At 38.7% G+C, this 144179-nt stretch overlaps 1 protein-coding gene across 1 annotated transcript; it reads right to left on the bottom strand.

The window, feature by feature from the left end:
* Positions 1-7514: 7514 nt before the first annotated feature.
* SEMA3C (semaphorin 3C) lies at positions 7515-121050 on the bottom strand. The gene is made up of 17 exons (XM_058022315.1): positions 120927-121050; positions 58234-58394; positions 55859-55921; positions 54398-54517; positions 50495-50585; positions 46619-46738; positions 44673-44815; positions 42530-42644; positions 40339-40408; positions 37546-37690; positions 32683-32905; positions 22213-22301; positions 20210-20251; positions 18781-18938; positions 15898-15965; positions 12961-13091; positions 7515-11115 (listed from the first exon to the last, which is right to left on the bottom strand). The coding sequence occupies exons 1-17, from the start codon at positions 121027-121029 to the stop codon at positions 10702-10704; spliced, it is 2256 nt and encodes a 751-aa protein (XP_057878298.1). The 5' UTR covers positions 121030-121050; the 3' UTR covers positions 7515-10701.
* Positions 121051-144179: the final 23129 nt, after the last annotated feature.

Raw genomic sequence — 144179 nt, forward strand, 5'->3', positions numbered from 1 at the left:
TCAAGACTATCATCTGACAGACAAACCAACACTCAGTTCTCTTTGAGCATTTAAACCTCCCTCTTGCTCTGATTTCACTGAAATCCAGCCCAGAGCTTTTTCCTCGTTCACACTGCACGGAGCAGCCCAGTGCTGTGGCCTGAGGCTTGCTCAACACCTCTTGCTTAGGAAGGAGGACTGACAAAAGCAAATCCTGAATGAATGAATCAAAGAGATCTGAATTCATGTCACACATCCTTCTGCAATAATTTGAAATTTACTCCTGCAGAAAGTGTGTTAATGTTTATTTGAAAGCCCTTTGACCTCGTTGAGGTATTGTTTCCCTCAGTGTGCTGGGCAATAAACAGCTGTATCAATATTACCTTAACAGAAAAGTGTTTTCTCTGTGTCAGTTCTTTTTCTGTGTGTTTTCTCCAGTACATGGGTTGCAAAAAAAATCTCTTTGCAAATTCAGATTCAAAACTGGAGGTGAAAAGGATCCTGCTGCTATTTTACAAACCTGGAGCTGCATCCATGGCAGTGGCTGAGCTGTGGTCAGCTTGCCCATGTGCCTGGAAATCACTGGGCAGGGTAGGATGCTCCTGCAGGCTTTACAGCACTCTGCTAGCACACACCAGCAAGTCCAAATCATCCTCCCAAAGCTAGTTATAAAATATCAGCAGTTGTTTGCTTACAACCAGAATATGAGGGCTGTATAGATATACATTGTGTTTATTTGCTTTAATTCCTTTTTCATCAGCTTGAACCCATTTTTATCTTTGTGGAAAGGCCAGTATGTAATGTGGGGTCAGTGGTGATAAGAGAAGCTGAAAATATTGGAGGTTAAATGTCTTTTGAGACTTGCATTTTCATTTTAGCTGTTGCTTTTTGTGTGTAGCTGTCCACAGACCAGAGTGTGAGATCTGGAATGACATACTCCTTTTGAATTGCAACCAATTTTCTGACCAGCCAAATGAAAATATAAATTCAGGCTATGCTCAACTGTGTCTGCAGCTTTGCCATATTAATTAAATTACATATGGACCCAAGTGAGTTACAGGAAAACAAGCAAAAACAAAAAACCACAGAACCACCCTGCAAAGACAGTTAGAGAGATCAAGGGTCAAGATTTGTGGCAGCAAGAAAAATTAAGCTGCACAAGTGGTAGAAATGCCTTTATTAGGAAGACAAACTTCAGAGGTACAAAGCCCTGTTACATGGCCAAGCAGCTGTTACCTACGGCAATGGAAGGGATTTTAAAATTTACATTTCAAAAAATTTCATCCCTAAAACCAAAACACTGTTTAGTGAGCAGTGCACTGTTAATAGTTTCTAGTCCAGGAGTGAACTGTGGAACTGGCTCATTTTACAATAGTTAAGTGTGGAGGCACATTGTAAACCCAAGTTTTACGCAGTCTCTGCTCAGCAGTGAGAGCAATGTGAGCCATACGCTCCTTAAGGCAATGCAGTGAGTTCTAGCACCATCTAGCCAGCCTTAAAGGCAACTTCAAGGCAGCAAACGGGTCCCAGCTGCCACAATCCATCAGACCGGCAGCAAGGGTGGTGTTGGAGCTGATGGGCCGAACAGCACAGCCACAGGACAGCTGGGCTTACAAATTCATCCACGTGGCTCCGTTTGGTTTAGGACTGAATTCACTCCTGGAAAAACCTGGCTCTTCCTACAAGGGAGAGCATCCAGTGAAGAAACAGTTTAGCAACCTTACTGATCACCCAGAGGACAGGAAATAATCCAGAGCTTTGGGGTGTGGAGATGATAGAGAGGAATAAAATTATTGCAGTTATGACAGAGATTTGTCAAATAAAATCAGCATCAGAGTGCATTTTAATTTCTATATAATGCCAGAATGTGTAGGACATAATTTAATTCTAATTTTGGGGTTTGATTTTTTTCCTATTACTGAAACTATTTTTCTCCTTTTTTTCCCCCCATATATTCTGAATATTTTCTCATTACTCTGTGTTTGCAATAATCTAAATTTGTGTATGGCAACTATGACCATAGTAACCTAAAATAAATAACACAGAAAATAAATGTTCTTCTCAGTGATTTGGAATGAATTCATGAGGGGAGTTTATAGATCACCCTTGACCAGGTGGTGAGAAAGATTTCCAATTCAGAAGACCCTGGACACAGGAAAAGGAGAGTGAGCATGGTTCTTAGAAAGCAAAATCCCACAGGTCTTGTTCAGCCCTCACTGATCCAAGCTGAGTAATGTCAGTAGGAGTTTTCACTACGAGCCTGGCTTAAGGAACTGAGAAAGGGACTGCATTGGACTGGGCTTCAATTTAATAAGTCTTCAAGGAAATGCTTGCTGGATCTTTCCTAGGATCTGTGGATAGGAATTGCTAGATTACAAATGCATTAGCCAAGGAGTTTATGACATTGCTTAAGACTCAGGGTATTTTAGCATGAACTTCCTTGACTTAAATTCTGGTTCTTTCATGAATTATGTATTTTCTGCTTTTTTTCCAGTATCTAAACTTCAAGTTGAAAGTATATTGCACCTTGTTTAGTGAAATACAAGTGTGCAGCATGCTGTAAAAATTTAAGAAACTATTCTCCCATCTTACATCTGAAAAAGGTCACTGCCAAGAATTATTTGCAAGTCAGAGTTCCTGCTCGCTGCACGTGCCCTTCTTTGGGATGCTGGCATGACCCAACTCTGTCTTTGTGCAACTTGGTGCTCTGCCCTCATGAAGGGACTCAAAATACTGGCCTGGGCCCAATGGTTGCTTTGCAAAATTCTGGTGGTGAAAAGCAACCGTGAATTGACTTAATCAACCAGTTCAATGGTGTTTATGACTCTCTCAGCTTTCTGGGACAACACAGAGTAGCTGGAGTAAATGGAAGGAGAGGCCCAGAGCTCTGAGGCAAAGGAAGGGGAAATGCAGCATTTCCTTCTCTTCCCACTCTGACAAGCAAGGCAAAATCTGGTGTAAACAGAGCTGGGGGGATGCAGCATCTGGCATGGCACGACGCTGTCTGCCACACTCAGCTCTGCATTCGCAGCCAGGAACAGCTCAGTCAACAGCAGTTACTTCAGAGGTTTCCCTCAGAGGGAGATTTATTCCTGGCACCCCAACCTGAGTGCTCTCAAAGCAGGAAAGCTTGTACCATTTCCAAGATTTCTGCTGGCTGAATTTACAGTTGGCTGGAGGATACAGGGGAAGTTTCTGTTCAGCTTATATGGTTTTCGCCATCGTGTCGTTAGCTCCTTTCAAAATAACAGCTTGCCTTCTTGACAGGAACGAATAAACTGGCAAGGCAATTCTTTCTTTGTTAATCTCTAGCTGGGCTCCAGCAGCACTAGAAAATGAACTGTCTCTAACTCCATTTGGCCTGTGTGCTGCACCACACCAGCCCCTCTGCAGGGAGGGGGATGACCAGCTTTCTCCAGAGGGCCAGGTGGTCACCAAATGGCACCAAGCTTATGTTATTCCCTACTTCTGCAGCCCGGGATAGCTCAGCATTCGTGGTATTCTCTGCTTTAACCATTTCCTCATAGCTCAGACATCTCTAGCTGGAAGGCACAGCACAGGATAGATCCATGCATAGGAAAAACCCATTTATAGGTAAATGTCATTAATCTTTCTAATCTTTAAAAAACTTGCAAAGGGAAGAAAACTTGTAAGCTCCTTATTGTTCCATATATGTGAAGGAGGCATCTGATTTGTTGCTGTAATAATGAAAGTGATCTTTCTCTTCTTGACAAAAGCTTTTACCCCTCCAAAGAACACAGTCTTAAGGACAATTTTTGTGCTCACTCATTTGGATAGCTTGGATTAATTATTCTCATTATTTACCTCAGTTACAAAAAAATTTCTCCTACAGGTAATTTAACTAAAAGCGTTTAATACTTACAGTCTGACAAATAGATCTGTATAATATAATATATTGATATTTTAAATCTGTGTCTTTAACTATATCTCAAGTTCCCCAAAACAAAGTTCTTCAGTTAGGATATTTCTAGCATTAGGTATAGAATAAAGAACACTATGCAACCTGAATATAGTGCTGAAAATTACAGAACAAAATATTATTTTAATGTTTCTTGAGTGTGAACATATACATGTAGCTAGTAGTTTAGTTCCAATCTTTCTTCTTAAGCTCAAAGGCTACAAACACCTTGGAGGGGTTTCATACTTTTCATATTTTATTTGCTGACATTACAAAGCAAAAAACTTGATGAAACAAATAAAGTGCAACATCCTTTGAAGATTATAAAAGGCAATATATTTCAGAGTATTGGTGTAAAAAAGGGTTATAATGAAAAGAGTTAAATTAAAGTGGGACTATTAGCATGAGTTTAGCTGAGGAAAGGAAAAGGAATAAAGAAGAGTCCATAGAGGGAAGGAGGAATAGAACCCTTGAGGAAGAAGAGCTTTTAAGGGGGAAATGGCTTAATTTTTAACCAAAATTAAGGGAGGCATAAAAGGTCTTCAAAGGTCTCAACCAGAATCTCATTGTGAGCAGTGAAAGGACTTTAGTCTTGGTGAGCTTTAACCTATGGGAAAATTGGGCTTTCAAGGCTAATATAAAAACAATATTTGTCCATCATATAACAGCATGCAGCAGTGAGGAAATGTTCACAGTGTTCATGTAAGGATCATGGCATGTTCCATTGCTCTGCTTATTTCTGGGGTCTTCTCCTTCTCTCTGTGCCATTTTCAGCAAAGCCTTACAAATATTGCAAGATTTTTTCCAAATATTGAATCAAATAATAAAATTTCTTAGGCAGATATCATAGACAAATCTGTATGTAATACAGCTTTTACTGAGGTTTTATTGTACAAAAATCCTGAAAGGAAGCCCTGGACATCATGTCTTAAGTTGTCAGTTTGAAAAAAAGTAATAACTGCATGGCTGCTAGGCGCCTTGAAATGCAGACAGGGATAGCAGATACTGGAGAAAGGACTACTGCAAAGAGCCAAGGAACAGCAACTATCCAAAGGGTTGTGAACCCAAGGTTAAACAAATGCATTTTTCTTACTCCTTCCCCACACTGCATGTTGCTGTACAAGCTGGAAAACAATCCTTGTTATCAACTCTCATTTACCACAGACAACAATAATCACCATTTTTTAATTTGGCTTTTTTTTTTCCCCTAAAGTCCATTAGAAAAAAATATATGGCTCCATAAAATGTTGGATATGTTGAAATCCCTTTGCCTAAACTGTCTTGAATGTGAAGCTCAGCAAACATTCAGGTTCATTTATAAGGCCAGCATATGAGGCTGTTTGTTTATCAGGCATTCAAATCAGGAATAATGAAGCTGATAGAGTGCTAAGAATACACAAATGCTGTTTGCTTTGTAAGGCTGTATATGGAATTCAATAATGAATCCTGAGATATAGGACAGTCTATCACTGTAGAGTAATTATTTGTTGACTGCTGAGCCAGCTGTGTTGAATTTGCTTCTTGGTGTGTTCAGAATGCCAAAGCATCTCTAAATCTCAGCCTTTAGTTTAGATTAGACATGTTAAATGACAGCACATTTTTTATTACTTACACTAGTCAGGAGTGCTAGTCTCCTAAAGCTAAAAGGAAGTTTTTGTTGAGATGGTATAGAACAAGGTAAGCTGGAACGGAGAGTGAATAGAACAACTTTTGTTGACTAATTACTTGTCTATAAAATGCTCTCAGAGATGGTAATGGCAATATTGACAAGCTGCTGATGTCTTGGGACTGTGAGGACTGATTCTGCACGTGTGGAAAGAGGACACACATCAGTGTTAAAGAAAGGTAAATACTGCATGGAAATAAAGCTCCTCTGTATGCAGGTAGGTGTGTGCATGCATGTATATCTGGGACCTGCTCTGGTTGTGTGTGGTTGCACTTGGGCTCACAGCACAGGAACTCACTGGGGATGCATGAGAAGGGCTCAGTGCAAAGGATAAAGAAGCTCTGCTTTCCTGAGACCTAGTCCATTGCTTCAGGCAATGCCAAAACCTGGATTTTTAATGCCTGCACAACAGAATTACATCTGCTGACTTCATTCTGGAGGCAACACTTAATTCCAGAGGCAACAATAATCTGGCAGCACTGGGAGCCACACCAGTGTTGGCAGCCCCTCCTGTGCAGGGAACATTTTCCACTGGTCACCTCTGGGCTTCTGTGGCTGCCTGGAGGGGGCTGAGCTTGACACTGCTCAGTCTTGTGAGAAAGTGCCTGAGTTCTGCATCCTGCACTTACTCAAAGGGAAACCTCAGAAAGGTATTGCTACCAGAAGGGAGACCTTAGAAAAAGCAGTAGCTCCCCATGGAGGAAGAAAAGTGATCTAACAGACATTTTAAAGTCAAGGGAGAAGTGTTAGACACCTAGAGTTTTCACATCTGAAATCCAGGTCTTGTTTTGCCAGGGCTCGGAGCCAAGGAATCAAAACCTTAAGTGCTGAACCCTTCAGGAGAGGGCAAAAATGAATCAGGGAAGCAGATCAGCAAAAGACAACTGAGCAGGATGGACAGAGTATCAGATCTGGTAAAGCTTTCTCAGAGTGTAAAACTCTGTCCATCTGCTTTGGAGCCTTATCCAAACATTTCCTACAGCATGTGGGAGTGCTGGGAAACTCAGCTTCTGACCCAGACTGGTCTGAGTGCTGAGCAGGTAAGTATCCAATATCAGCATATCTAGGAACCAGCCAGCACAGAAATCCTGGAGTGAGGTCATCTTATCCACTCACACCTCATAAAGCCTTGCAGCAACCTATCTCTGGGAAATCAAAATCTGGGTTTAACAACCCAGAACCTTGTTGCGAAGGTCAGTATTTGTGACATTTAATTTTCAATTATTATCCCAAGGAACTGATGAAGACCTATGCTTCCTTGTGAAAGCCCATCTGGATAAACAGCCAGTACGAAGAGCAGCAGTAACACTGCTCAGATGATAACTGCAGGAAAAAGGAGCGTACTGAAGGGGTCAGGCAGGTTATTTCACTCCAAGTACAAGCCAGGAAACAGGGAGAGAGCTGTGACTCCCCAGCAGCCTGCCCTCCCTGCAGAGGTGCCTGGAGAATGCCAGGAGTCTCAGCTGAAAGAATCAGGATTTCACAGAATGTGTGGGGTTTTTTCCCCTCCTCAGTTTAATAAAAGCAAAAAGCATTTGCACTTCACTCCCCTCTTTTAGTCAGACATTTCTGATTTACTTTATAGTCCTAGGAGAAAACAAACTTTTTCTTCTCTTTTTAAATAATGAGTTAAAGAAAAGTAACCTGCTTTTATGCAAAGTGCTTATATGGGATAATCTTTGAAATAATTAATCTCTGACTCCTCATGAGTTCCTTGTTACCTCAGAGACTGGGGCTTCAGTCCAGGCAGGGCTGGGAACTGACCAGCTACAATACCTGATGCTCCAAATAATTTCTTGAACTTATTTGGAAAATCAAGGGAATTGCTTTTCAGGTTCTTTTCTTAATAATAATAATAAAAAAAAAAAGAAGTTATTTTTTAATGCACATCCATAAGGGGGAACCAACAAATTTTTAAATGTTGCAACACACTTTATTTTGTTGGGCATTTTAGATATTCAATTAAATAGCACTATGTTAAACTACATTTTGTTCTTCCTTACACACTATATGATGCATATTCACTGTCATGACAGTTTCATCATGCTAGGAACTTATACACATACCTACAGTTTTAAAACCAAGATTCTCTTAATAAAACACGCATATCTACAGTAACAACAATTGCAAAGAACACATTGTTAGGTCAAGATTTCAGCAAACTTTACAAACTACACAAAATAAGAAGGCAAAAAAAAAAAAATACCAGTACACAGTGAAGTTCTTGGCAGAGAACATATCTTTACATTTGGTGAAGTTATGCCTAGAAGTAATTTTGCTTGTGCATTTTTTTTAAGGAATAAAATTATATACATTATTTAGAAATCCTCCAAATAGGAAGTATTAAATAGCACAAATAATATTACAGTCTTAAATTTTGGTGTTACCTACAGTAGAGGGGCTACTTTAAACAAAATTTGCAGTTTGTCTATTCTGTACATTTAAGGTCAAACACTCAGCTGGTATCAACCCCAGTAGCTGTAAGGACAACAGGGAAGTTACATTAGTTTATATCAGCTGAGCATCTGGTTCCTGACTTCTCTATACATGCAGGAAGGCTCCTAGAGCATGGAAGCTTGGACCAGTTATGCACTGACAGAAGCTTATTATATTTATATACTGGAGATCTCATGCAGCAGGAAAAATGTTAGTTTAAGTGTAATCCCTTAAACAGTCATACCATAATAATGGTATATGAAGCAGCTTTAAAAATATTATTTTATAATCACACGAAACTCTGAGCTATGCTGATTGTGTTAATGGAATCCCTTATTGCCAATATTCTATTAGAAATTCGAAAACAGTGTAACTGTAATTTCTGAGGCCTAATGGGGGCCTATTAAAATATCACTGTACCTAACCACTTAAAGGGCAATTTGTACCCTGAAACACCTATTAATCACTGTATTCCATCTGGAAGCAATTCTGATCCTCACAACAGGCATTAGTACCACACTAACTCTGCAGTGAATCTGCTGGGGAGATGGGAAGAGCATGGCAGCACACAGAGAATATGCACTAGTGTCATTCCAGGAGGTAGTTCTAGACCAGGGCACTTGATTTTTGGTTTGTCACACACCTCAGGAGTCAGTCATATTCAGGAAAAAAAAAAAGGAAAAAAAAAAAAAAAAAAGGGAAAAAAAAAAAGCGCCAGATTCCTCCAGAACCTACTTTGCTAGCTCTTGGAACCAAATTCCATCTCATGGAGGTCAGAGAAAGTTTCCTGATGTTTTCCATAAGAAGGACCTTAGTTATTAATGCCTAAATATTGCAGAAATGCACGCTGAGGCCTTGAGTAAGGAGAGCACTTAACTAGATGGCAATAATGAGCAGGCTGGCACTGCCATGCAAGCAGTAAGCACACAAATTAAACTAAAGAGATCCCAGCAGCATCAAAGGGATTTAGAGACTGTTTAAATGGTGTGATCAGGGCTCATTTCCCAGCTGTCCTTCACGAGGTGGTGATAAAGTGACAATCCAGCTAATGGCAGATAAACACCAGTGTTACCTCCATTGCATTAAACTGAATTCACACAGGCACAAACCCAGAAGTGTTTCCCCATGCCCTGTAGAGTTAATCCCAGAGAATTCTAATAGAAGCAGAATTATAACTTAACAAGTCAGATTTGAGCTGAACATCAGTTTATATTTTTGTATAATGCCATAAATAATTGTGATTTTTCTAGGGTACTCATACATTTTTAATCCCTGTGACTGTTTTGAACTGGCTTCCAGAACACTTACATAGTAAAAGCATTGATGATCTGCCCCTCTTTATGGCATTTGCATTGCTCAAAAAAAAAAAGTGATTGCTTTTCCTAGGATGACCTGGTGTACACCTACCCAATTTTCAACAAAACTTGCTTCATCAGACCTGACAGCTGCTTCTTAAACAAAAGATTTCTGTTTGAACATGCTTCTCAAGTTAGAGTTTTTGGTTTTCAACTCAAACCCATTTTTCAGTCTTATTTTTCCCTCATTCCTTTTTTTTTTTTCTTCTTTTCCTGATCTGCTTTTTAGCAGAGAACTGAAAATAGGAGCAAATTTGGAAAATAACATGGAAAAGAATAAGGGTACAAAACCTAGAAAATGGGAATGGTTTAATTAGAAAATTCTAGTTAAAATATTTGCAACTTTGAGAAAACAGTTGAAAAAATAATGTTTTAAAAATTTCAAAGACACTTATGACTTGTTTCCACATTGCAGACTAGCTCCAATTTAATCATGGAACAGAATAAAGATAATCTATATTTTTCATTTCTGAACAAGCACTATATTGTATATCTACATTCTGTCCTTTGAAAAGAAATTGGAGTGTAATCCTTTGAGAAGTAGCTAAAATACCTAAGTCACTTAGGTGTTTTTCAAAATTGTATGTATAATGAACATTCTCATGTTACCTCTGTGCCACTTATAAAGCTATGTAGTGTTATAGGACTCCCTATTTTAATAAAAATCAATATGAGCAGAGATATTTTAAGTTACATTCCAGAACTCATTAATTTATTACAACTCATACTATGCACAATAATCAGTGCTTACTCTGATAAAGTATAAATTCTTTGTTTTTCTTCTGTTTGTTCCTTCATTTGACCTCTGAGCAAATGAAACATTTCTACTAGACTTTACTTGCTTCCTGGCTGCATGCATTCACATGATTTGATCGATGAGTGAAAGCTGTAAACCCAATATTGAGCAGTAAACAAGAAGAAACTCATGTTCTTAAACACAGTGCAAGGAAATCTTAGTACCATCCTACTCTAAGTATGCATCTTAACCCAGATTCTTTCACCACCAGTCTAGTTGGTGCAGAGTTGCAAGACAATGCACTGATTTTGCAAAAATTTCTATTCAGCTGTAATTAAATACTGAGATGTTAAAGGTGAATCTAGTTTAAGATGAATACCCAGTGCTTCTTCTAGGACAGAGCCCAGGCTTGAATCACTAAGTACCTAGGAAAGGAAATGCTCTGAGTTATTTTCTTATGTTACACTGCATTTAATTGGGAGACAGATCTTTTATGTGTCTTGCTGGAATTTCATTTAATTTTTTATCAGATTTGCACGAATTTGTTCACAATAGACAAATATAAGCCCCCTACACTGAGGACAAAAATATCTATTACTACAAAATAAAATTAAGATCCAGGTAATTGGTTCCTTCTGTTTCTACTTTTTCTGCTATTGATAAGGGCCTTTAGTTTGGTGTAGTCCCCTCTCATCTTCTGGGATTCTTCCCTGTGCTGCCCTGCCTGCCTGCTGTCTTTGCAGTACTGGTTGATCATCTGCATCTCCGAGTGGCTGAAAGCCCCCACAAAGTCCTTGGGGTGGAACTGCAGCGCTCGCACCGAGCTGGCCCAGGTCCAAGGGGACCACTTGTCAGTCATGACAGCCACCACCTCTGAATCCAGCACCTTGAAGTTGATCTTTGCCAAGGTCTGCTTGAAGCTGTTCTCGGTGGCGATGCAGTGGTAGAGCCCGCGGTCGCTGTCCTGCACGGAGCGAATCAGGAGCCCGTGCTCAGTAGCTATGATCCTCTCGTTCAGCTTCACCTGCAGAGCAGAAAGGCAGAAGGAACCTTTTAGGGAAGGTTATGGAACAACAGAGCACTGCACCTTTTGGTAAGCTTCATTTCAAACATGACTTTCTTGAAGTTACTGTATTTTTATATAATTATCTTCAAGAGACCACCTTTAGAAAAGAGCATACCTCAAAGAAGGCAAGTGTTGCTAAAGAAAATGACTTAAATAATTTTATTTCTTATGTGTAGAATAAATTTGATCAGGATGTAGGCAAAGATGAAAATCTGGAAGCCACATGAAATAGAAGTTTTCATAATGTTTGAATAGTGGAGTTGAAAAAATGAACTTTTATTTGCCCTGTTGCACTCCTGAGAATGTCTCTCTCAGCATCAAGAGAGTTCTGCTGAGTGGAAGAAAGGTGTAGGACCAGGGAGGCTAATCTGGCATTGAACTCAAGGTGTCTTCTCATTAAATATTTTGACTTTGAGCAGGTTGCTGCTGAAGAACTCTATCTGCTCTGCAGAGTCTGCAGCCTATAAAAATTATCACCACAGTGGTCCCAAGTGGGACTTGGCTCAATGTTAACCAAGAGCACAGGTACTCTCCTATTTCCTTTCTGGCTTCAGACTCTGCACTGTCCCAGGAGATGGTCACATCATCTGAAAGAAGCAAGTTACCAGAGCTTGTTATCATCCAATTATAAATGAATGTGCAGACGTCCCTTTGCATATCAGTATGAACTAAAAATTGCTAGTTCAATCCATTATGAAAGGAAACCACTGCTGGTATTTTGCTGAATGGTTTTTCTATTTTGCTACTGTACTTTGCATTATACTTGGTTCTCCTGGGAACTAATTTACTTATTATGGTATTCTGCTATTGTAAACTTTTGTAGACATTGTAGAAGATTTCCAGACATCTGAGAGCTTGAAAACTAATCAACACTTTGATTGCTTTATTCAGCCTGTTGTACCATGAAACTGCATCGATTCCAATATATTTACTGAACATAACAAAAAAAGGGAGATGTTCTACTGGAGCAATGGGTTAAGGAATGGCACCTATTGCCAAGACATGGCTTTGAATAGTTAGAAAACTCAGTGAGACATTTGTAATTCCCCTCTGTTTTTGTAAAATGGCCTGACAGGAGAATAATACTTTACAGTATTTATAACCTATCAACAGACACCACATTACTTAAAAGTTCCTTTTGAAAAATGTTTCTTTTTATTCATATAGTAAGTGCCTTGGATTTGCAATGGATTTTTCCCCTTTTATATTGCTTAAGGAAGGAACATTCCCCATAAACAATCATACTGTATATTACCGTGCTGAAACTCGAGAGCCTTAGAGAGTGCAGTAATGGAAAATGTGATTGCACCATGGTGAGGAAATGCTTTTGTCAATACGTGTTCTTAGCCTGGACTAGTTTCTTGCTAAAGAAACCTTTCACATTTCTCCCACTTTTGCCTTTTATCTCTGCAATAGCACAGAGGAGCTACTGCATGCTGACTTCTTCCTGAACTTTATACAAGTTCTTGCTTTTATGCATATTTCCTTAGATCAATAAGAAGTTCTTAGTGCTGCAAACCTTCAGTTTGCAATCAGTAAGGTGTGAAGCAAAGATTCTTTAATTTTCTGTAGCTCTTCTGATCTGACAGAAATCTGTGGGGCTGAGGATCAAGTCTCAGCTTACTGAGTCTGCTCTTATTCATATGAGTAAATGATGGTCACTGTCCTGCCTCCACACAAATTCTCCACCTTCACTGTAGCCAGACTGCCTGATAAAAACAAAACCTGTTCCCTCCCTTTATTTGGGAAGGGAATGTCATGCTGACTGAGGATCCTCCCAGAGCTCCTGTTCACATAGCTCACCTCTTTCCTCCTGTCATTGTCTTTCTGTAGCAGCCATTTAATAGAAGCCTGAGGAGATTTAGGTGTGCATTCCAGAAAGGTGGTGTTGTTTTTTACTCCATACTGCACTATTTCTGCTGCGTTTCTGTATGCTAGAAAGAGAAAAAAAAAAAAAAAAGAAAGAAAGAAAACAGGTCAGGATACTGTGAATGGTGATTTGATTAAGAAAACATGTAACTCTTTGCAATACAGATTAAATGAAGTATGCCTGATTCTGATATTGGCCAAAATAAAATATTTTTTAGGAAAAAATTTCAAATAAATTAAATGGAATGTGAAGAAGCACATTCAGTTTCAAATATCAATGTTTTCAGAGTGACATGGTCTGTTCTGAGAAACTAGGACACCTTTAGGCTGATAAACTTTGCTGATGGGATAACTGAGCTCAGGGATATTTTTCTGTGAAATGATCTCATTCTCTACTACTCCAAAAGAGAATGAAGCATTTAATGCATTTCTTCACCTTTTATGAGTTGGGGGAATAAGGCTGTATGACCAAAATAAAGCATCACACCCTAAAGAAGGCTCCAGCTACTCCAGCTGCATGCAGCATCCAGGGAGGAGAGAGGGGGCAGGCTGGGCTCCTGCTCATCTGCTCCTCTTCCAACACATGGAAGGGACTTGGCTCTCAACCTGAAATGTGATGAATATGTAGACAGGCCAGCAACAGGGAGAAAGACAGATTTATAGCACTCCAGCAACGCCTGGGCAAGTGCTGAGCATATGTCATCACTTGGACTTCTTGTGCCCCTTTACAGTCCCCATAGGTGAATAATTGGCAGTCACCAGTAGGAACTTCTGGATGCTTATTGCTTTGGTCCTCAAAACAAAGCAGCTCCAGATTGAAAAGCCTGTCTCATATATGAAATACATTTTTTTATTTTTGAGAAAGAAGCAATGGAAGTTATTGAAATAATATGAGAACTGCAAATACCTAGAGGTCTGTATGTCAAAAATCTGATTCTGTTCTTGCACAGTCCTAAGACTGGCTTTTCTCAGACTCTACTTTATCTCCCATTCTTTTCAGTTTCTTTCATCAACTGATATGTGAAATTGAAATCTATTCTTCTGAAGGAAGGAGACTTTGCCTGTTTTTAGTCCCTCAGCACATTTAGGAAGCTGTACCAAAACCAATTACAACTTCTAAGAGAATAATGTGGAGATACTTCACATTCAAAATGCATTTCTGTAATGGCTATAAGGGCTAACATAAACCTAACAATGTTAAATAGACGTGAAATGAAACCATACAAGATTGCTTAGTTCTTGATGATTTATTTAAAAATAACAATGTGCCAAAAATATTAAGTTTATATGTGCTTAGAGGTTTCCCATGTTTAAAGACTTGGATTCAGCATGATGGTTCTCTATGAGCATGGAAGATTCCTTGGCTTTGCTTGGCTCTCTGCTCTTTTGTCCTTTAAGTAGATTTCACTTTTTTCCCCAAACACAGTCATTTTGCTATAAATGGCTGTAAATTATATTTTGCAAGTGTCTAAATTGCTCTTTCTTTTCATCTTTTTTTTCCCAGGGAAACAACTGTCATCTACCTACCCTATATCCCACTGCTGCCACCGAAATTTCCTTTACAAAGATGTTAAAATACCTAAACCTATAAATACATCCACATTGCAAAAGTGGCTGGAAAACAAGAAACCTGCTTCACAAGACTGTCAAGGTTGAAACAATTATCCCCCCTGAGGCTAGAGTGCAGACAGTTGACATTCTCACATTTTCCAAATGGAAGGAGACAGACACCCACCCTTAGGACAGATAATGGGTGGGAGGTCTCAGCAGATGCCTGCAGGGGAAGACACAGCTCAAGTTGCTTCAACGTGGATCTCTCAGAGCTCAGGTGTATTCTCTAACTGGGGTCATCTCCTGGAATTACTTGCTCAAACTCTTCAGCTTAACATAAATTACCCAATACTGACTCATTTAAGCAGAGGGATCTACATCCAACTGACTGCTGTGGTCTTTGCTGATCCAGGAGATTCTTCCAACAACCAGTGGAGACTGTTTCAGTAGAATTGTTATTGACAGAACCTTTCACATGTCACTCTTAAAGCATTGTTCTTTGATTAGAAAAACATCAATAAAAACATTTACAATCAGCTCTATTACTTGGTCACCAGGTGGTACAGATGAGAACATACTTCAAAATTCAGGCTCATAATAGAGGTGAAAGGAGCATAATTGTCTGTGTGCCCTTGGTCTGATGGCATCCATTGCCACTGGCTAGCTCAGACATGCAGGGGGCTCAAGAGGATTGAATTGCCTTTATATATGTGTTTACTCCTATGACTTTGGGCATATTTGACTGGTATCCATCAAACTAGAGAAAGTGCTTGCTGGGAGAGCAAAGCCTTGGCTCCCCTGGCCAGGCTGACTAAACAGTTGCACGGCTGGAAATAAGAGACTCCACAAAGAAATTTGGAATCATTTTTTTCCTCATATAAAGGGATAAGGGAATAATCATAAATCAACAGACAGGCCAGCCTAGATCCTGCTGTTTGCTCAAAGGTGTGCTCCAAAACTCAGTATGGGATCAAATATTCAGAAAAAATTGGAGGTCCAAAGCTTAAATGAATGAAATGGCATTAATAAAGACTGAAGGGAAACCAAGGTAAACTAACTTTACCTTTTTCTAATCAACAGTGTCAGCTTCTCAATTCAAGTATGTTGAACTATGTATTTAATGTCTCAATATTTTATCATGTATGTTCAAGTTTCATGTAATTGCAAGGAAGGTGCTAAAACCAAATCAAAACAGAACTCAGACTTGGAAAATAATTATGCTTTACCAGTAAACCAAACTGATAATGCCAGTTACAATGAATCATATAAAGGAAAACCATGTGTTCTTTATATAGCATGAGAATCTCTAAATTACAGTACCTTTCAGGTTGAAACCTCGGCACTGAGTCAGAGGGTTTCCATGTCTCACGTCTTGTCTACGGCTCCTCCTGCAATATTTTGTAAAAAAAAATATTATTCCAAGATAGCTACACTGAAAATAACCACTTTTTTTTATTTGTGGATTTGCTTTTTTTATTTGTGTTTTGTTTTTTTTTACTAAATCAAATGTTAGGGATAGTTCATGACCTACGGTGAGTGTGCTTTACTCTTGGCAGGCTTGTTGGTGTGAAGATACTGTTTAGGTGAAGCAGCATCTGTTGAAGCTTATAAAACAGGTGCAGTTTTTGTAGGTAAAGCAGTTGTGCAGTGGAGGTTTAGGGATGGAAGGATCAGAGGTGATAAATGAAGGAGATCTCTGTTCACTCACAATACCCAGCATTCAAAGCCAGAACCTCCAGCTGAAACTCTTCATACAGGCAAGCAGCTAACAATGAGATGCACAAGATTCATACTGCTCATATCTGACACACCAGCACAAAATTATGATAAAAATTACCTCAATTTCACGTGGTAAGTGAAGCTTACCAGAAGCTCCAAGCACTTTGTTTTTGGTGCCTGTAGCCACCTTCATAGCAGAGTGACTGAAGTATTCATCCAGAATGGTGGAGAGCTAAGATTCTATAGGTATACCACAAACACAGAGAGTGCTCATAATCCCCTGTCATCTGAGCCCATGCATTGTTTGAAAGGGAAATATTTGAACAATGTTGTTTCAAAGGAGTAATTACTGAAATTCCAAGTAAAGTTTTTATGTTTACCATCAAAAACATTTCATTTTATGCCTTGGGGTCTTAACCCTTGTGAACTATTTACATGAGTCAAGGGAGGTCATGAAGAATTTCTAAGTAAATGTCAGAGTTCTTGTGCTACCATGAGCTGCTCCAAACTGTCAGAGATGACACATTGCTTGCATAAAGCAGTTCTGTGAATGAGAACTTAGCACTTAGATATTAATTAAAAAAAAAAAAAGGTGGCAGTTAGAAAATAAAGGTAATACCCATAGGGTGTTTTGGGGTAAATTAATGTTGTATGAGGAACTGCAGTAATTCACAGGAGACAGAAGTGTCAAAAGAAGCAAATAAGCAAATTCATACAGCAGAAACTACTGTCTAGACAATGGGATTTGGATCTAGTTACCAATGTTTTCTCCTTCATAATTTGCCTTGTTAGATAAAGAGACAACTCATTTCCTTCACATATGAAAACCAGACTTTTTTCCATACAGTTAGAGGTGTTTATTTTGGTTTGACATAAGGAGCAAATTGCAAACAAAGTATCAGCATGAAAGCAAGCCCCAGTGGAAATAACCCTGGGTGGGTGTATGTAATAGGGATGGCAAACTGGAAACTGCACAGGCTGGGTGTACCTGACTGCTCCTTGTACCTTTTGGCAGCTGTGTTACTGTAGGAGTTAGGTGGGCTGAGACTTGGGGATTTTTCTTTTCTTTCCTCCCCCACATTCTGACCTTTGTTCCATGGAAGAAAAGAATGAGTCTGCAGACTGGTGGCTGAATATTCTCAATGGAAGCAGTTAACAACCCCATGTACTCCACCAATTGCTACGTGACCAGTTTGGGCTTTACCTTTTAATCTCAGGTAAGGAATGAGTCAAGAAAACATTGCAATAACAAAAACAATTGTCCAGGGGATGGCATTATTATCAGCAGATCCAAACTTTGCCTGTTTCTGTCAACTGTCTCCCTCTATGAAGGAACAGGAACAAAACTCAGTGACTGTACATGGCCCTCTGAGCTGCATCTCAGGTGCAGATACTGAGCACAGTCACAGGTTTAGGCTGGATATCAAGAGAAGTTCTTTATCCAGAAGGTGGCTGGGCACTGGAACAGGCTCCCCAGGGAAGTGGTCACAGCACCAAGCCTTGAAAAAGTGTTTGGGTAATGCTCTCAGGGACATGGTGTGATTCCTGGAGTGTCCTGTGCAGGGCCAGGGAGTGCACTCAAAGGTCCCAGTTTCCATCTCAGCATATTTCATAATTCTGTGATTCTAGAATATGCTACCTAAACCTCTTCTGGCACAACTTGAGGCTGTTTCCTCTTGTCCTTTTGCTTGTCACCTGGGAGAAGAGTCCAATCCCTGCTGGCTACAACCTCCTTCCAGGTAGTTGTAGAGAGCATACATCTGAAAGATTTGTCCCCTCTGCAGTAACAGTTCATTGTGTATTCTGTAGCTTTGTTTGTATAAGAAGTGAAATCTTATTAAGACAAGAGCTCACTACAGCCTTCTGCTATTAAATATTTCCCCTGGGAGGAGGAAAGAGACTCCTGTTTTGCATAAGATTATGAGATGGACTATTAGTTCTGTTGCAAATTAAACAGAAATTGCTTTCCCTGTCTGCTTTAATAAACCTCATGTCAAAAAGCCCAAATCCACAGGCATTACATGGAAATCACATTTGCCTAAAATTTTCCTGAAAATAATTCTTCTCACTTAGGAGCAAATGAGGAACAAAAAAAATATAAATGAGTTTACTCCTCAGACAGCCTGAAAGATCTTTTGCTGTATTTAGGGCTATCATAATTACATCCATAGTAAGTAATTGAATTTAAATGAAGGGAACAAATGTCTCACTGATTTTGTGTGCATGAGACAGAAAGATTAATATTTATGATTAAGAAACCATTTCTTTCCTTTTCTTTCTTTTTCCATCCATTACTTTGAATATGAAAAGCCAAGCTCTTTACCATACACTCCTGCAGCATACAGTCCTAGGTGATGAATAACTCCAGGCACAACAGCTACGGGGGTGTTGTTTGTACATGCTGATGAAAGGAATGAAATCCCACTCTTCCATCACATCACAACCCTCAGAACAAAAGCCATCTTCCTGCTAAACACTGCTCACCTTTTCCCAGTGGGATAAAACCTGGAGCAGGAGTTGCCATCCCAGGCACAGTAGGGATCTCGGGCGAGGCAGCAGTCGGCGCAGGCGGTCCCGTAGATGTGGCAGCGATGCAAGGAAACCTGCGTGACCCCTTCATCTGAGCTCACATACAACTGTTGCTGCAGGAGGAAATGGGAGGATTCAGTTCAGATGTGGAGGAGTTTCACCCAAGACCTGGCTAAGACACCCAAAAAAACCTTTCAATTAATTTTGGAATTAACTCAAAGCCAAGAGCAGAGCCAAAATACATCTAAAGTCAAGATCAACAGAAATCTCCCAGGTGAACAGATTCTTATTATTTCCACCTTCCTGCTAGAAAACACCTAGAAACACCAGGGAATGTTAATGGTTTTTTGGACATTGAGTGTCATTGTTCTGTTCTGGGGCAGACAGGCTGGCCTAATATTGCTCAGATTTGAGAACTTGGTTCTTATTCAGCGAGGATTACTGGCTCAAGCCTTTGAACTAAGTATTTTCTCTGCACACAATCACTTCAATAAATATTATGCAGAGTTCCTAGTTGTATCCTCCATTGCATACATTTCCAAGATGTAAAACCTAGAGATTACGTTGAGGCTTATGGCCGGATTCTGATAGCCTCATATACCTGGAAAAATAAGCGCAAAGAACTTTCATAATAAATCAGAGCTTTTGCAAGGGAAGTTCAAAGGGTGTAGATCATTACCAAAACCTGGGCCAAAATTACTGTTTTACTCAAAAAACAATTAATCATTCTAAAAAACAGAAATTAATATTGAACAAAAACCCCTTGAAATTCCTTTGATCTTCTTGTCATAAAAATGAAAAAGCATACTGAAATCAACTTAATGAATAATATTTACTTAGTAGTAGCTTTGTAAAATATTGAGCAACATCTTACTTGCAAAATCATAGAATACACATTTTCAGCCTTTGTGTTAAGCATTTCAGCAGAAATCCTCTCAGCTGTTTTCATCATTCTTATTGCCATTGTTTATTACTACTAAACAAACATGCACAATTGCACCACGGATCCAACAGCTCCAACACTGCCTTTTTACACTGATCAGACAGACTTCCAAAGAAAAATTTCTATTTGGGACTTTAGAGAAAAAAACAGGGAGGGTGAATTTCCTCTCTAATTTTTTTTTTTTTTGATTCCTTAATTATAAATGAAAACAAGAAACCTGACACTTTCAGTTAATTAGAAATGATACATAATGAATAGAAATTGTTTTATCTTAGTGCAAGGGCATATAAACAGCTCGTGTAAACGTCAGTCCAGTTTTCTGTACTTAATATGGAAAACTTTCCTATATTTAGTGTGCTCCACAAGAACTGATATTCTAACATCTTAGTCAACTTGCTTGTCAATTAATAGGCACTAAGCAGGCATTCCACTTTGCCTTACCTTTTTAGATGAAATCTTCATTGATGTTATAGGAGAATTACTCTGAAAGACAGAGTAACAAATCATTGTCAAGAACTTTGTCCCAAAATTAACATTTAAAAGTTCCTAAAACCTAAATCATATCTAAGAAAATGATACATGTTTATACCCTGAAAAGAGAGCACTCACTCCTACTAAGTACTGCTATTTTCAGAACTAAACAAATGACACGTAAACAATTAATGTCTTACAAAATATATTGCTGAAACTCAACCACATTGTTATTACATGTATCTAAAAGGTTTTTGTATACTTATAATTAACCTGCATCTGTGCTATCTCAGAAATAGAAGAGCCATTACTTTAACTTTGTAATAGGAAATGTTTTTTCTTTAATGATGATAATAACGAAAAATCATGAAATAGCTCATGATTATTTACCACATGATCCAGATAAAAATACAAAATTCTTTTCATACAAGTTATTTACAGTGCGTGCAGTTTGGTTACCATGCAGCATGTAAATTCAGATTGTCAATGACCAGACTATTTTAAAATGGCATAAGTGTTCTCGAATGTTTCTTTCCCAGAGACAGTACTGTATACTACTGTGTGTCATCAGAGCACTCTATTAATGTCTGTGTCCAAATCAAATATTAAAGACCTGGAAAAGGAATTGTTGCTTTCCTGGCCTTAAGTCATTATGTACATCCAAACAAGTGATAAAATCGATGGTAATAAAAATGTTCAGCATTTTTTTACGGTTCAGCATGTGCTCAGTCACAAAGGAAAGCCATAACAGTGGGCCAGGATTAATTGCAGATGACCACAACACAGCAGGGAGGTCAGGACCAGAGAATCTGGCTGTGAGTCATGTGAATTGGCAAAGGTTTGGAGAAGCTTAGAGCTGCTCCAGGAACTGTTTGGAGTCTGCAGGTCAAATGCAATGTTGGACCTGATGCCACATTCTCCTTTCTTTGTTTGCTCTGGAAGAGGATCTCTGTGCACAGAGGCCCAGAAACTAGGTTTAGGCTGAGATGCCTCTCAGTCCACCCATCCTTGTGCAGTATTAATTTATGTTTCAGTAAATGGAATCTGCACTTTCTTGGTGAAGAGTGTGAATTTTAAGTAATATCACTCACATATATCTTTTTTAGCAGGAGATCTTCAACAAAAGCCTAGGAAGACTAGCTATGCCTTTATGAGTATTAACAAGATGCCTTTCTGAGTGTTCCTTTTCTTAAGGAAACTATTAATGCTGCCTCAGTAAAGCAGCTTAAATTTTCCTTTTTGTATTCTGACAATGAGATAGAGAAAAGGCCATGACAAAATCCTTAACTAAGTTTATAGACACATAATACCACTTGCCTTGAGACTACTGTTTAAGAATAGCCCATCCAAATATTTGAGAGGGATTTTTCAACATGAGGGTGAACATTTTCTTTAGATTATTACAACTGTTACATGCCAGAGTGATTGACAGAGGCTATTCTTTTATCTCCCTGTAATTTTTGTGTTTCTTTTCAGCTTCTGTTCTTTTAAACTTGTAGCTTTCTTGGCTCCAGAGGCATGTGACTTTGAAGAACAGGAGTTAAGCAAAAACAACACTAATTTGATTTCATTTTGCAACTGAGAACCAGGAAGATCTTCAGATAATCAAAGTACAGAAATCTGAAATTCCAGCCATACACAGCAACAGCCTCTACAGTAATGCCAATGGAAAAAGTCTCCTTCTGGAAGCCATTAGAACTTGACCTCCTAAAAAACTGATTATCAAAACCCTTCTAGCCAGTATATCAACATAAAAAATAGGCAACTGAAATACAGGAGAAAAAAAGGGCTTCAGCTAGCTCTAGCCTTCATAACAGTCAACATTTTGTAATCTTTATGTGGTTATCAAACTGACAGCATGCTCATTTACTTGATCTTTTACCAAATCACCGTTGCCCTTGCCAAAGTCTGTTAGAACAAAGTGTTTGTGTGAACATACATACTGGAAAAACAAAAGAAGGAGAAAGCCAAACCTGAAAAACCTCCATCTCTTCCAAAATGAGTTCTCCACTTGCAGAGAAGTTGGTGGGTAGGACAACAACTTTTTGTACGGTTCCTTGATCTGCAATAGGTGAGAACAAGTGAGACCATGTAGCACAAAGAGGGAGAAATAAAAAATTATTTTTTTTTTATTTATTATAAAAGGAAACCATCAAAGAAAGCACAATGACACAGAGAAAGGTAAGAAATGTTCAGTAATTTCTACAGTTTGGAGTCAGTAAGAATGATGAGATGATTCATCACACAGGAACACTATCACAGTATTATTCCCATATATGAACATAACTCATGATAAAGTTTAAGTTATTACCATTACTGTTACCATTCGATACCAAGAGATCAATCAAAATCAGTATATTTTGTTGCTGTACAGACACACAGAAGCAGAATTTATCCTAATAATCTTAAAGTAAAACACAATTTAAACAGGTAAAAGGGAGCTACTGCAGGATGTGATATATTCATATCTGACAACAAAATGCTTGGATAACTGATTCCATGAAAGGTAAATCTTCCAAAGAATAACTCTATCTAGATGAAAACACACTAACATGAAAGCTTTTTTTAATGAAATTAAACCAATAATCAAGTAAATTATGTATTGGTAGGAGTTAATATTTTGCTCTGTAAGATAAAAAGAAAAAGCAAGGCGAAGATATTTCAGCTATTGTATCATGGTTTCCCTCTCAAAATCCAGCTCCAAGCCTCACAAATCCACTCAGAACAAAGGAGTGAGTAGAAATATGTGGCAATGACAGTGTTTTTGCAGGGTAGATGTGATCAGTGAGACCAAAGGGGAATTTGTGATTAGTTTTCCAAATTTATTTTGTGGAAAGAATATGTGTGATGAAGGGGTCCATCTGTGAAGGCTCTTACAGGCTGAGACAGCCAATGAAGTATTTCTGATGTGGCAGAAAAGGCAGACTGTGGGATAATCACAAGAATGAGCATTTTAACTTGGAAAAAGCACATAGAATTCCTCTCACCTGAAAGACCTAGAAATTAAACTGAGTAGAATAAATCTATCTGCTCAATACTGATTCTGAGGAATGAGAACACATGGTACAGGTTCTGTTCAGCCTTCAGAAGTTGTAAGAGCAATGTAGAGTTGTGCAGTTGACAGAACATTAGCACAGCACTAAATAGGCAAGTATCTACATTTATTAGGAAATTTCAGTTTCCTATTTGGCAAATTATAATGAAGACAATGTAAACTGGACAAGTTCAATTTTATTTTTGCTTTAAGTTCAGTGACTAAATTCTATAGCTAGAGCTGCAGGGTAAGATGATTACTGTAAATAATTTACATCTCCTTATTTCACTCAAGGAAGCCAGACACCACCGCCACCACTATTACTGCTATTACTACTACTACTACTACTACTACTACTACCACTTGTTGTTATTATTATTACCACAAAAAAAGGTTTAAAGCCAGAATATTGATATTTAATCACTTGCCCACACACAGAGAGCACATTGCAATATTTTGTCTTTTTAAAAGAAAGAAGAAAAAGAAAAACTGAAAGCTGACAAGACTTAAAAATGTGTAGCTATCAAGGGTACATGCTCAGGGCATGTTAGGCATGAATTTTTCATGAGAATTTTCTACAGAGACATTTATTCTCATTATACAATGGCATGATAAAACAGTTCCTTCTGAAGAAACTGCACTGCAACCAAATCTTGTGATAGCACAGCTGTGGTCTAGCCTGGGTGCCAGTATTAGCTAAGCTATGAGAACCTGAGCGAGATTTACTAACTGCCAGGATCCACAGAAGTGTTAAACTGCTGCAGATGCCTCCCTCAGAGGAAAGGAGAAAGGGTTTGTGTGTATTCCTTCTCCTGCTTAAGGGAATAACCCACTTACACATGTACATGGCTTCAGTCCAGTCTGCCTCTGCTTCTTTGCATTCTTTTATCAATTCTCTCTCTCTAACTTAGAATCTACCTTACAAAATAATCAGAAGTGCAGGAAGGGATTGCAGCCATTTGTGGTGTTTTTTTGAAGCTGCCTGCAAAGTGTCAAGTACCTGTGACCCTGACATACAGGGCACCAAGCATGTTGACAGTGACCTTACCTGCAAAGGAATGTAAGGCTGCTGAGCCTCTGAAGAACCGGTTTATGTCAATGATCCATTAGCACATGCCACACATTTAAAATTCCTACATTGTCTTGAGTCCTCAAACACTGCCCCAAACTGAAATCAGAACCTGAGGGGAGATTTTATCCTGGGCATGGGCACAGAAAATACCGATAATGCCTGACGCCAAATCCCTGTGTCCTAATAACCTCTCCTATTTGTAGAGCAGGCTCCTATCTGCCTTTGTGTCACACCCCAGAAGAACACACAGAGTGAAGGACTGTTTACCTTCCTATTCATTCCATTTGACTCAGGATTTTACCATTTGCTTTGACTCAGTATTGTACCATGATGGACAAATACTTGTAGAAAGGAATGTTCCATCATTTTAAAGGAGATTTAATACACCTTTTAAAATAAATACTCAAGTAGGCAATAGAAAGCTATTGATTAAATAAAATTTGTTAGAACAAGGGATTCTATTAGTCTGTACATATATATATCTCTCTATACACCTATATATAAACATTTCCAAAAATACTCAGCTTATAGGCTTTAGTTCTCCCATTGCTTCTGAAAATAGTCTTGCTACTGTAGCTCAGCTTTTTCCTTAATAAATGAAAAGCAAATATTTGTCCCCAAACCCCACTTTTTATTTCTTTCTCAGCAGCACTGCTGTCTCCACTATAAACACAAACTTGTATCTCACAAATCAAGTCACTTACAGGTGTTCACATAGAAAGCTTATGGTATATCTGAGTTTTGTCAAAAATCATGTTTGATTATTTCTGCTAATAGAAAAAAGGGAACTAAATTCCCTGGGTCAGAGGAAAGGATGAAGCACTGAGCACTGCAGGAGACTTATGCAAAGCAGTGTCTGAGCTGTTTCTGAGTATATTTCACAATAGGTAATATTTTATGCTGTAAATCAGGCATTAGAGATCATCAAACAAGTGCAGGTGAATTTTTTTCATGTTTGATCATTGTATGAAATTAGAAGGTAATCCTCTTAAAATTCATCAAATTGAACAACATGGTTTCCTTTGCCATTTACTTGTTCCTTCCAGAAATCCATTTGAAAACAGTTGTCCATTGCTATGGTTTTACACAGTCATGAAAAAGCTACTATGTCTCCAGAATATCAACCTGCCACTAGAAAAGAAGAGCTGATTTTTGCTCACCACTTTCTTCACTGGGAGCTGTCTGCAGCCTCGCACCAGCTCAGCAGTCTGTGAGTCAAGGGGAGAAGGACAAACAAAAGGGAACCTCCCTCAAGCTGACAGCAAGAGGACAGGAGTGACTCAAAATGCTTTTCCATTTAAACCTGCTTCACAAATGGAGGTGTCCCAGCTTGACATTAAAGACAATGGCACTGAGATCACATTCCCTCTGAGAGGACTGAGAAACTGGGAACAGCAAGGGGGGAAAGTGCAGGCTAAAAAAAAAGGTGTAGAATGTATTCAGAGTGGGAAATAAATGAAGAAGGAAGGCATTCCAATAAATGGAATGGAAGCATAAGAGACAAATCATCATCATCATAATTATAATAATATTTCTTGAAATGCAAGACATGATTCTGGACTGATATTAATCAGCTAAGCTTCATCAATACCAGTTAGACTGTGACTGATTACATTAATTCCTGCTCTGCCTGACCACAGGCAATGGAAAAAGCAAAGCTTAATGAAAAGCCATGAAAAATACAGAGGTTTTTGACTGAATCAGAAGGTCTGAGTATAAAACTCATTCTCTGAATTTTGACTAGTTTTTATTTCCCCAGTTCTAAGTGAACACTGCAGCTGTCAGTAATGTGAGCCTCAAGGAGAGCTGGGACCCATTTACCCCTGAGCCACATCACATGGACAAACTGAGCTACAAATAAAACCCCCAAATTTTCCATATCATAAAAAAATAACTCAATAGGCACCAACTTCTACTCTGATATGAGTTTTGAGAGGCTTCCCTCAGTAATCCCCGCCCCTGATATGTCTGACACTGTTGGAGACCCTCTAAAAACTTCTTTTCCGTGTTTTACCTGTCAGCCTAATGGCAGCTAATTATTTCTGGCCTCTTATCTGAGTTGAACCTGATGTATACAAATAACCTTACAAAGAAAAAAGAAAGCAAAAAGTTCGTAGAATGTTTGAAATCTGTCTGTTTGAGAAAAGGCTGAGGCTCAGCAGAGCACCTGAGAGGGTGGCAGGTTAGCAGCCAGGGCTGACAGCCACATTCCCACACTCTGTGTCTGCTGTAACTCAGAGCTCCCACCGTGGCCACTAACCTCTCTGTGCTCAGCTCACTCATCTGTCAAATGGGGGCAATTTTTTCCCAGCTCATAATATCTCTGTGAAACTCCATAAAATTCAAGCTGCATCAAAGAACTAAAAGACAGATACGAATGATCGCACTTGAGGGTGAAGTTTTTGTACGGCCCCGGCTCAGTCGATCTTTTGGGACACAGCGTGAGCTTGCTTGAAATAAAACCTGAACAGGGGAAATGAAGCAGGTAGAGGCATGTCCTCTTAACTTACATATCACCTTAAAAGCCTGTGAAAAAGCTTTGGATGAACAGGTCAACAAAAGGTTATGAATGACTCAGGCACTATGACCACAAGGAAGAAGGAAATTGTGTCTGACGCCTGTTGTGCCACTGTTGTGTAACATCATCTCCCCGAGTCACAAAGCTGCAGCCAGGAAAACTATGGGAGGCAAGCTTGCTGTTCTGACCAGATTATCTCTCAGTTAGAATCAGTAGATCATTTGGCTATGGCATTACTGGAGGCTACTGTTGTCAGCAAGGGTGAGTTTTCCAAAAAGACAGCCATCATACAACACCATGAAAATGAATATTGCAAACTTATGCTCTGGAAGCACTTAATGCATCTAGACTTTGAAAACAAATGTTTCATCAGAGGAGAAAAGATAATGAGAAACATCGATCAGCCTCATGCCACATCAGATGCATGTGGCTGACATTAATCATCTCAATAGGCCACATTGAAGTCTGTAGGGTCTTTTTATGACAGTAACTTAGATCTCTTTCCAGAAACACATATCATATCTTGATAGCAAGAAGCTGAAAAAAATCCCATTGGTGTCCATAGCTGTTTAATGTACCCAAGTTTGACCCAGACATTTAAATATTTTCATAACACCAGGAGCAATAAAAAAACCCCCATGAATAATCTTTTGGTTGTGCAATCTGTGTGTACTTTGACCAAAGGCTTTCGTGCTGCAAGCAGTAGGTGGCATGCTTAATAAATGAATATTAATCTCACAAATATGTTCTCATGGTGTTTTACTGCTGTCTTAAAACTCAGCTAGAAAACAATCTACCAAAGGATGAACACAAAATATTGAAAGCTCAGGTTCTTTAGATGTAACTGAAATGAGTACACAAATTACACTACAACTCTAGGGTGAATCCCAAAAACTCAGGACTGAGTCCTGCCCCATTACAGAAATGGCATAATTGAAACAGAACTCTAATCCCAAATTCTCTAACTGAATATATTATTTCTCATTGCACATGGAAAAAACACCATCAGAATTACTCCAGTCAAATATGCAAATGAGTGATTATATTCTTTCCAAGTAAATTAACTCTTGGGTTTCTGTTTGGGAAGACAAGGTAGGTAGACAACACTCTTCTCTTGCAGCACTGCTCTCTACCAGTCCAGACTTGCTCCTTGCTCCAAGTCAGCTCACGCCAGTCAGGGGTGGAGAGATCCCTTAGTGGAGACCAAACAAAACTAGCAAGCTTTGTGAAGTGCTTTGGGAGTCTCCATGTTTACACAGAGGAAAAATGGGAGATTGTGATAATTTGAAAAGCATGGAATGCCACATGAACGATGTCTGCTCCTGGATTTATTTTATTTGCTATGCAGGTAAGCAAGGGACAAAGACCAGTGCATTAACTCTGGGACTGGAGCAGCCCCCTGAGCACAGCACTTCTGTCTAGGGGAGCAAAGGGAACACTACATTTAGCTCACACCAAGGTGAAAAAATTACAGAGCTGCCTATGCCCTCCTGTGCCATGGCCACATGATGGAAACCACTGGGGCTGTTGGAGCTCTGTACTTCTGTTATTCCTCACTTGCATTCAGGAACTGATTTATTACTAAGGCTATAGAGGAGGAAGAGAGGAAAAACTAAACATTTTGTGTGCTTTGCATCTGGCAAGACATAAAACACTCTGATTTCAAGCATGAGACAGGTCACTGACAGTGACAGACATGGCTGGAAACATCTCAGTTCAGCAGCAGTAACTCATCATTTGAGCTGAGTGTAATTGTCACCAGGTGTCAAGACCCATTGTCTCGGGCTGTGGGGCTCCAGGCTCCCAAGGAAATTATCACATGAAATTCTCCTATACAATGTGGTTTTTGCATTTGCTGGGATGAACTGACACTAAAGCAAATCCCCTCTGCATTCCTTTAGACACTTAATATCTCTATCAAATCCTCCTGAGTCTCACAGAAAGCAGAGAATAAAGAAAACAAGTTTCTCCTCTCAGTGGCTGAAACTTGATCACTTTTATTTTAAAGGGCTGGGAAATGCAGTAACTTGCATTGCAACGATTTCTTTGGAGGAAGACCTTGGAAGGTATCAATGTCCTGTGCCCTGCTCAGGAAGAATAATGCCTGCCCTCCAACTCACTAGAAAGCAGAAAATGATCCTTGTCTCCAGTGTAATGAAGAAGATAAAGCAATGAATATAAAGTATCAAGAGCTGCACTTTCTGTGTCTGATCCATGATGGGTCCTGTGCTGGTACACAGAGGAGATTAACATAAGAACAACCTGAGCTATGTTTAGTTTTTAACAGATCACGTGTGTGTACGAGGCCACATTCATCACCTAAAAAGAGTCAGATGGTCGTCAAAGGATAAAATGAAATTACCTATGTTTACCTCTTCCAGAGTTATTAAAATGCTTACTACCAAATTGTGATTTCAAGGACATTTCAGCTTTTCAATAGTTTTCCAGCTTTAACTATCATTGCTACATTAACAATCTATATGGTCTTGGAACTTATGTCTCAATCTTTTCCACTAAGCTTTAGTAGAATTTGCCTCCAAATAACATTGGGTGCTTACAGAGCATTTTCAAACAATGGCACCACAATACATTGGGAAAAAAAATAAAATGCTCATTTGAAAGATTTGTACTAGCCTACCAATCTATTACTTTGACTAAATATAGTGATTTGTCAAGGAAGAAAACTAATAGTAAAGTAAAACTTCTGTTTTACCAAGTTTTCTTCTGCAGTTGTGTAACAAGAGCAGGATGCTCTCTATCAACACTTCCGATATTTCTATAGTGGAAGACTTCTGCAGGAAATGAGAAAAAATATCCTAACAGCTCACTAAGTCAAAAATTGTATCTGCATTAATGGAACTAAAGGGAAAATGTGGGTTGATGTTAGTGGTGGGGAGAGGGACAGGAGAGGAAGAGCCCACCTTGTAGAAAACTCTGTCCTAATTAGGTTTAGTATTTTCCAACAGCTGCAGATAGGAGAGAGTCAAGAATACTTGACTCATTTGTCAAGTTTCCAGTCAAGAAAACAAAAATATCCAGATCAAAAACTTACTAAATTCTCTGAATAATTCATTGCCCTGACTATGCCTTATCATATACTAAACATTCACTCGGCATCAGATGGAGACTTGGTAAAGGTTTGGTGGAAAAACATGGAATCATAGAATTCTTTAGGATGGGAAAGACCTGAAGGAACACCATCTGGGACCAGCCACCAGCTGGATGTAGCTCCATGCCCCTCCACTCTCTGGGCCCAGCTGTCCAGCCAGCTTTATCCCAGTGAACAGTGCTCCCATCCAGGCCATGACCAGCTGGTTTCTCCAGGAGAATGCTGTGGGAAATGCTGTCAAAGGCTTTGCTGAAGTCCAGGCACACAACACCCAGAGCCTTTCCCTCACCCCCTGCAGGGTCACCCAGTGACAGAAGGAGCTCAGGCTGGTCAGGCAGGACCTGCCTTTCACAAACCCCTGCTGGCTGGGTCTGACCCCTGGTAGTCCTGCACACACCATGTGATGGCACTCAGTTGATCTGCTCCACAAGCTTCTGCACCCCTGAGATCAGCATGACAGGTTTGTAGCTCCCCATACCCTCCTTGTGGCTCTCCTTGTGGATGGGCATCACATAACTCCCAAACAGCTGGTCCTCCCCAGTGTGCCAGCACTGCTGCTAAACGATGGGAAGTGGCTTGGAGAGCACTCTGCCAGCTCCCTCAGTATCCTTGGGTGGATCCTATCCAGCCCCAAGGCCTCCTGTGTGTCTAAGGGGTGTAGCAGATCACTGACTACTTCTTCTTAGATTATGGAAGCTTCATTCTGCTTCTTATTTCTGTCTTCCAACTCAAGGGCTGCGAGCCTGCAGAACTGGACTTGCTACTAAAGACTGAGGCAAAGAAGGCATCAAGTACTTCAGCCTTTTCACTGTTTCCAGTAAAGGATGGAAATTCTCCTTAAGTCTCTTTTTACTGCTAATTTATTTATAGAAACATTTTTATTGCCTTTTACAGCAGTAACCAGATTGAGTTCTTGCTGGGCTTTAGTCCTTCTAATTTTCTCCATCCATAACCAAACATGAATTAAGTGCTTTTGTTTTCCTTTCACTGAACTGCAGAAACCTGCAGCCTGTAAAAGACATTTGGTGCAGCCCCACACTCAAAGCAAGTCCTATTATAGCAGGCTGGTCAATGCTGTGTTTGTTGGATTTTGAACGTTTTGAGTCTCTGAACATGGAGAATTCATAACCTCTCTGGATCCTTTTTCCACTGTTTGATCATGGTGATGGCAAAACCTTTTTCCTTTATATCTATTAGCACTGTCCCACGCAGCAACTTGTGTGAAATCCCTCACCTTGGCACTGAGCACCTTGAGAAGAGTCCCCATTTGTTTTTTTCCCACTAGGTAGTTGTACCCACCCATTTGATAGCTGTCAACAGCATTAAGGCCTCCCCTTAGCTTTCCCTGATAAACCCATTTTTTCAGCTTTTTCTCATACACCACATCATACAGTCCCTCAAGTGATCTTGCTCCATTAGGTCAATGTTTTCTTTGTACTGGTGAGCCCTCAGCTGGGCACAGTACTTAAAAAAGGAGCCAAATACAGGAAAAAAATCCTTTCTATCAACTTGTTTGCTGGATACACTTCTGCACACACAGCACAGTGTGCAGCTGGCTTCCTCTGGCACATGGGCACCCTGCTGAAGAGGTTCTTCTAAGTAGAGTGAAGAGAATTACTTTTAATCCTTTCCCCATAGAAGCCTGAAATTCTTAAGAGATTTTTTAGCACCCGCTTCCTAAATATAATATAACAATATGGTTATTCCCAGCCCCATGTGAGTTTGTTGGCAGACACAGTTATTCTACAAGCAGAAAACAATCAGGGCCTCAATATTATGTGAACCATAAAAGCAATGCAAGTCATCTCTGTAATAATTTTCTGATGTTCAGACATATATTTGTTCTCCTAGAGTTCTTTTCCTTTGTTCTACTTGAAAGTAAAAAAAAGTAAAAAAGATTAGTCTTTGTGCCTATCGACCTCTAATGCCCTGTTAAACCAGTGGGAGTTTCAGATGTGAGTGAGTCCTAGGGTCTAGTCAGAGTACCACTCTACCTGTCTGCTTCAATCTAAAGGGTGTGATTCATATCAGAATATTTTAAAAAGTCTAAATTTATCAGTACAAGAACCACTTAACCTGTTCCCTGCAGACTTCAGACACATAACATCAGATTCAAATTTGATGTAAGTAATAAACCAAATATAGGTTATATTAGACAGAAATTATTTTAGAATACTTGGATGAAGTTCACTGTGTCCACTACTGCTAGGACTCCAACCATTTGTCTCTTTTTCTCTGCTAAGTACTTCCATATTACTACTGTTTTCTGGAAGAGTTGTTTGTGCCTTTGCAACATCTTGATCAGATCGTGCTTTTCTTTAGAAGTAGCTTACACAGCATATATTAAATAATAATGATGACAGTATAAAAATTATAAAGCTAGATTTGTTATTTTTTTCTTACATTACAGATTATCAAAATCAAATGTTGAATCATATTGCAGACAACCACACTCAAGAGAGATCCAATAAAATATATACCAGTGTTGTTTTTGTCTCAAAATTAAGATTAATACATTGTACCACTTGCACATAATGATGTCTATAGCAAAATGAAAAATACACAAAGTAAATAGGATTAATGGATTTTTATAATATTTCTGTAGATTGCAAATATTTAAAAAATATTTCTGAAAGCTATAAATTGTAAAAATCAGAGTTGATCGCAACACTGCAACAGAGGAAAATGAATGCTGCCAAATTTGTCTTACCTGTTCCAAGAAACAGGACGTGGTATCTCCCATCAGCAGCATTCACTCGATCCACAGCAATCTTTGTGTACTTGTAGTCAGCTCCTATCCTGATGATTAATGGCCTCTTGTGTATTGGGTAAATGGGATTAAACATCAAAGGGTGGTTCCTAATGAAGGTCACAACATCATCTGGAAACTCTTTGGTTGTCCGCACATTGGGTGTGAAGGCTCCTCCTGGACACTGTAAGAAACATGCACAGCAATGATGAACACTACTTATCACATTTCAGAGAGTTTTCATCTCCAGATCACTTACAAATACAGACAGAGAGTCGACAAAGGAAATTCCCAAAAAAAGCGCTTCAGACTTGGGCCAAAACTGACTATATTCCAGTAAGGGGAATGAAGTGTTGAATAGCTACACTTTGAACTCTCATCACTTCTGATAAACCAAACTGTATTTTTGCACTTTCAAAATCCAGCTTGATGGCAAAGATCTGTACTTCTGAACCTATTTTTACATGTTTTATGCTTCTAAACTGCCTGTTGAAAAAAAAAATCCAAGAGGTTGGGATGGGAAGATACCAAACTTTTGCATCTGTTTTTTTCACAGAATTAGTTCAAAGGCAGAAAATAAAATCTGATACTTAATTGCAATTTGGCTAATATTCTTCTTGTCATTTTGTTGATTATAAGATGATGAAAGGGCCCGCGACTCATCTTCATTTGAAAGAGAAATAAGATGGAGTTGATGAGGGAGTCCCATAACAACTTATTTATATCTGAAAACGTTGTCTATGCATTCCCCTATGCCTTAGAAGTAACTGAAGTCCATGAATACTTTGGATGCTTCTTTAAATATCATGAAGAACCATCCAAATAATCATCCCTGAGGCATTCTGAGCCTCATGAGAAAATAAAAGCCATCTTAGAAAACTCAACTCTTTACTGAGTTTGAAACTAAAAAGAAACTGTGAAGAAATCAGAGCTATGTCAGTAATTGGTGCAAAGTTCTCCATGCACTTATGTTAATTTACTTGGGTTTTTCTCTCAGCTACCAGTACCTCACTTCTTATTGCTACTCCTGAGCTTTAATTTTTTCCCTTACTGTATTTCTGAACTGTGAAACTCTCCTCAGAGTACTGGAGATATTCAGAAGTGTTTCAACACAGTATTTTTCCAGCTGAAAAATGATTTGTTCAATAAAAAGCACTTGATGGAAATTTGTTTATTTTGATGAGGGCCATTCTTACGTCTAGGATGGAATTTCTGGTCAAAACCACAGACACAAAATAGCCAGTAGCTTAGGGAGAGATTTACCTCACCTGACTCCTACTCTCTTAAAGTCAGGCATTTATTCTTAGGTTTCCTCTGCAGTCAGTAATTCAGACTGGACACCCTGCTTTTAGATGGCTAAAATTACCAAAATGAATCATATTCTGAGATGGAATCTCTCTGGGGATATGTGAGTCATGTGTCCAAGCCACCTGATGAGCTGCAGTGTTAGAATTTGGGTTTTCACCTCCCGGGGCATCCCCATAACCACAGGCAGGAGTGCCTGTTCTACCCTCACTGCTAAAGGCTGTTCCATATTGTGCACACAATGAACTATTCATTGGGCATACCAGGAAACAATGAGAGAGGGGACCTCAGCCTAGTCACAGGCTTTAGAGTTTTCTTCTGGCTCAATCAGGAGTTAATTATTTATACAAAGTAGAACAGCTCTGGTAGGAACTCTACAAAAGAAATTGCTCTGGCATCAGTGCCCTCCAGGAAGAAGAACCAGAACTCAGATCAGACATAGGTTGTTTCTCTTATCTGACATCCTTGTTGATTTATTTTTCTGGGCTCATACTTATCCTAAGGGTTTTGTTTTGGCTCTCATTAGAAATTATGCTCTATGTTAATGCTCTAGGATTGCTCACAAAGTTCAATTCTTATTATCTTGCTTGCTCTATCCTCTCCGGCATATTCATCCTCATTCCAGAAAATGTATGGAACTATCAGTTAAGATTAGCAATAAATGCCTAAAAAAGAACTGCATTAATCATTAGCAAGATTATTCTACTTGGTAGTGCTCTGCCAGACCTCAGTTCCTTTCAAGGGGGATTCTGTTTCACAAACAGTTCAACTTAAACTTTCCTGTCTCACATAGCTCAATTAGAAGTCTTTCTCTGATACTTTCAACCCTTCCATTATTGAGTTGGAGTCATAAGACTTTTGTCTGTGACTTATTGAAAAAGTGTCTGTGCTATGATTCACACCAGCATGACCCTAAAAACTTACATTATATCATTGTTCCGAGCAAAGCTTTAACAAACATGTTTAATCAATTAACTCTTTTGCTAAACCAGTGACAGGCAAAAGATGATACTGAAGAAACCCACAAGCTCTCCCTTTCCAGCAGGGATTGAATAGGCATCCTTCACAGGTCATTCAAGAACTTGTCTACACAACTTGTCACAGTTGATTATCAGAATTCTTTAATTTACAGCATATTCTCCAATATGCTGTGGGTACAAAAACTACTTCTGTATACTCTGAAAAATGGAAACTACCCTCAAACATCACTGAGTTTAGTAGCAAGCTGCCAATTATGTATTTCTTTTTCCATAAGTAAGTTTTGCTTGTGGAGAAATAAGAAACCACTGGTATTTAGTGAAGGCCAGCCAAACACTGCTGAGCTGATCATGGCCAAAAGAACGTATTGCTTCATTTAATCCTACTGAAGCTACACTGAAGCCTTTCCATTGTTTATCCAGTGTCCTGCAACATGATGAACTTTCACTTCTACCCAGAGGTTTAGTATGAATATCTCTTTAGGCAACTGCAAAGTAGGACTTTCCATGTCATATAAAAAGGCACCCCTGTCTAGCCCAGCATCCCAGAAGTTATAAAAAAAGTACATTCCAGAGAAAAGAAGATCAAGTCCCACAGACTGCAAACTTGGCTGATCATTTTAACTCTTTGAGCACAAATTCTCAGCAGTGAAAAATCCCCATGTCCCGATTTGGTATAAGTGAAAAATAAAGTTTGTGGCACACATTGAAAAGTGGAATTTTTTTTGGCAGTGAAATAAAAGCAAAGCCAAAGAAATTTCATCTTATAAAATATGACTTAGGGATACTCTGTTGTGGCTGAATCATGAGGAAACACAAAAGCCAGTGATCCAAAATTGAGCAATGGTCATCTAAAGGAATCTCTATGAGCTATGATCTAAGAATTTATCTTCCAATTCAGAGCTCATCGGCACATCTGGAAAGTGTACATAATTTCTGTCACCATGTTAAATCCATATCTGATTTTTTTTCTCCTTTCTGTTGTCTTGCCCAATTTCTTTAGGCCAATCTGGAATACCTCAGAAGCCTCCATGAGGTGAACCAAAAAAAAACATGGCAGTGGTTGAGGAAAGACATACAAACAAAACACTCTGAAGCAGCAAGAAACTGAAATATGACTAATCACAAGAGGGTGAAACTTCCTGTTTAAATGGGTCTTTTTTCTAAAGCCTCAGTGCACTCCTGAGATTAGAACTGTACTAATTAATTGCAAGGAAAGACTAATGCTAGCATTAGACCTTAGTGGAATGTCAGGTATTGATTAGTTAATTCTAGAGATCTGGGAATGTAAAGTCCTAACTCTTACAGCCAGCAGCAAATGCACTAAAATGTCATGAAGAATTGTGTGAACAGGGATTGTGTGAACAGGGAGAGCTATTCCATGTATCTGAGCTATTCTATGTATGAGAGAGAAAGAAAGAAAAAGAACAAGATTTTGCAGCATAAAGACAAATCAGACTGAAATAGTGATATGGTTAAAGGTTCCCATGGGGACTGGCAAAATTAAAATAAAATTTAATTTCCTGTGATGAATGGAAAAGCACCAAAGTGTTAATCTAAAAAAATATAACTGTATTGTTGAGAAATAATTTATGATTCTCTGCATATTTATTTTGCTCTGATACTTGAGAAACTCTAAGACTTCATAGGAGTCAACACACACCCACACAACCATACTTCATTTAACAAATATGGATTCAGAGATCATTCTAGAGAAAGTTCATACATTCTTCATTAAAGCTTGAAGTATCAGATGTTACATTTTTGCTACATATAAATTAGGAATAGTTAAAAAAGGTAAGTAAAGAAAGGAAAAAGTGCATTAACAGCAATTTGTATACTTCATGACATGAAAAGTAAGAAGAAACAACAGTTTTGTTTAAATATTTCATGAGATACTTTTAAACAACTTGGAAACAGGGCTAGCTCTAATTGTGTACAGAATTTAGCATTCTTGCAAGGAAGATGATGGTGAACTGCATAGCAAGAAAATGCTTTTATTTCTAGGTCTCTCTTCTAAGATTCAGAACCTGGCATGGTATGACTTAGTCAAGTGACAAGTCCCAGAAACCTTGTTCTCTAAATCTCCTACTACATCTCCTAAGCATCTGAGTAGAGGTGCAAGATTCTAGAAAACTAAAGAAAATTCATAGAGACACAAGACAGACCTACAGACATTTGGATCCAGGCTGTGGAACACACTAATAATGCTGTCTTTATATGCTTCTTTATTTAGCTACATTTTGCACAAATGTACCCACAAAATGGAAATGTGCATGCAAACAAGGCAACTATCACCTAATGAAGCAGAAAGAGAAAGAACAACTAACACTTTACATGACTTTTAATTCTTTCTAGAAGACTTACAGACACGATGTGATTTGCAGTTGGATTTGCAGGCAACTAAAAAGCAAATAAAATAGTCCTGAGTTGTAACTGTCACAGTCACATACAGACTTTTCTCCTGGAGTAAATAATATTTATTTATGCATTAAACAAGGACAAGCAATTGGCAAGACTGAATAAACATCTTTGTACTTACGGTGCCAGGTCGTGGGTATGGAATTCTGCCCTGATATGGAATGAGCTGGTGGTTTGGGCCCTCCTTGTGTGCAAATGGTCCATTGAACACAGTCTGGATGTCAGACAGATGATACACACACACAGCTGACCCTTTGAATATGGAGCTGGAAGACAAGAGAAAGATAGCATTGCAATCTACCAAGTTTTTTACAGCTTTTCCAGAATTTTTTGTGGTCCAATGATGAAAGATACCTCTAACATAATATTGTATACAATTTATTGCTTTTATATGGATTTAAAACATTTTAAACCAACTAATCTAGCTGCCCAAGGTGCACCACTACTTCTTAAGACTTAGCACCGTTCTGAACAGTGAACTGAAAAAAAGAGAGAGGCAGGCACTACCCTACTGGTGCAAAAGGAAGATTTCCTAATGCTAAATATAGAAGAAATATAATCTGGCTCCACTTAAATCAATGGCAAAAATATTGCTGACTTCAGTGAGGCAAGAGTTTTATAAACTTTGTACTGCCAAGCTCAGCACAAGTTTCCATATTAACCACAAGATCTCCATGAGCCTCTTAAAATATATGGCTAAAATATTAATCAAAACATCCAGAGCAATTACAATTGTTTGGATTATTATAATCCATTTCCAGCTTGTTTTGCAAAAAATGGGGACAAGATTTGGCTGTAAAGGAATTACTCCTATACAGTCCTCAAATCCACACATAAAACTGGTCTTATGAAGACCCAAGGTTGAAGCTTCCTGAGGGGAACCCATGTATTCAGCTAAGAGAAAAGTGGGCATGTTCTTCCCACTGCAGATTCAGCCACGGGTCCAGGTAGCACAAGCCCTGAATGGTCTCCATCACCCCGTGATGATGAAGGGCACTAGGGGAAAATTTTCCAGATTGATATTAAGGCTGACTATAGTGATTAAACTCTCTCATTTTCCCTCTTGCTGCATGCAAGCTTTGTGGTATTTATTTTTAAAACATGGAAACTCCAGACAAGTCTAAAATCTGCCTAGTGTTAGCTATAGGATGAAGATAATCCAAGTAACTGTTTTCAATTGAAGAAGAAAAAACACTCCAGAAAAAAGCCTGAAAACATTATACAAAGTGTCTAAACAATAGAAGTGAAATCCACATTGCTCTCAGCTATATATGGATTAGCAGAATGAACCTTTTAGATGGATTATGGTATTTGTGTAAATTTTACTAGGTATTAATAGATTTTGAGAAATGCATTTAGTCTTTCCAGATGTTTTATGTTAGATTTACAGCATATTATGACACTAAAATAATTTAGCTCAGTATTAATCTATTTCCTTCTGTATGATTTGGATAAAATACCAGTAGTTATTACTTCCTGTGATGTTTCTCTCTTGCTACTGTTATGAGTTGGAAGTCTACAGAGATGAAGATACAGGAACTATTAGGGAGTAAAAATCCTTATGGTTTCTGTATTTATTATATTCAACCTATTGTTGAACAAAAATAAAGCAAGAATGCTTTATTGCATTTAATGCAAGACCAATGCATGTGTAAAAACTTCAGTAGAGAGAGAAAATAGCTTGAGAGCCAGGAAAAAGCGAAAGTTTCTTTTTTTTCTCTTTTTTGTCACCTCCTATATTCCTGTGATTCAAATCTTTCTCCATTGACAAATACCAGAATTAGGTAGAAGTATTTCCAGTTCAGTCATGTTTCACCCACAACCTAATGATGTGTGGTTTTTCTACTAAACATAAGCTCATCCTTTTCTCTTTTTGTGATGTAGGAATTACAGATAGCACCTTAGTTTACAACTTATGTAATGTTTTTTTCCCAATCAAGTATCATAGAATCATATTCTCCTATCATATTTACATATTGGAGTAAGTACACCCCTATATCCCAGTGAAAAAAGTCTTGGAGAAAAAAAAAATTGAAAGGATGTTTTACTAAAAATTGCCATTAAAGGAATTATTAATAATACATTACATAATTTTCTAATTTGATAAAATAATTTAAAAGGAAAAAAAAACCCCAGAAGACTTCTTTGAGCATAAGACATAACAGCTAAATAATAAAGGGTAACATATCAGAAATCAGGGGATAGTAACCAATTTTACTCTTTGTTAACACTATGCAGTGAGGGCAAGAGGAAAAATAAGAAAAATAAAGGTAGAGGTGGAAGAATCTGTCAGTCTATCTTTGTGGAGAGTTTTAGAACAGTAAGCCATATCTAGGTGCTTTCACCACCCTTGGGAGCTCAGTAAATGCTTTCTAAACCAGACAGTAAATGAATACAACTGACTGGAAACAGGGAGCTGCAAGGAGGTGACCAGATGCCACACAAGCTTGTCCTTTTGTATCCAACTAAAGCCAATATGTTTATTTGCCATCTCTGTGATCATCAGCCAGCTGAGAGGCTGGAAATGATTTGTGTGAATTCATGTCAGATATCCCGGTTTGATCCTTCAGGGTGCTGGATGTTCTTCAGGAGGTGTTAAGTGCTCTGAGCTGCCACATGGGCTCACTGCACTGAAGTAATTTTAACTTTCCACTGCTGAGCAGCAACAAGTGGCCCTCCACGGAAATGTTTTCCCAGTGGCAGCTGGCAGCATGTCAGGAAGCAGTTTGCTCCAAGAAGCACAGCTCTGACATAGATACCAACAGCAATGATGCTGAGACACCTGCATGCAAACCACAGCCATGGCAGACACACAGAATTGCCCAGCACAACCTCACCCACAAAATGTCAGTTTCAGCTTTCATACAGAAAATTCAGCAGTTCAGCTAATTTTTTTTCAGATCTCCGTGTTTACCTTGATGTTGTAAAAATTCCATACACCAGTGTTGTTCTGGGGTTATCTGTCTCTAGGAGAAACACATCCTCTGTAAGAAAGAGAAAGAAAAACATTTTGAATAGTAAGAAAAACCTTATTTTCCAGTTTAATTGATGATTTAATTCCTTCTAAACTCAACTGTAGTTTTATCTCAGACTTGAATGGGAAAAAGGAGGCTTAACCACATGAACAGATCATAGATGCATAAATCTAGCATTTAAACATTCAGAAACAAATCTGGAAATTACCTCCATGCCCTCTAGCCTTATGAAGACAGAAGGCAAACATTTTCAAATACATTCAGCATCTATGTCACACATTTTTCTCAGCTGTATCTTGTTTCAGCAGGTTGTTAAGCAGTAGGAAAACATTAAAGTAGCAGTAGGTTAAATACAAAGAGTTCCCATAGATGGATGTAATCAAAAACAGGGAAATTAGGTGTTTTATCGTCCAGAACACACTGGAGTGCCCTCACTAGGGCATTTTCAACATGATATGAATGTCAGACAGCTTTGCAGTAAAGACTGTGAGAGATGTAAAACTCCTGCATCCTGTTGTGTTGGGATTTATTGACTGCACTGTGCAAAGCTGTACCTACTCACTGAAATGAATTTATCCACTATTACCTCTGATCTGCTGATTTTTTTTACACTTCAGTGAAAACTACTTTATTCTCTGACAGTTTCTCCTTACAAATGTTTTTAATCACTATAATCATGCTACCTCTTAAACTTAATTTACAACTCAAAAAAGACTGAACTGTGTGAGCTTTTTATCACAGAATATGTTCTTTAGCTTTCCATTAATTCATGTGGCTCTTTCATTTAACCCGCTGAATTTTTTAAATATTCTTTTCAATGTGTCAAAAGCAAAAGACTCCACCATGCAGAACTGGAAGTGTCATACTCTCCTGAATTATACATGAACACAGAAGCATGTGTTTGCTCTCTCCCCATTTTCTGAATTTCCAGCTGTGACTGTATTCTTCCTCCTTGCTAGGGAATTGTGCTGGGAGCCCATGCTGAGAGCATTGTCTCCTATTCACTATGGCCCTACATATTGTCATACAAGACCCTAAAAGCAGTTATCCTACTGTTTTGTCGAAGAGGAGGGGGTTGGTAAATCACAGTTCTGAAAGATGAGCTGCTGTGGCAGTGCTGAGGCACTGCAAACCTCAGAAAATCAGTCCTCCAAGCACCTGCACATTCCGAGCTAGAGCAAGTCAGGATATGCTCCTAGGCCCAGTCAGGTCTCACTGAAACCTTGAACTAAAGCAAATACACCAAACAGTTGTAAATATATAAACTCAGAAAGACTCCAAACCTCATTTGCTATGGTGGGAATCAGGAATAATAATCAAGAAAAGAGAGAGAATACAATGGAGAGAAGATCGGAACCAGATGCAGACCTAGTGCAGGGCACATTAGCTGCTTGTAATATTTATATTTACACTAATGCACATACCAAATCTTCAACTACATGACTTTAGAACTATAATTTTGTGCATTTCAGCTACAGAAAACATAGAATGTGAAACTTTCTGGTAATGTTGTTTGGCAAGTAGGTATCAAGCTATGCATCTATTAATTCCTTCATGAAAAGAAACCTCTTGTGATTGCTGTATGCATTGAACATTTACAGTAATTCACATGTTGAAACAAAAATTTGTATGACTAAATGATTCCTGAAAAATAATATTTATGGATAGTGCTATTGCTGCTGCCACTAACAGGATTTATTAGCATTATTCTTGAATTACCAAACTGAGGACTCTACCCTGTGATCAAAAAATAGAAAAAATGCATTATGGAAAAGCTGAATGTTTAACAGTGCTATAAGACACAGTTTCAAAGGGATGTAAAAAACCCTCTTTTGTAATCCAAGCTAGTAGCAAAATAGTAAGAGAATCACTTAGATGTTTCCTTCCAATAATTAATTCTTTACATACATCATTGTTTTACACAGTCAAGATTAATTACCTTAATTACCTTATAATTACACAGAGAGTAATGAAGAATTTCTTGTTTCTGCTGTCATAAAACTGCAAAGGGAATTTTGTGCTATGATTTCACTGTTAACAACCTGACTAAGAAACTGAATGAAAATCAGTCATTAAATACGACAAGGCACAGCATTTAGATGAAATTTTAAGGAATGTTTTTTGTGATACCTAATTCATCAAAGTATGTTTCGGTTCCATCTTCATCCATCACTGAGCACACAAGTCTTGCTTTCAAGAACGTTGTCCACTTGTTCACGAGACTGCGCTGGCCACCTGTGTCATTCTGGAAATGAACATTATTTTCAGTAAATTGGAAATAAAACACAGCTAACATTTTACTGGGCTTTCCCACATTTTTCTCAGGTTAATTCATTATCTAGATAATTATCTGGTAAGTTTAATAGTAAAAACAGATAGGACTAAGCCAAATCCCCTCATCTAAGCATTCTATATGCAGAACAAACCAAGAACTAGTTTTCTGAGTGGACCTTCTCTGCTGGGCTAGCAGGGTTGGAGGGCTGGGCAGTAGATTTTTGTGCATCAGCAGTCTATGCTGTAATGACTGGAAGTGACTGTGGAGCTCTGCATCACTCACTGACACCCAGGAAAAAGTCCATGCTATCTCTGAAAGGTCTCATGGTTCTATGCAGGGATGTTTCTTCTAATTCTGACAGCAGCATAGCCGCACCTGACCTGGTAAGCCACACTAGCACATGAGGTGGATGCTCTAAACAGTATTCAGAAATGATGGCTAGTGTGGGTCAAGCAAGTTATGAACTGTTCTAAGTCCTGCTAGCTTGGTCCAGAGATGGCTTGGTCACAGCTCACTCACGGATCTTTCCAATTTTCCATCGTTCAGGGTGGGAACTGTAGCTGCCAACCAGGTGATGTCGCCCTGAGGTGATAGATCCTGACCAACTGTGCTGGTGAATGACTTACACAAGAGCAGTGTCCTCCAAACTGCACAACATGATGCCACCCAAGGAAAGAGAAAAACCAAAATGTAGAAGCTACTGAAATGGGCTTTCAATAAAGTGCTGGAAATGTTTCACTGATGCTGCTGGAGTTGGTAATCCAACATTTTGGGTGACTCATAAAGAATCTTTTCACTGGGTAATATATTTTGCCAGCCTTAAAGGGTAATATATTTTGCCATTCTTAATACATTAATATGATGATATTGTATGTATACAAGTATATAAATATGACTGGCTCAGATTTCTTTTAATTTGCCTTGGGATACTGCCACTGGCTTCAGTGTAACTCTAAAAAGGCTTAGGCTTTTCAAAAATCATTTGGGCTTCATCATAACAGTAGAAAACCTAATACAGCAGTAATTGCGTGAAATGTCTTTTTGCAAAACACCCAAAAAGGCCTTTAGGCGCTTTAACTAAAATAGAGAGAATGGAGATTATAAAAGAGATCACATTCCTCAGCATATTGCCAGAGAAGGACAAACACCTTCACATCCAGGTAAAACAATATCACAAAGCATCAAATTCTAAAGAAAAGCCAAATTAAAGACAGGGAATGTGTAAACACTCACAATTAACTTCCTGAAGCATTCCAATAGAAGGAATGAATAGGCTAGCAGCAATTGTGCATTGATAATTTTTCTCTCATTAAAAAAAAAAAAAATGATTTCACCAGAGATATTAATAGCTGCTTCAATCATTTTTCATCTACAGTTGATTAGAGAGACAAAAAAAAAAAAAAAAAAAAGAAATAGAGACAATGAGGAGTGCTGTGAAAAAAAATTAATTATTGCCCAGGAATAGCCATAACTCCTGGATTTGAATTTCCTGTGCACATTTTTAAAGTTAGGCTCACACATGCATCAATGCAAGCGAGGAGAAAAAACAGATGTTGTAAAAATGAAAACAGCATTTTAAAGTTAAATCCACCAGTTTAAAAGCTTGATATTTCTGATGTGCTTTAATTAGTTTGAGTGTGTATGTGTGAAAGCCTTCACTGTCTAAAGTTCATTTTTATTAAGAAAACAATGTGTCTTATTTGTGCTAAGGACAGCAAGTTTGCAAACTCAACACTGGTAACTATTCTGACTCAGTCAGAGAAATACACAAATCCCTGAACCTCTACATTTCCATATTCTTACATGTATAGTTAGATATATATAACCTGTTCAGATCCCAGCTGTGAGCTCAGTAACAGCTCTTCTTAGTTATGAACGGTGACACAGAAACAGGAAATTTTGTCAAATCAAAGGCTTTTCAAACATTTAGTCTTTTAGATTATCATGTCACACTAGCAGCTTATCCCAGAACCTGGTAAACAAAATAAAAATTCTTACTGGGCACACTCTTGCAATCATTGAATGAATTTGCTTTGTGCTGCCGCTGTTGTCTGTGAGTCTTTCTTTGAAGAAGAAGTAGATTTTGGCATCATTGGGGTCAGTGCCATCTGGGATAACATGAGCATCCACAAAAATAGGCTCTGAAATGAAAAAGTTTACCGAAAGGATGAAACCAAAAGATGTATCAGTATAAGCAACGAATGATTTGACATTTACTGACGCTTCAAGAAGTGCTGAATATACTAAATATCAACAATGGTGGCTCCATGCTGATAGCCATATGTGCTTGCATCCTCAAACTTTATTTTACAGCAAATTTTTAGAGGAGCAGTCCAGAAGCAATGGTAATAGGTTACTGCAGAGACCCAAAGACTCTGAGGAAGAAGGAAGAATCGAGGAAGAAGGAAGAATGTGTTATCTGGTGCACCTAAGGAAAGGCTCATTGAGACAAAACATAAAAGTAAGCTGGAAGAGCTTAGCAATATAGCAAATAAAGTTCACAAATAAGAGAGGAAAACAATTTGTGTAACCCAGAAAAGGAAAGGAGGGTAGGCAAATGCTTGAGCAGTATTTGAATTTGTATCAGAGGCTGGCAAACATAATCAAATGTATCAAAGGAGAATTAGGGAGAGAACAAAATAATTTATAACCTTAACAGTAAACATATAATGGACAGTGCAGGAGCCCTCAGAATACCTCCTCTGACTGAAGGAAGAAGTGGCCCTTCTCCCTGCATGAAGGCTGTGTCCTTTCAATGATCATGCAAGATTGCTTGTTCAGTTAAAGTGAAGTACAAAGTTTGGAACAATCTGATACAAAGGTTGAATGTCTGACATCAAACTTATTTTGGACTGCAGCATTTTTCTGTTCACATAAGTCTATTCTCAATTAATATAACAAATCTCATGACTCTGGCTCTAAAAGAACATGGAGATAAATTGTACTTTTAAGTACCTGTTTTGACCAGGCAGATTTTCCAGAAATTAGGCATTTTTAAGTTTTATTTTTTCTCTAATTCATTATAGGATGCACATGTTAGGGTGCACAGGTCAGTGTAAGAATGTGTAACAAACAAGCAGACATAGTTTCCTTTTCATACTGAAATGACTTTGTGAATGAAATCTTGTGATTTCATTGTAGTCACAGCCAGACAGGAGTGATAAGTCACCATAAAAAATATCAAGACAAAACAACAGTAACTTTACTTCAACATACCTGAAGGCTTTTTAAATCTGTAACTGCTGTGTTAGTTGTTTTATAACCTTTCACACCTACCTCTGCTCAGAGGGGAGACTATTATTTTAATTGAAATTAGTTTCATTGGAAGGAGTCTTCTTACCAGTAAAGACAGGGAGAATTTTCACAGTGATATCAGTGAATCAGAGTTATTTGATTTCACTCAGAAATGAGTTTTTCTACTGTGTTTAGATATCCAATTCCTCACCACTGAAATAAGTGACAATGATCCACATTGACCTCTCTGATAGTGGGACACTCTTCTGCACACATTTTGACTGCAAGTGGTGATGAATCTTCTGTGCAGAGATGGATCACCTTGAATTAACTGAAGCTGGTGGCTTAGAATCAAACACTGATTTAAGGCAATATCTGATTCATTAGAGGTGAAGACACTTTTCTAGAAATCAGACTGCCCTCAATTGCCATTGGAAAGGTTTTCATACACTTGCCCTCAAAGAGCTTGGTTCAGCCTTAATGCAAAAAAGGCCCTCAGGCAGGGTAGCTTAGGAGTTTGGTTCATGCAGGGATCCCTCTACATCTGTGCATTGTCTACAGTTTGTATTTACACACATTTCGTCATGGTTCTTCTTCATAAATTAAGTTCAGCGACAAGCTCTTTAAAAGATAAGGTCTTTGTTTTAAGCAAAGGAAAGCAGAATCTCTGTGACACCCATTAAAACTCTGGTAAATTAAAGGCATCTCACCACTCAGCCACTTGGAGTTGTGCTGGTCTGTCCTCACTGCATTCCTCCTGGTCAGACTGCGAAAAATGGCTGCATCTGTCCCCATGAAATCAATATACATTCCTGAAAAAAGCTCTTCATCTGCAAAGAATTGAAATGGAGGGAGAAGTGTTATGGTTTTTGGGAAAAAAAAAAAGTTTATTTTAAATTCATCAGCTCTTTATTTACACAGGAGTCTATACAGATAAATAGTGGGTCATGGGAATGAGGTTTTCTCTGATTTACAAAGACTCAAGCTAGAATGAATGAGAGTAATTGGATTTTTCTTAGAGACTTTATGGAACTGTACCATTAAATGCCACAGCAGAACTGCATACATGGGAAACCATTCTTGATAGAAAGTTTAGTTGCCCTATTTGCACTGCTAAGGACCACTGGAGAATAAGGCTAGTAATATCAAAAAGTATCACATTCAATATATTAAGTATGCACTTCAAAGAATTTTTATTTGTTTTTGGTTACGAAAGTAGTTGAAGTGACTGGGTTGAATTTATTGCTGCTGCAAACTGGCACAACATCTATTACAGTCAGTGCACCAGTGCCAATTTTTACCAGCAGCATTGTTATGGCTGCCCCAGGCAGCCTCAAGCTGCCTTCAGTATTGCAGAAGCCAGACAATCACATCACTGAACTTTACTCAGAGTAATGTGGAGCAACAGTTGTCCCTGTTGTGTACTTGGTTCTAAGTATAAGGTCATTATGCTTGAGCAGAAGGAGACATGAAACTCCTACATTAACTATGAGCTTCTGCTCCCTGTGCAAGGCTTAAAACTCAGCCCATCAGTCAGGATCTCTATCTGTGTTTGTGTCAGTCTGTGTGTGTGCACAAACATATGTATATATAATCACAATTATAATTACATATACTATCATTTTCTACTCTGTGAATAACCAAGCAATTTCCACTGACTAATGACAATGAAACCCCAGAGTAGAAAACAGTAGCTAAAATAAACTCTAACTCTCAGAGTAGGAGTGGTGTCTGAACACATTCCAGTACAGCTGGGTCCCTTGATTGATGTTTTTGTCTGTGCTCCTGGACTACTCAGTGAGTGTGGTCAAGCTGGCAAGAGTCACAGGCTCAGAAACACTTGAGACTATTTTCATACTCTCTGTGTGTGTGTGTGTTCATAATCAGCATGGAAGACTACTGAGAAGCTCATGAGAGGATCAAAACTCTGGAGACTTTGCTTTTCTGCTGCTAAGTGGAGCCTGAACTGAACCCTGGCAGGGCATCCAGCAGCCGCTCTTCTGCTCTCACCTCTCCCCATGATGACAAGATTCCTACACAGGGGATTTAAGCAATGCATTTGCTGCATGTTGATGAAGTATTTACTTCTGGAGCAGGTATTGACAGAATGATGTTAGATCTGGGCAAATTTGTAAGTGATTTTGTATATTTGCCTCCTTGCCTCAATCCATCAGAACTTTACTCTTATTATGAAACAAATTGGCTGAAAGAGATCAGGTTTATGGTTCTCACTAAATGTTATGTACAGTCCTGTGCATATACACATACATACACACTTCAGAACAGTACTACACTATGTAATTTTAATCCTATTAAATATCAACAGTATTACTTATGTCTTAAGCATTCCTGATGTCTGTTTGCTAATCACGTGTCAGGGCAGATCCATCAGTTCCACTTCCTTCTGGTAAAATCCTTAAATTCCACACAGTATTTGGTCTGCACAGCACAATGAATTCACTTCACTTTGTTACTGGGGGGAATTACTGAATGGATGAAGTATGTCTGCTTTTATAAATATCTCATAGTACTGGTGGGGAGAAAGATATACATCCTGCACACTTGTATTGCCAAGCTGCTTTAAAGCACTTTTTTCATTGCTTTGATGCAAATGCATCTCTGTACAGTGGCAAACTGTACAAAGTTCCAATTTATTTTTATAGCACCACTTTCTTCTGAAGGGTGAATCAGATTTCCTGCTGTATTCTAGGCAGGTGATGCCCAAAATGGTCAAGAAATTGCATCTATATTTAAAAAGGGTTCTTTTGTTGTGGAAGAGTTAGTTGGTCTGGTGGTATTTACTATGTTCTGAAGCAATGGGAGGGAATTCCTCCTGCAGAAAGCTCAAAGGTGACGCCAGTGCATTGGCTCAGTGCCCTCATTACAACATGGGCTGAAACAGAAAATGTTCATGTTTCTGGCATGGATACTGAGGCCAAATTCACTAGAGCTTAAGGCTTTTGAAGTGACTGGACTTTGCAACACAAAGTATAAAACTCAATCTAGGGACTCTTTTTAAAAGGAATTTGACCTTGGTGGAATAATTTAAGCTTTGTTGATGAACTATGCCATGAAAGATAAGTCAAACTGGAGGGAAGGTCTCCTTAGTCACATAACAGAGATCAAGGAAGATAACGAAAAGTCTATTAAGATGAACAAAGCTGCCATAGACCTACTGTAGAAAAAAAATCAGCTCATTATACAAACAATAATTCAGAAACAATGTTCTTTAATGTTCTCATATAAAATCCAGAAGGAACAAGGAAAGGAAAGAGTCACTTCACTTAATAATGCCAGAATGGCAATGAGTAGCAGCAGACTCATCTATCACTGACTTTGAACAAACATTTTCTTTACACAGTGAGTGTCTGTAAACACTGTCCCTAGATCACTGGTGAGATAAAGCTGTAAGTGCAGCCAAGGTTCAGAGAGATGTCTAGGTAGCAATCACCTGTTCTCTACAGGTGTTCAGTTCACATCTCTGTGAATAGATATACTTATCCTTTGTACTAAACAGATATCCAGGAATCAAAAAAAAAAACCCCAAAAAACCAAAAGCAATTTATATTTTGAACAGGCCAGGTAGGACAGACTGTATCACACTTTCCTTAAGATCTACAAGACTTTAAAGGAAATATCTCACACAATACATACTTGATGTAATTGATTTCAGAGGAAGCTGAATGGCAGAAACATGACACATTGTTCCCTGGTAAACCTTGGTGAAATAGAGAGTACCTGTGTGCAGTAAGTTTTATTTACTAAGAAAGTCTCAAAAATCTGTGCAATTGCTGTTCCCTCCGTAGCCATAAATACAGCAAGGAGCAGACACATGATGAAAAATCAGGGCTTTGGCACTAGAAGTGTGTGAACACAGAGCAAATGTGAAAGGTCAGGTTACACTGAGTATGTATTTCCAGCTCTTCCTGGTTCAAGAAAACAAGAAGTATCTTTTACAGATGACCTAGGCTGCAAAAGTGTACTCCCCCTTTGAATTTTCTCATAGGTGTGCAACAAGCACAGCATATTGTTTCACTTTCTGGCCTTTCAGATGAAAGAAAATGGCAAAATTTGGGTTGGGTAAAAAGCCAATTGAAGAATGAAAAGCTTTACAATAGTTGGTCGGCTCTACAGCAAGGATGACAAAAAAAATGAAGCATCTGAAGTCTTCAGTCTTTCTTTCCCTGGCTACTCTGAGATTTTAAAAGTAATTAAATAAGACACAAGTGCTGTCTAGGATGAACAAGGTCAGAAACCATTCAAATATAAATGCTAGACAGGGTAATGCAAAGCTGAAACTATTCCTGGGAAAAAATGTGTAATCTGGAAAAGGGACAACCTTTTGTTTCCTGTGTCTCTCTCTCCCCTTTTCAATAACTTATTCCTGCATTTCATTTGTCCACCCACCTTAAGCTTCACACAGGCCTTGAAACACGGATGGAGCCACCCCTCGTGCCCATCAGCCAGACAAAAGGCTTTGCTCCTTCAAAAACTCTGTGTCCAGCTCCCCTGGGGCATTCCATCAGCTCACCCTCCACATGCCCTCATGGGCTCAGACCCCAGCAGCCTGGGGTGTCTTTACTTACTGATCATAACAGACACCGTGTTCACGTTAGGGTTGAAAGAGCAGCGTCCCTTTCCTGATTCACACTTGGAGTCAATCTTGAAGATTTGTTCCTGCAAAGCAGATTTGTGTGTCACTTCTCATGTCAGAAACCATTAGATCTAAGCTGGTTTTTATGCCCGGCTGTTCACAGCATTAGCAATGCTCTATTAACAGTGCTCTACTGGGCACTTCCACTGTACTATTGGTAGTTTAACTCTTCTATTCAGAATTCCATCATCTTGTCAGATAACACTGACACATGGTTATTATCAAGACTCTTGTTATAAATTCAAGACACTAAATCAAAAAAAGTTCCCTCTGTCTCTGTTAAGGATAGGTTGACTGATCTCTGCAATAATATCTGTGGAGATTGCTTCTGTGGTTTTGAAGTTATTTATCATTTATTTTCTGAATATACTGGTGTACTTATAACTGTCTAGGACACTGTAATAAAGCTACTAAAACAATAATACATGTAAAATAAAAATCTCTTATGACAACTGTTATTAGATAATAGCATAAATCATTTGGTCCTTACTGAGTTATCAGACCTCCAAAAATCTCCCAAATGACACTTATTTTCCTTAATACCATCTCTTGGATTATGTGTAGAGCTCCAAATCCACAGTGATAGATGATTTATCTATATCTCTTACCATAGCCTGAAATATCCTATTTCTTTTTTTAAGAAATCATGGTACAGGGTTTTTTTTGATATGTTATGTACTTTATGAACATTTAGCAAAGAAGAAGCAATTTGGACTACATCTTAAAACACAAACAATCTGAATACCTTTAGAAAATCTGCCCATTTTGGTGCAACTCTTCACTTTCTGGTTCCCAGCAATACCAGCACAGTGTGCTCAGCAAGAAATTACTCAGGCCCAAGGTCATTCCTTAAAAACTGCAGTCAGTAATGGCAGATATAAGCTGACCCAACACACACTGACTACCCCACACTGTATACCAAAGAGCTTGTTCTTAAGCCCCTACAACAAACTTCCAATCTTCAATAAAAGGCCAAAAGACACAATTGCAAGAAAAAAACCCCGGCAACAACAAATAACCAAACTTAAACATTTCAAAAGAAAAATGTAGCTGACAAAAATTCCAAAGAAAGGCTTCTGTGAGGTAGATGCCAGCAATTAGTTATTTGAGAAGGGCCAGCAACTCCTGATATTCGCTTTAACAGTTAATGTAGATCACAGGGGAGTGGGGATGCCACACAAGTCCCTCAGCAGCCATTTGGCACCAGCAAAGTGAAGATTACACCAAGTTCAAGTGCACAGCTGCAGCAGGAAGTTTTCATATACTTGTTCCCTCTCTTTCCCCCCTCTTCTGTTTTGCCTAATTTAATCTCAGAGATATTATCTATTGTTTCAGTAATAAGCTCTCTAAACATTGTCAAAGTATAAGTATGAAGTTTCTAATGTGATCTTGGGTGGTTTCTTTGTTGTTTTTTTTCACTTCTAGATTATATGCAGCTTGATTCTAATCCATGTTTACTATATTAAACCACTATTTACCAATTCAAAATTCCCATTACTCCTCTACTAAACTAGCTCCAGGATTACACTTGATTTTCATATATATTAAACTACTATTTAGTCTATAATTATTTCACTTAGGGATTATACTTCCTTCTGTTTGCATTTACTTTGACATTAGAATATATTTGGGTAACTAAGGGAGTAATTATCGAAGACCAAAGTATTAAGTGTGCCAAAGAAGAAAATTAATTGTTTTATAACCTCTGTTTCAGGGAAAAGGGCAAAATTTTGCCTCATCAATGAAACCCCCATTTTTTGTGAGCTTATGTGGGATCCTGGAGACAGAAGAGCAAAACAGGCCCAGTTCTTATGATTGTTGGATATGACTCTGTCAGGCTTTGCAGCTTCTAGAGAAAAACAGATGTGCTTTCTAAAATATTCGTTTTGCACGTGCAAAAACAACCTTTTGTGCATTGAAAACTGTACCACATTGAAAGCAAAATGATACAAGCAGAGGAAAAAATGAATTTTCACTAGTCCCATCAGCATTACATAGTTCCTCATACTGCTCTATCAATTAGTCATGCACAGATATATGCAAAGAGTTCAGAAGGAAATTCTTGGGTTTAAACTGTTATGCTATTGTTGGCCTGCACAGTGATGGCTTTGAGCATGAAGTGCCTACAGTCAAGTGTCTCACAGACTCCAGACGTCTGAAACAGCAGTTTATTTAATCAATTGATCATAGGCATGCAGCTCTACAGACAGCCGAAGTGAAGCTGCTTCTGCTTTTCCAAGTCATGTATCTTTACTTTTCATTTAAGAAATTTAACATCTTGCATCATCTGGAGATGTCATTTCCTGCCCTCCCCTCTGTCCCAATCTCATTTACAAACAGTCTAAAATAATGAGATTCAAACTTCTCTGGCCTGCAATGCCAGTACTTAAGATGATAAAGAGTATTACATTGATTAAAGACAAATGAGATCATCGCTCATGTTTTAAATGATTTTTCAAGAAATAGAATAATGCCGGGGAAAGGTGATCCCTGTTTCATAATACATCAAAATAAGTCAATGCAGAATTTTTAAACCAGAAGAATGGATTTACTTAGTTCTGCTTGCTTCTGCTCTTAAATCCAGGCCTATAATCTCCACTTTTAGATAATTTAGTAGGACTGAAAGTGCAGTGATTGTGAGTGCACACTCTGTTAAGGAAGCTGGAGCCAGGTAGGGATCTACCAAAAGTCACTGAGATCATACCATGCAAACTGACCTGGAGGAACATTGAATAATCACCTCCCTGGCACCCTCTGCAGCAATCTTGGGGCTCAGCCAGAATTCCCATCCCACTCCCAATTAAATCAGTGATGAATTTCTCAGTGTCTTCCCGAGAAGCCAGCCCAGCTTTTAAAGCTGCCCTCACATGGCACAGCTCCAGGTAGCACCCTCTGATCTTCCTTCCCAACACATCTGCTTCCACGTTGTTCTGGAAATTATACTGCACACCCCTGTGCCTGCAGACATGAATCTGACCCAAAAGCTACTGAGGTGCTGCCTCCTGCTTAAGTGCCTTTCTCTTTCTTTCTGGTTGCTTAATTTATTACCTATTACATTTGCAGATAAACAAACATCTCACTTTCAAATCAGAAAACTTGGACCATATACTTCTGAAACATCTGGTACTCATACTGAAAATACACTCAGTGAAACTGAATATAGAAAAATTGGAGACCTATCTAGAAAATGTAAGATCTTACAGTGAAGAGAAACTTACCAACTTCATCTGGGCACCATCTAGTGGGGCAAAACTTGTGCAGTAAATAAAGTTCCTGTACTGGGATTGCATCTAGATGGTGTTAAGCTGAATTCCAGCAAACCTAACCTGAATAGCCAGCCAAATTAAGGGTTTCTCCAAGAAACCAGTAACACATGGAAGTTATAAAAAGTGAAGTTTGTATTTTACTTTTCATCTAACTGGCTATTTCCTTTCAAGTATTTCTTGGGCATTTTTCCAGCAAATGGTAGGAATGAATTCACCAGACAATGTCAAATAAAAAGTACTATCAAATGCATCACAGCATTTGCTATGAATGTGGACAACCATCATATATAGGACATACATATGCATCTATAGGACAAATATTGTCCATATATTGGACAAATATATCATATTTTGGACAACCATCATATCTGAGGCATGGATTTTGATCATGGCTTTGCTTCTAGCTGGTATCAGGTCACAAAACTACGGACTTTTGCTCTTTCGCTATTTAACATCGGTGAAGGACCCTACTGGGATCACTGATTCTTGCACTTTCAAAACTTTGAGATTTTGCTTCACACCAGTAGGGTAGACCACGAAGTGAGTGGCCAGAATGAGAGGAGGGTTACCTCAGACCTGCGTCCCCTGTTGACGTAGACGCAGACGGGGCTGAAGGCGCCGCTGCCGCAGACGTACAGGTGGGTGCGGTTGTAGGACTGGATCACCCGCACAAAGTTCCCACATCCGTGCTGCAGGAAACACAGAGAGCAGTCACTCCACAGGGGCAAGTGTTAGGAGATGTTGGGAACTCTGGAGAACATGACATAGAATTTTAATAGCATTATGAAAACAGCTCTACTGAGGTTGTTGGTCTCTGGACCTGGACAGCTGTTTCTTTTCACGTCAATTTGCCTGCTCTGGGAACTGGGCTCTCTCTGATTGAGCACCACAGATGAGTTATAGAGCCCACACAGTGCTCCCACTTCCACACAGCAAAACAATTTTCATTCACATATTTCTCCTGCATGAGAAGAAGCAGGACCTCTACAGGAAACCAAGGCGTAACCTTAGTAAGTTTCCCTAAGGACACCTCTGTGTCTTAAGAAAAAATACATTCCTTTTTTCCTCCTGATTTGTTCAACATAAATGGAGATTATTAAAAAGAAAGCAAGTCCAAATATCAGATTTTGCTATTTGTATAAACAATTTATTTCCGAAACTTTAAACTGAGGTTTGTAGTCAATTGTTGCTTTGTATAGAAGACCTACAGTGACATCTTCAAATCAGCATGAAAATTAAACCAGAATGTTAAGGGCCACACAGTTCACAGTACTGGATTTACATTTTTTTTCCCCTTCCCTTTTTTTTCTTACTCTTTCATTTTTTATTGTGATCAAGTGTTAATGCTTTTTAGGTTGAAAACAGATTTTTTAATGAATAAATTTTCTTACCCAGATCCCAGGACTGCTTTCATATTCAACCATCCAAACCTCATCCAAGACACTGTGAACTGCACATGTTTTATGAGCACAGGGTTGGAAACTGTGCCATCAGTCATCTTCATGAAAATCAGTAGAGTTAATCCTTGTTTAGCAGACTGCACTGGTTTATTTACTTTTAAAGGCATTCACATTTTTGGTTCAGCAGGAGCCAGCACCATACAATGTAATCTGAATGCTGGCGCACAACTGGCGTTTCCAGACTGCAGGCAGTGGGTACCACCGACCCTCAGAGTGTGCTCCTGGGGAGTGCAGCCAGCCACAGAACTTCCACACTGCAAAGAACAGCTCAACAAACAGTGCAGCACCACCCCAGAACATACCTGGAAAAGTACTATTACTAGTTTGATTAGTAACAACCAAAAAAGGGAGGAAATGGACACTGCGTATCTTGTCCCATCTGTCAGATGGAGGTGCACTCTGTTTACATTACCTGATTTTCCAGAATTTCACTTTATAGATTGGCTTGCAAAGCATTTCAAAAGAAAATCAAACACTTCTTTCATTTTGTTTTGGCTGCACTCAAGGTGCTCTTACTTTATTGCCAAATACCTAATTTGTGTGTATGAGTGCATGTGGATTACAACTTACTGTAGGATCCTTGCCAGCCATTTTGCACTCTTCAACCTTGTTTGCTGATGCTGGCCAGAAAATCTGTAAGGAAAGAAGTATTGTTCAAGCAATATATTTATTACATAATTAAAAAAATAAATTTCACTGCCTAACATACATTAATAGATTAATATTTAGATATAATTTCTACTTTGATTATAAAGAAAAAAAGGATTTATGTTGATAAATAAAACTATCTTTGTCTTACCATGCAATAAACAAAATCAAGGGCCAGGTCTTTGGCTGATATATATTAAGTTTATTAAAAATTTTTAATGCAAATTAATCAATTTAGGTTTGTTTTTTCTAAATAAGAGAGCTTTTTCACCTCTATTGCCTAAATTACTGCCCATCTTTCTTTACTTTTTTACTTTTACTGTACTTGTAGAAATTATTAAATTTTGGCTAGATTATGACAAAACCTACCTGGAATCTCAAGATTTCACATTGATTTCTTTCAGAAGGATTTTCAATAAATACTTCAATGTCTGAATGCTTATCTGTTTATCTCAAACTGTAAATATTTTGAGCTTCTTCCCTTAATTATTTTGATTTTGAAATAGGAAAGACATCCATTATAAATTTATCCCCAGAAATCTTGTACGTGACAGAGCCTGATAACATTTAGCCTCAAGATAACATAAACAATATCATTAAAAGATCTATGTGTGTATATGTACATATATATATATGTAGAATTATGGATTTGAATGCATATGTATATGGCATTTCTACAGATCTATAAGATCAGCAAAGTGAATCTGTTGTTAAATAAACAAATGGAAAGACCGTGTGGAATTGCAGAGAGTCATTCTGAGCCCAATACTGGGTGATCACATTCACTGCCAGAAAGCTTTGTGTGTTTTTCCTTTCTGTTGATTTTTTTATTCTTTATTCTCCAGGCCTACATAAGCTGTTGAAATGCCTCACAGCTTTATACTGTAGAAAATATTTCATGTAACAGAGGCCCTCCTATCTAATCAAACTCAGCACAGGGTTAAACCCAATGTGCCAAGGACAGGAGGGGGAGTGCCATGCTGGGGCACAGCTCCTGCCAGACCAGGGTGGCTGGCTCACTGTGAGTTGGAAATTAGCAAAAAGGTCACAGAAGGTATTTCAGACCCTAGAAGATAGCCCCATTTCAGAGGGAGATCTGGGTACCATTAGGAGGAGGGAAGGATGCATTCACACCGTAGAACTAGAGGCATTTAATTTAAATGTGTAAGTTAGAATGAGCCTCCCTGGGCTCCCTCAACAATCAATTCAGGTGGACAGGCATGTCCAGAGGGTGATTCAGAGCAAAGCCTAATTTAACTGTGCTCAATCACTCTCTGGCCAGGCCCCTCTCTCTCCCCTGACACATTAAAAGCCTTGTCTCTTAAGGAAGGCATTTATCTTCCCAGCTGCAAGCCAGGTATTGCTGCCCCTCAGCCCTTCTGAGGTACAGTAATAAAGCCCACAGATTAAAGGGCTGGATGGCTTTGGTGGAACAAGGCTTTTATGGTACACCTTCAGGCAGGGTAGCAGCTCTGACAGTCTAAAACAGGCAAGACAAAGTCTGTAGACAGGCAGTAGCTCAACAGCCAGGCTTCTGGGCACACAAGAACTTCTGCAGGTTACCCATCTCAAAAGCAGAGAGGCTGAATTTCAGCTGGCTTTGGAGACAAGAGAGGAATCTGTAAGCATTTGATAATATTATTTTCACACAGAGCTGCCTTCTACTGTTTGGTGAGGAAACACAAAGTCCTTGGAAAAGACCATCTCAGTAAGTGAGAGAAGCCAGAAAACAGGGGGTGTCACTGTGCCCAAAAACCCAAATAAAACAACCAAACCCAAATAATGCCTCAGCTACCCAATTGAAGAGCAAAGGCTGACACAGACATAACAGGAGATTGGAAAGTAGTTCAGTGATTAGGGTCAGAGCACAAAACATAAAAAATGCATAAGATTAAGGACAACTCTGTCCTTGCTTTTTTTCCGTATGGCCTGAGAATGATAGTGCGTATCTTATTCTTCCTTGGGGATTCTTCTCAAAGTGCATCTCCAAACCATCTTATATTGGAGAGAGGTGGAAAGGGTCAAAACACACAGATTTTCCTTGTAAAGCCAGGCCAAGCAGAATATTGCTTCAAAATGAGTAAAAAGGTCAGTTTTAAACAGTTTTTGAACAGTGTATAGCTTCATCTGCATTGTAAAGCAGATAAAACATGTAATGCATAAAACAAGGACTAAAAATTCAATAAGGTGTGGGCATGGACTTCTGTGTAAAATGATCAAATGCTATGTTTTTTGTCTTAAAAGGAAAGACATGGAATAAAGCAACCTCAGATTCTCAGAATAAAACTTGAACTTACACTGAGGGGGTCTTGGCTTATGTTGTTAATATTGAGAGACAGAATATGATCTTTACTCCCCACATAGATCCGATCCTGATCCTCATCCATCAATAATATCCTGTAATCCAGGGGGCTGTGGGATATCCTGTGATACTCAGAGGTCTTGGTTTCTTGCAGCTCTGAAATAGTAAGAACAGTAGCATAGTAAAGCAGTTCACTCACATTTCTTGCTTCTCAGCTGAAAGTCTTTCTAAATAAAGACATCTTTGAGCACAAATGGGGCCGGAGAGGGAAGAAAAAGACTTATTAAACACTAGAAAATAATAAAATGGCTGAGGTAAAACAAAGTTTCTTTTCCAGTTTGAATACAATTATTTTCTACATTAAGTAGATAGACATAGCTCATAAAAATCAGGCAATGCTGTTATTCATTCATCTAATTAATTCTTATTTTAATGGATATTATTATTTACAGCTTTGGCTTTTAAGGAACATAATTTATTAAATTAATCAATATGTTCAATATATTCTGAAGTTTATGACTGCAGAAAACCCACAAGATCAATGAGAACTACAGAAGAACATTTTACCTCCTTTTCCTAACAGGGGGCTTCACTAAAAAAGGTTTTTATCATTTTTAAGGTCAAGTTTTACTTTGTTCTTCATCATCATGTGTGGCTTACTTAAAAGAAAAAATTATTCAGTCAAGCCTAAATGTGTCTGTTTATTCAGATGTTTGTTTACAGGTTTGGACCAAACTAACAGAACTGTAGAAGGAGCTCTTATTTTTCTACAAAAAACTTTTTTCAATAAAGTGAAGTGAAAACATCCTTTGATCTCAGCAGTGCAGGATCAGGCCTGTTACAGGAATATCATAAGCAACTGCAATATAAGCACTGCTTGCTGCCTTCAAGAAAGCTCAGCCTTCCCATCTTTGCTTGGCCAATATAGTTTGGCCCTCAGTCAGATTGTTTTACTTTTCAGCAATTACAGAAGGGAGATTTCTCAAGAGCTGAGAGTGGAAAAATAAAACCTTAACAATCAATTTGTCTTTGTTGAAATATTTAGCATATAATTATGCCTGCTTTCTTCATGAATATTAGGATTGAACTGTGTTCCCTGTGTACTGTAAATTTGTATTCAAAATACACAGTACTTATGAAAATGAGCTCTGCTATAATGTATATTCATACATGTAAGACCTGAGCCCACAGTTCACAGTTGCAAACTTTGTCTGGGACACTATGGCTTGTCACTGTTGATAAAGTTTTTTAAAGCAAAGTTTTTTGCTCATTCATTCCCTATGGAAAACAGTAAATGTCTTTTACAAAATTAGTTTTCTGAAGCTATGGATATTTTATAAAGTAAAACTCTCAAAACAGAAAAATTTCTGTGTATGTGCTCTATTAAAAAAAAAAAAAAAGTGCCAAAAAAGTGTGCCTAAAGTATGTACCCTCTGCAAAACACATATTTAGCTGAAAGCAATTTTTTTTAATTACTTGGAGAGACATTTTTAATAGCAGGCAAAAGTTGAAATGCTAGGATTCATACCTCTCTAGTAGAGAACTAATGATTGAAAGAACACTTATCAGAATATAATTTGTATTGATAAATATATGATACATAACTCCAGTTAGTTTTTTATCATTGTTAACTAGTTTCATAGGAAGATGAAAAATATCTCCAGTTACTGAAAGATAATTGTGTTCTGATTAATTTAGATGTGAGACAGCTTTCAGGAGCTGAGTTTCCTACATGCACTTATTTATGGTAATATAAAAAAACCCAAAAACAAATAGTATTTTTCTTGTGCCTTGACAAAAGATAAACATACAATCAAGATTTACAATCTGTGCCTAAAAAACTGAAAAAGAACTTGTTAAATATATATGAAAATTGTTCACAGTACTTTCAGAAAGCTTCTTTTAGTGCTTGAGAAATCAACTGGTTTTTTTCACTTTAAAAAACTCCTCCCAGTAAGCTTTTAGCTAGGATTGTCCCAGCAATCTCACCAGCACAGTGCCATTTGAAATTTGGCCTCTGAAATTCTCACAGCCAGGCTCAGGCACTCGTGCTCATCCCTTTTCCTGGGGCATTATTAACTTTACCATAACACCTGGCAGCTGTAAGGTGCAACTGCACCTTCTCCTGACTGTACATCTGATATACCAGGAAAGCACAGATAACCTGGGAGGGCTTCCCACCCAGCACAGGGTCAATGTGAGCACAGTGAGTGCACAGCAGAACGTCCCTCCTGGCTGCCCCACTGGCCGACAGCGCTGACAATGAGAACACCTTGGCTGATGTAAAAGGTCATCATGATCATGATTGCTTTCAAACAAGAGACAAAGACAGCAACACATTTCCACAAGTTCCATTCATCAAAGTCCATTATTTTCTGGGAATTCTAACCTCTTTGAAATGGTACTATTCTTTCCAAGGCTCCTGAAAAATGATCTGCCTCCATCAAGCTGCTGATGCAAAGAACACCTTATGCTAGGTTACTGGGCTGTGGAAACTCAACACCATCCATAAGAGGAAGGAAAGCTGTGAAACAAATACTCTCACACTGATTTATTAGTTTTATTTCTTTCAATGCTGAAGCTTACACTCTGTGGGCTACTCAATTATTACACTCTGTGGGCTACTCAAGAAAGTATGGAGGGAATTTATAACTAATCAAATTTTATTTTCATTTAACAAAAATTACCACACAATCATCGAAGAAAATTTGATTTTTTAAAAAGATTTAATATTTAGTTGTTGTTGCTTGGAGAAAGTGGTGGCTGCAAAGATGCTGTTTGGTCTTTCACATTCCCTTTCATCTCTCTCAAACAAAAGTTTTTGGCAAAAAATGAAGTAGACATTTACTGACATTCAGAGCAAATCTATTCCATGCTCTGAGAACTTAACCAAACATTGAAAGCAGAAAAATCTATATAGAGAATGATGCTACAGACATCTCTCTAAATATTAAAAAAAAAGTTGACAATAAAACAATATACAAGTAACTTTCAGCCTTAATGATGCAAAAATAATCTTTGCTTGTTGATTTCCTTCATCAGTTGTGAATTCTGCCTTTCCTCAGGGACAAAACCAACACCAGCTTGAGCCCTACTGTAAGAAATCTGATCTTAGAGGACAGGTTGCATTAACAAAGAAACAAAAGCTGCAGTGAATTCTCTTTCCAGATTATGCTTATTATTGAACTGCACATTTTGGAGATCCCAATGACTGGGAGTTTTCTCTGTTCACAGCTTACTGACAATTAAAGTCCTACTCTTTAATTATCTTTCTAATCCACCATAAAAATTTTTAAAAAAAAGGTCATGTTTTCACAGAAGAAATAACAAAATATTTGTGGAATATCTATTGCTGACATCACAAAAGCCTTTGTAACAAACCAAACTAGTCTCACCAAAACAAAACAATTTCAGCTATTAGAAACAGGGTATCCAGGGAGGTATAGTTATCTTCTTACACAGCCTATTATAGCCAAATTGTCAGCCTGCATAAGGATAAATGAGCTAGATCCATCAGGTAGTCCTCTGAAAGTCTTATTTAATCAGCCTCGAACTTTCATCGCTCCTTAATTCAGATTCACTGGAAGCACAATGATGAAAACAGCCTGACTCTTCAAGACTAAGGATTATAATCTCTAATATGTAGAGGCAAGACCCTAAGTGACTCCCTTGGTTGACATCTTATAATGATGCTTGATACATTTGTTACTGAAATAAATGCAATTTTTAGCAGGACCTTCCCAAAATGTAACTTCCTTTTTGCAGACTCACATAACCACTTAGTACTGAACGCCCTACATAACCAAGAATGATTTCAACATAACCAAGAATTATCTTTATGTTGCAGGGTTTGGTAAGCTCCAGCCCTGGCATGCAAGCATCCCTAGCCGAGGTTCAAAGCACTGAATTAATCCACTGATAAACTGTGGATAAACCACGACACGTGAGACGCTGCATGCAGTCACGCCTGCCCTCCACCATCGCTGCACTTCCAGCCTAGCAGGGCTTCTTTCAGCGAGCCCAGGATGGTCTGTCAGGCTTTTAATTTAGGATCCCCTGTGGGAGAGTGCGAGAAATAATGTGCTTTCCTCCTCTTTCCTGCTGGCATAAGGATTCAGTCTCAGAAGGCTGTTTATGGGGAAGGTGAGAGCAAAAGCAGAGATTTGGTGTCTGTGCTTCAGAAACAAGCAGGGAGTGAAGCACAGCAATCCATTCACACGCAGCACCAGAGATGGGCACAAACTCAGCTTTCCAGGAAGATGGGCTGCATCTCCCCAGGGAACCTCTGCTGCCCAAATTGGCATGGATTTTATGTAGCCCTAGTGATGTGGAAGTTAGCAATACAACGCTGTTTTATTTTATCCTGGGGTGTGGGGTGCACAAATCACACACCTTGCGTACATCTAGCAGCAAGCTCAGTGTTAGCCTCTGATTACAGAGGCTGTAAAACTCTCTTAAGCCTCATTAAGCCTTGAGTTTGTGCCAACAAATATGCCAGACCATGCCAAATGCGAGGCTGCAATGTAAAATCTCACCTTCCAGGAACTGGAATGAAACCAATTTTTTTTTTAATAGAAGTAAGTATTTAAGTCGAACAATATTTTTGCTTAAAGTGTCAGATGGAAATGGTCCCCTTCTGCCAGGTCATGTTTAAAAAGGTGAAAAGTAATTTGGACATATAGATACTATGCATAATGTTACTACCATTGAATGGAATGGTTATGTATTTAAAGAATGTGAGTGGTATCTGAGGTATTTGCAAAGTTACCAAAAATCATTAAAAAAAACCCCAAACCAAAAAAACTTCAGCCAGAAGAAAAGGTCTGCTTCAAATATTTTAAATATTTTTCTTTCTACTTTGTATTTACAAATCTCTCTGTTTTATAACATTTCAGCAGAAATGACTGGAAAAGATTCAGTTAAACAATATCAGATTTCATAGGAATCAATTTTAATTATTGTTTTCTTGGCTTTATTCTAAATTTTTTTTAGTGTAAAGACATGGAGGAAATAAATGCATCAGTTTTATAGTTTACACGGTAGTTGTGGAAATAGCCTGCTATAATACTGCAAGTCTGAGAACACCAGTGACTGCTTTTTCAACTTCACGTACGGAAAGAGAACAGGTAAAACCAGAACATTTCTTTTCAAAACTTCAGACTGAGTCACCTTTGCACTGTCAATATTCCTTTTCTTTGAAGATACATGTATTGATTCCTTCTGCTTAAGGGGCTGAGATAAGGGAGCTGCTGAAGCACTTTGCCACCGCTCATGCAGGGTTCAAAGCAAAACCCATCCCTCAGCCATTCTCAATTCTCCACGGGGACACAGCCATCTCACCAGAAGCAGCCACATGTGCTACTGGTCAGTCCCTCGTGTGCCTTAACCACACAGGCCCAAAAAGGCTCAGATGGACCTCGGACCTTTTCTTCATCTCTTCTTCATGCATGAGAGTTTTTACTCTTTTCTTTAATGCTGTTACAATGAAATCTGGCTTTTTAGATAGGAGGTAATAGCTTCATAAGAACTAGAAATCAGAGATGCGCACACTTGCTTGCATCTGAATCCATCTGAAAGGGGTTTAATTGTATTTTTATTAAAAAAAAAAAAAAAGAGCAAGTGAAAGGGGAGAAAATAGATTTACAAGTGCTCATAAAATCACATGCTAACTAATTTACAAGCTCATTTGAACAAGAGAGAAGAATGGAGTTCAGATAGTACAGGCTGAAACAGAACCCTCTTTTTGCCCAGAGCTAAAATGTATAATCTGCTAGAAGGAAACTTAATTGCTGCATTTGGAATGAGAGTAAATAACAAGGAAATGTCAATGATATCTAAATATGATCTGTTTTAAATATACAGCTTGAATACTTGTGGGTGTACTTGCTACGTGAGTTGAGAGCAAAATTTACACATTACTGGACTGAGATAGTGAAGTCTTTTACAAAGGGAAATCAGAACACCAAGGTGAAGTCTTTGGAGAATCAGGCCCAGAGGTGGCTCTAGCTTGTCTGAAGAACAATTTGTCACCTTGAGCAGCTCAACATATACATTAGGAGCAGTAAAACACTCAATAGCTCTTTGTGAAGGGGACCATGTGGTGATAGGAAAAGACATACCAGTTAACAGTTGACCTTAAGCAGAGCGTTCACATATGTCAGTAGATGGGTCCTTTTTTTTTTCCCAATTTTCAAGAGAGAAAAAGCTCCTGAAATCCTGGTAACTCACAGACTCTAAAAAATCACAGTCAAGTATTAACTGCCTTTTAAAAAGTTGTACCAAAAGGGAAATAATTCATGACAGAGTGCTGTTTTATTAAAATTACTGAAATCAGTAACAGAATTTTTCATCTTTTATTTAGTACTTTGAAGGAAAAAGGAGGGGCAGATCCTCTGAGGTGTGGGCAGCTGCCAGTTTTGTGCAGAAGGAATGTGCTTTCTAAGCAAAAGCAAACACACGAGAAGAGAAAGCCGCTCACTCGTGTGTGGCAAAATGTATTAACGTGGCTTTGTGGCACACTTATCGACCCAAGACACCCCACAACGTTCTATGCCTCTCTAGTGAAGCTTCAAATTATGAAGAAGAGATATGATTTCATTTTCACAGATGTTGTCATGTGAAATCATACCACATTCCACAACAGAAAACCCACTCCAAAACAAAGAGGAAAAATGTGTCAGTGTTTTTCAAACTGCAGTTACACAGCTATCCTAAGTCTTGCCAAATATTCCAGTACTGAGATTCCTTCATTGAGCATTAGGCAAGACCACCCACACCCTCCAGCCATCTAGTCTCACTAGGCTGTAGACGCTTCTGGGCACAGTAACTTCAGGATATTTCTCCATTTACCTCACTGTAAACCTCGAAGAACTCCTCTGAAGTCTGTATAGGCATTTCAATAAAAAAACTGAAAAGTAGGCTTCCTTTTTTAGCAAGTAGCGTGCAGTTATAATTTTATATAAATGTAATTTGCACACTTTATTTCAGAAGACGCTACGAATACTGCCATTCTACAGAACTTTCCAGAAGATATCCTATTTATCAAATATTACCTTGTTATTTTCTGCTCATTATTATCCTGTGCAGGCCTTGTTCTCAGTTTTGGTCCCAAAACAAAAGGGCTAACTTTGGCAAGCATGGAGAGCCACAAAGCCAAGCTGACTGGGTTCAAGATTACTGCATCTGAGTTATCCATGTCAGATGGGAGCCAGTCTCCTCCAAGCCCTGTGCGTAACAAGCTTGTGTACAACAGCTCTGCAGCATGAAAGCTGCTCTCCAAGAGCTGCATACTTCGAAGTCTGCACAGTTACACAGAATTTACCCTTTGGTTGCTTTCCAAAACCCATGGAGAGAGAGGGCCCTTGCCACACTGCCCAAAGGCTGCACAAGCTCAGCCTGGGTGCACACAGTGGCTTTGCCATTGGCACTAGGGATGTTTTTGTTTTCCAGATGCAGGAGTGAGAAGCTTTTGGTTGCCAAGTATGACATTATTTTTGAGACAGAGTGAGGAAAAAAAAGCTGCGCCCCCGGAGAAGTCAGACAGATTCCACATAGTTTTACTTCTTCTGGGAGAAGTACATCTCTTCACTGTAAACTCTTGTGTCTTCTCTCTTCTCTTTTTTTCTAGTGGGCCACCAATCACACCACTGGAAGAATGGCTGCTCTCCTTCCTGTGATGCTCAGGCACACAGAGAAATGTTCCAAGCAGGGATCAGACTAACTGGACAGCTAAACTCCTGACTGTATGCAGACACTGAAACTCTTTGATACAAATTTACAGAGAGGTATGAGAAATGGAAGAATGTGAATTATTGTAACTGTCTGCTCAAAAAATTAATTAAGCTTGAAGCTTGTGATAGCGTCCAAGTGAGAACTGGGCAACAACATGAGATCTGGGAACTGTTTTTCCAAATCATACATCTTCATCCCATTTGCCACTGGGAGAGTAAGGTCTGAGTTTACTTCTCTTTAGTTTTGAATCACATCCAGGCTATTTCTTTTGTGATAAAAGCAAACCTTTCAAGGCTTACTTTTAAGTACCTGACTATTTACTCCCCACAAACAGATGGGTCAGATGATGTCAGCTGAGACATCTTTAAATGTTGGGAAGGGAAAGAGAGGAACAGGGAGAGTGTAAGTAAGGTTGGGTCAAAGGTAGGCTGTTTTACTGCTAGAAATGTCTGTCTTTGTAGATTTATCTTTCTGTTCAATCTAAGTGAGTACTTTGCAGAGATATTGAGGTAATCTGTACACAGTGAAGACAGAATTTGGCTTTTGCAAAACTGACAGCTACTGGGGAGTAGCAGTGTGGAGTTCTGAGATGTTAATACATCCTTGCTGATGTACCAACAACTGTGACATAGAACTGTAGTGAAGACCTATCAAATGTTTCAGAATAATCAACACTTGAAGTAATCAAAGTATGATAGCAGTCTCCCGACTTCTTTTCAGACTGAAAAAGTTCTTAACACCAGCTCACATGCAGTCCTTTTCTCTCCGAGCATATTTTCACCAAGCTGCTGAATTATTTGTTACCAGAGCTAACAAAAACTCATTGAGAAAACACAGCTCATCCACTGAAAAATTTCATTATGGCTTCTCTAATAAAGTAAGAACCCACTTCACTCTGGCAAGGCAGAGGAACCCTTTCCATTATATTCCTTTCTCTCCCTCAACGAGCAACCTCCCCAGAGATTCAGCAAATCTCTCTATGTCTGCAATTGGCATTATTGCTCTTGCTGCAATAATCCTTGCCTTTATTGATGTTACCAACTGTACTGCAACTTTAGCCATGCTACTTTATCCACAGATCTCCTTAAAACATATTGTTCCTATCTTCACCAGTCACTTCTCACCACTACTCTGTACAAAATAGGGCAATTTAGTATATGCAAGCTTGGTTACAGTTTCATTATTATTATTATCAATTTAATCAAATTAGGATTAGCTATCAGGCAAACATCAGGCATAAAGAGATCAAGCTAAATCCCACTGCTTAGCTTTCATTCATTCTTCATTAAAATAATGTAAAATTTACCCAGTTATGAACTGAAGAAACTTTGGAAGGGGGTAGTTCTCATTCAAAAGAATTACAGTAATAACTTTGTTTCAGCTGACTGCTGAACTAAAAGGTAGTATTTTTAGACATTAAAAAAATTTGAATTTAGTGGGATATTCATAAAAACAGCCAAGTTGCCCATAGCAAAATCAAGCAAAGAAGTTTATGGCCTGCTGGGTACCACACACAAATAGGTAAACCACTGCTTCTTTTTTGGTGTGTTTTCTTGTTTCCTCAGTATCAGTATGTCAATGGGATGCATATACCTGGTGTCTACATACTCTTGTCTATATATCAGATAATCATCTCTGTATACCAAGTAAAGATAGTTAGCAAGCTCTGCTTTACATCTGGGAAGGATAAAAGAAACACTTATTCTCACTCGACTATGTGAGAAAACAAAGCAGCTGGAGGTCAACAGATGGCATCCCCTGCTCAGTGAACCTTCCATGAACCCCTAGATCAACACGATGCCAGAAGGGTCATTATATTGGAGATAACAAATTTCACCAAGAGCAACAGCCACATTGATTCCACAGTCATGTCACAACTGCATTTATCCAAATCTTCCATTGTCATTTCTATTTACAAAAATTTTAGAATAACAGAATACTTTTCCACAATATTCTTAATTCCTTTTCCTCTATTTATTTGTTGTTCTGTATGCTTTAGTAGAATACCCAGTGTACTACCCCTTGCAGCTTAATTTGAGCTCTTGGATTTAATTTTATTTTGCAGCTGCAAGGCCACCCAACCCTTTCCACTGACAGGAAGCAAGCTGCTTTCTGGACGTGGGTGTTTGGGATGCTTTCTGAAGCCAAGGAAAGTTTGGTTTGGGAGAAAAGCAAAGGTCAAGCCTATCTTTAAATGTCTGAGCAGTTGGTTCTTTTTTTCCCTTGAAATAGATTTTTCTGGTATATTGAACGCATTCAATTCCATTGGAGGAACAGCCAAGTGGTTTCATCAGATTCTACATTAAGTGGGTTTTTTTTTTTTTTTTTTTTTTTTTTTTTTTTTTTTTTCTTCCCAAATTACAGTATGACTCAACCTGCTTCACTGAATATGGGGTTTGGCCACATCCCCCAGAGGACTTCAGTGGTTGGACCCAACTGGAAATTATTAATTTCATCATCACTGTTTTCTGCTTGTTGCTGAACATCACGGACTGTTATGAGTTTCATATTAAATACAATATTTTTTGTATTAAATTAATTAAGATACGGGGTGAGTTTGTTTAAATGTCAACTTAAAATAAAAAATAAGTATTTCCAAGCATGTGTGCAGTGAAAATGATTTTATTTAAACTTAGTTTTTTTCTGTATGGATTTGGCTCTGTCACTGCTTGGTGTCATTTATAGGAAGTGGCTGTCCCCAGTGCTGGCTCCTGGGAGCAGGAGTGCCCCAAGCCTGCAGGCAGCCACGCTCAGTGGGCAGCAGCGCAATTGCTGTTTAAACACACAGAACACAAACGTTTTTCACTCTTTTTCGCACCATGAAGACTGACACAAAGAGTGAATTTAGGAGCACATTCCAGAGCTGCATGCTACCATCAATCTTCAAGTGATCACCAGCTGGTATTTGGGTGCACAATAAAAGTCATGTTCAGTGGGCTGAGCACAGCCTGGTGGATTAGAGTCCTCCCAGCTCTAAATCCTGTTCTGTGGTATTTTGCTTTTTGACTTTAGACATGTCACATAAACTCTCTGACTTAGATATGTAAAGTGAAGGTGACAGTTTGGTACTTATTTGACCGGGTTGTTTTTTGGATTGCACTTTGTAATGTATAAAAAAGCCTTCGAAATTAAAATGAAATAGCTGGATGAAGTTATTTCAAATGTATTTCATATGCAAAGAGAGATATTTTTTGTTTGTTTGTTTGTTTCAAGTCCAGATGCTTCAGACTTAATGAGCTCAGCCAAAACTCTGGTTTGGATTTAAGAAATAATTTTTATACTTTTCAGTTTATATTTAATCTGAATGGAAAACCATTAAAATAAATAAACCTTCTGCAGTCACTCACTCCATGTTTAAACTAGACTTGCCATATTTATTCATCAAGATCACCATTAAGAACTTGGCCAAAAGTGGGGAAAAAGTATAAGAATTCTCTTGTTTGCATTCACACAGATAGGAAATAAAAAAGATAAAACCTTCTTGTTTATATTCAACCTTCAGTTATGAAACATCTCATGATTACAACACTATCTCTTTCAGATAATGGGAGGCTCTAACAGAACTGAGCAATTAATGTATTTGGATATGCTGAACAACAACAAAGAGTTAAAAAGAAGACAAATCTTTGCTCCCAGGTAAAAAGGCAGAGGAGTGAAGATGAGTAACATACTCTATAAAATACTATTTCAGCCTCCTATAGGTCCAGTACGGAAACTGGAGGTCCTAGGAAGGAAAGACTCAATCAGCAAACCAAACCTGAAGGGTATTTAGAATTCTGACAGATTAAAATTGGCACACTGCAGGTACAGGAGAGGAAGTGGCAACAGGATAGAAATCAGCCACAGCCATCCACTTATCTCTACAGCAAACTACTCCCTGTAGCACAGGATGATGCAACTGCCCTCAGCATATAACTCTGTGCCCTTAATCCTTAAACAAAAATTGCATTAATTTAAAGGCAGAAATCATAGATTGTGTCTCTTCTGTGTGCCCTGTACTTGTATTTTGGAAGCAGAAGCAAAATAATGCGGCTATTCATTTAAAGTGTAATGTGCAAATATGTAGAACAAAGGAGATTTGTTTCATGATCAGAACAGGGAACTAACTTTATGTCAGAACTCCTGGGCACTTGCTCTCTGACCTTGAACAAATCTCTCACCCTCCATTTATGTCAGTTTAACCATCTGCTATATGTTTGTAACAACACTTACCTGTCTTTCAGAATTACTATCAAGTTCAGTTAATGTATGTTTGTTAAAAAAAAATCAAGTTAAAGGCATTTTAATGTTCAAGGTAGTATTCTAATTCAAGCTCCTGCTAACCATTTAGGCTTACTGCATAATACATTTAAATCACTCTATTTTACAGGTACACAAGCTTTAGTGCTTCTCTTTTGTATAAAGCAATGCTGCCTAATGCATAATTCCTTTTAGCTCCATTAAATAGATGTCATGAATTTGACTGCTGTAGAAAGAAAATATCTACAATGTGATTGTGACAAAGCAAATAGAGACAGTTCTGAACAGCTTTTAATCAGAATTTGTTTACTAAAGGCATGCTTACTTCAGTAGATTTGGCTGTGAGGAGGAATGCCAAATAGTGACCTTTTGAACTCACATTGAATGAGAAATATTTTCAACAGGTTTAAGTCCTTTAGCTGGTGTGTATTAAATAGGGCTTTCACTATTATACAAGACATATTTTGACTAGTTCCCTTGAATAGCTTCACCTTCATAGCATTCCACAGTATATTTTCGTATTTATATTTTTACAAACTGTTTATCAGTTATAAAAACTAACATTTATTCTAATAACTTCTAACTTTGTTAAATGATCTCCCATAGCTGCTTCTCTTTCTCTGTTTGCTATTCCATGCTGGGTTACTGGGTGGTTTACTGGCACTGAAAGTTTCTAGAAGAAGGGGTCTCTTACATCAGATGCATATTTAGTGTAGAATAAATAATTTAAACACATTTTTATGTATTTTGATGCCAATCTATTATAATGCCTATATTATCACTGAAGATACTACGATCTAATGATACTGATCTTTTCCATTTGTGCTACTAAAGTCATCAAATCTACTCTTGCTATGTGAGTATCATTAGCCTGAGAATTAAAACGCTTTACAAAACACTGCATTTTATTATCACTGACCAGTGTCTGTTAACCTGATTTTTCACTGCATCACTGTGAATGTCCAAATCACAGCACCAATAAAACAAACAGAAAACCACTAGCATAAAGTACAGCATTAAAGCATTAAGAATCAATTCTCAACTTTCCAAACAACTGTCAGAAATTAGGTCTCCAAATTTATTGTGTTTACCAGTTGGCTGCAGGTAAAATTTAAAACAATGTTAAAATATTAGCTCAGGGTGAGAAATTACCTAGAAGTTCAGATGCTTGGGCTCTAGTCCTGGTATTATAAACTAACCTAGGGCATGGACAATCATCTTCAGAAAAGTCATCTTCAGTGTGGCAACACCAGTCAGACTCTCCTGGTACAGGAACCCTAAGGCAGAACTGAGGAAAACACAAATATCCAAATACTTCTGAGGATATTGCAAAAATCCTTCTGTCTTTTTTTACAGCTATCACAGACAATTTGGTGCAGGTTGGGAAGGCCTGACAGTGTGTATCAGGCTCACCAAAGAACTTGGGCAGATAAATGATTTTGTTCTGCATGCCAATACACCTTATGCAGCCAACCCAATGGCAAGAGAAACTAAGAAAACTGTGCGGAGTTTTCCACATAGTACACTTTACATCTGTGAAAATATCTAAGTATGAGCTTGGCTGAATTTTCCTGAATCAATATTCTGAATTTAGGCTCCTCATTCCAAACCCAGATGCCAGCTTAGTTGCATTACTGGTGTATTAAATCCATGGTTATACTTCCTTGCCATACTGCACTTCCTTTACTCTAGCTTTGCTCATGTCACAACTACTTTCATCTCTTCTACGGTTAAAGTCTGTACAGCAATGCCACTTCATGTTCCAAAATAGGTCCTCCAAAAGAATTCTCAAGACATTTCATAACAAAGGAAACATGCTGGAATCTGGGGAACTATGCTGTCCCTTTAGTATTTCATTCTGTTTCCCGTGTGCTACAAGAAAGAGATCATGCAGACATGAGACTACTCAGAGGTCTAACTCCTGGTCTACTCACAAGTGAGCTGTCCCAGACTGGGCTCTGCCTATCGACGGCCTGCCCCTTTACCATGACAAATCAGTGCATGCTTGTCTAGAAACAGAACAATGCAGAGCAAATGATTAATGATTTACAGCTTCTGAGATAAAGAACACAAAGAGAAGTCCATCCTTCAGTGCTCCTTGTACCAAATGAAATGGTCACAAATCCTGCGCTGCCAAAAAATGCATCAACTTCTTCAGGCATAAAACACTGAACAGCCTTCACTGCCTTGTGAAGGCTGACCTAGAACAGAGACCAGATGGGGCTAAAGAATAAAGTAGGGATTTATTAGGAGGCCTCAACAGATCCACCTTGGGCAGCACAAAAGCCCAGACAGGGCTGCACCCAAGATGAGCCCAATATGGTCACAAAAATGCACGACCAGTCACGGGGTCTCACACTTTGAAAAGTTTTGGTCCATTTGCATATTGGAGTTAATTGTCCAATTACAGCTCCAGCCCATTAAGTCCCATCCTTTTTGTTTTTCTCTCTTCAGTCCACTGCTGTTTATGCTTTTGGGCCTGAAATTTGTATCATTTGTCCCTGGTCCCCAGCTAGAGAAGGAATTATTTTGTCTCCTTATTCTGTGAAGAGAGCTTACCATACCCTAATATAAAGCTCAGAAGTGCACACTAAAGCAGCACAGAATCTGAAAAATATAAAAGCTAAAACCTGAGGCATCAACACGACAAGATGATGAGGGCAGTGTACTTCAGCCTTGGGCATGAGAAAAGGAAACCTTAACAATCAATGACTACTCTGGGGAGAAACATTCTGGTGAATGAGGGGTAAAGAACAGAACACAATAATCTAAGTCATCCAAACCAACATAATTTCCTCCTTTCTTATTGATTTCAACCTTCTTCTGTAGGTTCCTGTTTTGTTTTGTTTTTCTCTAATGACTACAAAAGAAGTTTGAATGATTAACTCAGACTAGATATTAAATATTTACATGATTACATAAGAATTTCCTGAATATGATAAATTTGAACTTCCTCAATATGATTAAAATACAACTTTGCCTCACCTGGTTCCTCCAGGGACAAATGTTACAGACAGTAAGAAACATAAATCTGAAAACAGTAAAGGGTTTGCTTGTTTCAATGATTGACTTTGGGCCACTGAAATAAAAAAAGATTCTTAATTTAAAGTTAATTCTCTTTAACTGTAGTGAACTCATATGTAATTGCATCAAAAACCTCCAAGCAGGACAAAAATCACACAGACAGGAGTATGACAAATTAACTTATTGGATTTATCATTGTAAAAAGTAAGTGACCTATGAGGAGAGGAAGGAAGGGTAGGCAATAAAATATCTACAATTTGAATACATTTGCATTAATTTACTGATAACATTAGGTACTGTCTACTATCCCCCTGCCCTGTGCACACTAAGCCAAAGCAAACTTGCATTATTTGTCCTGAAAACACTATTCAAAGAAGCAATCAGAAGGTGACTTTTCATAGATGCCAAAAAAAAATCATGCAAGTAAATGTTTGCAGGTTCTGTCAGGCTGCACATATTTAGATGCTGCTCACAGATAAATGATCACTGTCCAGATCATGTAATTAATACTGGTTTTCTCCTTCAGTTCTGCTTCCCTTTCTCCTGCTCTCTAGTAAGGTAAAGGACCATCCTTTCATCTAGTGTGAACTTATGCATACCAAGTGAGACAGTAGAGAGCCCAAGTCCAAGTGGTAAAATTTCTTTTTCAAAATTATAAAGTGCTGCTGCTAAAAGAGAGTTTTCATTCTGCGCCTTGGCCCCCAATTATTCATACACTGCAAAATTCTGGTTCAAGTAGCTGATACCAAAAATCCCTTTAGTTGTTCATGTAGGGCAATTTAAATATCTTGCAGAGTTATTAATAACTATTGTATTACTGTAATTAAAATAAGACCTATCAATTACATTAATTAATAACCTTAGTGTGTGGATGTCTGCCTAGCGAGTGAGTAGAGAGTGCAATTTGTTTGAACTCTTTTCTCTGCTGCAATGATACTGTTACTCAGGAAATATTAGTACTTAGCTAGATTTAATTGAACAAAGAAAACTATGTCAGTGGCCTTGGGGAAAAATTCTAATCAGAAATGAGCAAGTATTTAAACAAGCTTGCCTCCGTCCTGAAGAAAAACTAAGAACATAAAAGGCATAAAGTAACTGTTGATGATTAGATATGAGGACATAAAAATATGCCAGTCTGGAATAGATAAAATATTGAAATATTCTCAGAATCTCATCTCTTTTGCTATATTGATGCTGTTTAGGTTTTGCCTTTTTTCTTTTATATGTTCTCTGTAGTCTATTGTATTAGTGACTAGTTTTCCAGCAGTTTTCCATGGCGTTTTCTTAAGCAGAAAGACAAAACAAATTCCAGAGCTCCAAGCCCTGGGAGGTAGAAGCCTCTGTGCTATCTTGCTTCTTCCTGGGAAGCAAGGCTGAGACAAACTCTCCCAGATACATCCTCATGGACAAAGTACAATTAGTGCTGAAGGGGGGGTGCAGAGAAGGGGCTTGACCTGGGGGGAACTGCATTATCACTTGTCCTCCTAATTGGTGCTTTTTATCAATTATGCTAATTACCTAAAACCTATAAAAAATGCACTCACCCCTGGGCAGGGGTGGGCTTTTGTGGACATCTTTCCATAACTGCTCCTGGAAGTCTTCAAATAAAGACCTCTTTTATATTACCTCCTTACTAAAATAATCTTGAGTTTCATTTCCAGGTTTGGCAAAAGGCAACTCTATGTCAAGGTAAAGGGAATTTCATTGTTGTGGGTGAGTATGTCAGCATATCCCACTGTGATAAGGATCATGTTATTTCTGATTCCATTTCATGACACAGATGGTGATGCTCTTAGTTCTTTTGTCTCAGTTTGTGAATTCACTAAATCAACACATTTTTCCTTTGTCTTGTCTCTGAAATGATAGTGAGTAGTTTATAAAAGTCAATTGATTCACCTTGCAGCTGGCATCAACCAGGTTCTTCTTACTGAAACTACGTATTTCTTGTAACAAACACCTCTTAGATTAATTTGGGCTCTGCTACTGGCCAGATGCAGAACCACAGGTGCATCATTAGATCTGTCTACTTCTCTTTCTGGCTTTGGTCTGTCTTGTTTATTTGGATTATAAAGTTCTCAAGATGGGGCCACAGACAACAGCTTCTGCATTCCTGTGCAGAGGGACAGGGGTGGCATATTACATAACTCCAGTTCACTGCAATACCAATTAAAAAAAAAAAGTTTTATGGTGGCTGAAATACTTTGGAAAGTAATATAAACACCCCTTCCTTTTTAATTAGTTTTTTTTTTTAAAGTGCTTCTGGCAGGAAGATTATATGTCCCCAGTTTGCATTTTGAACTGCTTGAGCATTGTTCTTATTGGAAACTTTGGTTGCCTCCTGTCTGCTTCATCTGCTGAGAAGTCCAGGGTAAGAATGTTATCATTGCTACTGAGTCACTCAAACACAGTAACAACCCAAACCAATGCCAAATCCTCTCTGGCTGTTAGGATTGCAAGTAATCTAAGGATCATCTTCTGGAGCAAATCAGCAGGCAAGGAAAACGCAGGAAAGTGATATGTAACAACTGGCTTTGAATATTAAGCAGGGAGGGTCAGTAGAAAGTCAAAAATGTCAAATGCTTCTATGGCAGCACAAACCACAGGCTCAAAGTCAGGATTGCCACTAAGTAACCACAGACCTGCAAACATTCTAGGAGGAGGAAAACAAGGGTATTCTTCCAAAAACAAACAGTTCCATCACTCTTTCTGACTCAGGGAAACAAAAGCAATTAAGAGTAGCTCAGGAGCTCTATGTTAAGAATTCCAGGTTATCTGAAGAAGCATGCCTTGCACCAGTCTCCCTTTTGCATTAATAAAGCTGAACGCCAAAGAGGTGTGAGTTTGTTCATCAGCTGACTGGGCAGGCTGGGCAGAGTCAGCTCTGCTGCAGGTGTCTGAGGTACTGAATTTAGGAGATCAGTTTGCAGAAGCTCAGTATATTCTCACTGAGAGGAAAAATCAGAGGGTTAAAGAGAGAGGGGGAGTAGCTTAGATTCTCTAAAGCTCCATCTGAAACTGTCATGACTGATTGAGGCAAAGCAGAACCCAAAGAGATAACTCCACTTTACAGATGTCAGTTTGCTTGATCAGCCTCAGGTCATACCTAATGGTGACAATTCCCTATGAAACCTCAGAACAGGTGGAAACTGTAACTCCTTGAACAAATCATCGCGGGCATTTTTCAAAACACCAGGCCCATAGGTCAGTGGTTAGGTATGTTTTCTTCCAAGTATTTAAAAATGCTGCAGGGTCATCCATGTCTCTTACAGGAATCATTGGCAATATAAAGGTAACAAACTGTAACTTCAGTTAGTAAAACTTCCAACTTCCTTTCAAAGAGATAATCACTTTGAGGGATGATCCCTCCTCTCTAGATCTTTTCCCTCTGCACTCACATCTTTGGCAATCAATGGAATTCACAAGATTCAGCTGAAAGACTGGTGGCCATGTTTTCCATAGGGCAAGGCTAGAAGATTGAAATAAAGCAGGAACTTCTAAAAAACTTTAAAAAGTTTACAAGAACAAAACAGGGACAAGTTTTAATCTGATACAGTAGTAATATGGTCTCCTCTAGGAAAATATTAAGCACTTTGAGTTCAACTGAAAATACACAAGAATTTCCACTAGGACTTCTCAGGAATGCAAACTAAGCATCTTTAAATGCTCAGTTGGACCAATTTTTAATTTCAGGTAAAAAAGAAAGTGAAGAAAGACAATCACTTTCGAGGGAAAAGAGAAAGCAAGGAAATTAAAATATTGGGTTATTTATTACAAATGAAAATAGTTATTTCAATGTTTTAAAATACACAGCAGTGTCTTACTGGAAGACAGGAAGCTAAATCTTATCTGGTTGTACAGAAATACTGGGCTGCCACAATAATTACTGCTATCCCAGCAGAGGAAATAATAAACAAGAAATAAGAGAGTTATGGGAAAAAAAACAAAAAAAAACCAACAAAGAAACACCAAACCAGAAAGAGCAAAAAGAGAAGAAAATACCATTCTAGAATGAAGATTGTCAATACTGAAAATTGGTTTGCACACAGTTTTCTTCTATCTATCTCAATACATGTCCATGCCTGGACATGTTTAAAAGCACCAACCTCAAGAACGCCTCTAGCTTAGGGATACAAAGAGGGATTGTGGCAAGACACTTATCATAAACCAAAGATGCTAATGTATCTATCTGATAATTTATTTGTCAGCATCAATTCACTTCAGATCAAAAGCAAAATTGCAACTCTGCACAGAAGAAACAGAGCTGAGCACAAGCATGTCAGAAACAGCTGCACCTTTGTAAACAACTCAAAGAAAAATCAGAAATGTAAAGAGGAATAGCAACTCACCAAAAGTCATCCAAGACCACAACTGGGCAGGGCACTTACTGCCAAAGCTCACTTTGTCATCCTGCTAGATCAAAGGTGGCACCTTGGCCTTTCATTACACAGAGGAACAAATAATTTGGGAACAGTCACCTCCCTAAGGAGGTTGTATGAGGCAGAGAGAGGATCCCTTCTTGGAGCTTTAGTGCTCTTTTGACTACTCTGAAGCCTTTCCAGTGGCCTTGGAGGGACCAAGTGTCCTGGCTGTGTATTTGCATGGGTAGGAAGGAAGCAGCACACGCTTGAGCAGAAAAATGCAGAACCCCCTACTTTAAACAGCCATTAATGGTTTGTGGCTTAACTAAAAATAACAATGGCTGCAAATACAATCTGAATTTGTTTTTTCTTTATGGGCTCAAATTATGCTGTGCAGTGACCAAGACATTTAATGAGATTGAGTCCCATGAGGTTCACATTTTACTGGCCTGGGAGGATGGGTTGGTTGTTCATCCCTGGAAAACTTGTCAGAAGGAAGTTTTTATTATAAAGCCCACGCTAATAAACTTCACTCCTAGCCTCCCACGTTACAGAAAATTGAGTTAAAAGATCATTCAGCCCATCTGCCTCTCCTACCTCCTAAACATGCCTCCCTTGGGTTTTAATGCTATGTATTTCACTTAGTTAACTGTTACTAATGATAATTTCTGAGGAACAACAGAAAGTTTTATGTAGGAAAAAAGAAGTATCTTTTCTCCTGTAAACTTTAAGGAAAGGAAGATTCCCAAACAGAGATATTCTGGAGATGATAAGCATGCAATCTGGACTTTTCAGCACACAACAGCCTCCAAGCAGGGCATATGAAACAGCAAAGGCTTTTTACTTCCATACCTTTTTACCAACATTCAAGTGCACTGACAATTCTTCCAACTTGTCTTATTTGACATTTGTTACTCTATATTTCCTGTGCTTTGCACTGAAGGTATATGAAGCTATTTTTTATTTCTGTTTCCTACTAACAAGGGATTTATGTCACTGCATTAGAATGCTATTACAATGAATAAACTCATCACCACCCTGAAAACAAAAAAAAAAAAACCAGGGAGAATAGGAAGAAAAAAAAAACCCAGATGGACAACCAGAGAGGAAAAAGTTCTAAAGTTCCCAAAAAAATATATATTTTGGCCATGTACAAGTATCTTGGCAAGCCAATGTCCCAAATGTAAGGGCTTTGGTCCAAAAAGTAGAAGAATTTTTGAAACAGCCACTGACACATCCATTGCAGAGATGTGCTTCAAAGCAAATTCAGAGCATGAAAAGGAATGTACGTTTGCTGCCATGTGATCAGAAGGAAGCAGCAGGATCTGCTGGTCTCCACTTAACCCTGCCATCCTCTTCCCTGTCATCAAAGGAAGGTGCAAATTTTCATTGCTCTTATAAATATCACTGCCTTGAGGAATATTACACAAGTTGAAAGTTCAGAGATGTTTTGTTTTTTTTTACAAACAAACACACACAGCTGACAGAAAAGCGTTTGAAGCAATCTGAATAGTGAGACAAATACAAACATTTTTGCCAAACATTGGCCTACACACAGCAGGAATATAACTAAACCTGGTTCAAGACAATTTCTGCTAAAGGAGCTCAGGAGTTGAAGATTTAAAGAATAAAACAAAGTCACTGGTAATACGAAGACCACAAAGCAATCATGAAAATTCGCAAACTATTTTTGTCTTATAACAACAGAAGATCACTCTGCACAAAATAAAACAATAAAAAATTCATTATTCCTCTAAAATAGAGCCAGTTACTAAGATTCCAAGAAAACTTAATTTCTTCCTCGGAATCTTACTGAATGTTGATTCCCACTGTTCTACTAGAAGAAGAGCTGAAGTCCCATGGGAAATGTGGCAGCACCTCCAGTTTATTTGGAAGTGCTCTGATACTTCCTGAAGCCCAGTAATTTTGTGAGTTACTTTTTCAGATCCTCTCTTTGACACGATGTTAAGCATGATGTCAGACACAGAGAGAGTCAATTACCAACACTGAGTCTGACACAGGGCTTGGTCCAAGCCCATCAGAGACCTCCCAAGTTTCTGCTCCGGGACACGGCAGGCTCCATGGGCGGGGAGATTTGGCTCTGGCTATCACAGATTTCTGGAGCAGCACTGCCAGAACGCACTCCTGAGCTCCTCCTAGCCTGATCCCTGCCCTGAGAGCCCGTTCTCCCAGTGCAGCAGCCAGCCAGGGTGTCCTGGCACATGCTGCTCCAGAAACCTGTGACAGCCAAGGAATTGATGTGGGCATGACCACAGGGATGGATCATCTGTATAAAGCATCTGCCCTATCAGTGTAGTATTAGTGGCAATAGAAAACCTTTATAGAAAAAAGTGCAACTCAATAGAAGACTTTATTTTTAATAGGTCATAAAGACAGTGAACTGCTGCACACTTCCAGGAAGAATAAATCAGTCAGAAAGGACTGAGCAGAGACAGCATGAGAGTTGGCCTTCAAACTTCTTGTGTTTATCACTGGCAAATTATATCTTGACTTTACTGAGGCTCTTCTCATCCCTGTAACTGACTGAATTGCAAAAACAAGCCACATGTGATAAAAGTTGCCCAGCACAAATGTTTCACAGAAGCTCCATTTGTTGCCTAACACTACACAGGGAAATAATAAATCCTAGTTTGTAATACACCAGTGTTTATGGACTCATAATATATTTGTATCTGTTACAACTAGAATTAAGTTGTATAAGCTATACCTGCAGGCTAAATAATAGCAGTTTTAATTAATTTCTTAAGCCATATAAAGTGTTCAGCTTTCTAAGTACAACAATTCTATTCATCCAGTCTGACTGGATACCTAACAGCAAATCCAGCTATGAGACAATGCAAGCATTCAAATTGCAAAATGTACATGTAGCAATTAGGTAATATGTTTAGAATAATAAAGCAAGTTTTCATAGTGAAAAAAAAGGTGATAGAATATAGCATATAAAAATAAAAAATACATGTATTATTGCATTTGGTAAATAAACTTCTTTTCTCAAAAAATTATTTCCTTTTCCCTCAAGGGAAGCACACAGCCTCACACTCCATGTCCAGAAAGAGCTCTAATCCTGCTTTCTACACACATCCAGGGAAAACGCAATGGAATTGCTTAGTTTTTGGAGGTTTTCATCTTGAGCAGGAGTGGCCTACTTGACCAGACAGGAGAACCTTTCTGTGACTAGGGCAGCTGCTTTGGCATGAAATTTTGTATCCTTTCTTTTGACCCTTACTTAGGAGGAGACTAGGATGTGAACTATTTATTTGTATACTATTAATTTGTTTTTAGTATAGTTCCATGAGGAAATCTGGTGGAAGGTCAGAAACTGGACCATAATAAACCATGTCTCCAAATAAACAGGTTTGTGCTCTTCTACCACACCTTTTTGAATATTAGATTTACAAATTTAGGTCATGCATACAAAGCAATTTAAAAGATAGTAGGTATCAGCAGGTAGAAAAAGACTAAAAATGCAGTAACACTGCCCCAAGGATGTGAAACCACTTTACCCAACCCTTAAAAAACACCTTAGAGAAGAGTGAACACAGTATAGAGAACACAACTCTCAACAACCAGCTCCAGGTTAAAGGGAACAGCTCTTTTACACCACACAGCAAACAACACTCAAGCTTTAGGGTAAGAATAAAAGTGATACTGAAATCAAAAAAGATGGTAGGTCAAACACAAAAGTCAGAGGCTTAGACTTTACACAGCTATATATGGGCTCACATTTTATGTCTGAGTCTTCAAACTTTAGTAACTTGTTTTCTGTTTAACATTTCACCTAAGGGACAGCCCCTCCAACAGCACAAAGAATCCAGCAATAATCTGGTGTAGTGATGGTCAGTCACTGAACCCCAGCCAAACTGCAGCTGGGTGTGCCTGGGCACCAATCCAGCTCCCATTAACTTCACAGTCTCAACAGCTGGCAAGATCCCTGGGCAAACCAGAGCAGCTGCAAAACCGAGTGCAGTGATGTGTCAAGGTGTGCTCAAAACAAAAGCTGAATCCTCACAAAGTCAGAAACCTGAATGTTAAGAAAACTTTTTTTTTTTGTCCTTTGAAGCTGTAGTTCAGTAAAACAAAGCATACTCATCAGTCTTGAAAAATACCATGTCCTTGAAAACCTTTTAAAACCATTTATTGGAAACAATGATGACAGAGAAGTAACATATTTGTTATTATTCACTTCTCCTTTGAAAAGAATTAGACTGAAAATAGTAAGTTTAACCTCCCCAGCTACTGAGCCCAGAGAGCCCACAATAATCTTGGGAATATTATTTCTCAGTGTAAGCAGAAAAGACAAACGAAGAAAACTGCACAAGAAGCTAGGAAGTCTATTGTTGTGCACTTGACTACATTGAAAATGTGCTACATTCATATGTTGAGCTTCTTTATTACTTCATCAACACTGAGGAACACTGAATGATTTAATGACCACATGAGTTTTTTTTCTGTCACATCCACACAGCTGACCAAAGCTGCATTGCCTGGCAGTCACATACAAAATCAAATATAACTGGCCTGCAGAAATAGAAAACCTAATTGCTACCTGCCAGTCCTCACTGATAAGTCACAATACTTGCTAATTAACTGCACAGAAAAGGTCAAAGAAGGAAGCATCAGAAATGAGATTACTGTGGTGAGGTCCTTCGTATGACTCAGCTTGACCAAAAGAACTTACATCTGGACAAAATTAACACTCGTGCTGGAGATTCTCTGAACTCAGAGATTCTCTGAACTCTGTGTCCAAAGTGGCTTGGACCCAGCTGTATGTATGTGTGTACAGAGACACACGACTCACTCAGGCTGCCAACCCAGGCTTCTGCAGGGACAGCCACCAAGCCATAGGAGGAACTGTGGCACAGCTGTCAGTGCTGCACTTGGGACTTCAACCACAGGCACAGTGAAAGCATGAAACGTGATTAAGTGGAAGATGCATACGTGGAAACAGAAAGAGGACATTTGATCGCTGAGAGCACATTAAACAGCGAAGAGAACTGAGCTTTCAGATGTAAAACACACGGCTAAAGCTCGTAATTTACAATACAGGAGTCTAAAAATGTAAAGAATCGCCTTATAGCTACCGGGTTAAGCATTTGAGTTCCAACATGAAAATTTATCCTGTTGCCCATTTTCTTTAGAGTATTGATTCTGTTAACTCTTGTTTCCCCTCCCTGACTCAGAATTGCCATGACCACATACATAAGGGAAAGAAAGTATGTTCTTAAAACAGCTTTCCACCAGTTGCACTAATATTCTCTCACTGATTTTAAAATTAGCTGCTTGATACCATCTAGAACTTCAATTAAATGCTAAATGTAAAAGACTCTCTTCGATATCAGTGGAATAAAGCCAGAACAATGTAACATTACTGTAAAATTGGCATGGTTTCATAGTAACTCTATATAGCTTTCTAAATCCAAAATTTAGGTTTGCACCCAGCAAAGACTTAGTGTTAAAGTGCTGGAACACATTTGCCGCTTCCCGTAAAAGTGTGCAAAGGAAGGACATACGTGACACGTGCTTGGATTTCTTGTTTCTGTACCCTTTCTTCAAAATATTCTTGCAAAATATGCCACCAAGAGCACGATGCCAAGTGCCTTAAGGGTCACATTGGGCTTGCTTCACAGGATACAATGATTATATCGTGGTGGCGTTGACACAGAGCCACGTCCAAACAGCTGCTAAAGAGATGACAGGATGCCATCTGTCAGGAAAAGCCATGCCCAGCTGCTGTCTAAGCTGAAGATTACTTTGCTGACACGATGCAGATGGCATGAAAGGCTTCATTACCAGGTTAGTTAACCAAGTCAAGAAATCCAATGTTACAACAGCAAAAGCTTTCTCTAGCCATGACAATGCCTGAAGCAAGTGCTGTGCACACCAGGACACAGCAGAAGGCACCGCAACCCCCAGACAGAAGACAAAAGCTAGTAAGACACCAAAAGACCTGACAGCCTCTGTTCTAAGGCTGCTAACACTCTCTGCCAGGACAACTTGTTTTTATAAACAAACCATGGCTGTGCACTAAGTTTATCCTCCTGCAAGGCTCCCCTGTGATGCAGAGGCTTATCACAGAGCTCCAAGCAGGGACACCAGGGCTCCTCTGGCCTGAGGCACCTCCAGCACTCACCTATGGCACAAACTTAATTCTATAAGAAAAGATATCTCACCCAAAATGCATGAGAGAACCTTTTTATAGGTAGCTTTGTCACCCAGGTGAGAAAGGAAAAGGTTCTGTTTTCTGGAACTTCACCTTTCTCTTTCTTATGACTGAATTGGAATTAATTTTTTTCACTGCTTTGCACCTCCAAAGTCTTCAAAGAGCATACCTGCTGACATCAACAAGCTCCACTGCTTTTCCTTCTGCTGCTTCCAAGAAAAAGAAATGTTTGCTGTAAGCAAAAAGATTCAAAGTTCCCCTTTGAATATGTTTATAGCTTTATATTACTCTGATCTTGTTTTCTTTGTGATTCACATTGCATATCTGCTGATTGGAATAATTACACAGATTTCACTGTTGTAATGTGAAAAGTATGAAAGGAATTTTCTGTCTAAAAGGTTTAGCAATCCACATACTTTCACTAAGATTTGTCCTGTCAGGCCATAATTGCTTCTGAGTGCTCCACCCTCTAGTATTTTTAGAAAAAAAATAATGTAATTTCAAAATACGGGGATACAGCACACTGTGTTTCACACAAATGTATGGTCCTGTAGTCTCTGCCAAAATTTACAAATTTAAAAAGATAAGAAGTCATGCCAAATGCAGAAAAGGAACATTGTTTTAATTATGTATTTAGTTTACAATTAGCAAACACAGTAATTCCATTTAAGGTTGCAGACTGAGGATGCAGAACTCATAAAAAGCACAACAGTAAAAGAGCTGGATGAGTAATATCATCTTTCCATGCTTTTTTATCTCTTAGGGAAGATTTTTTAAATTACAAAGGATATAGGGACAGTATCAAAATGGTTGCTTTACAACTGGTAATTTTCTAGAATTCTTTCTCTAAAAAATATGGTAGGATTATATGAAATACTAAGTGAATAAACTGTAAACTGTTCCCTCTCTTCCAATATATGCTGCATTGCTTTAAAAAAGTTGGGTACAGTATACAAGAACTCACTTTATATGAAATCAGCAAACTAATTTAAAACTGAATTCCCTTTAGATGGTTATATATAGCATAGGTGTCTCATTCTTAGGATGAAAGTAAATAATGGAAATGAAGTCTTGATTATGCACTCTCTGTGGACTGCACCGACCCAGACTTTGCACTGCTGAATCCCTGATGAAATGACTCTAAGTCCAGGCATACACAATAATAAATGATGTTCTTGTTGTGCCTTACATGCCTATGGTTAGCATAATACAATCAAATTTTTAAGTGTCTTTATTCTCATAATGTCTCTGTGACAAGGCATCAACGCTGACCCGCTGATGGGAAATCACAGACAGAAGACAAGGTGCTTGCTCAAAGCTTGTTAGGCAGAAGGAAGGTGAACTTCCATCTGCAGGAGGCACCCCAGCTGCTTGGTCAGCCTCCTGCCAAAACAGATCTAGGCAAAATTGGCAAAAATGTAATTTTGCTTGGTTGAGTACTGAAACCTTGATCATGGTATGTAACATTTTCAAAAAAGCAGTGAGGGTGCTGTATCCTGCTCATGGCTAAAGTGAGTGTCTGAAGGAGTGATGTAGATCTCTTGGACTTGGACAATCAAGACAACTTCAATTTACCTATTAAATCATGTGCCTTGCAAAGCTTTTGATGCTTTCTTCTGGAAAAGCATTATTAAAATATTATTACTAATATCATTAGCAATATTATTAGTTAAATACTATTACTGTTGCTTCCATACAACTTTTTGAGTCAGTAGAACAGGTCTAAATATCTTAGACACAACCACTGTGCTGAAATTCTTGACATACTTTTGTTGTGTAGGCTGACTAAATCCCTTTAAGTGAAAGTGTAATGGTTTTGTACACCCTTCATTATAGAAAATGGAAAAAATGTTCATCTGCTTGCAGGAAAGTATATTTTATCATTTCCAAACCAGTTTTTTGAAGGTAATTATAAAATCATAATGCATAAAATAATCTTTCCACTATGTTTTATATAAATGCTAGAACTACTGCTTCATTCGCATATTAAAAACATAATGCTTGTACTGCTAGTCTCAGTGAAAACTCTCTTTTCTAACACTGCTGTACTAACAACAAAATCAATCAGAAGTGAGGAAATGCATTGCCCACCCAGGACTCAATGCATCAAAGTCCAGACAGTGTTGGTTGTTGTCTCTGCAAGATCCTTAAATGTAGGAGTGAAAAGCTGCCAGTAGCCATTCTGCCTTCCGCCTTTCCTTCCTTTTTTTTTTTTTTTTTTTTTGGTTTCCCCTGCATTTTACAAAGAAGCAGCAGCTCCAAGAACAACTTTCTGGCAGGGTGCTGTTCATGTTGACTTGGAAACTCATCTCTGACTCTAATCCAAACCAGCAGGCTGTGAACAAAACCATAGTCTCTGAAGTGCAGCAAACATTTCTCCCCACCTCCCCAGTCTGCTGAGACACTGTGCCATCAAAGATTTTATTGTCCTAGCAGGTGGTAAACTCATAGTTACCTACAATTTCAGTTACAAGTCAAATGAGGCACTGTTATTTAAAGGAACATTTTTTTTTTGTTAAATGGTAAGAAAAGTGAACAAAAAAAGTTACAAAGCTGTATCAAGTCATTTAGACAGCAGAGGAGCTGGTGTGGCAGAGCAGAAAGCATAACAGCAGTCATAGGTACATTTTAGAAAGATTTCACCTTATAGCTGGAGAACAGAGCAGTTATGCCCACAAATGTTGAAAACATATTTGATTCAACCCCTCTGTAATGAAAAGAGTCATGAATCCTAAAGGCCATTGCTGCCTTACAGTAAATCAGTTTCAAATACCTGCACAACCACATGATCAGTGTTCTGTCCTTACATGCCTGCTGTACCACCTTGTTGCACATTCTGCATTACTGCCAGGTAATTTTACTTTCCAAAACATTACGTCCATACCTTAAATTCTGTGTTGATAGAGTTTTGTACATACCTCTATGCTTAAAAGTCAGGAAGACAGAAATCATCACTCATCCTATCCCTAAGAGTATATTATGCAGTAAATCATTACATTATGCTGCTTTTTAAAGCACCAACCCACCTGGAAGTACAAGGCCTCTAACCTGCTGCATTTCTGGTGCAACAATCATTTCTGACATACTAGAAATCTTTAACTAGTGATGTGAAAAACTTGAGTTTTTCTGGAGCACAGCAAACTGAGATACCAAAAAAATGATGGCGCTTTATAGAGCTTAAACACTCTCAATACAGAATACGGATTCTGGAATACAGATTCTCCTGTTTACTCGTAATGGGCAACTTCAGTCTGGCACCTACACTCATAATTGCAAGGCTTCAGAGCTCCCCTACATTTCAGTACTTTTCAGCAGTGCATTCAATTCTCAGTTCCAGGGGTGCATCCTGGACCACCACAATGTTATCAGAGCTAGGGCTTCTGTTTCAAACAGTTTAATAAATGCATTCCTCCTAGGATCCTAATATTTAATCATGAAATATTGTTTTTCAGCTGGAATCTCACCAGAAAGCAGATACTGCATACATTCAATATATCAAATATTCATCTTTCTTCGTGGGAATAGTTGATAAGAAATGCTAACAGGCAAGTGGGTTTGTCATACGTGTGAGGTAAGGTTGACCTTCATAAATGTGATTATCAAAAAAATGCAGTTAGAGCTTACACTGGGGATACCTCCCCTTTGTGCAGATCCAGCACTGCTTTTAACTCACTAATGTTTTAACCACAAGCAGCACTTACCTTACACCTCTACTGGCTAAAGCCACATAATTATTATTAGTTCTCTGTGCCCTTTCTTTTTCTTCATCAACACAAAGAATCACATCAATCCAACACAATAAACACTTCTACTTTCCATTTCTGCTGTGCTTACCTCAGCTGTGGCAGCAGGGACAGCTCGGTCCAAGCAAACCATTCATGTTGAACCTCAAATAAAAAGCAAACAAACCCTAACTACAAACTGTCAAAAGATCTTGTTCTGACGAAGCTCTCAAACCCTTCCTGTCCTTCCTTTCTGCTGCTGCTCAATAAGGAAGGGAGCTCACTTTGGCTCATTCTTTCAAAATCAGATTCATCAGCTGTTTATTCACTCCTCTGCACCCTCTGTGGATATCACTAATTCAAACCAATCTCAGCCTAAAAAGTTGTAATTTTTCAGTTCAATATATGGGTGCAGTGACACTTTTACACAAATATACTGTGTATATATGTGAATTTGGTTGGCTTAACACCTCTCGTAGCATTGCAGCATTTCTCTTCAATTCCAGGCAGATCAAGGCTGGGCTAGCTCAGCTCTTGGCAGGGGAGGTCACTTGGGCACTATTTGCGTGTGCAAAGAAGTCAAATGGAACCAGCTGGTAAATACCAGCCACATTTCTATGGCCTTTCAAGACAACTTCACTGAACTAAATATTAATTTTTTGTTGCACATTTATATGTTTGATGCAAATGTGCAGTATAGTTTCACAAACTGTTGTATAATAAAAGTATTTAGAAATATTGCTGACACTTTTTTGTAAAAGTGAAATGCTTTGAAATACTACCAAAATGCCATTCCAGCCATCAGATTAATCCCAGTTAAGGGTGAACAGGGATAAATTACACAAAATTAAGCTATTTTTCTCTACACTTTTCAGATTGACAATGAGATCCATCCACTTAACTCATGATAAACTTCACAGAAGACCATATTCACTATGTAGCAAAATGAGGCTGCTTGTTTATTCATTTGCAGAATACTAATACATACTTCTAGGATCCAAAATCTGATAATGTTACTCGTTTTAGGAAGGACTGCAGAATCCACAGGAATTAATGAACTTCAAAGGAAGCCAGGGTGCAAAATATCTATTTTTTCTTTTACATGCTGTACTCTCTTCCTCTCCTGCCCTTGTCACTTCATTTTATTCACTCCCAAAGCCCTGTGGCTCCATCCTCACCAGACTCTGCTTCTTCCTTTTCCCTCAGGGTGCTGCTGTCTGCTGCCTTTGCTGAATGTGCCCAGAGAGCTCCCAGGTCACTTTACCTCGTTTCCAGTGCTGAAGGTGGACAGGCACACTTTTACAAATGCATCTGTGGTAGTTCAACACTGAAGTTCATTTAATATTGATGACCAAGGCACTCCAGAAGCAGCGAGCAGCAACTAAAGGTGAGCACATGCTTGAGATCACAAAGAACACTCTAATGCACAAAAGCAAGGTAAAAACCCACAAAACCAAGAGAATTGCCATGTCAAAACATATTGGCAGTAACAATGGAGTCATACATTTTTATTTACATTTTTCCTTTCTGGATATATGGCTCATTCCAATGGCTTGGGCTGTATTTTCTTTGAGCATACTATGCCATTCTGTTTAAATTACTTACTCAGTCAAAGATAGATTAGGAATATGGGGTAGCCCTATAAGGATTCCAGAAATATTAATAGACATTTTCAGTACAGGAGACTCAACTTAGCAAAGTATGATATGGGAGGGAAAAAAAAAAAAAAAGCTTGAAAAATTATGAAAGAGGAAACATGAATGAAAAATGTGGGAAATGCCAGGCTTGTAACACTATGTACCACAACCCAAATGATGGCATCACTCAGAGATGGCAGCCATCCCAGAGCTGAATCAGGAAATATGCAATTTTGCAAAGGCAACTGAAAAGTGGATTTTGAAGCAACCTTTAGCCTATTAAAAACATGTCTTATTTCCACTGAAGTTGGTGGCAAAATATTGTATGATTTTATGGATCTCAGACAGTATATTTAGATTTGCTCATTTTTGTTTTGAAAAATAAAATCTGTACTGGAGCCAAAATTTATGACCACTACTATCATATTGGAGAAAGGGTTTATTTGTAAGTTTGGGTGGATGCTGACCTCTAGACATCTCATTTTTTAATAAGCAGTCTACAAATCCTAGCATACTGTGATGGAAAGACCATGAAAATGAGATAACCCTAATAGGGAACTATACAGAATATATGAGATATACAGAAATGTGTGAAATAAACCAGTAATGTCAAATATTAAATGTCAAAAATTAAATGCTGATATATGGAAAACATATAATTCATTACCACCAAACACTGACATCTTTTCCTTAGTAAAAACTGCTGAAGAAATAAGTTTTCATTTAAAAAATGTTAAAGATTGTGGACTACTGCAAATTACTTGACTAATTTCTGTTTTAGAAAAGGCAAGAATTGCATGTTTTATTTATTATACCATAGACATGAAAGCTAAAGTAATGGACCAAATCAAAATGGAGAAGCAGAACTGGTGAGGATTACAATGTTGTCATACCATCCTGCTAAACTGAAGAAGGATCAATACATCTAGACAGATTCACAATGGCTTTTTTGTGACAAATGTGCAATTCTCTGCAGACCATCACTCCCATTCTTCCAATATACAACTTCTGTATAATTCTGCCCAGTGGAGTTTTTTCTTTAGAATCCCAACTACAAATTAAGTCAGTAGCTGCCTGTCTTGTCCTCCATGGATCTGGGGAACAACTGATAACCCCTGTGGATGTAAAGGTTTAGAAGACTCTTATCAAGTTCCCTTCTCCCACACCGTGAGTCTTCTTCTTTCCAGACTAAACAAACCCAGTTATTTCAAGCTTTCCTTGCAGGTCATATCTTTTATACCTCTTATCAGCCCTGCTGCTGTCCTCCAGACTCCCTTCACTTTGTCTGCATCTTTGCTAAATGCAGTGACCAAAACTGCACTCATCAGTGTGAAGTAATTGTCTCCTGCTCCTGACATGGACATTTCCACGAATTTATCTGAAACACTTATGCTGCTCATTTCTTAGTCTGCAAAGTAGACTAAATCCAGTCTAACTCCAGCTCTCTGATGTTGCTGCACAATTTTCTTCCTTTTGTTATTTGACCATTTAATTTTCTCTCCTTAACTGCATGCACAGACTTCGCAGTTCTCCTTGTTGAATTTAAATTTGTTGATTTCAGACCACTCTTCAATTAAGTGAAATTATTTTCAGCTCTGACCTTATCCTCCAAAATCTTGAAATTCCTCTCAGCTTACTCTCATATTCCAATGTGGAAATTCTATTCCATCATCCAAACTGCTGCTGAAAAATGTGTAATAGAAATAGATTCCAGACAGACACTTTGTAAGCACATTAGAGAAGTCTTTCCAGTTTGACAGCAAAACAGTATTCTTAAATTATTTTCCACCCACTAAGAATACATTATATTAATCTACACCTTAATTCCATAGTTTACTTTAATGAATTTGAAATGTCAAGTCAAGTTGTAACAGATGCACTTTCTCACATCCATAAAAGCAAATACTCTATCAAAGAAGGAATTTGGATCAGACTAAAATCTACTTTAGACCTTATAAATCAACTTTGTTTAATTCAGTCCACATTTCTATCCTTCCAATGCATGTAAACTGAATTCTACAGCATTTTAGTCAATTTGGAAGCTTTTTAGTTCCCATATTATTGACTTGTAAGTACTTTTTTAAAGTATTTACCTCTGTTTACCTCTTTGCAAAGAGCATCCTCATATTTGCTGATCCACCATGCTCTGGCCCACTTGGACATTATCATCCTTGCAGGGCTCTTGAAAAGAATCACTAATGCTGCACTTAGCAAGCCAGAGAAAGTCCCTGCTATGTGAGTAACACAGAAGACACAGGTCTGTAGTGTTGAACAGTGATAACAGGATACCAAGCTGCCTTTGCTTGGTAGCACTTTCCCAACTGAATACTGAGGCCAGGTTAAGGATGGAATTTTCCAGGATGTATGATTACTAGTAAATGGTTTGGATGCAGATTCCCTGTTTTGAAGACAAAGGCAATCTTTAGTGGAGATCTGGGCTGTTTCGTGCCCTGTGGCATCAGTACCCAGGAAAGCTCCTAGGAAGTTGCATTTGTTATTACAACCATAGCCTTGGAACTGAGGAACTTACACTTCCCTTAAATTTGTCTAGGATAATCAGCCACACATTTGAAATCATCTAGCTTGGATAAATATCCTTTAACTTGCTCTTCTTGAATTATGAACAGCGCTTCTCTCTTCCTCCACGCTAAACTTTAAACTTGTAACCACAAGATGTTTATTTACTCCCTTTTCAGTCAGCTACAGAATATATACATATATTGTACTTTTCACCTAAATTTCTTACTCATTTCCAGAACTGCAGGATAAAAAAAAAAAGTGTATTACTTGCACAATTCAGAATCAGGCTTAGAGTAAATTATTTTGCACCTTTTGCCTTACATTCCAATATGAGGTCAGGCAGAATATGGAGGGAAAACCCACCAAATATAACGTGTAACACCAGGAGGGAGGCTGCACTATGGATAAAAAGTGATTTCTCATCTGGGTTTCACCAATAAGGTCATCTCAGTGCCACTGCCACTTCAGTGGGAGAGGACTGAACGTCCTCAAAAATCATATATGGTTTATGATTTTTATGGACATGAGTATAATTGTAGAATTTCAGCAGAAGAGGAAAGAAGCACTCAGAATGCTTTTAAAACACTGTTGTTAAGTTTTTTATTAACTCATTCAGCTTTACTTTTAAACAAAACTAATGCTGTAAATTTCAGCACTCAGGAGATGCAAACTGCCTGAATAAAATCTAATTTTACCCCTGTGTTATTTTGAATTATAATATCATAAATTGTAACATGTTTCTATAATTATATCAGCACATTTTTCCTTAGTACTCCAATAAGCTCCTTCAGTGCATTGAATAACCTTGAATCAATTTCTTCCTTTTTTTTCCATCTTCATTCCTCAGTTCTAGGAATCATCTGACCTCTCTTGAAAAGAATATTCTTAATTCTGATGGGGCTTTTCAATGCTGCTCAAATTAGCATCTGAGTGTCTTTAGAAATCCTAACAAAATTACTACTGTAGCATGTCCAGTAACTTATAGATGGGAAATGGAAAGTTTAAGTGTTTGACACTACACAATCAAACAGAAATCTCAGCCCTGCTAAAAGCACTTTCTGACCATCTAAAAACACTAATCAATTGACTGTTCTAGAATTGTCAATGAAAACTGTGGAACAGGCAGGGAGAAGAGCCAACTTCCTCAGAAACACTGAATTGAAGTGTTTCTCTTCCACTTTGCACTTTCTCAGACCTTCATAAGTTCTAAAGATAAAGGCCTACAAAAAAGTAGAATGGTAATTCCACAATACATGATCACAAAGCAGCTGAGTTAAATTTAGCCTGGCTATTTTCTAGTGTTTTAGTGATTGACTTGATCCTTGAGTAATGCTCTCTTCACACGGTTGGGTTTTTTGAAGACTTCTGTAATGAGTCTGATTCTCACCCATGCTCACCCATGAGCTCTATTTCCAGGCTGATGGGAAGGGGGAGCTCTGTGAATAGCTGACCTGATAAATGGAAAGGCTTCACATTTCACAAGCGCTTATGCTTTCTGATATTTGATAATGCAGTTTGTCAGTTTTTCACTTTTTATCCAACCTGGGATCCTATCAGACAATGCAGACAGGCTCCCTCTGAGGAAAGAGACTGCACAGCTCTGTTTAGGTCATGGGAATCTTTCAACTGACTTTAAGAGACAGTGAATCAGATTTTCAAAAATATGCCAAAAGTGAGCTTTTCTCTATATTTCTGAGGGCTTCAGACCACTGTTCAGACAAAAGGAAACATGCTAATGTGTACACTGAATTGTTTTATCGGGTTTAGTCTGCCAGGCTGATGTCTGTATGTCTGCAGGAGTTCTTGACCTCCTCATGCATTGCAAGAGAGATTCCACAGCTCAGAGCTAAGGTAACTAAAATCTTTGAAGTAGGCTATAAACATGCATAGTGCACAAATAATCTGGTGGTTTTGTTTCTTGCTAGAGGAAATTTTCAGTGTATTTATAATGTCCTTTGATGCACACTGTAAATTTGCAAACAAGAGGCCACATGTCCTTTCGATGAAACTTCACTTATAAATACATGTAAAACAAGCTGCTGGAAGAGTTTGGAAGAGTTTGAAATAAATAAATAGAAATAGTTAACTCTACAAACTCTACATCACAAATACAGCTTAGTTAGATTTTAAAGGCTCAATAAGAAAAGCTCTTGCCCCCACAAGTTACAAAGGGTTGCTAAATAGCTCTTTTTAACTACTTATTTAAGCTAGGAACACCATGTCTGAACATGAGATTAAGATATACACAGCCTTATGTGTTGCAACTCTTTTTAAATAAGCCCCCACAAACCATGCACCTAAAAATTAAACACAATTAGGAGTTACTTTCCTTTCCCCTGCACAAAATTTCACTCAGTTCTAGAGCTGAACTCAAGTAATGTTGTGGATGTGAATTATTCAGACAAGTCATTTTATCCTAAATAATAGAAAAGGAGTGGAAAGGAGTGCCTCAAGACTTCCTGTATTAGATTGAAGCAAATCTAGAGAGGAAACTTATCTTGAAAAGGTAATGATGGAAATGAGAAGTAGGTTTCATAAAATGGACGATGTACTACAAGATAAAGTCTGAAATTCTGGATATCTTGCTGGTCACCATCCAAAATGAGAGGGCAGAAGTCTTGGCTGACTTGATGAACTTGTATTTTCTAGCCAAAGCCCTGCTCCTGTCTTTGATAACTCACATGCTTTAGGTGAAAAACCACGCTGTGGCGATCCCAAGCACGTGAAAGAAATGAGACTGAACATTACCTTAGAGCACATGAAAAGGGAGCTGGTGCTCCTTTTGTACAGGTACAATGTACATGTCTGCAGTTTCCTCTGCATTTGCACTGAAGACTGCCTGCAATTGCTCTGAAAGAGGCAGTGACACACTGCACTGGAAGAGTATTTTAACTGCTCTGAAAGACTCTAGGCAGCAGGTGTCAGCAGCAGTGGTGCAAATAACCCTTCTGTGGAAGCAAGCTGGACACATCACCAGCAGCACTCTGAATGGCTTTTCAATGGCACACAGCATAAAAACCAGCTGCTTCAACAAACTTTAATCCACATGACCTGTCACCGTTTTTCTCCACAAATCACAAAAAAAGAAATGAAGGCAGCATTCTTCTATAAAACGCCTAATTTTAGGCCTTTCTCTTTTGAAAATACACATTAAATCCAGGCCTTGATGATTTGTAGGTGGTTTTGTAAAAATCTATCTGAATTTCACAAATATATTTACAATTTTCCTTTTCTGCAGATTTTTTCCAATTCATCCAAATCCAGAGGAGTTGATGTTCATGCATGAAAAAAATCCCCAAAAATTTAAACTATATTGATTCATTCCAGCTGATAGAGTAGTGACAGTCCTTACAAATATGAAAACATTGTGCAGAAATAACTTCACAGACTAGTGTACTACACTGTACTCCTTGGTAAGATCTCCAGTGTAGCAACTACAGACAGGCTGCTCATCAGTGAACAAATTACCATTTTGATCAGCTTTTACAGACATTCATCTTTTGCTGCCACAAACATTTGAATGAGACTAGGCAACCCTTTCATCTAAATGAGCTGCTGTTGCACAGAGTACCATTAGCTTATATAAACCTGCTGCTGTAAGCATCTATTACCACAGCCTGGCAGTGACATATTGATTTTCAAGCTGGAACTAGTTCCCTTGAGACCAGAGAGCATATGGCTGTTTGTTAGACCTGCTGGGTAAAACATGCTGATGGCTAGAAGGAAAAGGATGGAAAAAAGTTGGTGTTAGTCATTGCAATTTTCTAAATTATTGATTTGAATTCTTAAAATAAGAATGATAATTCAGTCTTAGTAACTGCCTCTTGTTTTTAATCCAAATGAGCTTCAGAACTGGGTCTTCCACTGTGTTTATTATGGACAGGCATTCATTCATGATCATTGGACTTACAATCAATAGTGATATCAAGTTGAAACTATTAGATTCTGAGGTAAAACAAAGTATTGAAAGGCAGCACCAGACACCATTGGTACATATGTAAGTGAGATCATAACCAAACACCTGTTGTACAGAGCCTGGCCAGACAGCTGGACAGCCGTGCAATCCCGAAGAGTCTTCCTGTGAAATGCTTAATGGGCTTTATATCAGAACACAAAGAAAGCTGGTTTAGCTTGCACCAAAAGTCTGTGCTGTGTCTACCCCAAAATAGCTACAAGGGTAGAATATAATGGAAATTATTTTTCACATGAGATTCCGTCTTTTTCCTGCACAAAATTCTTCCACGTGTGAATTAGATGAGTTCTTAGTGAACTAAACTTCTATGTTTAGCAGTATAAAAAGTCATATTTATTGAAACTTTTTGGTTTGTACTTACAAATTATATTAAGTGGCAAAGTTCATTATTTCAAATATATTCCAGCTGAGGCACTCATAAAAGAAGTGCAGAGCAGGAGAGGCACAGTAGAAGAGCAGCACACGCAAAGCCTCTCACAGGTAACCCTGAAAGTGCATAGGAGGAGGGAGGGTGGTCACAAAGGGGAGGCAAAACCCTGTTGTGCAAAGACTGCAGGCACTGTGCTGTTCCTCAAAATCCTGCCCTCCCCACCAATCTCTTCAAAATGCTGCTGTAATAACAAATCATGAGACAATTCTGTTTCTGGACTGTTACATGAATGCTAAATCCCCTGACAAGCCAATGAGTCCCTCATGAGAAACACTTAGGAGCATTACAGAAAGAAAAGGTGGAACTCTTGATGCAAGAGGAAATTTTTGTTTTTAATATGATTTAGCAGTTCTTTCTTCCATGGAAGCTGGTAAATGGCCTACTGAGGTTAACTAAATTAGACTCTGTGACAGAATAACCAAAGCTTTTCATTATTTCTATTCTAGGGGATAGAAATGAAATAAAATAGTTCTTTCCCACTTTAATTCAGCTCAGTACTTTCTTGACTGGTCTGCTCATTTTAAAGCAGAGTCCATTTCTGTTTTCCTCCTGCCATCACTTCCCACTCTTCTTCTCCAACCTCCATCTCCCTCTGCTGCTGATCAGAGCTTGCCACTGCAGCACTGGTGGTGCTAAAGCTTGCTCAGCCCACATTATTCCGGGATCATTTCCTGGAATAACTATATTCTTAAAAGCTTTTCTTTATTAGGAACCTGAAAACTTATTTTCATAATTTAAAAAAACGCTGAGAGTTTCCAGGGAGCACGTCGCAGCCCATGAGGAAACTGAAACAAACTAACCTGCAGTTGAAAGCTTTATCCTCTTAAAATGAGTTGAGAACTGTCAAACTAAGTTTTATTAACACTGTCAGGCCAGAGGGTTAGTAAGCAAGTGCTCCATGTCTCCTGAACTCTTCCTAAACACTTCTGGCACATCCTCAACTGAAAAGTTCAGAGACTTCCAAAAATACCCTGCTGAGCCACAGCTGCCCGCTGGCAGCGGCATCTCTGCCGGGGAAGGCAGCTCTGCTCCCTGCACTGGGGACGGCCACGACCCCGGCCAGGCTGGCAGGGCAGCTCTGTCATCTGGGCAAAAAGTCAAGGGAGATCAACCCTGGCACGGGCAGCAGCCCTGCAGAGCAGAGCTGGGAATGTTGGCTGGCCGTGCTGCTCTCATGGAGATCACATCTCGTGGAGATGGGGAGCAAGGACAGGGATGGCCAGATTTACCCACACGCTCACCAGCTCGGGAAAATCCAACTCCCTGCTCAGACATGGGTCAGTCATGAAATGTGAGAAGCACAGGATCACACCAGGCTCAGGAAGAAGGATCACCAGAGCTGCTGTAGCATTGCTACACAAAACTCTGCATTTAACTGTGTAAAGTAGTAACAGAGACGAGCAGGAGAGAAAATGACATAAAATATAACTGAAGATTAGAGGAACTGCTTTCCCTGATTTTCAGTTCTGATGCCTAATACACATGGAAAAATGATAGACTACCAGACTTATAGATTTTGATGCTATTTCTGTAGTTTACTCAGTGGCTCTCCTATACAGAGCCTCCTGAAATGGTTAATATTGCACAACATTCTCATCCAGGTTTTTTGGCTCGTACGAAAAACATCTTCACAGTAGGCAATGAAAAATGCTTTAAAATCCAAGGACAAAATTCTAATGATCCCACTGAAAATATAAGCATTTTGGATTTTATTTCATATTTTTTTCTGATGCTGCTTTCAAATTTTTTCGTACCTTCAAGGAAGTGATAAAGCTAATGGGCTCAAAAGGTACTGCCTACATTCATTACATTAATTTACTCTAATTAAAGAACAGTAGCATCAAATTATTTAAATACCATTAACTGAACACCATTCCCTCTTGCATACCTAAATAGTTCTGCACTTTAGATCTGTCTGCTGCCTGGCACACAGACATTTATCCATAAAGAAAGCAAGAGAACAAACAAGAAATTCTTCTTATTTTGCATATATCATATAGTGCAACCCTTTGAAGCCCATGCAAGTTAAAACTGCCTTCATGTATCTTATGCACCTGAAAAAAAAAAACAAAAACCAAAAACCACAACAACAACAACAAATCACCCAACCCATACAAGTCTAACTTATTTTGTTTGTTATATTTACCTGGGTGCTATTTTGTACAGAAAAAATTGTAATAAAAGTAATATCTTAGAAATTACAAGCTTTTCCAGAGCATCATGTGAGTCTTTCTTGCTTTTCATTGTTCTTTAACAAAAGCCCACTCATGCCCCACAAGCACTTGTTTCTCTACATCCCTTTATATAAATGAGGTCAGTTAAACTTTTTCTTCTTAAACTGAAAATTCCTCAATTTCTGTTACACAGTAACAACAGGCATAAGGAGATGATTTTATGTGCATATTGCACAAGAGCAGCAAAGCCTCCACTGCTGAACTGCATCTCCATCTCCTTTCAGGGCATGCTGAGGCTGCTTTCTGCAGAGAATGTCTTGATGCTGAGAGAGGGCTGAGGAGGCAGCAGACTGCAAAGTTGTGTAATAAGGACTGCTGGCACCGGTGACAATTGTCTGAGCAAACAATGCTGCACCAAGCCTGAGGCTCACACAAAACTCCAGGCCTAAACATCTTTCTTGGTTAAGTGTGAGGCTGTTCAGAGCACAAGTTTATATGCAAGTCAAAATCTTGCTTTCAAATGAAGCCTGCAGCAGAAGAGATGCACCTATTCACTTGAAGAATGTACAAAGAGAGGGTTCAGCACGGGCAGCCAGACTTCCTATGAACAAATGTGGTGAAATCTGCTTACATTTACTGCAACATTTCAACACCAGCAAAATACTGACAATTTCAGTCACACAGTTAGACTAACAGGTCTAGTTTCTTCATCATGAAGCTTCTATTCCAGTACTGCTTCATTATGTCAGGATCTCTCTGTAAGCAGCAGACTGCTCCAGTGCTGCAGGGGGAAGTGGGGAGATAAATTCCTGAGATAAGGAGCCTTATGAAGCATCCCCACCTGCTCTTACCAGCAATCCAACCCCACATGGGCCTCCCCCAACATCTGACAGGGCAATCCTATCTCAGGTAGCAACCAGGAAATTGTCTGAGTGGCCTTCAGGTATCATTTCCTTTCACAGGTAAAACTTGGGATTTCCAGCTCCAGACAAGCTGACTGGCAAAATCTAAGATGAATTAGTCTGAAAACCTCTGGAAAAACACACTCTCTAATTCATGCTGCCATTCTCCCGCACACGTGTCCTTTAGCAGACAAGAATAGACTTGTGCCTGAATAAATTAAAAAGTTGAGAGTGCAGCCCTTTGCATTTGTGCAGCTGGTGAGTCAACAACAAAATGACAAGTTTCAGGAAACAGCACCCACATAAGCATGTAAATAGAGCTGTCCAAAGTCTTGGCTCCACTACTTCACTAGTTCTGTTTCACTGCTGTTATGTGAGTGAGCCTATGGACTTGGCTCACTGAACTTCTGCCACTTCCAATCTAATCCCTTAATACACAATTAGGAAGGTGATGCATATTCACCAACTTCAAGGCAGGCAGTCTGGATTTGCACACATTAAATTACCATTAGAACAATGGAAGCATATGCACCTGCAAGAAATAAATTAAAAATGCACTGACTTGTATTTAGCATCACTTTGAACACTACCTGGAAGGATCTCATCATAGAACAGCCCTTTACCACCCTGAGTTTATCCATGGAATAATTAACTTATGGAATAAATAACTTTCTTTCCAAGTTTTTCACTATTAAATGTGAAGGACAACTGGCACAAGTCCAGATCAGTGTAAGTGTTCAAGAGACTAAAGAGACTGAATTATGAAGGAACATTAGAAACCATGAACAAGCAAGTAAACAAACCAAGCATGGCCATCAAGGTAAAAAAAAAATATTGTAAAGCAAGACAGCAACAGTTTCTGTGTGAGTACTCTGTGCTCAAACTGGATAGGATTACTATGGTGCACAAAAGTATAATTCACTGTTACAAAATAGAAAACAAAGGCTCACAGTTAGAAAATAATTTTTCCTCCTGAAATAAAAGCTCAGAAAAAAGTTTCTGTGCTTAAGGCATTCATTACTGAACAAGAGAAAGCACTACAAAAATGTGCTGGAGCAAACATTTTTTCGATAAAATGAGGTGGATCAGAGAATAAAGATTTCAAATCTTTCTGGTTTTCACACTTCCTACATTTAAAACACATTTTTCCATTACAACTGGGTTTAAATATTTATTTGTTCTATTTCTTAAGTCAGGGGTCCCAGAGTGACCTTTTGTGCCTGTGTGTATGTTTACACATGTAGATAAAGGGACAGAATATTGTGTGTACATGTGTATACTAGGAAAAGAGAGAGATTTAGATACCTTCCTTACCTGAGGCAGAAAATACAAAGTATTCTGAATTCACAAAGAATAGATATCTATCCTGTTGCTTGAGGGAATGAGACATAAAAGCTCCAAGAACCAAGTGAAGTTAATGAAACAAAGCCAAATTCTCTGCTGCTGTAATTTCATTAAAGGTAAATGCAGCTGCCCCCACATACACAGCTGAGAAGTTACTTGAATGACGAAGAGAGAAAAGGGAGTCAGTCCAAATGTGTGGTTTCAAACTGTATTTTTCACTGTCAGCACAAATTCTAATTGCAACACAAAGCAATTTCTATTCATTACACACTTCAGCATTGGTGTACATATTGCCCTGCATTTCATGGGTTTTAAATGAGTATCACCAAGATTGTTCTGATACATATATTGACTACAATGTAGGCCTTATTTTGAAGAAGTGTACCATTTTCACTATGACTCATTTTATTGCTTTTTTCCCTTAACTTTCATAAAAATAATTTAGAAAACTTACCTCACAATTTTCATCATGTTATAGTCGCTTTCAGTGCAATAGTTTCCTTCAAGTTGTAAAGTAAATAGTTCTTACAAAGAACCAAAAGACAATTAAATTAACCTTATAAAGTTTTAAAGGAGTTATTCACCAGGGCTGAAACCCATTCCAGGACACAGGCATCTCTGTATGTCTGTGTGCAGCTTTTGGGGATCACCAGGAACACAACTGACAGATTTGTTCACTCACAATAGCAAGAACTTAAAACCTCCATGCACTTCTGGCAACACACACAAAATTAACTTGGTTAAGGCATCTGTGAGCCACTCTAAAGCCAGGACAAAATGTTACCAACCTTTCCAAAGTATATGTTTCCCAACATTCAGCTTTAGAGATGGAGAACAACGGATCTATGGGACGTAGTCTGTGCAGAAGACAATCAAAGAGAAGATTTTGGGAGCGGGTGGCTAATGCCTCTTGCATTTGGTGGACATGAAGAACAGAACAGTGGTTGGCCACAGCTCCAGTCTTCCACCATCCAGAAGATGCCCCTAAAGGACAATTTCTCTGTTTTACAGAGCTAACAGTTACTATAAAGTAAAGTAGTAATTATGAAAGCAAGCCACTGCACTTGTGGCTCAGATATAAACTGAGTCTTAAGCTTCTCAGTCAAATTCAGCTCATTCTGTATTTTTGTGTATCATGGCAGAGGCTAAAGACAAGGGTGAAAAGTGAAACTTAATTAACTTTGCTTATGTCTCCTACCTACAACATTACTTAAGAAACCTGGGCTGGAATTGGAACTTCCAACTCTGCTTCCAAATTAGTACGGAAATTAAAACTTTTTTTCCTCTCTCTCTTTATTATATGCAGAAAATAAAGTAGTATCTGCTCAGTTCTTTGAATGCAAACTATGCAAGTATTTATCTTCAGGCAATAATCCTCTGTGCACATTCCAGGCTCAAAGTTGTACCTCCCTGCAGACCTGAGTAAGACAACTAAATACCAAGGTTTGTGTCCCATTCCTGTCCTCAAAGATTCTCCTCCAGATACTTCTAGATAATGTTTGAAGAAGCCTGATGATTTCTGGAGCATGACAAGGTTACTTCAGCTCCCAGTCTGAGGTGCCCAACTCTCAAGAACAAGCACAGACACAAAGACACAGTGCCTTTGCATTCCAGTCCAGGAGACAGTCTCATAATGTTTTGCCAGGCATTTCAGCACATCATTCTGTATTAGCCCTCACCTTGTAATACTGTTTGCATGCAGTAACTATCTAGTACATTCTGCATTCCAGTGTACAACACTTAGCAGGTAGATTACCTGTTGAAGTTCATCCAAAATATGTTTGTCAAAGGTTTTCAGATAATGATGTCAGAGACCTTTGTGTGGGATGTACAAAATGCACATTAGCCACTCCACAGTTTGCTGCTGAGTGAGAAGAACTTAAATTCTCAAATCACAGCCTAACAGTTACCATAGGTATCTGTCACTCACCTGCAATGATCCATCCTTTTCTTCGAGAACAACAAGGCCTGGGAATGTGTAAATATGTAAATATGAGGATGCTTGGCTGAGAAATTAATGTTGCTACAGAAAGCTAATGAAATTCATTCAGACATAGAATGCATTCATTCTTGTTGATTTTAAGCTGAGCTACTACTGCATCTACCTAAGAATACTCTGAACACATATTTTAGTTACTGTTCTTATTTCTTGCTCTAAGGGAAATACTTTATGGGCTTTTTTTTTTAATTTAATGAGAGTTATGTGTGCTCCCAGTGAGTGCTTAAATGCACTGAAACAGCCATGGTATGTCTGCTAGGCTTATACAGTGTGTAAACCAGACTATGAAAAAGGATGGGATTCCTACCCAGTGGTTAAAGGCACAAAAGAGCCATGGGAACCTTGCTCTGGCCTTTATTTTTGGCTTAGTAAAACAAACCCTAATTCTTTATTTGTCAAATTACTATCTGTTACAGTTTGAACTTTCCTCAAGCCTTACTCTCCTAATGAAGTTTAATCTGCCTCTGGCTTGAAGCAAAAGAGCATTGTGTGTTCATGTGTAGGCAGTGTGAATGTGGTTTTGCAGAAAAGGAAGTCTCCTGAATGTTGGGGGCTAAAATCAATGGAAAATGGAAACCAGCCTATTGCCCTTGTTTTTCCAGCTGTCAAATTTTACTCTTATAAAGCAGACAGTATTTCTTTACAACCTCATTAGTTTTTCCTAAGCAAACTGACAATACCATTCACTGTTCTGTGACTGGAATCTCCATAATTTATGCAATTCTTCTGTGAGAAATACTCTGAACACTTGTGTGCAGAAAAACGAACCTTTCAGCAATGTGTTCAGGGGCCCAAGCATCTCTTATACTTTATTTTACATTTTAACTTGGACAGGGAACTAGATACAGAAGGCAGAAAACGTGAATCAAATCAGAGGAGACAGCAAGTGTGAAAAATTATAAGAGCAATGCATATTTTAGCCTAGCAAAATAGTATGTAGTATCTTAAGGAGCCTGGAAATAAATAACAATAGGTTTTACAGAAAGAAAAGGACATTATAGAGATTGGTTTTCCAAAATTCTTCTATATACTATTTTAAAAGCAGACAAATGGAGGATGGGGAGGGTCCTTCGTTACACGAGGCAATCTATGACTTCACATGTGACCTTTATGTTATACTTGTGTGTGAAAACATCACATCAGCAGCTTTCTGACCCATGCTTTTGACATGTGAGCAAACTTCTGAGATGTGGTGCACTGGTTAAGATTCAGCAGGACAAGCTATGAACAGGAGTCCATATCAGACTAGAAAGAATAACTTTGCACCTATTGCAAGCTATGGATATTGACTGCATGATCCAACTCAACCTGGCAAGGCTGGCATTTGGGTTTGACTTTTTCCCTTCCACTAAAGGTTTGATATGCTGGGAGAAATGGTCCTACTCTCATCCTGACTTCAATTAATCTTCTTCTTATTATTATGGAAAAAAAGGCAGCTTTAATCAGCTACGTATGAGACAGATTTAATTGACTGCAGGAGAGACAGTAATGATTTATTGTTTCTCATCCACCCCCGTGTTTTTCTCACTGACTAACATAAGCATTAGCACTGCTCTGCTGAAAATGAGAGTATTCTGCTTTTGATTTTGCCTTTTCTTCTCAACTGTAGTGTAACATTCTCTCAATTAGGAAAATTAAATATTCTCAAATGTGAAAATATTAGCAGACTGTACAAGACAGAACAACTACAGAGAAGGGTTGTTTCTTCAACCTTTGTCTGAACTTGTAAATTACTGACTTCTTTTTGTGGTAGTTACTTGACATGCCTCATTTCAGTTGCTGCCAGTTGTCATAAGACAGCAAAGTACACAAAAATCTTTAATTCTGCTTCCACCAGACAAACCTCAAAAAAACCTTGGGTGCAGTTGTGTTGGATAGTGGCTAAAGAGAAAAGCAGGAAAAAACAAAACTGTAAACCAACTAAGTCTCTATACATAATACAAAGTGGCAATTACTGGTATGGGCAGTGAGGAAGGGACAGTAGCAAACGTCCCTTCCTTTCATCACTGCCAAGAGGAGCAGCAAGGTCTGTCCCAAGACATGTAAATGCCACCTTGCTAATGCAAAACCACATCCATGGCCCTGAAACCTCTGAGCTGGGTGAATGCTTCATGCTGCAGTTTGGACATTAAAAAAAAAAATAAAAAACATAGAAACTGATTTTAATCTACTCTGTTTTCATTCTAACATTCATTAGGAAGTTGAATACTCTCTTACAATGAAAGACATCATTGAACACTGTCAGATATTGCTGTGTTCATAACTGTACACCCTCTCTTAGGGTGGAGAGTGATTAAATGCAGATTTCTAATTGAAATACTGCAACCACTGGAAAATACGATTATGATCCAAAATTCGGTAACATCACTGGACTTCAGAAAGGCATTTTTTTTGTCTCCACAGAGAAATATCTTTTTAACTGTTTCCTTTTGTTTTGCCAAAACCAAATGGAAACATGTAAAACAGAGAAAGATTGCTGTACTACAGATGATATGCTGGGCATAAACTCTGTGGACCATTTTGAAATTAAAATGCATCTGACATGAATATGAATTCTTTAAGTTTTGTGCCATAAGGTTTTGCAACACAACGTTCTGTAATATAATCTTACTTTAATTTGTGTGTAACATCCATAAAATTGAAGTTGGAATGAAAGATTAAAGAAAAATCCTTCCTGTATCCTTTTTCTGCCTAAGAGTTGCCTTTGGTTTTGGCATTTTGGCTTGCTTCTGTCTGAGGGCCCATTCTGCCTTAACTACCCAGGTTATGCTGGAGGAGCAGCTCCCAGTTGTTTCAACCTTGATTTAACAGTAAAAGAAAACAAAAAAAAACACCACCACCACCACTACTCCCACCCACCAAAAAGAAAAAATTGAAATAAAAAAGCTTGCATGACTTATTCCTGTATTTTGGGTCACCAGTACGTGTTACCATATAGCCAAAACCACACCAGGAGATTGTTCTAGGTTGCTGTGCTTGAATACAAGGGCACCATTCCTCTGGGGTGGCATATGCACATGGAAGCAAAAAGTCTTAATCCTGTTAACATCATTTACATTGATTATGGCCTACAAGCAGAGCAGCACTAAACCTGTTATTCCCTTTACCTTGTTTTCAGCCTCTTCCTTCACATACAGGAGGAGACAAGGCAGAGGAGGTGTGGCAGCTGAGCAAACAGAGGCAGAATATTTTGCAATGAACTGTGACCCCCAAATCCTAAGCAGTATTTGTAGAAAAGAACAATCTTGTTGGTACTTTCTATCAATAAAGAAATAACCAAAGGTGGTTTTTTTCCTAACTTAATTTTGAAAGAAAATACTTTCATTTGCTCTTCAAAATAAAATCCTCAGCTTACCTAGTCTTTTTTGTCATTGGCATTTATTATAGTAGATAACAGCTGCTGAGACCTTCAATCACAGAGCTTTTGAAAGCTGATGGAAGCATCAAGTTATATTTTCAATAGCTCTGGGATCCAAACCCATATCCTCAGGATTAAGGCAGATCAAATAGAAATTAATATCTCTTTTCAGACAAAATCCACCTATCCTTTACCACACAGAGAATGAATTTGTCTGTTGAGAATCTAAAGAAGTGAACTGAGATCTATTCTATTTTATTCTTCATATACAAGAGATTTTGGTGTTGCCAACTGACACAATACTTTGGCTTCCCCCAGCGACAAGAATTAATGCCCAAAATGTAAATTAATAGGGAACTAATAAACAGGCTTTTCCTTTTAAACTGTATATAGAAATTGATTTTTGGAAGGGATCAAAGGGCATCCACAGAAAATTATAGAGAAGTTCCTCTATGAACGGCTGGCAGGTGATTTCCTCATAGTGTCATCAAACTCAGCTTCAAGAAACATTAAACAATTGTCATGGGCGCTCAAAACACTCACATTTGTTCACATTCTTTGGAAAAAACAATCGTTGAATGTAACAACACCAAGGCAAACAAAATCCTCCTTTTTTCTTCCCCAAATGGACACCAAAACAACATAATAGTCAGTAAGTATATACAAAGAGAGATATGTGATTCTTACAGTTTTAAAGTGGCTGAATCATGAATTACTGCAACAGACACAGAGTCAGACTCTTCTAATTTTATATGCAGAGGTGAACTTGGAGAGGGGTGAAGAGAGCAGATACTGAAGTGAGCAGCTCACCATTAGAATGACAGGGTAACTTTCCAAGACTAAAAATAAGCCAAAGAGAAGATACAACCTCCTGGACCACATGGCTTCCATGGAGAGATGAGAGAACTCAGTTTCTTCAGTTTCAAAAAGAAAATGTAAAGAGGAAATCCTAGAATCAATCATGGACTGGTTTGGGTTGAAAAGGACCTTAAAGATTGTCTAATTTCAACTCCCTTGCCATAGGCAAGGACACCTTCCACTAAACCAGGTTGTTCCAAGCCTCATCCAATGTGGCCTGGAATGCCTTAAGGGATGAGGCAATACACTTCTTGCTTATGTGTAAAATGACCTGCTGGAATGCTACTGAACATCGATGTCAAAGAGTGAGATTTCCACCACTGCAATTTTTAATAATTTAAGTAGACTTGTCTCAAAGCAACCTGATCTAATCAGACCTGCTTTGGGCATGATATCGGCTGGAGGTCCCTTCCAAGCCACGGGATTCCATGATTCTATGGCAGACAGCAACAACAGAGGGACTTTGATAAGTAATGCCAGTCAGAGACCAGCATAGGCTTGCAAAAAGGCTAAAGAAATCTTCCCAAAGTCTGTACAGGCTAATAAGCAATACACTTCTAATGGATTTGTCAAATATTCAAAATATTACAGTGTAAACTGCAGGCAGAAAAAGCTTAAGCTCAGAAGTATGTATCATGTTACTAATTTTTTTCTATGCTGGTTGTATAAGTGTGTGCACACATCACTAAAGGGCAGAGCTTGAGCATGCAAATTCAGGCACTTAAATAAAAGAAAATACAACAGCTTGGACAAATTTAGGATGCTACGCACTCAAAACAGGATGTGGCCAAGTAATTCAGAATTTTTTAACTGGACTTGCAATTTTATCATATTTCAGGAAACAGTTTTTGCTATACACATATAATACATAAGAAAACATAAAATTTGCCCAGAAGTAGACATGTATACCTCACCAAACACAGTGTGTACTGTAGGAATCTGCTTTATCTGTTCTATGTAACATTACACACACAGACACAAACTTGGAGAATAAGCCAGAACCAGAACAAGGTCTAGTATCTGTTCTGAGACCAAAATTATACCATGATATATGGTTGGAAATGTTATTTATATAATTTAACCATTATTCTGATTTGGTAATAAAAGAGTTCAATAGAATTTAATAAATAAATAAATACAAGTATTATAGAATTTATTTAAAGCTGTAAATTTAGCTACATACTTCATGCTCCACCATAACGTACTGATTTAATCATTGTATTATGAAAGAACTCAGTTTAAAAAGAAGGCAATCTCTTTTTCTTAAACAAGAGAAAAAAGGAGATTATGTACAGAAAATACACATAGAATCATATGACATTGTCCTCATATAATTCCGTGTAATGCTGCATATATAGGATTTTTGCCATTCCTTAGAAGAGAAATTGTTATATTTTACCATTCAACCAAATCAGACCAACCCATGATTTTCCCCTCCACACCAGGAAAATCTATTCTATTTTTTACTGAAAGAAAACAATTTACACAACATGTAAATTGTTTCAGTCTTGAAAACACGCACTTCAGGCACAATCATTTGCAGGGAAAAAAAATCCTAAATAAAAATTCCTGATGCTGAGTGTTTATGGCTTTCATTGTGGACAAAGGCACACAGGATGCCAGGTCAGTTGGGTCAAATTTCTGACCTTTTTGAGAGAAGCTAACTTTCTTCTTCAGAACTACTTGAATAGATAAGCTGTACTGGAAACTCTGCCAAAATAGATGCCAACGTCTTAACCCTCACACCTGCTGATCTCTGATAAAATCACAGAAGCACAGAACACGCAGGTTGGAAAAGACATCTGAAGGTTGTGTCAGCCAAAATCCTGCTCAAAACAGGAATGCCTACTGAGGTGAGGTGGGTTTGCACAGCACCTCACCTAGCTGAGCTTCAAATACCTGGAGCAGTGCCCGGCCTGTTGCCTCCTTGTATAACCTGTGTCAATGTCTCGGTACGCTGATAGTAAAAACAATATAAAACAAAACAAACAAAAAAGAAAGGAAGGAAAAACAAAGTAAAAAAAGGAAAAAAAGACCTATCATCTAAACAGATGTGACTGTGTACTGTTGAGAGGAGTCTGACTCCCTCATCAGACAGGCACCATAAGAATCTCTGCTCACCACGTGCTCCAGCACCCACAGCAGCCTTGTGGCCCCTATTGCACCAGAATCTTTTATGCTGGCAGGGTCCAAAACTGAATAACCTCTTTCCCCAATCTTTCATCTCCACAAATCAAAACAAATAAATTGGCATGACTTCAGCAAACTTTAACACATAAATGACACAACAGCCCAGAACTATGCTCCATTCTTACGTGAAAAGTAATATTTTGCCTCCTAAATGAACCTTAAGAGAACATACGTGTACTTTCTTCAACACAAGATCTGACATCAGATTTGAAGTCAGCCTCAAAGGAACTGGAAACTACCTCTGGAGCAGACATTAAGGGTGAATGTTCTCATACTACATGAGCTGGGGTGCAGTATTTTGTGCCTGTGAGTAACCTTTACAAGCCCCTTTCACCTCCTGGTGCTTCCTATATCACCCCATCACTCTCCACTGATAAATATTTGCTTTCTTTAAAGGGCCTTTTAGCGAAAAATTGCCCCACAGTCTCCCACATTTCCACACAGAATTTAAGCCTATCAGCTAAGAATTAGACCTATTTTGAGCAAAACCCACTTTAAGCTGCTCAACAAACAGGTTGGGGCTGTCACAGACACAGTGCTGGAAAAATAAGCAAAGGGAACAGTAAACAGTGAGTGGCCACCTTGTTTATTCAGAGTGCTGTGGTTTATTGATGTTACACACAATTTCAAGTTTAGTTGAGCTTAAACGTTGCATTTTTTCTCTCACATCCAACCCAACGTGAAAGTGATCTCCAGCTGGCCAGGGAAGCTTTCAATAGCCATAAGCAAGCCATAAACCCCTTGCCATGCCACTGTCCCCTTGTGCAAAAGAAAATAACCTTGAAGCAAAGGTCTGTCACAGTCACCACACAGAGTGAACAGAATAAACTCAGCTGCTTGCCTCTTGGAAAAATCCAGGCAGAATTCTTCCACCTCTTTAAGAACAAGGTAAGAGAGGAAGTGAGCATACAAGGAGAAGGACAGGCTGCTTCATAACCAGTAATGCTTGATGCCAGCACCAATACTAATACCAATACCAAAATCCCAGTACTCATGAAAATGCACCGGATATAAGCACAAATATAGTAACAGTAACAATAACAATAACAATAACAATAATAATAATAATAATAATAATAATAATAATAATGGTGAGGGGTCTCATCACTGGACTGCAACACTGCATATAACTGGAATGTTTTTATGAAGAAAATTTAATTGCCAATGACCCTCTGAGAATCTGGAATAAAATCTACCTTTTTATTTTTTTAAGAGCAAATGGAAATTAAGTCATCATTTCAGGCAGACTCCTGTATCTGAAAAAAAAATCAAACTCAAGTAAGATGGGCTGGTTGGATTTTCATAATTAATTCTGTGAGGTTGTCTCCCCCACCCAACACATCTCTGTAAATTACCCCAGTAGGTATGAACCCTGCCCCTGTATTGATTCAGCTGGCACAGCCTTGCTCTATAAAACCCTCCTCTGAGCCCCTGCATCAGGGTGGTCGCTCTGCTCTCCCCAGCTGCTGGGGAGATGCTGAATTCCTGTGCTTGCCCTTCTTCCCCAGAGCCTGCTCTGACTAGTCCAGGGGCACATATACCCAAAAATGCACCAAGACTCATGCTCTTTCTCTTGAGTAAGTAAGACCATGCTGGTGCTTCATGAACCCACCGCTCACCCTCTGGGCGCTGGGGAAAATGAATTCATCAGCTACAGAAGCACACACTGTGCAAGCAGATTCTCCCATGTCTCAAAGGAAAGAGTGTGACCAGATAAAAAGTCTGTGGTGTTTTGGATCTGGCTGGTGGGCCAAACTATGCCAGCCAAGTTCCTAAGTCTTCTCCTAGCTCCACTTCCTGGGCACTGCTTATGCACTGTGGTATACCTGACTGCACCTGAAAGCTTCAAATTATTTTTGCAATTTTATGCAGCTTAGCCTTTCAGGTATTACTGTGAAATTAAGAACCTATTTACCTGAGATCAGGAAATAGTAGAGAGGGAGCTTGAAAAAAAATGGAATAAAAATACTGACAAATGACTCTTTACCTACATCACTTTTCAAAATTTTGTCTAAAGAGCCTAAAATTTGCAAGTATCCATAAGTAAAACAGTTTTACTGCTGGAGAAATGAATGGCTGAGTCTTCTCATTTTAAAGGGATTTACAAAAGCTACAAAGATGGTAAGTTATTAGAGAAGAGGTAATGGCTTTACAGGCATATTCATTTTCATATTTAAAAACTGTGTATGCACTGTTTTAGTTCCTTAATGCAAACCACAATAAAACGCCTTATGGGGGCTTTAAACTCTTTTGTCTTTGCTGTAGGTTTGTCTGCTTTAGGTAAAAAAAAAAAATAAAATACATGGTGCATTATTTTCAACAGTGGCAGGAAGTGGGTTTTTAGTCAAATCAGCTTAAAAAATTCCAGCTGTGTTCATGCTGAAGCCATCACAAACTCTAAGCCTGGGATCACTTCTCCATGCCAACTAAAGCCTTTTCAGGCCTCGAGAAGTAAATTTTTGAAAAAATGCCAAGCCTCTCCTTGAAAATAACATCTTAATTGGCTGATATTAAAAAACCCCAGAAAGTGCCATTCTGAAAATTCAAGTGCTCCCATTTTTGTGTTCTAATTTGATATTTGCCTTGCAAGAGCACTCAACATACTCACACAGAGACTGTCTCAGACAGCTGCAATGAGAGGCATGCAGGCTGGCTGCTGCAGACAAGGAGGAGCTCCTAAGGGCCATAGAAAGCACAGCTCATGATGTTTACCCTGTGCCATTGTAATGCACCAGAAAGGACAAAGAGGTGTGTGACAGACAGTGCTGGACCCAAGGAAAAGAGTGTTTCATCCCCTGGCTGGCTGTGGCTCAGAGGATATCTCAGAGGAGAAGGAAAATCCACTCTGCTGAGAGCAGTAGCTGTTCTCAAGGAGTTTCTGTTTAAGGGTTAGGTTCAAACCAAGTAAAATGCCTGGGATCAACAAATGAAGGCTTCAAACTGATGTATCTATAACACTGTTCTAAATAAATATGCCTTTTTTCATTAAAAATAATGAAAGTATTTCACTATTTCAATATAAATGAATACATCTACTGTTACTGCCTTCCCCTCTCTGTTTCCTGTTGCACTATAAATTGTAGCGTGCATATCTACCATGGTACTTCTCCTGTTCAAAACTTTGCATCATGAAAAGGAAAGAAAACAAAGCTCATAATTTTCAGCCAATTGAGCTAAATAAGGGAACAGACACTTGCCTGGCATATTTCTCTTATGCTTGTAAATCTAACTCTGCAGCTCCTTTGAGCTGGGAGACTGAGAGATCAAGTCTGATTTACACACATGTTAAAAGGAGACAATTGTTTGTCCAATTTAATTGATTCTGAGCTGAAGTAAATTGATTTACCCTGCACAACTCAAAGCTTTTGAAAATAAATATATTTTCATTAAGAATGGCAAAGAGAAATGGTATTAAACAACAGAAAAGAATTGTTAAGCAACAGAAACAACAACAAATGATAAGGAGAACATGTAACTGAGAAAGCCTATTACTGTCAGGGAGGGATTTACAAGACCTTGTGTTTTTCAGTTCCATTTCAAAGCAATATCAGAACTGTGAAATTGCAAAGGCAATTCTAAAAGGAGACAACATTTGAGACAATAGTTAAAAGTGAATTTTAATACATCACACATTTACCGTGTAATTCTTAAAACCTTTTTTTTTTTTTTTAATTTTGGAATGCCATTCTGGCCTTCTTAATGGCTGAAAGCAGTGCCTGTAATTAAAAGAATTTGGATTCGTGTTCTTTTTTTAAAAAAAATAGAAGCAACTGCCAATACACATATTTTTTCCATGAAGAAACTTGGCAGTCCCAGCTGATTGTGATGTCTCTTCATCCACATTCTAGAAGATAATTTTGGTGAGGTAATAATTTATTCCAGAGCAATGTGTAAGATTAGGCAGAACAGTTCAGAAGTCTGAGTATTCATCCCATTGTATCACTAAAAATTGCATTTCACAAAATCATATTTACATTTGAAATTTTTACTGGAAATAAAACATTCTCACAAAAAGAGGATGCATTTCATAGGAAGTGTTTACTTACAGCCTCCAAACAAAAAATTTAAACACCCAAACAAAACCAAAACCATTCTTCCTTTCTCAATATTATCAATGCCATTAAAAATTACATATAACACTGGGAGATGGTGGCTAAATCACAAATTAAGAGCTCAGCCCTGAAAGTTGCTCACAGACCAGTCTCTAATCTTAATGTGATTTGAGGGCCTTCACACACCAGATCCGAGATTCACTTCTCCCAACAACACACAGAGCTCCCAATAAATCCTGTATTTCTTGCAACTCCCTGACAGCACTCACTGGAGTTGTGTACTGGTGAAATGCTTTCCAGAGACTTTTTTCTATCAAGGTGATATGATGGAGAGTTACAGATTTTTTTTTTCTTTCATGAGAATGATGAAATACCATGGCCTAATTTCTTGTAGGTAAGATGTAAGATGGCAAGAAACACCTTCAAAATGCTGCCTTGGAATAAAAGTCTTGTAAGATTGTAAGTTAAAACTATGTGTACTGTGTTTCCAAAAAAAAAATAAAAAATAAATCTTTGTATAATCTTGGGCATTCATTGTGGTAATTGAGGAACCTTTGTAGCACTCACTTTTGTATAACTGATTTGTTGGGTTAGAGTAGTAGGTGGAAATATCCCAGATACTGTATAAAGGAGCAGGAAATAAAACCTCCACCAACCTTGCACACAAAAGAATCAAGAAACTTCTCATTAAGGAGGAATAGTTTGCCTTACATTCACAAGGATAAGATGAAGAGCTAAACTCTCTAAAGGGATGATGGTCCCAGATCCAGAGGGGTTTCATGGAAGAGGCAGAGCAATCACTGCCTATCTTCTTTTCCATTGTTCCACCTGAGTCTTAGCTCCAGTAAATCACTACCAGGATTTCTGCTTCCTGGAAGAAGCAGTGTCAGTGGCAGATGAAGTAACAATGCAAATGCAATTGTACCAAGTTTGCACTGAATAAGGTAAATTCTCTGTTAACCACAATCATTCTCTTCATTCCTGGAAATACACGTTTATCTTGATTCCCAGAAAGAGAGATTCAATATCACCCTGATTCACTCAGGTAATGGAGCACATTTTCCTCAGCTGTACCCCTGAGACTCCACCTCTGTAATCAACTGAAAAACATACAGCCTTCTTTAAACCTGGTGTCTGCTGAGCCAGGGATGCCCGAGTGTAAGATGAGGTAAGATGAGCTGAGGAGCTGCACCGTGAATCAGTAAACCGTGTCCCTGGTACAAAGACCTTCCCCTGAGAAACTGCCCAGTCTTTCTATTAAGGAGTGTTACTGAGAACTCAGAAAGTCAGCACCAAGAAGAACAAAACACACACGTTGAGGGAACAGCCAGTTCAAATCACAGCACAAGTTCTTGGTCTCTGTATTTATTCATGGCAGGACCTCAGTCAACGCACTTCAATAAAATGAGTAATTATTGTGAGTCACGTCACTAATTACATCTGATACACACAAAGGCCTGTGCAGCTCCACATCTCAAAGTGCACTGTGAGCTCATCCAGTAGGAGCTCTGTGAGCTCACAGAGGAGCTCTTGTTACTGGTACCCAAACACTGGAAAAAAATGGGGTATTGGAAATGTCTATGCCATTTCTCTCTCATCACATTTTTCTAAGCATAAAAAGAAGATGTGTTGTAGAATAATGGCAATATAACTGCCTACGTAGGGACTTCAGCATTTGCCTTGCACAGGCAATGCAAGAAAGAATTGTAATGACAGAGCCAATGGAATTGGCCAAGATAAGCTGCTTTCTTCTACGACAAGCAGAGAGCGCCAAGATGTGAAGAATCTGTCAAAATATTCTAAGATAAAGTTTAATTTTTTCATACCAAAGTTTAAAAAACCAAACAAAACCACAGCTGGTTCAGATACAGTTCAAATTGACTGAGTTCAGGAACATGAAGAGATTAAAGGAAGTAAGTAATCTCTTAGAAAACAGATCTACTTATTAATGTGCAAGAAAAAAACAAGTCTTCACAAATTTTGTCAAATTCAGATGAGCTTTTCATCCAAGAGCAGGATCAAATTTGTAGGCTGGTAATTTGTTGCCTAGTAATTAACTACCTTTGCTTAATCATCAGACACCTCTGTTGCCTGATAATTAACCACCTTGAAGACGTACTTCTTTGTGCTTTCCCATGAGGGTTCCTCTTACAGTAATTTTAGAGCACAAACACAGAACTGGACCAAACACCACCTGTGACTTCAGCTTTACTGCAAGACCATTTTCATAACTGAAGTCAAATCACATGGCACAATTTAACTAAATACAGAAACAATAAATTATCCTCTCCTGTGGACTCATGTCAACAATAATGACAATGAAGCCAACGAAGCCACTCAAAGACACTGGCACTGAACAAGAACGTGAAAATAAGCAGATTCAATATTATATGGCATACAGGACCTCTAACCATAGAATTCTAGAAAGAATACAGAGGTTTTTAAATAATGCTTCATTTAATATGTTTTTTTTTTTACATTTAACTCATAGCCTGTTCAACAATTGAATTTCAATACGAGATTTATAGCAATAAGCCTCTGTTTATATAACAGAGAATAAAGAAACACAAACAAAAAAGGCATAGAAAAAAAATACAGAGAAGGCAGAAGTGTAAAAATTACCCCCAAAGACTGTAATTTGTAACAACCAAAGCTGTCAATTCGAGACCCCATCTGGAATACTGACCACAGCTCTGGTGTCCCCAAAATAAGAACTTGAAACTGTTGGAGCAAATCCAGAGGAGGTCACGAAGTTGATAAGGGGACTGGAGCACCTCCCACACAAGGACAGGCTGAGAAAGTTGGGGCTGCTCTGCCTGGAGGGGAGGAGGTTTGGAGGCCTCCCAGCAACCAGAGACCTTCCAGTATCTCAAGGGGCTACAGAGAAGCCAGAGAGAAAGGCTCTTCGGCAGGAGTGATGGGACAAGGAGAAATGGGCATAAACTGAAAGAGGGGTGAATTTAGGATAGATCAGGAAGAATTTTTGTACTCTTGAGTGGTTAGACACTGAAAAAGGTTGCCAGGGAGAGTGTGGATACACCAACCCTGGCAGTGTTCAAGGGCAGCTTGGATAAAGCCTTAAGCAACCTGGTCTAATGGGAGGAATCCCTGCTCATGTCAGGGGATGTTGGAACCAGATCCATTAAGATCCATTCCAACCCCTTAGCATTCTGTGACTCTATAACTGTAAAAACCAATCTTCACTACTAAAGATAAAATAGTACTTTATTTTTAGTTGGGTGTATTCAAATAAAGTTTTTTTAGATCTCCAGTGAGAGACAATTGAATTGGAAAAGTTTTCATATTGTTGGCGCTCAACACTTTATAAATTAACATTATTAAAGATCCATGAAGCTGTGAAACCATCAAATCAGTTAATTTTGAGAAAATATTACCCACAATTTGCTGAAAATCAAGCAACTATATGAACATTCAAGGTAAGTTCTGCATGTAAACAAAATTAAACCATGGATCTCTTTCTTTTTTCTCCTCTCTTTTAATGCTTTACTTCTACTTCATTTCGTAAATAACTTTCATTCCACGGACACCAAAAAAGATCCAATCAACTATATGAGTGTAAACCTTTGCCTACTAGACTGTCATCAGCACAAAGTCCCTCAAATAATAAATGAACTTTTTATTAACTGTGGTAACATTAACATTACAATGAGGGATTGTTTAAAAACAAGTTGTACTGCTGTTGCTCAAGAGCGCAAGGAAAATGGTTCTCAGTTCCTTTATTTTTCCTTGAGGGTAACCACAGGGGTTGCATTAAATCTTTTAAAATATGTTGACAGTTGAATAAGTGCTGCTGTTGCTCTGGTGACATTTTATGCACTTTAATTGTCATTAATGAATCTGACTGATACTTTCTTAAAATTCCTTTACGTGTTCTAGTAATTTTATAACAAAGAGAAGAACAAAACTGTCTGCAAATTAGCCTTGATCCACTTCTCATATGGAATTTTCACTGCAGGCAATAAAAGAATCTGCATGGGAAATATCTGCTAGACCAGACATTTAAGGCAGGAATGCATTACACGTTCCCAGTAAATTGTGAAATTATCACTTTGCTGTGTATCACTGTGTAAATTTAAATCCCAAAGAAGCTTTGTTTTAAAAAATACACTATCTGCTTTACTATTTAAAAAAAAATCACTCTATCTGCTTCAATCAAATCAGAATTTGATGTTAACATGGTAGGGCTCAGCATTTTAGGGCTGCAACAAAACCCAAAAGGTTTGTTTCATTCCAACTCTCTTGGAGTTGGAATGAAACAAAGTCTGACACTAACCTGCAGTCTAGTACCTCCTTCCTTTTTCTGGTAATACTCCCACTGATTTCAGAAAGGCTTTTCCCCTGTGAAGACTGAAGGATACAGCTCCCAATTATCTGTTCAGGAACATGCAGTGACAAGAAGGAATGCACAGAGCTTGAGAAACAGCAGGCACCACACTTGATTGTTCATAAACAGATAAGGTAAGTCTTTTGCTATGAAGAGAAAATAAACTATGGTGCTTTAAATCATGATAGGTGATTTAAGTAGCTTAAAAAACATCTATTCCAGGGTCAAGGAGCCAGAAGAGGCAGGAGGAGGGGGAACAGTGTACTAATGGTGCAGGGAGACATGTTGAGCCCTTTGCTTCCCCCACCCCAGGTTCCCAGGAACAACAGGAACACAGCAGATGATTCCCAACACTGCTGCACCTGCTGCACCACAGGCTTCACATCTTGGCAATTTCAGAATAGGAAAAGCTTGGGGCCATCTTTTTTTCTTCAGCTGCAGCAGCTCTTCAAGTGCAGACCTTGTACAGGTACCAGTGGTTTGAGCCATCCCCCCTGAACAGGACAATCAGGTCACACAAAATCGCCCCAGGCACACCCAGAGCCCCTTTGCCTGGTTCTCCTTAAGCCCAGTTCCCTGCATTACCTGAGCAAAGCAGCAGCTCAGCTCCAGCCTGACCTTTCCTCCAGCTGAGTAAATGGCTATGCAAGGTGCAAGCAACAGGAATCAGGCCTCAGGGTTCTGCGCAGCACAGCAATTTCCAAGGCACTCGGGGTGCAGACAGCAGTAAGTTCCACACTCACGTCATACCCACAGCTAACAGCCTCAGTTAAGGCATGAACTACATTTTAATTAGACAAGGGGCCAGGCTTTTGATTTCAGAAACAGAAGTTAGGGTTGCAGTCCTTCATCCATTGAAGTTAATTGCAAAATCCCTATTATCAGGCTCTTGAGGTATTACCCAGGCGCACTTTTTAATTACATTTCATTCTTAATGAAGTAGATGGCAAAGAGAAAAGCAGCCCATGATTCAAATGATTCGCATTTTTATCTTCCCTGATGAAAAACAGAATAGGTCAAGATACTTGCTGGATTTTCCCATGAGAAATGCTGCAATGTGAATAAGCTCAATTGACTTGATCCTGAAGGAGCAGGTTAGCTTTGAAAAGCATCACTCATTTTCTCCTCCTGTATACACTCTACCCCCAAAACTTATGCAATGCAATTGTAGACACTGAGCCAAATCCAATTCAGAACCTGAAAAATATCACATAAGTATCCTAAGCTTGAATGACTTGTCTTCATTGTCTAATGTCATTTAAAACATAAGGAGTCCTAATTATGGTTTTATTTTCAAATGATGCACTTTAAAAGAGTGACAATTCTCCATAAAAACTGACAGCTTCTCAGGGCAAGGAGACTGCCAAATAACTTGGTATTTCTACATGATTTAAAAACAAGAAGTTATGAAGCAGCTTATGAAGAAAAAATGTGTTATGACACTAGAGAACAATAGCTAGAGAACAATACAAAGTTTCACCTTTTTCTATTACATCTCTACTCATGTACGCAAACAAAGATTTATAGAACAGAAATTCATACTACAGGTGGGACCATTACCTTGGTATACACAACAACCTGCAAACTCTTTTCACATAATGAAAGTTGTTTCTTACCCTCTGGAAATCAGGTTTAAAAATAAAACTTCTGTTTATATATTACACAAAAAGCTTAGCTTTTTATTTCAGACATACTTCTCATATTGTAAAAACACATAGTTCATTTTTTACTTTTATGACTTCAAAAGACCCAATAAAAAATTTAGGACCTAAAAATGTAATTTCTTCTTCAAAGGTTGGCTGTTAAGTATGAGGGAGAGTAAAAAGTCAGTTTTAAGAAAATCAGATAGCACTGCAAGGCTCTCTAACCAAGGCAGCCAAGGAGGGTTCCAGCAGGAACTGGTGAGGCAAGGCTGTGTCCCCAGGGCTGGCACAGGGGACAGAGCCCTTGGGGCCCAAGGACCTGACCAGACAAAGGGGTCACTGCAGCATGAAGCTGTCATAGCCCCTTCTAAAGGAAGGGGGGACAACCTCCTTTCAGGGACACAGAAACTAAGGTTTTAATTCAGTATTTTTTTTTAATTCCTGGGTTTGGGGTCTTTTGCCCTATGGCTGCTTCACTGTTTCAGCCTTGCAGGATACCTGTGATGAGACAAAAGCTCCTGAGTTTCTGTCAAAACCATTTTCCTCTCATTATAATTCTTTCCCATTCACAAGGCTGAATACCACAAGACACGAACACTTCCTACTTCATGGTCATACCAGAGATCAAGGGAAGCTGAGATTACTTTCAAGGCCACCAAGGAGATGATGTGGCAATCTAAATCCGCCTGTTGTGCATAACTGTGGCAAACCTGCAATGTAACACACAACCACAGCCACACTTGCCTCTGTGTTGAGTTGTGCCAAAACAGCTCCATCTCCACCAAAACCAGTGCAGACTTTAAACAAGGAAAATAAACTCCTGTCCCTACTTCTTCATTTGAATTCCCTCTTGGAACTCAATTCCTACTACTGCTTTTAGTGGAGCCATGCTATTTTACACCTATTAAGTACTGCATTGATCAGTTTAGGGCCCCTTGTTCTATAATTTAATTATTCAAACTCCGGTTGGTTATTTGCTGAAGGTCTAACTTGACAGTCTCCTTCTGGATGCTCTCAGTCTATGTTTTCATAGTTATTGATCATTGTAGCAAGTAGAAGTTTGAGATACTTACTAGCTCTACTATTTTTAAAGCAATTCTTAGAGATTTCCAGAGCACACAGAGTATTCCCAAGGCAGTGGCAGGGCATCCCTGCACTAATGAACCACAGAAGCCATCCTAATGCAAGCAGTATTGGTGCAGGAAGTAGCAAGCCCTCATGCCTCAAAGACAATCACAGAAAAGGCAGAGGGCTGGAGAAACTCAATGCCTCTGTAATTAGTGAGAGAAAGTTTCAACTCAGATTTACAGGCACTGTAAGCTGAAGAACACACACATTCTGAAGTGCTGGCTAAAATCAGCATTTAAGAATAGAAGAATAAGTTACTTTACTATTAAAAGCAATACTGGTGCAATTGCAGCAATGAGGTACTGCTCAGCACTTCAGAAGTAAAAGAAACTTTCTTTTGAAAATTATAATTTTCATTGCTGGGTTACAGTATGAAGGCATCAGTGACTGCTACACGGTATGTACATCCTGCACAGAGCACAAAGTGCACAAGAAATGGAATTTTTCCAAAGGACTCTGTGCCTGGCTAACTGTTCTGGTAAAACTTCAGGCAGCCTCATTTTCAGAATATAAAGTGTTTCAGTTGACTGAAAAGGAAAGCAACTCAAATCATTAATAAGCTCCACCACATGTAATGCGTTATATTTTTTCCAAGCAAAATTACAGATAAGAAACAAGCCTTTAATTGTTAGTAAGTCATAATAATCCAAAATAAAAAGTCCACTAATTATTAATTATATATTAAATATGCATCTACAGCAATAGGTAGACTCTGGTAAAAGAATCAAATTTAGGCTGACAGGTGCCTCAGCAACAAATAAAAAACTCTAATTGTGGACACAGATCAAAATGCTAGTTTCTACTCAGTTATTGAATTTGAAGAGAAGAAGAAAATGTTCAATCATAATATTTGTTTAAGAATGTTTATCTTCTTTCTTACCATTGAATGTTAGGAACACCCTTGCTTGAGGCTGGGAAGATCCTTTTACACTGCTAAAGTAAATAAATATCCCAATCAACACGTTCATTGCAAGAAACGCCATCTCTTCAGATTTGCAACTTAATATCCAAGAAATGAAACCTGAAAGAGAGAAATATCACATTACTCTTCTCATACACTCTTGTGGAGCAAAAACAGAAGTATGGAAAGATTGTGTTGGAGGCCTCTTCCAGCTGAAGCCACAATTACTGATGTGAAGGAGGTACAGCACTTCTGTTTTTCTTCTGTGCATCTGAAAGTGGCTTTCCCCAGCAGTTTTCTGTGCTGGCACAAGAGGAAACTCTCTGCCTGTTAGTAGGAACCAAGAGAGCCCAACTTTTGGCTAGGGCAGACTACAGCACTAGACTCAGTTTATTTAAAATGAAGACAATTCCACCTGCTGGAAATATAATTATGCTAAATGTCAAGGCAGAGCAAAGCAAGGACAGGAGATAAAGTTTCACGAATAAAAATCTGGCTGATATTTTTAGACATCTCTCTCTCATGTTGAGCGAGGGGGGGAGGTTTGGGTTATTGGTTGTTTGGTTTTTCTTTCTTTTCTTTAAACATCTGAAATCAAAGGTGCTTGGAAATAAGATTTAAGTTTTAGCAAGCTGAGCTCTCTAATCACCTTGAAGTTTTTCTTTAAAGAAATTCTGGCTGTGTACGTCATTAATTTCAAAACTGTGAAACCAAAAGTATTTCAACACGCTTGAAACTGTTAGTCAACGTTTGCTTTTTGGGCTAGCTCCTTTCAGGATACACACCTGCTCTCACTGACTCTTACAGGGCACTAAGAATCCCAGAGTTGGACAATGATACCACACTTGATATATCTGCTACTTCTCCTGCACATTTGCTGAGCCTTCATTTATAGGAGTTAACTGCTGAGAAGCCTGAGCATCTCAGAGACTCAGAAAACACTCCAGAACTCTGTATGTTTTCTTAGTTCAGGAAGGACTTGAGATTACTGAAATCACTGGAGGAAAGTGTCTTTTCTAATGGACTTCAGACCAGATCCAAAAACCCAGCCACCATTAGAAGCTGAACAGTGCATATCTGTATCACATCTGCTACTAAGCTGCATCTCTCCAAAAACTGTGAAGTGCAAACTTCATTTTGCCTATTGTAACAACTTTGTCAGCTCAGCTGCAAAAGTGAGAATACATAACGCTGTCATTTTAGGCCCATTTTATTTCACTGCTTTTATATATATATATTTCTTTTTGATGGAAATAGCCTTCCTACTAGACACCACTTATTAGTTAATCACTCACGTGATATACATGATTTTATGGCAACAGGAAGCACTTTGAAAGTCACAACCCCTATAGCTAGAAGACATCCTTAAAGGCTGTACATTTATTTTTATTAAGGGACTGGTTACCTGTGCAGTCAGCTTGGCAATCTTCACCTCAGCTCTGCTCCAGCACTACAGTCCCTCCAGTGGAAGCCAATATTTCTACAGCCAATACTTCTACAGCCTCGTTCATCCTGTCCCTCTGAGGCTCACACCTGTCCTTAAAGGACCGGCTGTGAGCACCCGGCAGGAATGAGCTGTCAGGCAGGGATGACTTCAGGTCAGCACTGGCTTGGGCTGGATCCACACCACTGATTTAGCGGTGAGAGCCCCGTATCTCGTTACCACCCCTGTCAGCCCCCATCCACTCACTGTAAATCGCTTGGAAACGCTTCTCTCTGTGCACCAGGACTTCACACCAGGCTGCGGGTGGGAAGGAGAGCGCGCATGAAAGCGCAGAGCTCTGCAGCCCACACTCTGAACTCGCCTTCATTATCTGCTCCGAGTGCTGGGAAATGCACGGAGATCAAGCAATTCTACAACTCTGCTAATTGACAAAAACAACCTTGTCAGAAATTTGCCAGCTACGGATCGGGTCTGTAGGAAAAACATATCCATTCTGGCCCAGTTCCAAATTATCTCTAAGGGTCTGTTCACTAATAAAATGATAGTTGCAGAGTTTTTGCCAAGAATAATTTTTAAACAGGCTGCACGAACTCTAGTACTAATGTTGCTTTGTGGGCTTTAAATTTAAAACCTTGTGACTTGCCCATGGGATATCCTTTAACTTACTCCTCTTCTAAGAGAGAAATGGCATTAAATCCCAATAAAATTTCTTTGTCAGGCCAAAATAAATAGCCAATCATACAGAACATGTGATTTAACAGACGCAATGGGATAAGTATTTTACAGTAGTAACACTATGCTTTCTTTGCAATATAGATAAAAAGTCAAAGAGGAACAAGTGTGCGGCTTTCCTTCTGCCTTTAAATTATACTGTAGGAAACAATAATAGAAAAAAAACCCTTTCAGCTCTCTTTCCCTCCCACTCTCGTGCCTCCTGCCAATTCTGGTGTAATCAGTCAGAGGAGTGAAACATTGCTACATCTCATTGCTCAAATTGCAGATCTTCACCGTTAACACAGAAGTGACAGGCAAATATAAGATTCAAGTGCTGAGCAGCATGGTTCCTACCCAGCTGCTAGGCACATAAATATTAAATGCATATAGTGACAAAAAGGTACCTCAGGGTGCCTGACATGTGAGTTACCTAATGGAAATAGGTTTAATTTCAGAGATTTACAGAGCTGGTAACTGACAGCTCATTGCAGGTTTGACTCTTGCTATGGGCTTACATCCCAGCTCTGAATTTATCTCAGTAAGTCATGATACTATATTCAGCACGTCCAGTGCACATGATCTCTGCTGACAACACACAGACCTAAAGCCTTGCAAGCACTTTAGAATCCAACAGGACAGACAAAAAGCAGTGTCTAACTGCATTTCTGTTCTTACATTCTAGCGTTAACTGTACACAAACAGAGAAACCGCTACGAAAGTGAAGTAGTGAAGTTTCGCTGCCACGGAGGTCGCTGGCAGCATGCGGCACGGCTTCTGGAAAGTATCGCTTTGCTAGGAAGCGCTGCGCAGGTGTCATCTGCTACAGCCCAGTCCTACCCCTAAATCCTGTAAGGAAAATCATTTGGCAGAGCAAAGAAGAGAAATGAAGGAGAAAAAAAAAGACTAAAAAACCCTGCCAAACACGGACTGTGCCAATCTGGAAAGCACTGGTTTAACTATCTGTGAACAGCAGCAAATTCCAACCATCAGAGACATTTCACATCTATTACAGAAAAGAAAGAGAACTTTAAGTTATGCTTACCCGGCTATTGGAAGCAGCAGTATTACTGATTTCTATCTGGTTTCTATCAGTTTATAGACTCCACTCCTGCTACCAGAACATTTTAATTCCAAACCTGGTTCACGGCAGAGAGTAAAATAAATAAAATAAAAATAAAAGAAAAAAAAGAAAAAAAGAAAAAAAAAAAAAGGGAAAAAGAAGAAAAGTCTTTCCTCGTGGTGGTTGTAAAGATACTCCCGGCTCCTCTGTGCAATAATCCTGGCAGTGACTCCTGAGGCTCAGGGAGCGCTTCTCCCCTGCGCGCAAGCACGCACCTAGGAGTGAATGGAGCGGCCGCGCGGTGCCGGCGCTGGTATCCAGTTACAGGCGCTGCCCTGCCCTGGCCGCCGCTCCGGCGAGGCGAGGCTCGGCGGCCGCCGGTGCATCATTAGCTGAGCAAATAGGGGCTGGAGCTCATAAATAATGGCGAGGCCACACCCCGCCCTGCGCGCCGCCGGCTGCCGCCCGGCCCGTCCGCCCGCCCCAGGCAGCGCCGCGGGCAGCGTGCAGGGCAGGCTGAGGGACGAAAAGGGAGCGCAGGGCGGGCAGAGGGGCGCAAGGAGCGCGCAGAAAGCGCAGAGAGGCGCGCATGGCGGGCTGAGGGGCGCAAGGGGCGGGCACGGCGGCGTGAGGGGCGCAGCGCCCGCGCTCGGCCCCGCGGGGCTCGGCCGCCGCAGCCCCCGGCCCATCGCGCCCGGAGCGGGAGCGAAACCCGCCCGGAAAGTTTCTGCCCCGCCGGACGGGCCGTGCCGGGGCTGCCCGAGCGCTGCCGGGGCCGGGGCCGGGGCCGGGGCAGGACCGGGGGAAGCGGCGGGACCCGGGCAGAGCGGCCCCGGGCCGGGAGCGGAGCCGAGCCCCGGTGCGGCCGCGGGGATGCGGGAGAGGGCGGAGGCCGGCAGGGGTCACTGTGCAGAGGGAATGGGAGCGGGCGGCCGTGACGGGAACTGGGTAACAGGCGGACCCTGGCATGGGGCTCTTACGCTCCCCGCGAACTATTTCCGAGATTCAAAACTTTAAAAGCGAAGAAGGTTATGAGAAGCGTTAGGAAAGTGGTTGGATTCAGCCCTCTGATTGATCCAGGTGTTTTTCCCCAGTTTTCAGAGGCTTTTTTTTGCGGAGATTGGGAGCTGTATTTGCTCAAGCTCAGTTTTCCCCAAGATACGCTGAGCAGCCTTTCCCGTTTGGTGAGATTTGTGCTCTTACAGCAGCGGGCCAGCACTGAAAAATTTGTCCAAGGTGTCTACTGTGTTAAAGCCCAAGATTTTCCAAGCAACATCACTTGGGGTTTGTCTTAAAAACCATCACTTAGGTTTTCCTAAACTGTCTGTGCTGCTCTGACCTGCTGGGTGCAAACTCCTTTTGGATCAGGATTTTCACTTTTGCAGAGAGAGATGGTCTGTGATCCTATCAAGGCAGTGTGGGTCGCTCGGCACGACTTAGAGGGGAGCACATCTCGTGGGGCCCTTGGAGACATCTCCCACAGCCAGAACTATGTTAACCAGTAAACAAGTACCCCCAATGAGTGTGCACATGCTCAAGTTAAGTTTGTCTCCAACTGTTACACGCTCTGGCCATACTAACCCAAGCAGTCAATAATAGTGGTGGTATTATAGCCAGAGGTGAGGGTGTAGCCTGAACACAGCACCCTGACTAAACAGATTTTGTCTATACAGGTGGATTGCTTTATGGCCTGTGTCTGTTGGTTACTTTGTGTAAAGGCTCTTTTGCATGAGTGAGGGTCACAGGTATTTCAAAGATGGTATATCCCCCAGGCTTCAGTGCCAGGCTAGCAAAGTTAGTGCTCTCTTCAAGCAAGAAATTTCAATATTGTATGGCACTTACCATCCCAGAGGATACAAAAGTATATGGAATGGTCTGTCCTCTGAAAAGTCAGATTTGCAGCTGATGCCAGAAAATAAATGGATCCAGAATTTTTGAAAGCTTGATCCACTTCAGATCATGCCTTGAAGATTAATTCACTGATGCTTTTAGATGAACCAAACTCTTGAGATCATGAGTCTAAAAAACATTGGTGCTCTTCCAATCTCCTCCTTAACACAAATAAGCTACACAGAAATGTGTGAACGCTTGCTGTCCCAGAGAGTGGTTTAAACTAAGCCCTCAGTTCTCTCCATGGGCAGGCAGTGTGGTTGTGAACATGATGCTGCTCATCCTTGAGTTGTGGTGGTGTTCAAATGCCTCAGTTTGACAGCAGCACCCTGGCAAAAGGAGAAGTCACTTTTGTGCTTTGGAAAATCCCCACAACTAAGTGCAATTAGAGATTGTCATGCCAAGCAACAGAAGTGAATCAGTCGCTCCAGTGTTCTCCCTCTTGCTATGATCTACACAGGGTGATTCAAAGGAAAATGCACAGAAAACCACAGAACAAATACGAAAATCTTTCTCTTCTAGGAGATTTTGGGGAGATGTGTAATAGGTGATGATACCAGTCAGAGGAAAAAAAGAATGTTACCATGAAATACCAACAGTAGAATTTATGATGATTCTGTCCTCCCCAAATACTTTTCCTTTAATAGAAAAAGTCTGCTTTTTTTCTTTTATAGTACTGATTTTCTAGGTAAGAGCACAAACACATACTCCTCAAAATAAAGAAAAAATAGAACAAAAAGAATAATGCTCAAGCATGAATGCACATCAGCATTAGTTAAAGTCACTTGTGTTTTGTCAGGGGTTTTGTGTATGTATGGACACTGCAGGGCCATCTGGCTAGCTGCACTTCTTCTTCACATGTGCTAGCTACATTGGAGATAAAGAGGTAAAATGGAACACTGAGGAAAATTATGGGGCTTTCCAACACTCCCTCATGGACTTTGGGCTTATAAAATAGCAAATGAACTACAAAGAGACAAATGCAAAACTTTAATCTGCGAGATACCATCACACTCATATCTGATAGGCAAAGCCAGAGAATGCTAATTTTAAAAAGCAAATTGAAACAAGAACAAGCTTGCCATATTGATTTATTTGTATTTAACATGTGCATATGTGCAGGTCAGAGCGTGATAATTAACTTTAAAAAGCAGTTTGAACTTCACAGCTGGGCTAAGAGAAATGGTTAAAGTTTTACTTTAGGAGTTTTGTAATAGCATGCATTAGCTTCAAGCAAAACTCATGGAATGGAAATTACTTCTCCCAATTATGAGGTGGGGTTTCAGCATTAACTGGCATGAATCAGCCCTGTGAGTTCAATGAAAAGTATGCAAGACACTTGCTTTCCAGGCTGTGTGTTTTACAGCCTAACACGGGGATGAGGACAAGTTGGACTGTGCTTTGCAACGGATTTTTAATCATTCCTCTATTACACAAAGAGTATGATCTCTTGTACAATTTGCTTCTGGTTCTGATTTCTTGCATGTGAGATGTATAACCAGGGGCAGTAATTCTGGATCACATCACACATGTGAGGACAGTCAGGCCCTCGCTTAGCTTCGGAGTTGGAGCAGTTCTGATCTTGCAATGTGATCTGAGCAAGCAAATCCCCCTGGCCAAAACAAATAGAGCTGATTTTGTTGTATCTGTGCATGGTGTTTGCCTCTTACCCAAACAAGTCATCTTAATGGACCCAAGCCTAGCTTTAGACCTAAACATGAACTGTAGCCAGTAAAAAGAAAGACAAGAGTGGATTTGGATTTCTACTTAGCATATGGGCTTGAGGGATGGCCTTTTTGTTTTGTTTTGTTTTGTTTTGTTTCCCCTCCCTTAGATTTTAAGCTCCTCAAGAAGTGAACATCTTGTAGGAGGCATTAGGACAGGAAGGAACGCAGGTTTCAAAGAAGCAGGAAACTAAGAAGTATAAAGAGGAGAAAGATAGGAACATTCTGAGAAGCAGTTGGATGTTTAAAGGCAGCACAGTGGAATAGAATCAGATCATTTCACCGGATTGGCAACAACTAGCCAATGTGAAGATCAATAGGCTTAATAGTCAGATTCTGCTTTGAACACAAGCACAGATCAAGACAAGATCAAGTGCTAGCTATTATAAAGAAAAATGCAGTAAAGGCATAATAAAGTGACCATCAAATGGAATTAATTCCTTCCTTAAAAATCAAAGGAATGCTGTATACAGTAAATGTCAGCTTCCAAGTGATTAGAGAAAATGCTATTAACATCTATTTTCTCTGCCCTCATTTATGAGTGTCAAATCACCTTAAAGAAATGCAGGGTCATTAGGTAATCCAATTAGTTCATCCTTGTTTATTTCCTTTCTTAGAGTTACAAGAAGTAGGGAAAGTGTGAAATATATCAGCACTTTGTTGTGGGAAATCTATTAGGTGTTTGTTTTGACGGTGTGCTCATACAAGCAGCAATTTACATTCTTTTTCACAACCAATAGTTCAAGGATTCAAGAGATAAAAGGATAAAGTTCCTGGTGATACCACTGTGTGATCAGAGGTGGCATAAGGTCCTTGGACATAGTGTGCCCCACCTTGTCATTGGCCTTGTTCAGGTGGGTCAGTGTCAGACTGGTCATGAAGGGTGAAGATTCTTCACCAAGGTCACAGCCTTATAAAACTGCTGGCATGTAACCAACAATGAGCTGTCAAACTGAATTGATCAGTTTGCTTCTTAATGCTTAAGTTTCTGTGAAAGTCCATTTAAAGGAGATAATTTGTCTTTTCAGAGCTTAAGAAAAATTAGGTGCTTAGGATCAGGGTTGGTGTGAGCACGTAATGAAGTACTACTACCTGGATGGGAACAGGGGAAAGCATTATGCTCTCAGCGTGATAAAAGTCCAGTTGTCTCATTTAATAAACCCTTCTCTGAGTGGGTTCCCTGGAAGTCAGTGAGCCAGCACTTCATAGATAGTAACTCTGCCTTTGAAGAGACTGTGATTTGGGCAAGGTCATAATCAAATAAGTCCTTCTGTGCCTGTACCAAAGATGTGAGCATGTTCCTGGTATGCTACCAGGCTTTCATGCTTCCTCTTTTTTAGTGTGGCAACCACATTATTGCTGTTTGTAGGAGAAAGACTGTGTTGTAGTCATATTTTCCACTTTTTAGCCACTATGACTAAGTGAGGTCAGTAATAGCTCTTGCACAAAGCTGCGTTTGAGTTTTTAAGAAATCAAACAAGCAATCATTATTTTGCAAGTAGATGAGTAAGAATATTTCTAATGAAGACTTGAATGAAAGAAAGGAAAGAATTGTTGATGCACCAAGGATGGTTTCAGGCCAAGCAAGCTGCAAACAGAAAAAAGCACAAATGCATAGAGGAGGCAGCAGTTTGTAATATGTGCATTGGAAGTACTTGGAATGAAGGTCATACGGTGCAAGGAGTTCTATAAACACACAGGGAAATAAAGCAGCAGCAGCTATGGAGCTCCTTATCCAAACAGATAGAGAGAAATAGGAGGAGAGGGAAGGCAAGGGATTACTGCAGGATAGAAGGGACAGTGACATAGCCCTGAGTGTCATGGCCATTTCCAGCACATGCCACTCTACAGCCTGCTGCTTGATCTGTTGCTGCATCTACAGGGCTCACAGCACTCAAGGGAGTCCTCACTCTGTTGGAAGGACATTGTGGTAAGGTATCTTCTCATCATCGTTTCAGCTGCTTCAGTGTTTGTAGAGCCTTTTATGAATTACTGTTTGGTTTTTTTTTTTTTTTTAATAAATAAAAAAACAAAAGAAGGCTTATGATTTTTTAACACTCCTACAAGCCTGATTATAGAAAACCAGTCTGGTCCCAGATCATATACCAGCACAGTCCTATTTCCCACCATCCTTCATCTTCAAATCAAGAATAATGACTGCATACCTTACAGTCTTCGATTTGTTTTGTTCCTCTGTAAGCACAGACTAAGCTTTACTGATGGTATTCGCCATCTAATTGCTGACTACATATTGTTTGTATTCTGCAGGCTGTTCCTTTAGAAGAGGAGCAGAAGAACTATTCTGTGTATGCCTTGTCCTTCCCTAGCATGTCCTCTTGGCCACTTGTCCCATTTACTCTCCCTAAGGAAGTTTTTGCCATGCAGAAGACACAAAAGAACTTGTGTCTCCAGATGAAAGAGGAGCAAAACTAACAAAAAAAGTTTGTAATTTGAAGCATACATGCCAAGCAGAGCATTGACTGAAGCAATCTGAATAATGCCTGCTGTCCCTGGAGATGTCAAGGGTCTGTGCATATGGGACCAGAGAATGCTGAGGGATGGAGCTGGCATCAGAGTTATCTCCTCTCCTACAAATCAAGCCTGATCCTTTTGCCTTATGCCCTAGCTCTCAGAGGAGTTGGGATTTTAAACCAGATCACTCAAGTAACCCAGTATGACCATTCTTCCATTTTCTTGAGGAAACCGAAGAAGCATTGACTGTTTTAATGTAAATCAAATATACACTTGAACTTCCCCAAAGTGGAAACCATTGAGATACTATAGAATACAAGCTGTAATTCTTTACCACAGCACTAAGGAATGCTTTCTTGCTTCCAGCAGTCTGATCCCCATTTCTCAAACAGACTGTCATGTTGTCTGCTGTGAGGCAAGGTTTGGCTCTGGAATCAGCGTGGTACAGCTGGGGTTGTGCTGATGTTTTAGGTGCAGTGCTGACATTTTTGTACTTTGTTACACAGATACCACTGCCCTGCTAAGCTCCTAAAGAAGATAAAATTGAAGCTGTGCTTTTGATTGTGTTCTGTGCTGTGTTCTTGACTGTGTGAAGTCTCAGGAAGTGTGCTAAGTTAGAAACCTTTGTCACAGGTGCCTCCAAATGCTCCTGATTCCATGGGACAGGAGCTCTGTTTTCCTTTTTTCACTGTCAGTGCAATAGATGTTTTGAGAGGCTCTAAAAAACGCTTTTTGCAGTATTTTAAGTTGTCATACTTCAGTCACCAAAACGTTTCTTGAAAGCTGCCCTGTGGTATGAACACTGTTCATTAAAATGTGTTGCATCAAAAGCCGGAGCAAACTCTTGGCTGGATGGGAGAAGCTGATGAAGGCAATGTGTGTTCAGTGGGGCTTAAGGGAGTCTGCTGAGTGTGTTCCATTCTTTGTATGGCTTTTGGGCCTCAGGACAACCAGGATATGGGTTAATTTAATATAACATTAAATCATCCACTTAGAATCAAATTTTATGAGCTAAAAAAGTACTTAGAAGTAGTCATAGACTTTGACCTATGTGTTTATTGGCTGTTATGGATGGGAAATACACTTTATTGCTATTGTTTTATTAGTTGCCTACTCAAAGTTAGCACAGGATTGATAGAAGCACTTGAAGCACCCAAAATACAGTATCACATGTCACATTAGGAACCAAGCCTCAGAATTTGCTGTCATACTGAAAAGTTTCCATTGCTTTAAATTGGTTCTTGGCTTTTTATTGAGAGAACTACAATTTAAAGTGAGTCTATGCTTGTATTTTTTTTTTTGAGCACATAAACATTCCACTAAATATTTATCTTTTTTATATGAATGTCTCCAGAACATCTGTTAATTGAATCTTTATTTGAATCTATTAGCAGTAGTTTGTTTTAAGCCAAAAAGACTGAAAAAAAATTAAAATATATAGTCTGGATGGCAGCCAGTACACAATATCTTCTCCAAAGTAACACCTTTTTAACTTAAATTCAATTTATTTATTGCCCATTATTCAAAGTCAATTAGGAGTAAAAAAAAGTCAAAAGACAAGCACTGCATTGATACAAAATATTTATTAAAAACTTTATTATATGGCATTTTGCCATTGCTAACATTTAAAACACTTACTTGTGCTACTTCAAATTTATCTTAATGTATTTCCAAAGTGTTGTGAAATTGGAGATAAACATTTTCAGTAATACTTCAATGCACTCTTGCCTATTTATTCCTTGCACTTTACTTATATTACAAACACTTCCAGAAATCAGTTGAACCATTTGTTGCCAATATCAATAAATATATGTATAATACATGCTTGCTCTTTGCTTTATGTATATTCAATTTAATTTAGCAGCTGCCAAATACCACTCGTTAAAATGTTCCAAAGATGAGCTCCTTATCCTAATTGTTTAAAAACTGCTTTTAAGACAGGTTTTTCCTCTCAAATATTAGAGAACGAGAGGAAGCATAAAGATGGAAAAGTTAGTGTAACGCATTGTGACTGTAATATCATGCACAGCATAATTTTTGTTATAATTTTTTTCTTTCCAGGATGAGTTTTGTTTTGGGTTTTTTGTTGTTGGTTGGTTGGTTTTTTGTTTGTTGGGTTTTTTTTTCCTGGACATCAATTTAGCCTGTAAATGATCTTAGACTAAATAAGTTTTTGGAAATCTCTAAATTTTGCCATAAGAGGGCATTATTCATGCACTTAGACTAGAAAATGCATCTCAATATAGAGACATACATTGTAGGAAATAGTAATTATCCACACTCATGAACCAATGAAGTAAAAAATAAATATGAATACTTCTTTAATTAGGAATACTTTAAAGAAGTTACTGGGACAGGCATAGTTCACTGTGCTATGCTCTTTTCCTAGATAGTCTGAAGATGCAAGAGGAGACCAAAGATGAGGCAAGTACTGCTTTTGCAGTTTGGAAATTACCACCTAAGACAAGAAAGCCAAAAGTTTGTGTTTCTACCTATGGACAAAATTCAGGAAGTGTGCCAAGGCAGAGTTAGCATTAATCACTTGTTCATGCCCTCCAGGAAAATGGAAGTTAAAGAGTTAGAACATGTGTAAGACTAAAGACACAAATCCTTAAGTTCCTGCTGTGAGTTAAAAAAAAAATGGAAAAGTACTTAATCCTGAGCCTCTAACATTTTTTATGAGTGATGTAAGTTGTGAGGATGGGAGGAATACAGAGATGTGCCCTATCAAACAATGGGTCTGAGAAACCTTTGGGATGGAAAAGAATTGTCTTTTCTCCACTCCCCACCAAAGAATTTAGAGTAGAAGTTAGATCCTAAAATATAATGTAATAACTTCTGCTAATGTTAATGAGTATTGGACTGTTTCCCAGAAAAATAGAAAATCTTCATTCTGGAACAAGAAACAAACAAAAAATACACACTAAGCGGAGTTTTCAGAGCCCTCAAAGAATGTTACCATGCAAGCTGCATTTGTGCTCTTGAACAGAGATGGACTCAGGACTGCACACTCGGGGTGTCCTGTGCAGGGATTGTCAGCATCTCCCCCTGTGCCTCTTCTGTCAGGTATTGAAAGTGTCTCTCGACAGGGATTTTTTTTGTGTCATCCCCATCCACCCAATCACCAATGCATCCTTTCAATTCTGAGTCTCTCAGAACAGAATTTTCTGATTTAATATTATTTAGCATCACAAAGGATGTGTTTCATTGTCCTGTTTCCTGGAATAATGTACTATATCACATGATCACTACCTTTAAATCCCTTTTACTGACAGCTATAAGGAAAAACAATGTGACAAGCAGAATACAAATTGCTTTCAGATATGTTTTGGGTATTCTCCAGCTTTTCAATTCTTTTTTTTTCCATTGGTTTATACCAGAAATGTGCAGAGATCCAGCAGTAATCTGTTATTTGCAGAAACTGGTAGTTGAAATATAGAACTGAATTTGGTCATTTTGTCATCTGTGCAGTTTTATGAAGACCAATTAATTACTATCAAAAGAATCCTGTAAGGGAAAAATTTATGTGCTTTGAATTTCAATCCACTTCATCACTGTATGGACATTATATTAAGAGTTGAAAAGCCAGAACTGCAGCTGGCTTGAAAATTAATGTTCTGATCAAGCCAGTAAATTCACTGAGTTATGAACTTACAAATAATTTGTGTTAACACCTGCGTATTTTTTTAAGAACTCAATACACTCCCGAAGGCAGTAATATTTCAGTGTCAATAATGGAATCCATGCTGTTAGAGATGAAATTCATCAATTGAATTCTGCATCTGCAACCTCAGATTTTTTAACTTCTTTCTCCCTTCTGCTTTAGGAAAAATGACAGGAATTTTGTAAAATTCATCAGATAACAAATACTTGGAATGATGGACTAGAGCCCATATAAATTCCAGCATTCGAGCTGATGTCTTTATTTAGAACAGGTTGAAATCACACAGCTCCAGGACTGGCTGATTTTGGGAGGGTTGTCCTTTCTCCACTTGTGGAATGACTAGTGGAGCTGCTTGTGTGGATTTACATACATGCCTGAACAAAACTGTAGGATTTTAATTTGTCAAACATACCAGCAGCTGCTCCTCCAAAATTCTTCCGGTATTTTTTTTTCTGATCTTTGTTGATACTGCTGTAATTCTCGTTGTTACCTACATACCTGAAGATCAAAAGCAATAAATGGCAATGGAACTCAGCTGGAGATGAGTGTCCACTATTGTTTGTACCTGCTTGGGAGCAGGGAGACTTCTGCCAGGTAATCTCCTTTATACTGCTAGCAGGTTTACATTATCGTTTAATGGTAATAATTGTAATAAAATGTATTCTGTAGTTTTTTATTTCTCTATCAGAAACATTGTGCATCCTGGGTACACAAATTATCTACAGGTTTCAGTGTTTTTCCAGTACACATTTCAAAATTTTTTCCTACTACCTTTAACCCACAACTGCTTTGTGAAATGTTCTTTTAGGCATTTTATTCAAATTGTCTTGGAAACAGGCAGTTTCCAAGTAAAGTATGAAACTTTCATGTATGAAAGAGCTGTTACTACTTTCTTAGAAGAAAATATTTTTCATCACTCTAAGAGTGGCTTCCATAGGCCAGCAGATACACTTTCCTTCAGTCTCTTCTGTGTCACTGATCTAAAGGCAAGCTGCAGCCTTCTAAGGCTTCAGACTTGTACCCAGGTGTCTCATTCTCCTGTTTCTACCTGGTTGATGGAACTAGTTTTATTCAGTCTAGGTCTGGTGAAGAAAAAAAAAAAAGATAAAAAAAGACTATAAAGAGGTATCTTCTATATCTTTTATTCGCTGTTGTGGTTTTGGACTAAAAGCAAGCCAACAAACAAATAAACAAGCTTTTCCCAACTCACACCCCTGCAAAAACCTGATACAAATGTACAACTCTTAAGTTTCTTCTGTGATCCTGATGGTTAATTCCTGTGTGTCACAGCTTCACCTCTCTTCCTATGTGCCTTGGCTTTACCTCCCACAGAAAAGGAGACAAGGAGACTCCCTCACTACAGGTTTACTACGTTTTCTCCAGCTTCTTTATCTGAATGGGAATCTTTACAGAAAGGATCTGTCTCTCAATGCCTTTTTCACCTAATGCTATATTTATTTTAGGTGTTTTTTGAAAGCTAATCCATTATGACTCAAGGAAAACTGAAAAGCTTTTAAGAAGCCATCAGCAACATCCACCAGAGCATACCTGTGTTTTTGATGTCATACAAATCTGCTTTGTCAGAGACAGTGTCCCACATTTGCTGTATTTGTGTGAGACATCTTTTCAAATCCAGAGAAGGCATGAAGCTAACAAGCTGGCTAAACTTGAAAGGGGTCACTGCAGGAAAACAAAGAATAATTATCAAGAGTATTTTCTATCATATTTCGAACTCTGTCTGCAAGCATTCAAAGAACAATTCTGATATTCAGAAATCCCCAAATCTTTTAAAGTGCAAATAGATATTTTGAGCCATGTCAAACAGCCTCATTCATGCTTATCTTCATCTTTGGGTGATGACTGGTTAAAATATTTTTGAATAATGAAGGCATTGTCAAAAATCAAGTCTATTCAAAAAAGGTGCTTGAAAAGAAAATTATGCTCAAGTTGTTGAATACATTTTTCATTCTGAATAGTTTGTCAGGATATTTGCATCTTAGGGAAGATGTTGATTTCCTAGGTGGTTTTAAAATACATGTCACTTTGTAAATATTTAAAGATGCTAATTTTATATTCTTATCATAGAAATTACTTTTGGACAACAATCTTTTAAAGCATCTTTGTTAATGAGGAGGCATTTTGAAATCTCTGCTGACTACTTCACACCTTGTTTGGTGGTTTGCACAGGTGCAGGGTGATGTAAGTCACAATCAAAAGAGAGTGATTTAACTTTTAAGGGGGTTTTTATGTTCCTTTTATACAATTGTTATACATGAGATACATGTGATTTCCGTAAATGGAGTTAGTAATTCTTGTGGCACAGAAACAGAGAATTTGTATACAGATCATCTCCTTTCAGTGAGCAGCTCCCCCCACCCGCACACAGTCTAAACAAAAGCCATTTTTATATAGGATGTTTTAGTATGAGGGAATCGAACAAATTTGGGTTTGGGTTTTTTTTTAATCACTTAGATTCCCTTTAGAGGCTATATCATCTTAGCTGTTATTAGTAAAAAATAAACTGTAAATAACAGCATCAAAGGGAATTCAGGGTTAAAGTTCACTTTCTGAAAAAAATTACAAACATAATATCTAGTTATCATTACAAGCTCCAGAGAATTAGAATTAAAGTATGTTTTATTAGCATTTGCAGATCTAAGAAGCACACCAAGATCAAATGACCAATAAAACTTTCATTTTTTAATCTGTAATCAAAAGAATTTCAAATCCTTTGGTATTTAAAATATACAGAGAATCCCAGACACTAAAATGTTCAATTCTTTCAATACTGTTTCATGCCCCTTTTCTTTAAGGTCAACATTTTCTTTAGAAATTTCTCTCTGAGGGTGAAACAAAATCTCCAAAGCTATCAAAGCTGTTGCTCTACATTAGTAAACTTGTACTCTATAGGAAACAGGTGAAAGTGTTTTTTCTTTTTTCATGGCTGCCTAAGTTGTAGGTTTTATCAGAGCATCATGTAAATATTTGTATATGCTGGGGACTGCTTAAATTAAAAAATTATACTATATATTATATAATTGTATCATACTATATTATAATATATAATGCATAATGCAATCTGTGATAAAGGTGTTCATGGGTTGCTTTGTAAATTTTATTCATGTTAGCACAGTACTACTCACCTGCAGTCACTGGAATTATCTTGTTGACAGCTTTTGTCACATAAAAAGTGAATTTAACTAAAGTGCAGAGTTGTAGCGTGATTTAAGTTTGCAACTATTTAATCTCTTTCCATCCCTTTTAAACATGGGACTAACTCCAAAGTTAAATCCAGCCCCAAAGTAGGATCACTTTGCTCCTTATCCCATCAGCTCTTGAAAATCTCCAAGGACGGATGTTCAGTCACCTGGCAGCCTGCTCAGAGAGGTTCTCATGGGCACCCTTGTAGCAAAGATTTTTTCCTCTTGTCTCAGCTGGATTTTTCCTTATTGCAGTTTTGGTCCATCCTTTCCTTGATCACCCCTTGTCCTTCCACTGTGCTCCAGGAAGAATTATCTGCCCCTGTTTTTGCAACTCCCTTTTATGTAGGGAGCCTGCTACATTGATCCTGCTATTTGAGCAAGTCTGCCATTTAATCCCCTTTGTCCGTCCTATTTTCTAGTCCTGTTTGCTCTTCCTTGCCTTTAAGCCAGGATCTAGGTGTCAAACTTTGATCAGTTTTGGTCGTGGCTACTGTCTGTGAGGCAAAGCTTAGGACAGTGTGTGGGGCAGGGGGAAACAAGATTTTCTCTTTCATATACAAACAGCAACGGGGGATTTCTGAATCCAAGACTAAGTGGGCATGAAGCAGGAGAGAAAGAGCCAACGGAGTTGCACAATCTACACAAAAAAGCAGCTGCAGCAGATAGTTAAATTTTCTGAGAGTAATTTTTAAATATGTCTTTGAATTTAAAATTGAGGGCTGCTGCTCATAGCACAAGACTATGTATGAGTACTCCATGAATGAATACCTCACTGGCAATCTGGCCAACTTTGTGTTAGGGAGGTGAACTGATGAATATATACCATATGTTTAGATTGTGTAAGTGGATGCAATCCTCAGCAACTTCAGAGAAGCTGTCCTTGTTTACACCAGCTAGGAGTTAACCTTGTGCATATAATTTTCAGCTGAATAAATGCAGATGTTAGCTTTATACAAGATTTACAGAGTTTCAGGTTGCCTTTGTTAAACAAGGAAACTAGCCCACAAGTTTGGATTTGGCAGCACTGCACTGCTCTGCTGTCTGAGAAGCGACATAGGTTTGGAAGTGAATGTGGCATTTTTTGAGCCTTTGGAAAAAAACAAATGCTCATATGTCCTACTGTACAAGAACTCTTCCAGGGCAGAGAAAATAAGGAAATGAAAAGGAGGTTATGTGGAACCTGAAACAGGGAAATATGGCAGGATAATATACCTGAAAGTTCACAAATTGCATACCTCCCTTTGGCCAAAATACTCATGAGTAACTGCATCACCTACAGCACTGGCATCCTAAGGATGCTCCAGTTGACCAAGGGCCAGTTGAATTTTCTTCAAGTCTGTATTCAAATGATTTACAACCATTGCAGAAAATTTGGTCCTTCTTGCAGATGCTACCATTATCTAATGATAGATGCCAAAATAAAAATTTGACTTGTGATTAATAACTCCAGCAATCTTCCTGAAATCAGCGGAAGGTTCACATTTAACTATTTCCCAGAGCAGAAAAAGAGTTGTTAAAGGCCAAACCTTTAGTTATTTAACTGCACTAGCAAGATCTTAAAGCCCTTGAGGGCATGCCAATTAGACATGAAAAAAATATTTACCGTAATGATTTATTTTATTTCATTACAAGAATACATGTTGTTTTAAACCTGGCTGACTTTTTCAGCAGTGTTTGCAAACAGATCTGGGATAAACAGCAAATGAATGATAATGCTGACAGCAATCTAACCAGGCAAATGTCTTTTGGTACAAACTATCACAGACAAAATTTGCTGGTGCTACGTGTGCCAGCTTGAATGAGTGCTGGACCAGGATCCCAAGGCTTATTGTAATTTCAGAAAAAAGTAGGTAAAGATGCAGCCAGTATTCTTATTATCATGTATATGCTGATCAGTATAGTATCATTGCTTGAAGATTGTGTGACTCATTCTCTGATGTTTGTTTATCTGTAAATGCAATCAACTCAATCATAAACCTTATAAAGAATCAAAATCTGGTTTTGCTTCAATATGTTGTGAGATTAAAATTGTAGTCCTGGTGTTAGGGCTCTGCACACAGTGATTAAATAAAGATCCCAAGGCCTGTGTCCTATAGAAGACACAGGACATTAGAGTAGCATTTGGCAGGGTGAATCCTCCAGGCCTTTTGGTCTATGATCATACTGATCTAAAAGTTATTGTGGAAAAAATAAGTATTCCTTGATGCAAGAGACCTTTCCACTGACATTTTATGTGACGGGGGAACAAAGCCATCTCTCTTAAGCAGTCAACCACTTTTTCTGCAATATTGTGTGCTTCTCTTCCCAGTTTGTTTACTGTAAGGTTTGCTCAATCATTTATGCACTGGAATAAATTTACTAGGCTGACAAGTTTCACTAATGAAGATAAAGACATTCAGATCTGCAAAGTTTGCTATGGTTTTTCTCTCTCTACTTTTCCTGCTAATAGGAGTTCACTTCCAGCCTGAGTTACAGGGTTAGAGACAGCTCTGAATGCCAAGAAGGAACATGCTGGATCCATTTGTGTTTTTTAAGTAATTGCACTGTATCTTTGACTTTGGTTGCCTTGATGGCAACATCCTGTGCTGGTAGCCAGCACACCATACAATTTCTATAAGTCTCTCTCTTTGATCTTCTCTTCAAACTACACCTTATTCTGGTTTTCCAGCTAAAATTAGTTATCCAACTGGCATTCCTGCTCCTTCTTACGGTACTTTAAAAGCATTCACCCTCAATTTAAATGCTGACTTTAATAAGCCAATGTAAATTGCTCTATGCAGCTATTTTATTTTTACAGTACTCCGAAGTTCTTCCTCCTTTGGAAAAAAAGTCTACATTTTGCCTGTTCATATTTCATTTTCTCAGGGCTATATTCTCAGCCCATGAATAAAAGTCTTTACACTATTGACTATAATAGTTACACTATTAGCTATGAAAGTGGAAAGTATGTCACTGATCTCTTTTAAAGTGATCAGTATCCATCCTCAGTTCCTTTTAAACCAAAGTGAATCAATAGAATCTAATGAGGAGTGATAACATTGCACACCCTGTGCATGGGAACAGTAATTCCTTCCAAAAGCTCTTTTTGGAGCTTTGGAGGAGCTATAAGAACTAAAAGCAGGGTAGTGAGATATTCAGTGCAGGAATCATCTCCATTCTCCCTTGCAGCAAGAGCAAGTGTCTACTCTTTCTCCTCAATTCTACTTCATATAAGAAAGGAAAAGACCAACATCTCTGAGAAATTACATAAATGACATATGTCTTCATTTTCTAGGAAAAAGATATATGAGCATAGAATGGGAGATTCTGGCACTGTGGCTACAGTTTGGCTCAATGGAGTTCTGAATTCAGGTATGAAAGGTTTCTGTAAAAAGTACAATTTTTCAACTAAAAAAGAAAACAGTATTTGTAGCACATAGGAACTACCAGCACAGTCCTGCAACACCCATGAAATTAGTCACATCAAGATATCCCCTGTCTTGTTAATGTGGAAGCTTTTAGATTAAGTTCCGATGCCTCTCTCCCAGATTTTGGCTGAGCTTTTGCTCCAACAGACAATGAACATTCCAGAATTTCAAACTGCTGAGAGCACTATTTTCCTCAGATGTCTTGAGGCAGAGGTAGAAGCCAGCTCTTGGTACTTTTCTGCCAGGGCAGTTGTAAATGGGGATTCCATCTAACTGTACAAATATGTCATAGAAAAATATCTTTTACCAGACAGTATTTTTAGGGAAGTCTAATGCTACCTTTTCCTCTTCAAAGGGCCCCACCTGAATAGAGCCAGATATAAGTACCCCAGTACCTGAGCTGCTGTAGGTGACTCCTTTGTCAGCTGAATGTCTCTCTCCCATCTCTGAAACACAGCAGATAAATTCAGCTATGAAATCTCTGTTATAAAGTCATACAGTTAGGATGGCTTTGCATGTTGTGACTTCTAGTAGTCTCATGAGTTTAAAATACACTGAACTACTTTTATAATTCTTCTAACCTCACTGACACAAAATTTCTGTGGAAACAAGAGCTCACAGTCTGTCAGTGTTCAAGAAGGTAAATAAAATATGATTAATTTTTAGGAAAATAAATAAAGAAACTAAAAAAAAAAACATGATTAAGTTAAACATTCCTTGTTTCACAATGTGTTTACCTTGGTATCCCCCAAAAAAGGAACAAGGTAATAAGGTTGAATGAAGATGTAAAGTAACTTTCACAAAAGCAACAGCTGAGCAGGTTGGACCTCCTCAACCTACAAAAGAGAAAGTTTATGACTATGATAAAGATCAGCAAAATAATTAGCATCATGGAGAAGGCAGATAGGGATCTATCCATGTTTTCTCCAGTGCAAGCTTCATCAGATGGTCCCTGTCTAGTACCATCTCAGAGTAGAGAATTTCAAAACAAACAAAAAGCAGCAATTCTCCAGGCAACAGGTCTTATGTCTGTGTAGTTCTTTGCCAAAAGATGCTTTGTTTGCAAAACATTTATATGGATTAACAGATAGATTGAAGTAGCACTTATAAATAAATCTGAAAGTAGATTGAGACAAACAGAATATTATGGGTGAAATATCATAGCAGCTTGGTCTGATTCTCTTTTTCCTGCTCTTTGCACAGGTGGACATTTCTGGAGACATTACTGGGCAGATGGACTCTCAGAGCAGTGGGGCTGATTTTGCATGTGGTAAAAATGATTTGTCCTAGAAGTACATCCCTGCAGTGATGCTGCCATGATGATGCTGCCATGAAAGAGTATGGATTTCCTATTTATCTGGAATTTAGAGAAAAATAACAGGTATAAAGTGGGGATATGATCTTGTGTCTTGACTTGTGTGACCAGAAAATTTTTCATTTGGAAAGGGATCAGTTTTCTAGCATTTCATTTTGTTGTCTTAAGAGGACTGATTTAGTTATAGAAGCTAGCATGACATGCCTGGGGACATTAACTCACAGAGCAAGCAGACAAATGGGAGCTCTGAAAATGAGGATTAATAAGTAAGTCTGCTTCAAACTTAGTAATTAAATTGATGATACTCTCTTCTGGTAGTTTGGTGATGATCCATAAAGCTGGATGAGACATAAAGTTGATCATGTGCTATTATTAAGTACCATATAATTTATTTAAGGTCTGATCTTGAGAAGTGAAAACACTTCTGCAACATCTGAGGACTTGCAAAATTGCAGGGCTTAGCACTTAGCCAAATTGGTGATTAGCAAGAACAGAGAAATTAGCCCCATGGTCCTGGGCAAATTCCAACTAATTGAAAGTACTGTGTATAGTGGTGCTAACGTTTTCCCTCTGGTCTGGTATGGATAAAATATTTTTGAAACCTCCTCCCAGAAAAATAGTGTGCTAAGTTAGAAAAATTTATGTTCCATGCCATGGATGTGGCTGTATTCCAACACAACAGAAATCCTGAGAATGAAAGCACAACTACAGAGCTGAGATCTCCTAGATAACAATTAGGTGTAATGCACTGACTTTGTATAAGGGATCAAAACATACCGGGATTTTTTTTCTCAGATATACAGACAGATAATCAGGTTCCACTGAATGGCTTAGAATCATAGGCTGTGATAACAGACATTGTGTATTTTGAGTATGAAGGAATAAGGACTTTTTTCATACAGCTCATAAACTGTATGAGCTTTTGGCAGGAGAATGTCAGAACAAATATCTATTATAAAGAGGTAGGAATCCTCACATCAAAATGAAGGTGATTTATTGAACTTTCCCATAATTATATGGGAAAAAGAATTAAATCACTTCCACTGCCATGTAGTGGCTGATTTTTTTTACATGCTCGTGAGAGAATGTATAAGATTTGCAGATTATGGGTTGTATCTCCTATACTGGCAGCTCTAAGTATCTTGACTGTGAATAGTACAGTCAGCAAGTTCAGTGGGATGATGTCAGTTTACTCCTAATGAAGTCTGGGTATGATTTTTGAGCCTTCGAGATCTGTTGGGATTGTGGAAACAGACATATTTCACATAATATCTGAATATTTAAAAATATCTTCTGGATACAACACTGCCATGATATACTAAAATATTAGTAGATGGCCACAGTTATTAAAAAATGTACCCTTTTGTACAAGCCACCTCTGCGACCTTGTGACTACCAAAATAGCATCTAACATCTTGCAGGGCAAAATTTCTCAGCAAGCCCAGGTACAGGCCTAAGAATTGTATCACAGAGGGATGGATGTGGATTTCTGCTGGTGCAGGGGAAGGGGATCTGTCCCCTGGCTGTGGGAGCAGACCAACAGCTTTCCCCTGCCTGACTCAGCACAGGTTTCCATGGCAGTCTGGGCTCCAGTGCTGGGAATGCTGGGGGTGAACAGAAAGGAGTAGTTTTGCATCACCCCCTAACTCCACTGCTGTGTCTAACTCTTGCATTTCTCACTTTTGAGTGCTGGCAGCAAGCACTGATATGGGTTTGAACTTTCAAGTTGGAATTTTTCTGTTGACAAAGACAGTTCTCTGTACCAGGCAGCTCTTGGGTGGAAAAATTACAGTTCTACACACTCAATTCCTATCTGTCTGGTAGAGATGTAAAAATATTTCAAGATGTTTTATCATACACATCTATGCTCAACCATGTGCATTCTTTGAAATGTTTGGCAGCTAGGTGTCTGTCAATTGCTAAAAGCCCATTTCTGCTTGGAGGTTGTGTTTGATTCACTATGAAAAATTAGTACAATAACTTAAAGCTTAAAGGTTATTAGTAGTTCCTGTTTCATTTTGCTAAGGATTTAATTTTCACTGAATCCCACTTCTATTCCAGAAATAGGTTATTAACTCTGCTAATCCTGTAACTGTGCTTATTTCCTTTTTATAGAGAACAAAACTTTGTCTCTTGATGCTATCCTTCTGCAGCATTGTATGCTTCTGAGCACAGTTTGAATGCATTGGCTTGATATGAATAAACTATATAATACTTGACATTCCTAGAATCATGTATTCATAAAATGGTTGGTTTAGAAAGGACGTTAATGACCTTAAAGACCAAACCAAAGCTCAACTCTCTCAGCCAGTCTTCATGGAAGTGGTGGTCCGGCCCTA

Source organism: Melospiza georgiana, chromosome 4 (assembly GCF_028018845.1).
Source record: "Melospiza georgiana isolate bMelGeo1 chromosome 4, bMelGeo1.pri, whole genome shotgun sequence".
NCBI classification, from domain to species: Eukaryota; Metazoa; Chordata; class Aves; order Passeriformes; family Passerellidae; genus Melospiza; species Melospiza georgiana.

What these genes read in the sequence shown, in the direction of transcription:
- SEMA3C (XM_058022315.1), bottom strand. Translation starts at nt 121,029, where the DNA reads ATGGCGTTTCTTGCAATGAACGTGTTGATTGGGATATTTATTTACTTT. An exon ending in CAACTCCAAGTGGCTGAGTG is followed by an intron (nt 44,816 to 46,618) that starts GTGAGATGCCTT and finishes TTTTCATTTCAG; the next exon opens with AGCCTATTTTTGTGGATGCT. An exon ending in CGTCCTGTTTCTTGGAACAG is followed by an intron (nt 22,302 to 32,682) that starts GTAAGACAAATT and finishes CACCTATTGCAG; the next exon opens with ATCAAGGAACCGTACAAAAA.